The sequence below is a fragment of the Centroberyx gerrardi genome, chromosome 1 (genome assembly GCF_048128805.1).
Source record: "Centroberyx gerrardi isolate f3 chromosome 1, fCenGer3.hap1.cur.20231027, whole genome shotgun sequence".
Classification (NCBI taxonomy): domain Eukaryota; kingdom Metazoa; phylum Chordata; class Actinopteri; order Beryciformes; family Berycidae; genus Centroberyx; species Centroberyx gerrardi.
The window spans coordinates 16,960,206-17,092,472 of NC_135997.1; the positions used below are offsets into that span (position 1 = coordinate 16,960,206).

Sequence of the window (132,267 nt, forward strand, 5' to 3'; positions counted from 1 at the left end):
TAATCTGCGCTCTGTGGCACTGTGTCGTGTTACAGCAGCACACAATAAGGGCTCTGTTCTCCGCTGAGGTGCCACAGCTGGGACCTCTGGGCATGCTCAGTACAGAGCACAGAGTCTTATCCTGGTTAAGGAAACCTGCAGGCCTTTTAGTGGCAACTGAACAGAGCTGACATGTAGCAGAGAAATCCCAGTGAAAACACATTTAGCTCATGTGATTTCATTACACATCTTTTTCCACTGTAGTGACTTTTGACAGAAAACTATTATATATGGAAAGTTTCTCTGAATTTGTATTGGCTCTGCGCCGACGTGACAGGCAGAAGCCAACAACGAAACCAAGAAAAAACGAGACAAATAACAGTGATCTGAGATTATAAAATCAGAGAAATGAAGGAATGAAACACACTCAACAGAGCAGGCATCCTAAAGGCAGATGCTCTGACTGTAAGTATGATCGCACTGTAAGAGCCAGGATTCCCAGCGTAGCAACAAGCCCTTTGGTCAGGCTTCAAGAATGCGAGCCAAGAGTTTGTCTGTCAGTCGGTCCAGCAGCCAAACCCACAGGAAGTCGGCCTTCAAACACGGTGGTCCCACTCTTACAGAAAACACACACACACTTCCCTCTCTTCCTCCTTATGCAGAATATTGAAAGATGACAGTCATGATTTAGACTGCATTACTGAGTTTGCCACACACAGAACAGCAGTCAGCACTTTTCTCAGACTGTCACCTCTGTCAGAAAGCTGAAATGGGATCAGACCTCTCAGGATGTGATGACTTCTCTCATGCTCACATATGCAAAAGTGTAATTTTGTGCAGATGTCCCAGGCCGGTGATTTACAGCAACAGCCCTCTGGGTTTAGAGGAGTATTCGAACAACTGCGTTAGGATTGACTAACTTATGTCACAGCACAAGCAGCAGATTGAGCACTACAGTCTATGGAAAGCCGGTTCCACCAAAAACATTTATTAGAAAATACATTTCAGATTTATACTTTTCACAATAGCCGCATCGACTTCATCCCGACGCTCTATTTTCAGTTCATCTCTTTTTTCTCAACATTTACATGATGCATGTCCATCAAAACAATGACAAAACAAAGAGACAAAAATGAACGAACCATCTTGAAATTAACACAATTAAGACAAAATTATTCTAAAATTATACTCAAGAAATAAATTCATATTTATTTACTAATATTCAAAGATAAATGTATTTTCAAGATCAGTTTATTTACTGTTTAAAATAGATATTCATGCATTTTCTTTTTTGCTGGAATGGCTTTCATACAGAACCTAATGCTTCTGGGCTCTTTTTCTCAGTCGGCCATACATGGAAAATCTAAATTTCAGAAAAAAGTAGGACCACAGCACATGTACAGTACGCTGCTATCACACTTTATTAAAAATAGAAACATATATTCCATAGTACTTTTCATACAGACTACAATGGTCCACTGGTATTATTTTCAAAAATGAGTTACATACTATAAAACACTCATTTGGCCTAAATCCACTGTAGAAATGTCTCCGCAAAAACAAACAAAAACAGGAAAGCCTCATCCAACCCCTCGCGTTTCTGAGCTCATCCCACTTCACCCAGCCAGCCTAACCCATGTCATAAAATAAAACTGCATGGAGAGAGGAGGAAAAAATGTAAATATGGAGAAACAGAAAAAGGTGTTTGCTCAGTGAGGGAAATAAATGCACATACAATTGAGTTTAAAAAAAGATGGCACATTTATTGCAACATAAATGTTATATACATTTTGTGTTTTTCTGTTGAAAGAGACAGAAAATTCAAATTCTTGTTGCTGTATTTTTTGATGTGCATCAACAACACCTTGAATTTCTTTTGACACAAGAACAAATCTTTTATCAATCAACAATGGAGACTGAAGAATAAGATGGAGATCGCACTTTTAGGAGTCTTGAGCTCGTTCAACGCCTTTTAAGCTCTAGACTACGAGCAACAATCCTACTACTATGTTCTTGAGATGCCATTTGTAAATTTCTGGTAATAATGGACAGGTTATGGTAAATAACCGTACATTTTTACTATCTAATATAGTAAAATAAAGTAAGAAACTTTTTACTCAAAACTTTTGCTTTCAAAAATCTAGAAAGAGTAATATTTAGAATTCAAGAAATATTCTTACAGTATTATTGTATAAAAGACTAACTACAGTGAAAAATAAGCCAAATGTTTTTTTTTCTTTTGATTTTTTTTTTCATATATTATACAAGGGAAAGCATCTGGGAATACAGCAAAGTCTAACTTGGCAAACAGAGGAGCAAAGAAGTATAGGAAGAACAGAAAATTTAAAAAATGAAGGAAAGAGAGAGCAGGACATACGTTATATCCCTCAATCAAAGACTGCCAACATGAATACAAGCTCATGAATACTGAAATGAAGAACAAGGCCACATGCAGTCAGAGAATACACAATAATTGTTTAGGTTTTTCCACAAAAACAAAGTTGTTAAATCATAAATCCTCAATGTAAACTCTTGGTGTGGCATCCTTAATTCTAATTGATTTCCCTTTTTACAGAATACTCATTCTGAATGTGGCAGCCTTGTTTAAGGTGTAGATTATGATGGAAGACGATATACGAAGAAATAAATGGAATATAAAGCAAGTCTTAAGACCAAAGACTTAATAAAGGAGAAACATAAAGCATGCACGCTGATAGGGAAAAAATAAAGCCATGACCAATGTCTTGAAACATAAAAGAAAATCCTGTTAACTGCTTTTGTTCATTATTGTACTACAGTTCTATGAAACCAACTATTTTTGATATTAAACAGTATGTGAATCCTTGAAATATCTAGTCTGGCTTACTGTACTGAGTATATCACGGCTTGGAAACACCATTTAAAATAACTTAGAAATTCTCTCTGCTAATTGAAACTGGACATTATATGCTGAAAGCCTAGAGAAATTACTTGTTACAACACAAATAAACATAACTAGTTTTTACTTAGAGTAACTGTTTTTGAGACTTACTGTCTTGAGTTATTAACAGAAAGAAAATTAAGTGATTTGTTCATCAGGCCAGGAGAAAGAGTGGTCGTCGTTTTGAAACTACTTCTTCATTAAGCGATCTCTGATTAGCCAGTGGCGGGAAATGACAAAAAGAAGCCACTTCTGCGCTGAAGTCTAGAGCGTGTAACTGTCAGGCTAAACAGACAACAATCTGCAAAATATGTCATTGCTTACATTTAACACTATATGGCAAAGGAACCTAAGGGCAGTGAAGTCCCCTTTCCTTTTGTTAAGACACTAAAAATATGCAGGGAATGCTAAGGTTTGCAAATAGTTTGCTCTCTGTATTTTAACTGCTCACTACCGAGGAAAAAAAAACACAACTAAAGTCGACCTTTCAGTAAAACTAGAGTTTGCCATTCTTCTGTCACCTTCGCATTGTTCACTAGTGTAAAAAGGGCCTATTATTCAACTGCTGAGCTCATTAAATCAGCTCAGGTTCTTCTAATCTCAGTCTGCAGCATGGAGACTGATCTAAACTACACAGAAACAAGCATAGGTAGTTTTGGTTAAAGACGCAGCTCGTGGCGGAAAAATATAAATATAAATAATATATCATCTTTTTTAAAAATGGGGCGCTTAAGTCTTGAGCTCTCACAGCTGACAATCATTGTCAGCTGGGTATAAATATCACTCTAAACTGGCCAATAAATTAATTTGACTCTTACCGTCTCAGTGCCCAAATATTTTAAATATTTTCCCCCTCATCTCGGACGAGCCCGGGACTTACTGGGGCGGAGTGCTCAGCCTTACTGGTGACACTGGCAAACTGTAGATCAACTGAAAAGCCACATGCTTCTCTTTGAAATTACTTAACTTTCCCTTTAGACATACACTTTATAGCTCAATAACATAATAAATAGAAAAAAAGAAACAGACAAACAAAAAAACAATTGCTGTTACAATGCATTCGTCAATTCAGTTTAGGCACAAGGCAACTTCCACATACGGTCGGAGGAGATTGCGACAGTCTCTGATTGTTCAGAAGCAACGCGCTTCTTGCAGACAGTGATATGTGCTGAAGTTTTTCTCGTGGGCAGAAATTTGCTGATGGACATTGGCTGTTGTCACAGGGAGCTGGACGCTGGGTTTTTCTTCAATCTTAGGATTGGATTGTGTCAGTCTTGTACTTTTGCTTCAAGTGGTCTGTCTCCTCCAATTGGTGTCACAAACTGTGAGTCCTGTCTGTCATTGGGAAGCAAGGTCACCGACTCAATCTTACAGAAATGATCTGGATCACTTTGATCTGGAGAGAGGAGGAAAGAAATATATTGATTAGAGGTGAACATGGTACAAAACAACTAGGTACAAAATAAGCTCTATCTTATACTCCATATTAAGCGTCAAGGTTACAGCAAATCATATTAATTTGCAAGTATGATTATGGTTGTGATGATTATGACTATTTCTGCATATTTAAAGATGAGGATGCGGACTCCGATGAGGTGAGGCGTACCTGTCTGCTACTCAGAGGTGGCCCATGGGGTTGGATGTGTCAGTGAGGCCAGGATGGACCCCTGTGTGGGCGGACTGGGCGTCGCCAGACACCCCAGACACTTTCTCCTCCTCCCTTCTCTTAAGGCAGGCTGCTTTGGGATTCAAGTTCCGCTCTGTAGGTTCAGAGAAATAGGAATCGAACCTTTCTGTTAGTTTCTGATCAGTTAGTAATCAATGGGAGCTTAGGTGTCTTCATTCTTTGATCATAAAACATTACAAAACATCAAGTGATACAGTAATACAGCATTTGAGTGAGCGAATGCAGCTTGTAATAATGTAAGTAATGTTGTCACGATACCAGAACTTTGACTTCAAGACCAATACTATGTTTAATATCTCATAATTCAATACTACTACGATATCACAGCAAGCAAGAATTATCATCAAGCTATGTGTTACCCAGTGCTGAGGGTATGGTATGCTTTAGAAAATGGTCAGTAGTAATGTAAAGTATGCATGCAGTGTAGCAAATGGGCTAAAACATGCAAAAAAAAACAACAATATTGTTCTTTTTAAAGAAAGATTTTGTGTCTGTCATGCTGGTAATGTGGGCTTAGGTCTACAATATTTATTGGCCAAATGAACGCAAGTAGCACAATCCTTTTAGGTTGTAATACAAAAGTAATGTAACGAGTAGTGTAACTAATTACTTTTCTCCTGGAGTAATAACTAAGTAATTTGTCACTTTTTATGAAAAGTAAAGTAATGTGCAACATATTACTTTTTTTCCAGTAACAACCCCAACACTGGTGTCACCACACTTGACTTGGACAGTTTTGTAGCAACCTTTGCACAGGAAATTTTTATTTGTCGGTTGGGTGTTTGTTGACTGTAAGCAAAATAGTTCCATATTTCGCTCTTGGAACCAGTTTATCCACTTCAAGATGAAGTGGACTGTTTGATGCTGTTGCCAGTTTGATTGCGTTTAATTTTTTGCTAACTGCTGCAGTTCACTGTCAAAAGCCAGACTCTCTGTGTATTTTAATCTTTCTTCTTATAACCAATTCCAGTTCCAATTCACATATCATCCACGCATTCAGTAGGCTACTCGCCCTCTGGAGGTGACACCAGAATACATTTTCAGCTTGCAGAAGCCATTTAGTAAAATATTGAACATTTAAAAATTCAGCATTGAATTCAATGTCTTGCAACAGTGCTGAAGTAGTATTGAAATTTCAGTTATCGTGACAACTCTAGCGTGAAGCCATTCATAGGTCAAACTGGTAGGTTATGGGCGGCCACTGACCTCTAACTTGCTGCTCCAAGCTCAGTATGACAGCCACAGCCTGGTGGAGGATGAGCAGCTTAGTCTGGGGCTTCTCGCTTTTCAGGTGCAGCTGGCACATGCGACCCAGCTCCTTGAAGGCCTCATTGATGTCTCGCACCCTTAGGCGCTCACGGGCGTTGTTGGCCATCCTCCTCTCGCGCTCCCGCTCAGCCTTCTGCTCTGGGTTCAGGTCCTCGTCTTCGTTGATACTGCTGAAGACGGGAGGAGACATCCACCCAGTCGGGGAGGTTACAAGACTGTTTTAAGAGTAAATCCACACTAAAGCAGCTTTTTAGTAGAAGATCAATGGATTTGACCATGCTATAATGTCATCCTGCTCAAAATAATATGACTAATTTTGTGCTGAAAAATCACAGCTTGTTGCTCCCCCTAGTGGTTCAAATCCCACTTTGGAATTTTGATGTAATTGTGTAATTTCTGTACTGATGATGTCATCGATTGGGAGGCATGACCTCTACTAAGAAGCCTACTGCTCCGCCCATGTCCTTGCTTTGTGCCAACTGTATATATTATGTTGTATCTCAATACATTAAAGTGGGTGAAAGCCAAAACCATGGGAAAACTCTGTAAAAACAAGGCTATATTTTAAGTTACTTTTAGTTTAAACAGTGATTTTTTCTTAAACCAAGCCCAATGTCAGTTAGACCCTAATTTATTTCAGGCACACTTTTGGAAAATATTTAGTCTGTTTGCATGTCCTTACCTCGTCCGGGTGCCTCCGCGGGGCGTCTTGATGTCTCTCTTGTCGCTCTCATCATCTGACCGGACGTCGTCGGAGGAGTTGTTGTGCATGTCGTCTTTGTCCTGGTTCTCCACCTTCAAGTCCAGGGAGGCAGGCAGATGCCCAGCCAGGCTTGAAGCAAGACCTGCGGCAGACAAGAGGTAAGACACCATATTTAAATAAGGTCTTGTCATTATACTACAATATGCCTTTATCATGCCATGTCAGCCATTAATTTAGCTCATTAGTTGTGGAGACAGAGAGACATCAGACCTCTGAAGGTTTCCAATTGGTGGTTGAGCTCTGCGGTGGATGTGGAGCTGGCGCTCGGCAGTCCTCCATGGCTGTTGTTCAGGCTGGCAGCATCGTCACAGTGGGCTCCACCCTGCAGCAACACAGTGGAGGACGGTGTCAACACGGGAACAAGACATTCGCTCTAGACAATGCATACAACAATACTTTTTAGTAAGAGAGAAGCGCTTGGTGAGTCAGATGTGTTAAGAGTTTGAAATGGCACATAGTTAAAAACAGAGAGAATAGCCTTGAAGAGCCGTGGCAAAGTCCCCAGAGGTCAAGGATGAAATTCATTTTCACGTATTCAACAGTAAATGCCCAGTGATTTATGGCCAGAGTTTTTGAAATTTGTTATTAAATTCTAGAGTGAATGTTCAAACTGTCAGAGATTTACTTATTCATATTACATAAGTTGTTTCTAGTAAACAGATCGCAGTACAATTTCAGGGTCTCATGAGTCACTCAAGTCCCTCATTCTTAACACTGGGGGGTGCTTTGGTGATTTACTTCACAGTAATCTGTTGCTGTAGAATGCATAAGCAGGGGAGGAAAACAAAAAATAAGAGACACCTGTGTAATAGGTTTAAAAAACAACGTATTTACAACACATTATGAAAACTTCTCCCTTTGTCCCCGTTTATGCTGCATTGTAATTCACTTACTTGAAATTCAGTTACTCTAACCACAATAAACAACATGTCTATGTCTAATATAAAACAAATCTTTCTGTGTCCTGGTTCAGAAGATGTCAAGCTAAACCCACTCCAAAGCCTGACCATTTCCTTGTTATTTTGTCCACATTCATAACAGTCAGCTCCCACCGCCTTGTACCGCAATGCCCCTTCCTGAGGTTTACCACATGTTCTCCAGCTATTTGGTCTCCCTTCTGAGAACCGAGGAAAGGCGGGGAAATCAGAACTGAGGGGTGTGTGTGTGTGTGTGTGTGTGTGTGTGGGGGGGGTGTCTTCCCCTTTTCTTATGGAATGTGATCCCCAGTCACTGTTGGCCTCTGTTAACCCCGCTACCCCGAGACCCTCCCCTTCCTCAGCGCTACGCTAATCTTTGCTGCGCTCTCAACAGGTGTCCAAACAAGTCTTTGTCTGGAGGAGGAGGAGGGAGACCGGGGCTCTGGTGAGGGAAGAACGCTGCCATTTTCATGGCTGGGCCTGATTACCATACAGCTGAGGACCCTCTATTTGGGTGGAGGCCGTGGGTTCAGACACACGTTTCCAACGATTCAGATTTCCTGGGTTGTTAAAAAGAGGCAATGAAAAGGAGGGGGGGGGGGGGGGGGGGGGGTGTTCAGCCAGAGTAAAAGCCTGTGGTTGTGCTGTGCTGAGGCTGGTGAGCCCCGTCTGAGGAGCCCCGTCTGAGGACCCCGTCTGAGGAGCCTCTTCCCACACAGGAAGTGCTGTGTTAACGCAGACACAGTATGTTCTCTCTCACAGTTGCAGTCTGTCAACATCGCTGCCATAACCCAAAGCTCTGTAACAAATACATCAAGTCTGACTCTTTGGACCAACCACAAAAAGTGCTTTTGTTAAGAGGAAAAACGCGCTTCCCTGAACGATCCAAGGACCACAGCACCAGTATCAAAACACGCCATGACAGATAACACACAGTGCCTGCAGATATTATCTTCCCTGTGCTGCGAGATGTGCGACAATAACAAACTAGAAACATTAACAACTCTGTATTTAATATAAATTATTGTTGTCAGAGGGGATAAGAGGCAGTCGGCCAAAAAGAGAGATACCAAATCCCGATAAGTGGTGCAAGGAAAATACAGCACAACTTTGATAATCTTGCCAGCAAAGGATTTTACTTTTATGTGTGAAAGTTAAATATTTTGGTGTGATTAACACTGACACTGACATTTGTCAGTCCAAATCAAAATATGAAACAAATATATACAGATAATCTAAATTAATTTCTACAGTCTAATTTGTGGTTCAAATGCTTTTTTACAATTTCAATAATTGGGTACAGTTAATGGAAAATATTTTCACTGGAATCCAATTTCCTTAAATTAACCACTTGCTAAATTGGTCAGTGTGAATGTCTGAGGTTGTGATAACTGATACTGAAAATCAGTTATACAGTTTGGAAAACGTCTGGATCTAAAATCTGGATCTGGATCTAACCCAATCAGACGTTGGAGGACCAAGAAATTCATGAAAAGGAATAAAAAATCTTAATCACAAAAATAATTGGTTGAAATGCTCAATGTGTTTATGTTCCCTTGCCTCTGACTTTTCCCTCCGCCATTTCTGCCTGAGTGTACCCATTATCTGTAAAATGATAAGTAATCTAAACCCCCACCAATTCAGAATTCTTTTTTAAAAAAGTGACCCAAATTTTTTCCCAACACCTAAGGATTACTGTAGGAATAGCCGCCCCATTTTAATTTCCACTACAGATGTGTTCAAATCTCCAGGCTCTTTAAAATGAAATAACTCCGATGGAGGATGGGTGAACACATCATGATTTATATTGAGACCTGCGTTCCCCTGTTCCTCAAGAGGCTTAGTCTTTAACTCTAAAAGGAGCGCAACACACAAACACTTTCCACACCAAAGCAAAACTTCACTCCATTATGCCTGTTTTTCTCATTTCTCTTTCACCCTTGTGTATACTGCCTTTCTCAAGACGAGGGGGAGCCTTAGGCCAGCCATTACACTTATGGAAAATATGTCAGCATAAATTCAACTGCTCTATGAGGAAAATGTCTTAGCTTCTACACATGGCAGCGGACCCATTCTGAACAGGTGGCCGAGGCATGTTATATGGGGAATTTGGAAAAGTTAGATGCAACAATAAGTGTGTGTGCTTAGACCGAAGAAATGCATTTTTTTTTTACCCTTTAGAAATCTTAACACTTATTAGATGCAGTATCCTAAATACATAAAACATTCATAATCCAAAATACTTCTGTGAAGTTCTCATACCATCGCTGCTGTCCGACTTGGAACCAATGCAGAGGCAGGGAAGTTTGCTCCAATGGCTGCTATTGGCCCATTTTGTGCTTGTCCCAGCAGAGTGTGTATGTCGCTGGGCAGACTGGCGGTGGAGCCCACTGCATGGTTCCGCAGAACAAGGATTGCATCATCCAGTCTGTCCAGACGATCCTCCATTCGAGACTGGGAGGACCAGGGGGATTGAAGAGTGAAGGGTTAGGGAGAGGGAGAAGAGAGGAAAGAAGGACAGAGCAGCTTAGTATAAGCACATTAGGACAAAAATTGAGAACACTGATTGTATGGTGTGGACTTGAAAAAGAAAAAAAAAAACATCTGAAACATAAGATAAAGACAATCCAAATGCAAGAACGGAGCCATTTCAACTTGAGGTGCGTGGTTACAGTGTGCTCAAAGACAACAATTGCCCTTGTTTGTGTCCAACTGAAAAATGGACGGATGCACTGCAGCCACTTGGAGTACTTTAACAATTAATTTAGAATTAGACATTTTCTACGCCTAAGCTGATTACTGCAAGCTGGAATGGCAAAATAGAAATAAGCAACATGAAAAAATATGGCGACAAAAATAATAGAAAAAAATGAGTTAAACGGCATTTCACTGTGAGGAATGTGGATTGGAAGTCAAGCTTGTGGGAGGAAACAAAATGAAGGATGCGAAGACGCATGGAACACAAGATGAGAAAGGCTCTATCTGAAGGGTAGGAGTACCTCGCAGACATCCTTCAAGAAAGACATGGCATCCTGGAGATGCTCATGTAGCTGCTGATGAACTCTGTTTTTCTGGCAAAGTCAAATAGGAATAAGACAGGATTATGAAAAAAGATCAATCTATGAAACACCAGAAATAAGAGTGTGGACAGAGATTGTCTTTGAAAAGGCATAGACAGAAAAAGAAAGGCAGAATTTGGAAAGAAACAGACAGCTGTTGACCAATCACTTTGTAAGGATGAAAATGTTTTCTTGTTTGAGACGACTAACAACAACTCTTACTTCAGTCTCTCCTCCCACTTTGGCTTTACTAGGAAGTGGTATACAAAGGTCACATCCGTTACATCACATCCACGGCACAAAAGTTTGTTTACACCATTGGTTCCCAAACTTGCTGAGCTTGTTTTAATTAGAAGTTTTCTGTGAGCTTACGGTGCATCAATTCATTTGTTTAATCGACTGTCCTCAAGTTTTGTGGATTACTGCTCTGCTGCTTAATGTGTTTTGCTGTTGCTCAGGCTAACTTCTTCAGACTCATGCTAGCTATATTTAAGATCCGACCATGTTGGTCAAACCAGCAAATAAACCAATGAATAAACCAACATGATTTGTCAATCTTGAGTGTTTTAACCTTGGGACAACTTGGGACTGCTTATGTTAGAGGGCACACTCTTGATCTGGTTTTATCTCATGGTCTGACCTTAAATAATGTAAGTAAAGATGTTTATTTTGCTGATTATAAGAGTGCTCCACAAGTTTGACAGTAGCAAATGTAACCTTGTGGGCTCCCCTCTTCTGCAGCCACCTATTCTGAGGCGTTCAATTCCTCTGCTGCCTTCATGTTAACACACTTGTCAATAATTTCAAGCTTACCTTCTTCTACCATTTAGAATTGTATTGCACATTTTAAGCTGAGGAAAGCGAACAAATCCTCTCTCGTCAAACTTCAAGGGTAGTTTTTAATGTTATTAGCTGTAGCACAGATGCTCTCTCTAGTGGCAATACAGTACAATGCAATCTTCTTCTGAGAAATGTAATGAATTTTTAAGTACCTTTGCAAACAAAATTGCAAATGTTAAAACACAGATCACCCCAGCTGCTCAAGTCATAGCCGTCCTCCTGTATGCAGGATGTAACTTTATCTGTTGTTATTTCTCTGTTGGAGTGCATGTCATCATTGGCAAAGTTGCCTGTGGCGTCCCCCAGGGGTCTATTCTGGGTCCAATACTTTTCTCCATATATATATGCTACCCTTGCAAACATAATATTAGTTTCCATTGTAATGTGTTTTCGGTAAACCCAATTGATATCATGCAATTGGATATTCAAAGATGGATATCTCTTAATTTCTTACAAATTAATACAGATAAGTCTTAAGTTATAATTGGGCCCCATCTTGTTAGTGCTCCAATTCATAACCATCTTGGCCTGATCTCTGCTAATATATATTCAAACTGTAGGAATCTTGGAGTCATTTTGATTCCAATTTGAGCCTGAACAAACATGTTACGACAGTGGTGCAGTCATGTTTTCTACATCCAAAATTAGTTTTTGTTTTTTCTGCTTTTAATTACCTGGAAATTGTGATCCATGCTTTTAATTATTCTGTACATACACCCTTTTGTATTTTTTTTTTTATTTCTACAGTTTTAGTAATCTTTTAAAGCCCCTTGTAACACTGTTTTGAAGTGCTCTATAAGTAAAGGTTACTAACATTAAAATTTAAAACATTGTGGGTAAATATTTAATCCCCACACCAGATAATGTGAACACATGACATGCGCATCAGGTCGTATGTTGGATGAAAGGTGATCCCAGACTGGGGCTCTGGTGGCAAGGCAGCACAGGAATCCCGGAGCAGCGGTTCAGCGCAACAGCTGCCAATCCCCCCTACCAGCCCCCTTCACTCCAGCCCCAGCCCCCAACTGTCATCCCCACCCTGGCCCGCAGAGTGGAGGACAGATGGCTGGGCACACCCCAAGGGACAGGTATTGTTCAGTTTTGGTATCCCTCTGCCCCCACCTTTCTCAACAACATTTGTCAGACAGGAATCTCCCTGTAATGCAAGCTCTGCCGTCCATGGGTAACCTATCTACAGTAAGCATCCATGAAAGAGTGTGTGTGTATTGGAAGAGTGAGGCTTACCAGTGAGTGAAGGGAGTTCTCGTAATTTGGGGAGGAGGGGGTCTGTCCACCAGCACGAGGCCACTGGTTAGTACCTGATGAGAGAGAGAGAGAGAGGGGGGCAATCACCGTTAGCAATGTAACACAGCTGATTCACTTTCATAACAACATGGCTGAGAGCTTTACCCTGCTCCACTGGGTACACTGACACAAAGGCTACCTGACACACAGCATAACACGCAGTCATAACGCACTGACATCCTGATTTTCTGGTTTCTTGTTGCTCTATTTGAGGTATTTTTATCTTTAAGGCTCAACTGCATCACTTCCTGATGACTGGACCGCATCCTGACACATGAGCCAGTGGAGGAATAGTCGAACGCCCACTTCCACCCTGGGACGTACTCTACATCCGCTCATTAATGAGCTCATAGCTAAGAAAGGCCGGGGAACAATATGAGCACTGATAAGAGCTGGTTTTTGACGCTGGCTATCCTTGACACTTCCTTCTTCCTGCACACTTTGAGGCTCTGTAATACATCAGAGTGATCAAAAATGCAGTGCGGTTAAACAGGTGGCCGTCCTGATCAACAGATCTGAACCTCATCTGATTAGATTAATGTGATACCGGCATCCCAGGCAGTCAATCACATACCAAGCAGAGTTTTAGCATAACATGAGTCCAACAGCCTTCCACACTTGCCAAATCATCTAGGCCAAAAGAGACACAAAGAATCAATCTATGTTGACTTCCTCTCCAAAATTCAACAGAGCATTATAAAAGTCCAAACAGATGTTGAACAGATCAAATTTATACCTTGATTAATTAAGGTCAAACCCATTTCATATCCAAGAGTGGATATCATTGATAATCAACAGTATGATGAATCTGATCTAAAGCTTAAGGCATCAAAGTGTGTTTAAATAATTTCAATCATCATATAAAAATACACTCTGGCACTGCAGGATTTGAAATTAACAGCTACCATCTGTTAAATTACAGTAAAAATTGGAAGTGAGGGATTATCCTTTCAATTTTAACAGCCACTTTGATTACTCATCTTTTCAAATCATTTCCAGAGAAAAATAATTTGTAGGAAAACTCAACACATCTTTGAACAAAAATAGACAGTTGTATTTCATTTAACTTTGTATTTTTCCTATGAATAATTAAGATGATGAGTCTGCTTCCCATCAACATCAATGGCCAATCCCTGCTGGCTCTGTCATGACTGAATGTAGTTAGAGAACCTTCTACACTGAGAAAACTGCAAACCGCTGTGGGCCTCAGCTGAATACTGAATACTCTCTTGGCTATTCTCTAATTTCTGAACACTTGTCAATGATTTTTGGTGTTGAAGTTTGGAAATGTATCACACATCCACAAGGAATGGTAGGCCTATACAATCAGGGGTCAGTTTGAGCAGCATTAGAGGGTATAGTTTTGTTATCATAAAGTGATAACTTCAAGGGAACAGCTGTAAAAAGTCCCACAACTGTAAAGGTCTACTGTATAAAATGGAATTTGCCAATGGGGATTGTGAGGCCTAATTGTTTTTATGAGTGTTAGAACAGTGTGCCTGTGCAGGCCTAAATATGGAGAAATTCAAGCAGCTTTACACTAAATACTAGTGGTTATAATTTACCTTTGGTTGGCAGAGGTTCTGAGTGGATTTTTAAGCTTTTGTGTGAGCCAAAAACTTAATTTACAGCTCTGTGTAGTATATAGAAAAGTAAATCATCTTGATTTGATCTGGTGTAAATTAGTGTGAGAGAAAAGGAATCCACATCTGCTCATCACATTTCCAATTCCAATCCATTTCGTCTTTCCTTTTTCTGAAGCACACTCCTGCCAAACAAACAATGTGCAACAGGAGGTAATGCGTTATACAATCAAATATCCTTAATGGACTTTGACAATAATGAACCCTTCCAGGTTATTTACATGAGGTGGTGTTTGTGGACCTTTCCAGCTCAGCGCTGTCTGCTGTCTATTATGGTGGAAGGAGGCCAAACCCAGCCTACATCCTGGTAAATGGAGTCCACCGGAGCACAAGCTGCAGATGGGGACTTTGTTTTGGCTATCTCTTTATCATTTAGGCCAATTCTTAAAACTCATTGTCGGTACGGTTCTCCATTGCACACAGGAGTAGCAAGCCAAACAAAAAATGTAGACCAGGCATAGGGAATCATTTATACTGGAGTTGCCTGGGAGAAAAGATTTTCCTCATTGTTATTTCCATGAGTAACTTAAAAAGCTACAAAGGGCAAGATGAAATTCTGAGTCCCATCTGTGAAGAGACTGATGTGGCATTCTTACTCGTAATGCCATTTACTGAGAATTATTCATAAATATCAAGGCCTACTTGGTCAGATCAAACACATACCAAACCACTGAATGTAACACCTCGGTTTTCAAAAGAGGTTTTACTTACTGATTTCATTTTATAACAAACAACATGATAGCTTAAATATATTATCTTACAAACATGCGTCTAGCTAGTGTTAAACAAGAAAACACCAGGAATTCCTTTGAAGACTATCACAGTTTTAGAGTGTCTGTACATCTCAACCTTTCAACAGACCACTAAGCTAAGCAAGTATGTAAACCTAGTAAACAGCATCTTAGCAATTAGGATATTTATTTTTAGTAGCGTTCGGGGATGCATTTTGAGAACACTGACTGTGGGACTCTTTTCTCTAACATCTCCCCTAAAAGGATATTTCAGTATTTCAAAGACAGCAAGACAAGAGTGAGAGAGAGAGCAGGAACCTAATGTTAGCAAATTGTATGTTTCTAACAAACACAAGGATTACATCTCCCTTGAGCTCTGGGAACTGTTTAGAAAAGGACTTTCCACATATTCATCCCGAAGAATGTCTCTCTACACTGCCACACTCTTCTATACTTGAGTTTTCATGTTTCTTTACACACACAGCCTTAGAAAAAGCAGACTTTAATTAACAAGCTATTAAAAGTTACTTTGGAAGAGGAAATGAGAAAGCCTCTGTTCTGCCTCAGCTTTCTCCCAGGCGTGAATCAGACAGGAACTCCTCATAAGCCTCCACTGGCTGGCTGCTATGAAAAATTAGCCTGGGGCTCTGGTCCCCACGTGCACCAGAGAGGGCTAATTGAACAAACCAGCCTTGAGTAATGTGCTGTGCATTGGTGTAATCCTAATGATGAATGGATTTTGTGGTTAGCATCAACAGGATGCCAAATTTTTGTGCCAATTTCAAAGAATAGTCCTTTTTCAAACTCCAGATGCGTAATTGTGAAATAGATCACAAAACACAAACAACTGGTGAAAGAATATCCTTTCAAGTGAACTTGTATATGAACAAATGGAGATTTTTCTATTGTAAAAACTTAACAGAGATCGATGAGAAGTACTAATATATTTAACAGCACACATAGTAATATCTATTTCAATTTCTGGATATATGAAATGACAACCCAGCCTATAAATGGTCTGAGCAATTCTGCTGTTCTCCTGTCCGGTGTGGCCTGCTGCTATCAAGCCTGGCTGAGAGTTACTGTAAATAGGTGGAGAGAGGGGATCTCCCCGTGTGAGGCCGTCATCGTCTTCCTCATCAGCTGAGTCACAGCCACCCCCACCCCTCCACCCCACTGGCAGATAAATGAGGCCTTTTGCAGCCCGGTCTGTGGGGGGGGTAACAGCTGTCCATGGGCCAGGGCAACAGCTGAGGATGAGGGGGGCATACGCACAGACAGCTGTCGCCACTACATTACCACACATGACACAACTGCCCGCTAAAACAACACGCTGGGCTTTCCCTCACTCTCTCCCCCCGCACTCGCGCTCCATTTCTCCCCAGCTTCTGTCAACATGTTTGGCAACTTCCATATTCTTCTCTCACGTAGCTCTTTTACTGTCCTTGAAACCTCGATATGTCAGAAACGGAAACTTCCTCAGGTGTTCTGGTGGCAACTAACATGTTCTCTCAACTGTATGGATATGCATTGTTCACTGCTTTCCTGTCTTTCTTCACTGCATCTGTCACGCCAAACATATAAAACTCATAAGGAGGGTTGTCTGTCCAAAAATGCAAACTATTGAGCACTTGTCTGTAAAAACAGGATTATGTAATATCAACGCTACTCCCTCAAATCTTTTCAACAACTTGATGTCTTATCACAAAGTAGGGCCTCTTCTGTCTGGACCGCACCAACAGTTGCCATGAGGCAATGTGTGTTATCAGCCATAAAGACACTTTCAAAGTTAACTGTCAAAAAACTCAAGCACCCCACAGGCCACAGCTCCAGTCAATTTCATTTACATTGTCCCTCCAGTGGTTGTCATTAAACTTTTGTTTCTGTCACTTTTAAAGCAAAAATCCAATCTAAGGCAAAACTTAAATGTTATTCCAAGAGCATTTGTCAGTTCAGTCTAGATTTATGATCATGAACAAGTCTGAGCGAGAAACCCAAGAGCCAAGACTAATCTGTGATGTCACCAGGAGACTATCTGGAGCAGCTCTACCGACCATGAAAACAGGCCCATGTTGTGGACACTGTACCAGCACCTCAGGTATATTCTACGGTGTATTTTCTGGGTCAGAATAAAGCTGATACGCTGAATTTATGCCTCTAGCACTACTACTCTCCGCTCAATCACAATTCTGGCATTTTTAAGAATTTCAAGTACTTGTTAAAACTCTTAGATAAGCTTTACCTAGTAATGGCACTGATAGGGCTGTTTGAATGGATATGCATAAAGTCTAATCCTAGACTAAACTAAAGTGGCCTTTAGAATGGATTCACTTAAAAATGGTGCTAACTGACATGTCTGAGATTAAGCATAGTCTGGATTTAACCAATTTAATTCTGTGGAGATGAGCTACTCCATGACTAAAACTGGTAATAAATTAAGTTTTAAGGAAACTTTCCATACTTCACTCACTCATTCACTGCTTAGTCTTTGATTAATCCAACTAATGCACTACATAGTCTTGAAGTAATTAAATTAAATTAAAGTCATGTTCATGAAAGCTTCTTAATTATCTTAGCTATTCCAGGTCAAAGCCTACTCCTGACACAATCTGATACGTGTCTGTGCCACTGGCCCTCTGCCTATAAAAATAAGCATGTTCCAAGTGCATGTTCCACTCTACAACCAGGTATCCGGCGTGGGTGTATGAGGTGTGTGTAAGTTTTAAAATCCAGAGATTGATGCTGTACCTGCCCTTCCAGACGGGGTGCCGGCAGCAGTCACCACTGTACCTGCTGAGGCAGCACCTGCTGTGGCGGTCAGGGGCGAAGGAGAGCCCACAGGTGTCGACGGGTTGGATGGAAAACTACTGCTAGTGTGGTCAGGTGAGTAAATCTATGGGAACAGAGAGGAACAGAAAGGTGGATGGAGAGATAGGGGGGAGAGAGAGAGAGAGAGAGAGAGAGATTCATCATTAAGGCACCACAAGCAACCCTATATATAAAAAAAAAAGAAAATACAGGTGGCTGTTTCTCCATACTTTTTATAGCTGCGTTACCATCTTCCAGCCAAAACTGGCTCATCAATTATGAGGATTTTACTACCAGGGATGCTATAAAAATGTTCAGGGTGTACATATGACCCTCTAACAGTTGAACCATACACAATATTCACTTTGATATACTGTACTTTTATCTTGCACTGTATCTACTCCCATCATCTAGTCAGTCTGTTTTTTCACACACTTCTCTGGCTAGCTGCAACAAAGAGAATGTACAAAAATGTAATACAGCTGACAAAACAGTGACTGCTATACAACCATCTGATAAACTGTCTGACTGGATTCCAGTTTGCCTGAGATATCGTAGAATTATGGGGTGAGATTTGTGCCACCAGACAACCGAATCCGAATTGTGTTCTGAATTTGTGTGTGATCAATGAAATTGAATCTTGACATTTGAATCTGTTTTTACAGTTTTACAGTTTCGGTAAGTCAGGTTTTCTCCTGCCTCTCAGGGCTTCCATTGAAACTCAGTATTGAAAATCAGTATTGAAACTGAACATTAAAAAACTGTATTTCAAAAGAGGAACGTTTTACTGTGTCTCTGAATTCTTGCCAAAAAAGGCTAGTGCAGAAAATGTCTTGGTTTGCTGCATGATGCCACAAAATAGTTTCATTTAGTTCATCTTTCCTAACCAAATAATGGACAATTCAGAGAAAGTGTAACCTTTCAGTGCATCCCCTGAAAGGTTACACTGAGGTCGTTGAGTTTTAGGATGACATGTCAATCACAAGAGCAGGGAATGGGGAGATTATGTCTTCAAAACTTCCACAGGGATTTCATTTGTTTAAACAAATGCTGGATTAAAGCACAAACACGTCCCTGATTTTTCCCCTTTAATAAGAGGATATTGTGCCATAATGGAACATGTCTCAGAGAACCCAGGGTATTAGGGGTGGATCCTGACTAATTAGCAGAGAAAAAAACAGCCGATCCACAGAGATTTCTCTTCCAAGTTAAGATCAAATTGAGCTTGCAGGAAACCATTTGACTTCTGTGGGGATGATAGAATGCACTCATTATCAATAATCTCCTTATTCAATCTTGATCTCTGGGCTTTAGTGTTTCAATCAACTTGGAGATTCAGGCTAGAGGTTTGGTTGTAGTGTTTCACTGAGTGTGTAGGAGGGATGGCTGTTCTCTAAAGGGACGGATGGAATGGCTATTCATGCTTTTCTACACTCTCAGACCATAGTGTTTCTCTCTGCTCAGCATTTTTACTCTCAGACACTCAATTCAGCTGAAAACTAAGGAGGATTAATAGTGTGATCACAAGTGTGTCGGAAACCAATAAGACTCAAAACAAATCTCCAAATATTTCTTTCGTTTCTCAAAAGCAAGCCGTTTATAACCGTGACTTCTGACCCAACAATATATGACTTTCTATTCTTTTCCCTCATTGGCTACTGGCGCCGTATTCAAAGTGGAACACGTCTCATTTTACTGGAATAAATGAAGCTCCGCCTCATCATCAGTTACGCTCCCGCAGGTGGCATGGGGCCAATAAGCACGGCCAATTTAAAAGGGCGGAGAACAAAAGCCCTACAAAGGGCGGCCCGTGGAGTTGAGCCACAGCAGTTATAAACTCCCCTGTGCCCCCCCCCCCGCCCCGCACCCCCCACCCCCCCTCCAGCCGCCCAGCCCAACCGTGTCCATTTCACTCCAGCTTTGTCATGCTAATAGAATTGAGTCTGCAAATATAAAAAGACTTAATTTGTGATTATCATCCCCCCATTTTTATATTTTGGGTTTACACCAGTAAGCAGTCTACCTCTCAAATGTAAACCCATTACACTTTTATGCATCAGTTTGCGCTACAATTAATTTTTTTTTAAGAAAAAGTGTCTTATTGGACTTCAGTTTGCTAGACAATTTTTTTGAGATTCTTGCCATATCAAGTACCAGAGTGTGTAGCATGTTAAACACTATTTAATAACATTATGTTGAAATAATAAAAGAGAATGTAAAAGAATGTAAGATGAAGGCCTAATCTGGCATATGGAAAGACAGACATACAAATGCAGTCCTGAGAAAAGACTTTATTCCAATCAGACAGTAGGGAGCTGTGAAGGGAACTGCAGAGGTAAGATAAGGAATGCCCATCAAGCTACTCTAACTTCTAGATAAGTGAGCTTTCTACAGTTCTATATGATTCGAGATACTGACATTTTTGTTCTCAATTCAAAGACCCCCAAGTTCCCAGTGTCTGAGCCCCGAGCCTCCATACTGTGTTCCTTGTCTACTTCCATGTCACAGTCTTAAAACAGCATAAACTTCAAGTATTCAACTAGTATGAAGTTCAAGGTTAAATGTTAAACCAGTGGATGGTTTCTCTATCAAATATACATTTTCATTCAGCTGGCAAATCTACCCAAAGAGTGAAAATCAAAGAGTGAATGCTTCTTCTCATCCATACTGTGCTAGTTAAAGCTTACAGGAGGGAGAGACAATTCTCGTACCCAGATTAGACAATGTGCTGTGATCCTTGTGGCCATCTGACAGCGGATTATTAAATACTGCTTTTTTTTTTACTCTAATTATCATACAATAGAGAGCTTCAGGGCATACTTGTACAGAATCGAGACTGAAATTCTAGCTATCCATCCATGTGTGTGTAACTTCTTGCTCCTATGAAACTTTGTGAGCCAGAGCAAGTTAAACACTCAGAGAGATGCATTACAAGATGTCACAGATATCAAGGGTTGATTTTCCAAACTAGAGTGTAATCCATTGGCTTTAAGAGTATTTTTAATGTACAATTCCCTTTCTTGAATACTCTTAGTTTAAGCCCACAATTATCCAGGCTTAGGCCCAAAAACAACTACAAACATATCCTCTGGGCTTTTTTTAATCAGCATTCAGTATAGCACTTAATTCCCAGCATGACCACTGAGGTCACCTTCTTTAGAGGCAGAAGTGGGCCATTATTCTAATGCACTATCTCGATTTGCAGAGAAATCAAAATGCATTTGAGCTTACGAGTGCATAGAAGCTAGACATGGGGTTCACACCCTGAGAGGAGACTAGAGTGGATAGAGAAAGATTTCTGTGTAGCAAACACTTAAGTCACACTGATGCTACCAGGGAAAGAGTGCAATTTTAGATAGTGAATGAATTTTACATCAACAGCCACAGTAGATGCCAACTGTTTTTTTTTTTAATCCAAATCTCCTTTAATTCACTTCCATCAGGAATGTATGGTGAGACGGATTGAATTCCCAGTTGAATGTCGGGATGTAACTCACCGAGGCTAAAGCCTTGCCCAGTGCATCTCCAGTCTGCGAGCTTCCAGTGGCGTTCCCCCGATTTGGAGCAGCTAAAAAAACAGAGAGAGGGGTTCTTTGTAGCAGCAAACTCAGACAAATGAAGAGCAGTCTCGGTGCACAAAGCAGCTGTCCAACCGCCCGGCCCGCTGCCTTTAAAGACTGGACGTTCAGCACTGATTACGATTAATCGATACTCTCTGAGCAGGTAGCTGACTGTCAACATGAGAACGTACCCATGACCCCATCGGCGGCGTTGACGGACGGGGTGTGCGCTCCGGTGACGAATGGTGAAGTGCTGGCGTTGCTTCGATGGAAGCTGGACATGGGAGGAAGACTGGCATTGATGTCCGGAGAGACTGAGTGTGCGGGGTAATTCTGAAAGAAACAGATTTTGAAGTCACAAATGTGTATGTATGTGTGTGAGAAAGAAGGGGCTTCGTTAGCGATGTTCTCATTTATCCTCTGAATTAAATGTACAAGGGTTTCGCCTTTGACATTGTGAGAGACTCTTCCATTTCCCAGCCCATGATGAAGGAAAGGTTATTACAAAGTGGAACAGCGACAGAGAGAGGGTTTTGGGCAGGCAGCATCTGCAGGCTCCCTGTGATGCCCAGTCGGTTGCGGCAGGCAGGTAGACGAGAGCAGATCAAACACTGATACACAGAGGGTCAGCGGTGCCTTCACTGATAATAACCAGGCAGCAACATAAGAAGCGCACACCCGCTCTGTGCTGTGTGTGTGTTGGAGGGCAGGGCTAAAGAAGATCTACGTGCTGACTACACATTAGACATCTCTAGTGTGCTGGCAGAATAGAATTAGGATTAAACTTTGATTTTAATTCTTTTTTTCTATTGCTTTGGTATCACCGGCTGAGCTGCTTACCAGGCGGTCGTGTGAGTGCAGGTTGCTGTAGTTTCCTGACTGTGGCATGTGAGATGAAGATCCTCCCAGCATTCCACCATAGCTGGGCTGACTGATCCCATTGGACGAGTTCCACGGGTCGGAGGAATTGTGGGTCCCATCTAATTGTAAACAGAGATCAGTTCGTCAGAGATCAGTTCTGGAGAAGTTACATAAAATAAATAAAGTCATAATTCAATGCCACACAAAGCAATCCAGAACATGTAGTTTAGTCTCGACTGCCAACCTCAGCTAACCTCCCTCTCTGCCCTTATCTCGGAGTCATCCGAGGAGTACTTTTTTTTGTTTTTGGGACTGAAATATGATCGTTGTCCTGAACACAGCTGAGATAACACTACGCTAAGGGTAACGGAGAGGTCTGCTATTCTGTCTTGATCCGGGACTCAGACTCCACACAGAAATACAGACTGCACACAGCCGTAACATTGCTAAACGCTGCTGGAACAATTGAATCTGTCTGGTAACATCAATGTAAAATGGTATAGCATTTCATTGTGGTTTCAGGACTGATAAAATTGAGCATTATTTGCCACAAATATTAAGTCAGTAAACTGATGCCAAGAATATATTTTGTTCATATTTGTGGGCAATTTTTGAAAGACCAAATCATGATGCAGAATACAGAACAAGTGGTCATTGAAAAACAGCTTGAAAGTCTAGATGGACTTACATTTCATCTAGTCAATGATTCATGACTTTTTACTGACCCAAAACAAAACAAACAGAAAATAGAAATTTCTCAGTTTTGAAAAAAAAACTGATTATATGGTAGTCCAAGCTCTCTGGTGATTCCCAATCCTATTTAACTGCAGCGCCAGATAATACTTTCTCAAGCGAATCCAAAACAGTCAGAGCGGTCGGGCAAACTTGCATCTGAACTTACTCACCAAAGAAAGTGCTTGCAAACATACTGCTGGAGGGCTTAGGAGAGGAGTAAGAAGGTGAATCTCTGTTGAAGTCTTCCGAGTTCGGAGATGGTGCGTACACCTGCCGTAAGAAAATAAACATTATTAGCGAGACAGCATATGGTCCGCCAGACACTGAAGCATTCTGGGATCTATCCAAGTGAGTATTCTTTCAGACGGTTGTGCACGGCGAAGAGGCATTTCTCTACCACATCATATTCTCAAGTAAATTGATGCTGAAGCCTATAAAATCTAGTTTAATCTGTCAGCTCTCGCATCTTAACTGCTGTGAAGTAGACACTTTAAACACAAATGCAATGTACAATCAGGATTACGCAAACAAATATGGGCACATAAAAGCATGTCATCTCACACACACATACACAAGACACAAAAACACACACATTTACATACAGCCCCAAAAACACACACAACACACGCACATACACACACTTTAATGACACAAACCAACCAAGCTCATGGAGGGAGGAGTGGATTATCGGGGGTATTTGCATTTCAGATCATTTCAACTTCTAATGGAAGTATAATGACACCCGCTCACATGCGTACAATAAATGCCTGGCAAATTACAGCATGCCCAGAGAGAAATCAAATAGGAGGCCGCTTTGCTTTCTTTATATTTGTACCTGCAAGCTGGCGGCAGAGTGAAAGGAGAAGCACAATGGGCATGCTGTTGTACAGCTGTGTGTGTGCCAAACTAGGCGGGAGGATCAAAGGGACTGGAGGCCAAACACCAGTGATGTGGTCTCTGACTTCATCCACTCCAGATGGAGGGAGAGAGGGTGAGAGGGAAAGACAGAGCGCAGAGGAGAGAAGAAGGGAGTGAAGGATTGAACAAATTCTCTATCCCACAGACAGGACTATTCCCCATCAGCATGTAGCACTAATCGGAGCCAGACCTGCCAACTAGATCCCACCTGCCCGTTTCCAGCCCATTCTCTGTTCACTTGCAAGATAAATTCCTCAGTTAATGACCCGACATCACACTCAGATGTTGGCATTGAGACAGCTCGCACTTCAAAGATTGGTCTCTAACGCCCGTGGATGTGATGATGGCCAGAAAGGTTGTTTACTTGCTGAGGTTGTTTTGTCAGTTTATGACAGAGCGCTGATGGGAAATATGCAGTGCAACCAAACTATATCAATTCAATGCAATCACTCGCACACACACGCACGCACACGTGAACATAATATCAATGCAGAACTCAGTCAGCTTAACTGACACTGAGGGCCGTTGGGTTTTGCTGAGTGAGCAGCACTCCAGCGTGTTGTCGTCTGGGTGTGTAATTAAAGCACTCTGGGAGGGGTGGTGCTCTCGTGGGTATTCTGGCTCACACATGTGACCAGGGTTGATGGTACTTCTGCGGTGATCCCAGGTTAGCCTCACACAGGAGCCCGGGCTTTTGTCTTTTGCCTCTGTCTGAGTCTCAATGGGCAGCATATGGCAGCGGATAATGCTAATTGTCCTTTTTACCCTGGGCTAACCAGTCAAAGCATTAATAAACCATCCCAAACACTGGGTGCCTCATTCCGCCGGCCTATGGAAGAGAGGGCCCGCCTGGGTTTCCTTTTACAAGGCCATTAATTAAAAGCTGTCACTCAGATGGAGCACCAGGCCAACACAGGCCTACACCAGTTGTTTGAGCATCAGTGGTTGTTTGTTAATAAAAATAAATTCCCTCCTGTACCATATCTTTCACACCTCATTGCAAATCACAGGCCTGTTTAGCTCCACTGTTTACTTACATTAGACATTAACAAACCTCTCATATAACTTGGACCAATGTTCATTTGTATGCATAGTGTCCTTGTATGAAGAGCTCTGTTTAGGATTGGTCCTTTTAAGATGCTTTGTGTAACATTTTCACCAAATATATCAGGGTGACTCATTACTTTCCCTATCAACAGTCCACCAGAAAAAAAAATCCTAGATATTGCAGAAAAAAAAAATACTTGACAGCTATGTATTACTGAAAAAAAAATATCTCACATATTATCTATAACATGAGTTTAAGAAAAACAGTGAGGCCCAAACTTTTTAGGATGCTAATCTATAAATAATTATGGCTTACGGTTGATATGGTAGAAAATGACAATGGACATTTTGAGTTGTTGCTAAATAACAGCCTACTTCAGATAAAAGATACTGTATCAAGTAAAGTCATTGGGTTCAGTCATTGGCTTTCCATCCTAACTGCACTCTGCCTCAGCTTGGAGAAGTGAAGATTCCCTCCCTCCTTCCCCCACATCCTGAAGCCTGTAGCACCTGCCTTTGATGTTCATGCCACACCAATCAAAATATCATATTATGTTAAAACACAGGCTGTCAACCTACAGTAAGAGTAAAACATATAATAACAGGAAGGGAAAGGAGATTAAAAAAATAATAATAACCGAGGAAAAATCAGGCTAATGGCCAAGAAGCTGAAAGAGAGGGTTGAACCACACTGGTAATGGCTTGTCCTGTTCTCATATGTCATTATTTGGAATCGAACCATATCTCTGGGGCATTTCTTTTCAAGTACAAGTCTTACACACTTACAAAGGCTAAACACTTATGCAGCACAAACACAATGGCTCTTCAAACTACAGCTCAGCCTCCTTGGATGGGCATGTTAAACATTTCTGCATGATACCAGCCAATGCTTTAAGGAAAATATTTCAAGGCTGATTATTTTCATGCAGTCTCACAAAGAACAACTTTCATCGGCAAGACTTTTTTGGTGAATTAGGTTAGGTATTATCGGGCCTGTTTTAAGGAAAATGCTGACATGCTAAATTATTTTTATGAGCTGCAGACAAACATTTCATACTTCTCTGGCTGAAATGGAAAAAAAAAATCTGGACGCTTCCCTGGTTAAAATCTTATTGCACTTGAGGGATTTTAGTAAGGAAAGGTAACACCTTAGATAAACATATTCCGCCCTTAAAATCCCAAATATTTGAATTCTTGTGCAATTCACTCGCATGGAACTGGAAGACACAAACAAGCGAATGCTCTCACATCATAAAATAATGAAACCTTTAGAGATGTAGCTTTGAAACAAGTAAACATTCAACCAGGGGGTGGATTGGGAAACCTTTTCGGTCCTCAACTTCATATCTGACCAACCTACTAAATCTAATCATTTGTTACCCACTCTGCTTACCCTAAGCTCACCAAAATAGACTAGAATAGAATGTAAAAGCAGAGCAGAGAGGAGAATGGAAGAGAAGAGATATTGTTCTGACTTTTTTCAGAACACTCCCTGTAATCCATTCTATTATATCCTCTGTAATCTACCATCAATCCCATCAGCCACTGTCAAGCATCGCACTAAACAACATCAAACCACATCAATATGCATTAGGGTACCCAACTTCACATAATCAGTTGGCTGAGATGACAGAGGCATGTAATTAAAGAACTAGCAGGTTTACAGTTTTATTTTGTGTTTGCAAAGGAGTTAAAGCTTTTTACCCAAGTGCACCTTCTGTCAGCAGAGCGGCCTGCTGGGAGTCAAGTTCTCCAAAAACAGAACAGCAGCCACCTTGCAGAATAATATCCATCCTTGATGCCATAAAAGCTGTCTTTTGGCATGGATGCAACCACATCCTCTCTCAGCACATGTGTAGTACACATGTATACAGCAGGTCAGCAAACACACACTATGCATGTGCACTCGAGCACGCATGCTTGCTCGCACGGATGGACATACATATTGGGGAGACAGAGAACAAGGGTTAGCTTCTGGCAATGATGCGTGCCAACCTTTAGTGAGCATGGTATAACCTGTTGCTCTAAAAGACAACAAGAGGCATGCCCTACCTTGAAGCACTCATGTTGCCTCTTTTTTCTATTTTGAATACCTGTGGATATCATTTGATGACATTCCATTTCAGGAGGGGATGCTTTGCGTGAGGCAAAATAAGGAAAATGGCAACTTCTAACAATCACCACAGGGCTTTTGCTTAATTTTTTTTTTCACTAATGGGCGACGGAAGAAAGATCAGTGAGCTGCTCCATCTGTATTGGTTCCGTGCCACCGGCTCACAAGCCAACGGCCCACTGTGAATTCTCCCAGTGCTCCAGATGGTGAGCCTGCCATGGAACTCTGCATTATAACAAATTAATGTGGATGAAGTTGATGCTAAGAATGAACACCATCCTTCTTTCCCCTTGCAAGGAAAACAAAGAAGTTGGTGCTGGTTATTTAACAACTGCTTTTGATCATAAAGTTTGCCCATGCTGTCCACATGCTCTCAATTTTCTCCCCATCACCAACTGTAACACAAGCCTGTTAATACTTAATATGAAAAAGATCAAAGTGATCTTTTGTGCAGTGGGAACAGAAAGGAACTGTTGTAACGAGCCATAAGGAAAGTTGAAACACAAGCTTGAGTAAGCTGACCTTTTCAATACAACATTATAAAAAAGGCCAACCTCTTTATTTTCCTAAATCTGCCTTTTAAACACGTTCACTTTATATAATAGCAAAAATAGCACAGGCAATGACAGGTGGAAATCTCTGTGTATAATTTGCTTATGACAAGATCATTACGTAAGGATTACTGAGATGCACAGGAGAGCTCATTCAGCCATTGTTAGAGGAACGTGTCCTTGAGCAGAGTAGTAAACCCATTAGATTAGTTTTACCGTAAACAGAAGAGGTATTACATGTCATTCAAAGTAAAACCTGCTATTATCTCAACTGATCTTGACACACTCTTACACCTGTGACATAATCACTCAAAACATCAGTGAAAACTAAATTCCTTCACATCCAGGAACAAAAAAACGCCCCCCATACACACACGATGATGCATGTATTTACCAAAAAAGGTACTCACACAGAAAACTACATTTTCAGAGGAAAACAAAAATCAAAGAGGTCATTACTGAGAAGTTCAGAAATCACATTAGGCTCCCTGTGGCGTCAAGAATGCCGATGTGATTAAAAACAGATGGAATAACAGCAACACTGGTGCTTGGAGCTCAATCTGCAAACAGGAAAGTCTAACCTCAACAGGCAGCCTCTTTGCCTTAATCATTCCCAGACTCCCACTTGTTATTATTTCAACCCAGTCTCAGAGTTGAAGCGACCAGCCAGTAAAAATAAATTCAGTGCTGCAAGAACTTTTTCTACCACTCTGTTTAATCTGTCTACGAAAAAGAACTTCAAAAAGCGACGGCATAACTTTTCCTGAACTTGAACTGGACACCATGGAGGTGTTTGTGAACTCAACTGGGGCGCGTTACCAAAAGCATGCTCAAGTAAGTTTATGACACATTTCATCTGCACACTGGACGGAGCTGTCACACAGCTGTAACTGATGTAATGGAAAACCATCAGAGAGAAGACCCTCGGACACATGCATGCACGCACATGCGCAGGCACACACACACACACATTTTTGTAAAAAAATAAATAAATAGAAAAAGCCAGTGGCTGGGTACAAGTATAGACAGACAAACAGACAGAGACACAGAGACAAACAGAGACAGACACACACACACTCTCTCTCTCTTGCCCCTCTCCTCTCTCTCTAACACACACATTCCCAGAAGAGAGATAACTCACCGATTTCCCGTTGTAGTAATACATTAAGGAGTTACTGCCCATTCCAGGGACAGGGTAGGCGCAATACATTATAGCTTCAACAATTAAAGTGATAAAGGTATACGGTTTCAAGACACGGCAGCAGCACACTAGTGTTCTCCCTAGACATACATCCAGACCGCTCAAAAGGGACTAATAATTCTTTCAGTCCTGGCCCTCCACGCACGGACCCACTCAGAGGAAACTTATGCAAAGCAGGACTGTACCACTGCACACTGTGCGAGGGGGTGGCTGTCAGAAGGGAGTGGCTCGCGTGGTACATCCCTCTTAAGCCTCGTAAGTGCTGAGGCAAAGAGGAAAAGAGCGAGGGGGAAGGGAGGCAGCGAGGAGGTGGGTGCATAAAAGATAAAGGGAAGTGGGTGGGACAGAAAACAAATGTGTGAGCGGATTTAGAGAGAGAGAAAAAAAGTATAATTCCAGGCATAAAAAATGCAGATTTTCTGCAGGGGATCCCCAACAAACTGGAACTAAAACCATTTCATTGTAAGCGGGATTTCATTAATATGTGTAATTCAGCGGCAAACAAATTAGTGCATAAATAAGTGCAATGAACCTGTTCCCTTACACAGGTTTTAATCCTGAGCGGCTAATCTTTTGTTTTTGTAATGATTAAATGAGTCTGCAGGCAGTGAGGTAAAATGGGGGTTTTGTAGCAACACAACCATCTGGCAGCAAATTTAACCTGTTCCCACACACAGCTCACACACCAATTAGCATCCAGTAAGGGAAAGTGGACACACTCAACATGCAAACACGTCAAACATGTCAAACATGTCAAACATGACAAATCCAGGTATAAAGAAAGACACAGGGGAGGGGAAATGACATATTTAGGAAATAGAAGATAAATGAGACTTTCAGTGTTGGCAGAGTGAAAGCTTCAGTGGAGAAGTGACTGTAAACAGAGAGAGTTGTAAAGCATGCAACAGCTGCAAAGGGGCTGGCCCGTGACGTCAGGCAACAGGAAAATAATGCTCCATTTCCTAAACCCTGGGGGCCTCAGACAGGGGGAGCACCGGGGGGAAAGCAAGACATGGACAGCCATTTTACCATGGTTTACTGTCACTGCCAGCCACACTGCTCCCCGTTACCTTTATCATGTGGGAGGAGGGAGCAAAGGGGAGAGGAGAGGAGAGGATAGATACCATATTCCACCGAGAGCCCGGTCCGTACCGTCTGACTGCAGCCTTTCATGTCTACCAGTGGAAGCTTCCTGGACTAAACACAGGCCTGTGTACTCATTGAGACCATTATTGTTATAGAAAGATGAAAGCCCCCCACTTCCCTAAGAAAACTGGGCTTTTATTATGTTTTTCCTTTAGTACTGTTATTATTTATCCCCCCCTTTCTTCTCCGGGACTCTTTTAAACTCTTCCAAAGCACTGGCTCTACATGCTGTTACCGCTTTATATCTGGCCCTGTTTCAAGTTGATGCTTTAAGGAAAATTGTCATGATAGAAGTGTGTTTGAAGGGTCCAAAACAAGTCCAGACATAGAGCGCCGTGTTGAGAGGAAAATACATGAAAGCAGGGAGAGATAGGCATTAATTTGGGAAAGTATGCACGCTAACCATACCAGTGCTGGTTTATTCAGGACAGTGTCGGCATGAAGCCCATTTCTGTGTACTGACTATGTACTAGACACACTCTCTCTGTGTGAATGCCGATGTAGTTCAAGTAGTGGGACGTTTTAATTCTATTAAACTTTATGTATCAAGGTTAGTCCCATTGAGATCAATCTTTTACATGTCAGACCTGGCCAAGACAGCAGCAGCACCTCTAGCTACAGTAAAATAGAAAGAAGAATAGAAAAATAGCAAACACACTTCATAACAATAGATAAGACATAGTGGCATAGTCATAAAACAATTAAATGAAAGCTTTGACAATTTCCAATAGATTCAAGAAACTTAAAAAAGGCCTGCTCTCCTGAATTAAACATTTGATGAGTAGTAGATCCACCCTAAATTGTAGTCTATTAAAATACAAAGACAGAAGCCCTTCCCCTTCTGGTCTAAAACAGCATCAGAAGTCGTCTCCTCATCAGCCATCAACACACAGGCGACAGCCCAAATATTATGAAAGAGTCCGCATCAGTCTGGCTGATGAAGCTCCATCCACCTGTCCGCACCACCCATCCCTAATCACATTGCGGCCCTCAGAAGGCGTTTTTCTTGGGATTTGTTTGGGTGTTGAAAAAGACGGAGCAAATCCACAGGCTGAGGTCACCTCCATCTCATGCATGGATTTAGCCATGATGTCATCAGACAGGAAGATTGTTTCCTGTAAGAAGCTCTGGTTCTAATTAGGGAGGGCAGACTTGCAGGGTGGGGGTTGCCTGGGGGGGATTTCTTAATCTCAGAGAAGAAGCCCCTCCTCCCCACTCCCCACCCCCCCAAAAAAAATCATGCATTTGAAAAAGAAACCTTTAAAAGCATTGCAACCTGACATTTTAAATTAACAAGACTAGCAGTGGCTGAAGCATTCTGGACAATATTTAAAATTCAATAAAATATTAATGTTATTTTAAAGCTTTGTTTTTTTTGGCTCATTCATCTAAATTACACTCATTAGCACCTAATATGTCTGGTACATCACTGCTATTAATTCCTGATTAAACCATTTTTCCTCCTTTGTATAATGCTGTTGGCACATTTTCCCTCTCCTTTACTCCTTTACTGTCAAAACAAGTGATTTGGGTAACCTCTTCATCAGCTGCCTACTCAGCACTGCTACAGAGAGCCACGCCCCTTAATCACTTACCAATACAGCAAAAAGACAGATCTGCTTGTTGGTGGAGGTCACTGCTCCACATATGCATGATTTTTAAATTTGTAAATATTAATAATTAGTGCCTCATTAACTATTCCTCCAGGTGGCGAGCTGACTTCCAGCATGTTGATACGATCAATCAGTGCTGTTATGAATGTTTCAACTGGAATTATTCCTTACGGTCAAACTCTGCTGTCTAGTAGCATTAGACCACACAAAATAAACTCACTTTTGAATTTCTTAAAGGAAACTGTACAACATTATTGTTGGAAGGTGTTAATGTTGTACAGCTAACTATTTGAATTCTGACATATTTGTTTACAACCTCAACACTAGTACTGTAGCTGGTGTGAGCTACTATAATCAAAGCAAACTATCTACTCACCAAAATCTATGCTAAATGACCTAAATGTGTGGGCCGATATGAGCACTTGTTTGTTCTTTATAACATAACTAACAGGTTCATCTTCAGTTGGAGACTATCAGTGAAAGCGCGAAGCTAATCAAATTCCTCTTCTTTAAATGAACTTTTTATGTCTCAAGTGAACCCTCAAATATTAAATTACAGGGTTCTGAATCTTGGTAGCTTAAAAAAATTTAAAAAATTGCACTTAGGTATAACTGTTTTTTTTTACAAACCTGTTTTAAAACTAAACATTAGGCATTTAAAATTGTATGTTTCATAGTTAGCGTTTCTGCTCATGTTTCTGGTACATATCATTAATGTATTTATGTATTCATTCATGCACACACGCCTGCAAGCACATACACAGATTCATCGTTGAACACAGCAGTCTTCAAGCTCACTGGGCATTTAAAACTTAGTGATGGCATGTTGGAAAACTAACAGCTAGCTAGATAGCCATACCCCAAGCTAGCAGCACTAAAACAAAGGGCAATGCTTATCAACTATAACTTACTTACGTTTGCACGTCTGACTCAAACCATTTGTTAGAAACACTCAAAGCCCCAAAACTTAAAAATATACTAAGGAGCTTTCCTGTTCACCTAAATAGATATGTGTGCATACGAGTTTGCTTATCCAGAGCAACAATTAGTGAAACGGTGGAATAAGGTCAAATTCCTAGATCAACAGAATTGCAAGCAATCAACAGTAAGGAGTGCTACAGGGTGAGTGCTACAGGTCTGTGTGATCACAGAACAATCATGCAAGAGTGAAGTACTAGGAAAAGAAATAGAACATGTGCTAAGGAGAGAGATAGAAAGGTATCTTTTAGAGCAATTAGTGAGTAGAGGAGAGGAGATATCATTCAATGGGGAGAAAGTGAGGAGATGAACTCCTTGAAAAGATTAGTTTTCAGCCTATAATGAAAGATGGGGAGTGATGCTTCTGCTCTGACCGCAGTAGGAAGGTCATTCCATCATTGGGGAGCCAGGAGGGAGAAGAGTCGATACCGAGTGGAGCAACGGCCGGGCCGGTGCAGGGAAGGAGCCAAGTGGCCCGTAACAACAGGACACCAGGGTTTTGAATTCAATATGATTATGTCAAATAATGTACAGGCTTAATAAATTCCTTACCGCATAAAACCAGTGCAAAATGCATTTTCTTTGTTGGTTCATTTACATCCATTTACCAGCAGAAACGTCATTTTCATGGCTTGACAAAATTGTAACAACTCACTCTTTGGTATGACAGGTAGATGGTTTTAGGGTAGGGGGTTATGAGGGAGAATCCAGTTGGCCTGCCCATCAAGTACAGACCAATCAGTGAAAAGCACGAGGACGGGCTCATACATCCTCAGCGCACCATTCTTATGTATCCGGTGTATGCTGTAACAAAAACACTTAAAAATGAAAGTTAAGAAAATCTTTCATCATAATCAAATAGAGCATCCTAGAATTAGCATGTAATTGCTCCCTCAAACAAGTGCTAAAAAATAAATTACGCAGGAAATGTGATGTCTACATATATCATAATTTATAACAATTCTAAAAGCAAATCCATTATTTTTAAACATTTTAGTGTCACCAATACTTTTTTTAATAAAACAGATTTGGTTTTTGTTGCCATAAAACTCTATTTATAAAAGTTTAAAATGCTCTGATAATTCACTGGGTCTGCCCAGAGCGGATTAACTGACCGATTCAATATTTTAAAGGAGCCGCCAGATCCAGCCGAGGGAAACCAACTGAGGCATCCCACAACCCAAAACAGTTTCTGTCAGCACTACTGCCGTTGAATGGATTATCAGAGGCCAACTGACCTTACACATAACCTCTGACCTACAACTGCGGCCTGGAGTTAAGAACCTCGGCTACAACATGAGCTTCACGTGAGGCAGCGCTGTTCTTTCCAGGTCACAGCAGCCCGGCTTAGACGGTCTCTAAATAACAAACACTCTACCTTAGTGACTGTTGACAGGCCGTGTTCTTGAGCCTGCCAGCGCTCTGAAATCAAGGTCTGCATTAATGCCGCACACTCACGCAAGCCCTACATGAATAATTTACAACAGGCCAGAATGTGAGTAATGACTTTAATCTGTGCATTATTTCTGTGCTCTTTGTCCTTTTAACTCCTTGTTCTCCTCGCAGATGAAAGGAGGTCAGGCCTCTGGCTTGTTTGCCTGCTCCATTATCTCCAGACTCTAATGTCAGTGGTAAATTTCAGCAACCCAAACAAAGATAAACACACAGCCCACGGTCCCAGAGGTGGCTGCGCCTCTGTTCAGGATCATCCCAGTCAAACCAAGGGTGTCTATCTAATCAGCCATCTGATGAGGTCATCTCTGGGGAGCCGACTAACTGAGGTCAGGTCAGAGCCCAACACACCGTCCCCTGCTGGCTGGATGGGCTGATAAACACAGGCTGCACCGACAGAAAATATTAATTCCCTTACAAATTAGGGTCACGTTTCCTTCATGCCTGCCAAACAATCACCTGAGAATAATCATTTTAATGTGAATACGCTTTCTATTCTTTAATAGTGTTGGGGAAAAAGTGACAATAGAAGGCAGTAAAGTAATTTTATTAAAAAAAAAAAAAAAAAAAAACAGCACACAAAAGGCACACACAACTGTGGCTACATGAGAGGGAAACAAAGCAGCCAGTATGTGGCAACACCAGACTTAACCTTGAAGGAAGTTCTGGAGTACCAACTTGAGCGTGTGCGCGCAGTACACACTGAATTTGTTCCGCTCATTTATGTTTTTGCTGCAAAAATACCTAACACATACAGTACATTTTGGATAAATGACCTATGTATTGATCACTGATACCACAATTCTGTGTGCAATTACCTGAAATAAATACCGAACCATTTACAGTAGCATTACAACATAATTGGCAGTAAAAGTTGAATAAATAAAATAAATAAAATAAACAAATAATGAATAAATAGGCAAAATAACAGCTGTGCAATCAATGGAACATTGGCCTGCCTGTTTTACTTGGTTTGAACAACAGAAATCATGTAAGAGCTGACACAGCTGACATGTACAGTTTGATTCATTCTGTCGGTTTCACTGAGACTAACACAGTTCAGGTGACAGTTACACTTGCATTCTGCAGCCTGGCCTCCTAAGTGACTTGGCTTTTTTAAAGCAAGGTGTCGCTGTACCCCTCCATTCTTTTCTCTGAAGGTTCGGACGCGGCTCGGTCTGCGTTATCTCAGTCTGATAAGATCGCCGACTTTCATTTCTACTACTTCTACTGCAGCTAGTTGGCTGCAGGAATAAATAAGGCTTGTTGTGTATTCGTTCAGGGGTCTAGCCTATCATCCTCTCACTCCAAACAAACCACAGTATTTACAACATAGATAATGTTAGATATCTGGGACACCAACAAGGACGTTATTCTGGCTGGCTTGACACTGGTAGGCGAACCAACATAAAAATGCTGAAATGTTGTCTGTGAAGTGGAAAGAACATTCTGTTCATTTTCTATTTTATTATGATTATCATTTTCTTTTATTAGATTGAGGACTATTACACAATTTTCAGTGCATATTTTGATCAAATGAAGCATTTCTTCCTGTAATTGTTTTATAACAGGCCAATACTAGGCGCATCAGCCAGTGTACTTAATAAAGTACTTGGCACTCACACTGGTTCTGAAAAATTATCAGTGCACATCTTGAAGGGATATGGTAGAAAAATGTCTTATATTATAACAGTTTGTTAGAATGAAACACAAATGTCTTCAGATCAGGTATGATCCAGATGCTTTGATTTTCCTATCGTCATTATTTCCCATGGAAATACTGAACCCACCGATGTGTTTGCCACAGTCAGAAGCTACAACTGTCTGTTCTACTGTAGGTTTGCCGACCTCCTCGAAGTCAGTGGCTCCTATTGTTTTCCAAAATACATTAAGTACAGCTCGCAGAGACAGAGAGTCGGCCTGGCAATCATAACACAGTTGCAGTTTCAAGACAACTTGAGAAGATTTTTCTCCATAAAGAATCAATTTGGCATTCTTGGATTTGATATTCAACTAATGTTTTTCTCTCCTCACCTATCTGGGTTGGCTGCGCCCCTTTTTTGACTTAGTTGCACCCTGACATAATGCCATTGGACTAGGGGTGTCTAGTGCTTAATGTAGTGCAAGGCATGATGTAAAACTTACTACCTTAAACAATTTCATGGAGGCTGCTACTCTGTTTCTCCCAACACCGTTTCTAGCAAAACTGGAGCACAATCTAGGCTGTTATTGAATATATAGGCATGGTTAAGCGTGTTCATGTCCATTAACCCTCCCAGTGTCATCTTCCTTTAAAAGCAATTGTTAGTATAGCAACAACTCTAGTATGGGAAAACACGACACAGAGTAATGGGAAAATATGAATATATAAAACTGTAAACAGAGAGATTTTCTTTGAAAAACAACTTTTTGTCATACAACACCGGCCTGTGATTTGATCAACTACATTATCTAGATTGATTATATAATCATCAGCTTTGTGGCCCAAAAATCAACTTTTGCTTAGAGACCCTAAAAGGCCTGGGGTGATCCTGGTCTCTGGCTGTTTACATAGGGCTTTGCTGATGCATTTCATCCAAAGTCTTTTCACCAAGCCCCATTTGCCAAGTCTTGACCTGCTGTGGTTCAAAGAAAGGGGCAAAAATTAGCTGCTCTCTGAGCAACAGGAACATTGCTATTATAGTACGATACTATGATCACTACTGTCTTTGAACTGTTAAAGAGAGATGAAGAAAAAGAGAGAGACAGAGAGGGAGAGAGAGATAGAGATAGATAGAGAGAGAGAGAGAGAGAGAGAGAGAGAATATATCCTCTGAATGTCATGCACCAGACAGCGCTGCAAGGAAAAATTCTGGGTCTTAAGATTCAGAGCCTAAAGCAGACTTCCTCTCTTACAGCTCCCACAGTACAAATCTCTCAGAAACAAGGGTGTGTGAGTGATCTGTCAAAAGCAAATGTCAATCTTTTTTGTCATCCACACTCAGGGTTCTCGCTTGCAAAAGTCCCTGAAGGGAGCTGATTCTCCCCCTGCTCAACCCGCCACTTTCTTTCTCTCATCCTCCAGCCCTACCGTCACCACAGCCAGGGAGGAAGTGTCACATCAAGCCGTTGTGCCTCTGACAAGGGTTTGTAAGAAGAAGAAAAAATAAAGAAAAACCTATTTACACATACAAACAGACACGCACACACAAACACACACACACACGTACACACCATGCCCTTGCAGCTTCCCATAAATATCCTACAAGATACAACTTTTCCCCACAAGCCACAGCGCTGTCTCTCTCTCTCTCTCCCTCTCGCTCTCTCCCTCTCTCTCTCTCTCCTCCTGTCAGACAGGTGCCCACACAGCTGCCCGTCAGCGTCCCTCAGCGTAGCAGCCTGTCTGTCCAATGACAACATGCTCTGTCCTTCGCTCTCAGCACCGCTCAGTTTATACAGTGGAATAATGCATGGAGCCAATTATAGCCAAGGTGTCTACTGTAAAAAAAAAAAAAAAAAAAAAAAAAAAAAAAAAAATAGTAAACGCTTTCATGCTGCAGGTTTGAGGTCTTTGAAGATGTGTATCTGTCACACAAGGCTATAAGCTGTATTTTAATTTGGTAGCATAGATTTGATATTTTTTCTGGGCCAGCCACGTTTTACAACATTTTCAACACACGCCGCATTTGGCGAGGCTGAAAAAAACTAGGTTAAACAGCTGCTTAAAATAATGGTGAAGAATAAGGATTTGTTGGGCATGCACATCACACACTTACAACCACAACTACAGCATATCCATGACTGCAAGCACACACCTAGCAGACCACAGAGGGAAGTATGTGTGTGGTGGAGGGAGGGGGGCGTCTGTATATAAGATGAAAAAGGCCTATAAACATTTAAATGTTTGCAATCACCAGCTGGCCTCTCTAGATAGCCTTCACATCCTGCTGGACTGCAGTGTCAGAGCCTAAATGCACAGAGGATGTGCTCCCATAAATATTTTGATTCAATTCCATCATGTAGTGTACACACACATCATGCTTGGATTTGCAACTTACATTACCCATCTGATTTAAAACTCCTAAATCTATTTTTAGACCGAGCGGGGAGAATACAAGCTCGAGGAAAAAGGGGATTTGAGACCGAAATAAATAAATAAGAGAATTCCCAGCAGTAGAAATAATGATAGGAAGCATTGTGTTGATTTTTTTTATTTTTTTATTTTTTTTATCAAGCAGCTATTCAGGTCTCTGGTGGGGCTCTGGTGCTTACACAAGCAAAAGCTTTCAGTAGCATCTGCAGCTGCATTCCTGCATTACAGGTACGCCGCAGGCTCTTCACACAGCTGCCTCTGGCGGAGCAGCTCTGACTCCAGGTGCGCCTTCACCTCAACACTTCTTAACACCACCGCCGCTACCTGCCATGTCGATGCCAGCACCACCAACACAGGTCTCGGCTGATAACCGCCTTCACACACATTCACACTCAGCGACAGTCACTATACAACTTTTTAAGGGCCATAAGCAGCCCCTTTACACCATTCAATAGTTCATGGCACCCTTCCTCCCACCAGTCCAACACCAATATCCTTACACCTCCGAAAAGCTGCCAGACAACCACCCACTCCCCCTTCTCCCCATACAGCACCTATCTGTAAAACTGGCTTTATGTTTTCCTTTCTCTGACAGCAGGTTATAAGAGACCTATACCCCTTTATTCAACGCCGCCATCTTTATTCTTTCAAATGGGATCAAAGACTAACTGGGATAATTCCTCCAAGCTCCAGGCTTTATCTTCTGAGCAGCACTGAGTGACAAGAAGAAGCTGTATTTTATCCCATGCTCTGTCACTGTTTTTCCCCATCTAGTATTGTACTGCTTGATTGTACTCTTATGAGTCACAGAACCGCACCTGCGCCCATGTGTTAAGTACTGACAAATAAAAGCCCAGCGTCCATTTACACAACAAAGAGATGTAACCCGCGAGGCAACCGTTCTTCGCCTCCCTCCCTCTCTCTGACAAGACCCCCAATATATCACTTACTTAAGAGGAAGGCAGCGCACGTTCCTCATGCTGCCAGAGCCTGCCTCTCTCCCCCCATGCTCTGACAAACTTGCATTCAAATACAAATCCAGAAACAAAAACGCATCCCAGCCTTTTATGTCCCGTGGCCTGTTCCATATTTGATTTCAGCGTAACAGCAACAGAGGTGACGATTATCACAGCTCCGAAAAGGCAAATCCAGTCTCTGAGTCCCTCATCTAAAAAAAAAAAAAAAATCCCTTTTTTTGTTTAACAAAAGAACAGAGAAGGGAGGGATTTTGGTAAACCAGTTGCTTCTTATTAAAAAAAAAACTTCACTGGTACCAGTACTAGGAATTTAAGGCAAGGCTTAAACCTTTGCCAATCCACTAGGGTTTTAACAATGAACATCTGACTTAGTGATTTATGCATATTAATGAACTCCCACACCCCCCCGTCCAGGCGAGCGCAAGCTGAGCTCCACACTTCTCTGCATCCTAATGGTTTCTGCTCCACCGGGATCATTACCAATAGAAATTTCAGAGATTCTGTGCTATTAATCTCTGTCTGTCCTCCTGTTCGGCTACATAATGACTAATTAAACATCAAAAGAGCAGAGCTGGGGATCCGCTCTGACAGCTCTGCTCTCTGCGTCCCTTCTCCCAGGAGAGGCTATGAGGAGGCCAGACTGTGACAGGGCAGCGCTGAAAATCAATCACCTCGAGGTACACATGTGTACGCTCGCACGCAAACGCACACGCATGCACATTCGCGCACACGCACATGTACGCACCAACAAAAAAAAATAAAAAATGCACAAGCACACTTCTTAGACATAAGAAGAGACATTTCCACACTAACATTAACACTGAAACCACATACACAAATATTTAAAAACACTCAAGCATGCAACGTCAAAACTTTGGGGGAAAAAAGAAAAACAAAAACGCCTTCGTATATTAACAAGGCACCACTGGTGTCACTACACAGCAGATCTTTCAAGGGCCCACAAAAACAAGTGAATTCCCATCCAAGATGTGTGGTAGTGATGTCAAGAGCGCTCTTTGTGTGCGAGTGCTGTGTGTGTGTGTGTGTGTGTGTGTGTGTGCGCATAGATGTGTGTGTGCTTCAGTAAGCTCACTGTGAAATCTATTTATATGAGAGGTAGATGATCTTCCACTCACAGATGAAGGCAGGCCAGGAGGGACCTTGCGAACTTTCTTTGTTTGTACAGGATCTGTGGAAAGATAAAAGCACATCTATTCACTCACCAGCAAAAAGGAAACAACTAGAAACAACTAGAAATGGGCTGTAAACCAACCGTAACTCTTTGTTTTTCCAGACACTGGTTTCATCAACAAAAATCATTGAAAACCTTTATTTGTTAATGAATTACGACTGCCACGCAAGCAAGCTTTAAAAGGAAAAATCCATCCTCAGGTACTCTTACTCTGTTATACATCATCAATCTGTGATGTTTAATGTATTCCCGGAGTTATTTTGTGATGAAATGTTGTAATTTACCTTTCTGTTGTTCCCACTTTCCCTCAACCTCAACCATCTATTCTTATATATACTCGTCTATACCTCCAGAGGGTGTGAACTTGTTGCATTGTACTGTGGATTGTACGTAACCAGAGCAACGTTAGCTTGATGTTAGAAATTTGTTTTTCCACCTTCAGTAACTTGCAAAGCACATTAATGAATATATTTGTGATTACTGGAAGAGGAAAAACAGTTTACAACCACTTTCTTAAATATCTGAGAAAATATTTGTCTTATATGACCTCCAGTTCATAAGCTATTGAAATTTGAATATGTTCATACATAAGAGAAATATTTTCTCAAAGAAAAAACCTAGAAACCTGCGGTTGTAAATTGTTCTTCCTCTTTTAGTAATCACAAATATATTCATCATGGTTAGTGTAATCAAAATTGTATTAAATTATGCCCATAACTAGATTACTTGAAATAGGCCTTTTTGTTTTGATTCAAAGGTGCAGAAATATAAGACGTAGCGTGACATCACCATTTTTATAGAGCCATATTTTCCCTTATGTATAATGACATTTGTGGAGTGGCCTTCCTTGAAAATATAAAAACGATTAGATTGTTTTGATCACCCTTTCTAAATAAATTAGAACATGAATCTGACATTTAAAGGTACAATTTTTCATATATAATAGCATCTGGGGTCCAAATATAAGCATTTTGTAGAACTTTTAAGGAGAGAAGTGTCCAAGCTTTGATTTGGTCATATCTAGTTTATAGTATGTTATACTTTGGGTAGCTTTCCATGTAAATGGGTATTTGCTGTGGGAACAGGCCTATGTCTTCCATCCTTCCTTTAAGTAACTTCATTGTGAAGATCATAAAGTCAGGGAGTCCAGGATAAACCAGGCTATTCCAAGTGCTATTCAGCCCCACAGTTAGTTGAACTGTATTTTCCAAAACGTATCCTGGCAATTTAAAGCATTCTGAGGAAATTAGATTTCCATTTTATACAATTTGATTTGGATTTCAGATACTTTTAACACAAATCATATTGGAGCCACTTGGCTCTGCAACAGACCTGTGTAACACTGATTCTGGCTCTCACATACTGCAGTACTCCCTGTCCAACCTGCATTTAGTCCTGACCATTACTGCCCAAGTATGCCACAGTTTTTACTCACAACTGGGATGACTGGTTAGTTCTCATTTCTGACTGGTTAAGACATTTTCGTTGACCAATATAGAACGTCTTTTCATTAAGATTAGTTAGCTAACTAAAGACTATATTCATCCCTGAGGAGAAATTAGAGAAAATACATTTTTGAAGAAAACTAGATTCTAATTTTTAGGTCATTTTGTGTCAGTATAGTCCCTGAGATGGCACTGACCAATGGGAGTGGGGTCTGGTAGAGAGCGTCTTCTGGGATTGGCCCCAGTGTAGGAGTAGAACGGAGCAGCCGGCTTCCCCGACGGAGCCACAGAGCTGGGACTCGCCATCCCGATGTCCGGCCTTAGAGTAGACTGAAAGAGAAAACAAATACACAAACGCTTAAAAAAAGTGGACAACAGCGGCTGTGTGTGTTAATTTCAGTCTTGTTTGCAATAACAATGATCTTGTATAGTCTGCCAGTGATTTCATGCGCTGTCAACTACATTTTATCAATGAGGCTATTAAGGAAGATTCATTCTCAAGAAAGAAGTGCTCTGTCTGAAAAAAGAGGGTTTGCCTCATTTTGAATCAGAGGTGGGCGATGTGACGATATTACATTGTCACTGGTTAAGACTTAAACACACGACAAGTCATATACGACATAATGAGGCCAATGCTGGCCTCATTAGCTTAAAGTTAAAGTCAGGCCATCCGTGGAAATAAAAATTTGATTTTAAATGACTTGCCTGGTAAAATGAAGGTTAAATAAAGTTACTAGATTAGGATACTTTACTACCTGAGCCAAGATATGGAGCACACAAAATGAAATGTCAATAAAAATTAAACTAAAATATAACAATAATAGATATATACACACACACACAATAAAATATCAAGTCCTTCATTATTTGAATAGATTGAACAGAGAAATAAACAACAATCAACAAAAACCCATGTTTGATGATTATGCAGCCGTGTATAACCGTGTGTGACATATAACAACTAAATGAATACAAATGTGCTTTCCTAGATTATTATGCTTCCATAATACTCATGAGTTGTATTTGTTTCTGTATTGATAAAACAGGCCTATGCTGGCAAGCTAGCTTCTGTGATGCTAACAAGCTAGCTACTGTGATGCTAACATGCTTTCTGAGGTTATCTGTTTATTATTTAGATAACAACATACAATGCAGCTCTCATGAACTCCACAGACCCAACCAGTCTGACCAAGTGATTTCCCTTTCCTCCACTTCTGCTTAGACTTGTCATGCTTTGCATAGATTTGTGTTTGTGACGAAGCCCATATTTAAAAAATCTAGAGATCTATTTTTATAGATTTATACCACTGGCCTACCAGCAACAGCAACCACTGTCACAGAAATACACTCCTGTAGACTACAGAGCGTATACTGTGCACCGAGACAACACCAGAGAGGCCACTAACCTGCTCGTTTTTACCCATCTTCCTCTATTTCTCATCCTATCGAGTTCATTTTTTAAATACAGCAAAAGAATCTTTGTAATGTAGCAACAACCAACACCACACACACACACACACACACAGTATGTACTCTGCACCACAGTGCATCAGTGAGACAGAGAACCAGTCTGTTTCCCATCCTCTCTCTCTCTTTCATTCTAAAAGTGAAATCTCATATCAAAGAGTGTGTCTATCAGATTTGGCCGAAGGATGTGTAAAATTGGCCAAATGTGTCCAGAAATTGGCCACTGGTACGTTCGATCATTTATAATGTGGACTCCAGTTTAAAATGAACAATTATAGAGCTTTGATATTGAGTTTTTGTGGAGAGTGAAGAGGATTCTGAGCTGATGGACTGATCACCTCAATCTATGTATCCTGTTCTGTCAGCCGGTTTCTGTGTCTGGCTTTTAGTCTGCATAGTCTAGTCTGAGGTCTTTAGTCAAACTGGTTGTTTCAAAATTATGCAATCTACATTCAACTGCAGTTCTGGCCTATTAATACATTAGAAATCTAAATGATAACGATGACAGATGAAATTCTATGATTCAATTGTTTAGTTATCTTTACCTCTCAGTGTTATGGTTTTAACATTTTACAATTGATGTTTTCTGTAATGTTTTGCAGACCAATTAACTTGAAAAATGTTTGCAGTGGATATTTTTTTTTTTTACATAGAAATAATTTTTCCAAATTGCATAAGTAAATTCTTCTGCAGGACAAGTGAAAATCTGAAGAAACCCCCAAAAGACAATTCAATAACTTAATATAAACTGTCACTTTCCCGCAATATAGTCAATAGGTCGCCTGGCTGCTGGCTGCATGTCTCATCTCTGGGAAACAACTCAAATTAGTGTAGGAAAAGTACAGGATGTCAGAGAGCTACCACAACACTGTGTCAGATGGGCCTTGTTTAGCGCTGCTCCTGGCGTTCTGTGATGCTGCTCATGTTTAGTCTGTGTCACGGGAGACTGTGGCAGCCTCTGAAAGCTCATCATGTCATCCTATCACCAATATCCATTTGACCTCTACACCCCCAGCAAACTGGGTTAAGAGGCCAATTAAGAGCCCGGTCTTATGAGGCTAATCGGCTGCAGACCTTAAATGGAGAGTCAGGGATCGGGTGAGCGAGTGTAACTCAGAGGGATGGGTAGTACTTGGCTTGCAAGCTTGCCTTACATGTCCCTTGGACCCTTTGCAGGATGAGGATTGACATTGCAATCAGTGACCTTTCTAGCAGAGGTTAGAGACACAGCTTTGATCAACAATCCTAACACAGGTGCTAACAAATTCCAAAAAAATAAGATTATCCCCTGAAACGTATGTGAGGGGAACTACAAAACAGATGCAAATCATTATTTCTCTAACTTGGGCCATCAAAGCCTGTCAAAGTCAGCTGTAATACGAATTCACTAAAAAAAAAAAAAATTGGGGGAGAAACAGGTTCTGTAAAGTGACAACCTGTCACTGATGCCACAGCATTGACAAGGCACAAAAGACCTACTTCTACTGTTGCCTTTGTTCAATGATATTGAATCCTTGCAGCAACATTGGGTCAAGCTTCTTTTTTTGGAAGATATGCAGGAAGAAACCACTGAGGAGCCACACAGATTAAATGAAATACCAATCCTTTCTACAAGTATTAAAGCTTTGAGAGACCCGGAGATGGCAAGGTTTCTGTGTTTGGCAGCTTGTGATTGACTGTGACCTGGCCTGTGAACACCTCTGGATTAGTTTCTTTCACCCAAGTATCAATTGGAGAGGCACTTTGCACCTTATTCTGAGGAGGGAGCAACCTGTCATACAGGAATCGGATAATCATACTCTCACAGCTGAAAGACTTTGTAGTCATTAGTAATAGTACTACTAAACCTTTGGATCTCTGCAGTTTCTACAGATTTCCTCTCATCTCACTCAGCTGAAAATATAAAAAGCAGAATTTAGCAGGAGATTTGCTGACGCTGAGGTTCAGAAATTCAGGTTTGCAATTTTTTTTAAATTCACCTGCAGTTCATGTGGAGTGTGCCAGTATACTAAGGGTAGAGTTGAATGAATGACCAAGTTTGAATAGATACCACAGCTCGAGCTTAAGGCTGCTGGTTGCTGAGCATGTTTGCAAGCACCTTTTTGCATGAACAAATGTTCTAAAGATCAAAAACATCCCAAAGGTCCCAGCTTACAGACCTGCACTCCAATCTCGGACTTTCAATCAAAGAAAAGCTACCAGGTTGTCTGTTGGGAGCAAATAGCTTAGAGAACAATCTCTACAGGCCTATAGCTAAAATCCCTGCAGCCTTTGATGTGTTGTATTTAGGCCTGTGACACATCTTAGTTAAATGAAACTTGTAAAAACTTGCCTAAGAAATTAATTATTTTACTCCATTGCTTTGCTTGATCGAATTCCATACAGCCACTAAAGTGTCATGTTTAGGCCGGTGAAGCAGGCTTGTATAACAGTAGGCTATATGGTCCATGGTAAGATTAAAGATAACCAAAATTCTTTATTTTGTATAACTACATTCCATGCTGGCTACAAATCATTGATCTGCCATGTTGTTAAGCTCTTTATGTTAAGCAGTCTGTATATTGGAAGGGGGCATTTAAAAACATGGCCAAAGATCATTAGCATGATTAGATTAGTTTTTATCATTCTTATATGTTGGTCCAAAACATAATTTGCATCCAAATAGAATCTTATTGTAAAAACAAAGAGCATGAGGAAAATGCCAGAGCATTAACAGGCCACAGCTGGTCACAGCACTTAAGATATCTAACCCAATAAGAAAGGGGCAGTTAAACATCATGTTCAAATGATGTAGTGATACGGTGCTGAGAAAGGCAAACTGCCTCAGTATGATGACAAGTCCATAACTGATGGGCTCTTTGGCAGATATCTGGAGCAATTTTGTAAACTTGTGGGATGGATTGTGAAATTTCCAGCAGACGGGTTATGAAAATGGTGTGAACATTTGGTTGTTCATTAAAAGACAATGGCAAATCATCTTGGCACCTGATGGCCTTTGATTATGTGCAAATCCTGTGCTGTAAAAGGTTCAATGGTGGAGCCCACCAATAACCACCGGAGGGGTTATAATGTTAATATGGCTGTTCCCAGCCTACATTCTTTTTAGATTCTCTGAGGAATGAAATGGCTTTTTTGGTCTTCTTGTTTTTCTTCTTTGACCAGACAAACTGAGTCTCTGCTAACCTCAGATCTCTGCAGCTGCAGGCCTGCATGAATTCCCCAGATCCTACTCAAAATATCTCAATTGGTATTCCCTCCCAAAATGCTTTTATCAATAAGCAAGCAACTTAAAGCAGTAGTTGTTTTATTTTCAATGTATCTGACCAAAAGTATATGCATATTTGTGATCATGTAGTGTACTGTTAGTCATGTTCTGGTTCAGGTTCTGCTCACAAACAGGATATTCAACAGGGTGAGTGAAATAAAACAATTTCCCTTATTAGGGATTCAAAAAATGACAGAGACTCAGCTAGCCTGAGTCCCTCAGCCAGGCTGTTCCAAAGCATAGGCTCTCTGACTGCGAAATCCCGTTCAGGCTCATAAGGGGTCGAAAGGTCAGAGATGTAACTTGGGGCCAGACCTTGTTGAGCCTTAAAAACTGTGAGATCTTGAGATCAATTCTAAAATTAACAGAAAGCCAGTGCAAGGAAGCTAGTGGAGGAGGCTTAGAGGTAAGCTAGGGGGTAAAATGGTCTCGTCTCCTAGTCCTGGCTAGCAGTTGGGATGCAGTGCTCTGCACCAGTTGCAGTTGAGGGAGCTCTTACTTAGGAGTAGAGGGATTTACAGTAATCCAAGCGTGATGAAAAAAAATGCATGGATTACCTTTTCGAGATCAACTGAGGAGAGGCACGGTCTAATTTTAGCAAACATGACTGAACAACCCTCTTTACCTGAGAGTTAAAACTAAGCTCTGAATCAAATGTTACTTTCTAGCTGTGGGCTCAACAAAGGCTGAAAGGTTACCAAGACTGTCCAGAATGGAGTTGATGGAGTAGAGGGGGCAAAAAAAGATAACATCGGATTTACTGTCATTCAGTTGGAAGGTCATTTTTGAGTGGCACTCCTTAAGGCTATTTAGTTACTGGTACATAAAGTTGCGTGTCGTCAGCATAGCAATGAAAATGGATGTTATGTTATGTCATGTCTTCACTTCAGAAAGTCCCAAAAGACCATTTTTATTGGCAAAAAAAAAATTTCAAATATAGCCAATCCCAACCTCGATATTGTCTTGAGCGTCACTTCTCAATAATAAGCAATAATGCCCATAGAGCACTAGAGCACCCATTGTATATTTCACTATAGGGCCCAAGAGTGCTCGTCATTTTCCACTCCACTAAAATGCATCAAAAACAGAAAATCAAGTTATGAGCTTTGTTTTATGGATACTTCAGGTTGTCGATGAACCGGAAGCGGAAAATGTATACGGTGATATTGACTGGGTCAGTCAATCATAGTCCTAAAAATGGCCGCACCTCCTCGCTTTTACAACCTTATGGAAGCCATGAGAATGTGCTGTTAAAAAGATCCTGACCCACCATGTATCATGGAAAGTGATAAAGACATTGTGAGTTGAAGTTTTTGGATCAAAATTGTTTGTCCTTGTTTAATAAAACAAGACACAATCAGCTTTACTACATATCGGGACTACCTAGTCCTCACTGCCAGAGACAGACACCGTTTTCTGGGAGAGTGTATCCAAGACTCCATAGGGAGAATTGTTGTCTGAACTTATTACGCTTTTGTGTAGGGCTGAAGTACAGGATGTTTTCTCTTGTATTTTGAAAGCCTAGTGTTAGCTAAGATAAGAGGGATCTGTGTTGTTGTCATACTGTGGCAGTTGACACTAAGACAAATAAGAGTCATTCTTAAACTGCAACAACTACTGGAACTGATCCTGGAATGGAGCCAGGAGTGAACTTGGGTCGCACCCCCCACATCTACAAAGAATTTTACAAGAAAGACTGTTAAAGTTTATAGGCTGCTCGGCATGCACATCTCAATCACAATGTCACTGACCACAATGGGAATGTAAATAAACTTTTTTCAGGCAGGGGAGGGCAACCGTCAAGGGGAAGACATTTTCTGATGGCATTTCCACTTATGGGTTTCATAACCAGAGAAGTGCGTCATGCTATACAGCAGGAAGAGTCCAAAATAAGAGGAAACCAAAGACAGAAAAAGAATGGAAGAAAAGGAGGAAAAAGAGATCTCTCCCCTATTTACTTAATGACATCAGGCACAGAGAGGGAGCCGTGGCTTCTGCATACAATCAAGACTTTGTGTTGAACAAGTGCGGCAATAGAGAGGGGGAGCTGTGCTGTGCTCAGTGGCCCTGGCCTAATGGAGGTGCTGAGAGTTGTGTTGTGTCAGTGGGCTGCTTCTGCTCAACCAGACTTAGTAGAAAATATATGTATACCTCTCACTCTAATTAGTTGCTCATTATCAGTAAGCCTTTACAGCTCTCATTCTCACATACTGCCACCCCACTGTGATTTATTTTTGCTTAGATTGGGGCACTTATCACAGTCTAGAAAATCTTGTTTGACTTGTCTGCTTGTCAGTCAGTTTTATTGACGGTATCACCAGGGCATAAAAAAGCTAAAATAAGAAATCAAAGTTCTATATACTTAGATAAAAACCCAGGGAGCAATAACAGCTTATCAGCTGATAGGAAACTTACCTGGCAGCCCGATGCTCCGGTATCCCTCCCATAGCCATGAAATGAAGCTCTCTCCGATTTACCTGTTTAAACAAAGAAAGGCTAGTATTAACAATTGTTATCTTTTATAAAACTAGGGCATCCATCACTATTATAAATTCAATAAATGCATTGCATGGATCTTAGGAAGGCAAGGACATGACCATATGCACTAATAGTGAATAATACCTAATAATAGACTACATACAGTCTCCTGATCAGTTAGACATGTAAAGAGCTTCTGCAGTTAATCATTTGTTGTAGTGCGAATTCTCAAGCTTGTTTGGTAACAAGGTTTTGTCTACAGCTGCAAAAATTTGGTGCTTTATCATAGCCAAACCAACAGTTATTAAGCAGATGAGCAGCATTTGAACTTAAATGTGCACACTAGTAAACAGGTTGGTTGAGTGGTGTCTAGTCAGGTACGAGGGTAATTTGGGCGTGTTACCACAGTATTTTAATACCAAATGGCAAAGCTTACAGATGTTGTTCCTTTTATTGAGTTCATCTAGCTCTTTTTTGCATGTGAATCCAAAATGCACCCAAGCATCTGCCCTGACTTCCTGGCACTGGCTATTTTGGCACCTGCCATTACTTTTAAACAGAAGAATTTGGTCAAGTGTGTTCTCCATAGTTATCAAAGCTGCTGCAAAATGGTCACTAGAGTGACACCAAAAACAAGACTGGCACTTCTGTAAAACACGGGGGCTTACAAGTATTAATTTCAGAATTTGCAGGAATGATTCTCAATCCGAAAAAATAAAAATCATGATGTATTGGTGTATCGTGTAGCTAAATGCAAATATTAAACCATAAACATGCATATGAGCATATGAAGAGCATAACTGAACATTAATGTAAACAGCATATGAACAGCATAACAGTAAACTAACTTATGTGTGACCAAGTTTTTAATATAATAATGCAAATGTAAAGAATATATTTTCAGTGGATCATTCACTGACAGTGCAATAAGTCTCCAAGAGTCCTTCCATCAGTGTCACATGTCTGGCATGCTCTCCTCAAAGAGAGGCTTCCAAGCAGCCATCAGGGAAAAATAAAACTTACAGCACACAACGCACATGAATCATACACTTCACAATATCCAAACTCAGCAGTTTTATTCCCATGGAAAAACAAACAAACAAAAAAATGAGAGCTCCTACAGGAAAATGATGAATAACTTTAACAACATCATACATTATTTTTGTCAGACTTCCAAACATTACGAGCACAGACACAAGCAGTGGAACTAAATTCTGTTTACTCTGGGGAAAAGGTAAATATTTTTAGTGAGTTAAAAACTTGCATAGCCTGGATCTTTTGTTACACAATGACTGATCTGAACATTGCTTTCACAAGCACAGGTGAACAGAGCCGCATCTAAAAGAATTCACATGTGCTTATCTGAGCAGTCCTGCAGGAGACAGTTGTACTGCATCTGTGCATACTGTCTCTAGAGACTGGGGGAGCGCTGGAAATCAGGGAAGATGGTTTAACTGGCAAAGCTGCTTCTCTTGTTGTATCAAAAGAGTTCATTTGATGTGATATAGCAATTCTGAGCTATCTCTCTTTCAAAAGGAAAATAGGATTAAGTTGTTGGTTACCAACAACATTCCCTACCATGGGAGTATAATGAAGCATCTCTCCTTTGACTCAGAATTTTACAATTTTTTTAATTTTCTGTTACCTTTGGGTGGTTTAATGAAATTCATTATCACTCATAAAATGTCCTCTCTGAGGAAAAGATCTGGTCAAGTCCAAGAGTGAAATATTCATTGCCAGCATGTGTTTTGTCACACACACACTGTGTCTGCTGTGAATAATTGATGGCCAATGTTGTTGTTTCAGGCCCCACCAGGGCAGACAGACGCACTCATGAAAACACACTCTCACAGTCTGCACTACGACTGTGAGAGGTAGTCGCACAGCTCCCTCAAACCTCTGCAGCCAGCCAGGCCAAGCGCTCTGACATGCTCTGGGTCCTGTGCACAATCGACATCAGCAGCCCAAACTGAGAGGAAAATATCCCCAAGGAATCAGTCGGGAAACAGGTACACATTGCTAAGAGCGCAGCCGAAAGATATGACAATCTTCCATCATTACTGGTTACAATTTTGTCACAATAAGACTTCACAAGGAGACTGTGCACGTCATGATAAATGATAGTAGCCTACAACCCACATGTCATTTCCATTCATAAGTTTAACTATAGCCGTTTCACCCAACTTTTCACCCAAGTCAGTGCATAACTTTCCTTCTAACTCTATGATCGATGTTTCCTCTTTTCCTCTGTTGGAAATCTCATGTTACCAAAAAGTGTGTGAGATCAATTTAGCATTCTACTTTTGTAAACACACAACTGAGTGTAGCAGGACAACCGGGCGGCTCAGTTGGCTAAGGCGCATACCATGTAGCTGCAGTGTCTGAGGTTTGAATCCGGCCCAAAGGTCTGTACCTTTGTTGCATGTCACCCCTCTTTCTTTCTCTCTCCCCCCCTTCCTGTCTCACTGCACTGTGACTATCCAATAAAGCAGAAACGCCATTAAATAAAAAGTACTGAGCGTACCATGTTCCACCTGTTCAATACATGTAGAATATTTACCTAGTATACAGTATAATTTCTCCAATTATTTTGATAGCATAGTATAATGGCTGTAGAAACATGAGTTTATTCTATGTGTTGCTTTCTATATATTTATTCTATTTGTCCCTGGGTATGATTCCCCACGAATTGTGGAGGTTTGACTTACAGCACAAAGGAGGAGACGCACTACTTGTTCATAAGTGAACAAATACATTGAGAGGTACAGATGCTATCCAGTCCCACGGCACCTAGCTAGATGTGCAACATTAACTGTTGTTGTAGTTTACGGTAGTACAGTCCTGGAACAATCAGGATAACCACATCATTGACCACTGTACTGCCTGTTTCATTAGCATTGCCCAAACTTAATACATTTCACACCTGTTACACAGAACAGCTTTGCTAGATCAATGTAGTTGTAACCAAAATATTTGCCAGCAAAAAATATGTTTTTGACATGCATAGATTTGCCACTGCAGTTGTAAAGCTTAGAAAGACTCTGACATCGGGAGAGTGAGCATCACTCAATATGAAGTGAGGCAGCAACATTTGACTGACTGACTGACTGACCTGAATTTGGCTCCTGATAATAACGTCTCGTGCCATGGAAAAAAAACAAACTTGCCTCCTTACATAAGTTTATTCCAGCTCCATTATTCAGTTTGCATTATGACAGTTTCATGTCACCTCTTCTAGACTATACAGATTTGTCTTCTCTCTTCAGAGGAGGGGAGCAAGTGGCAAGTCGTCTTTGCAACAGTGATGTAAAACACCACCACTAAGGGACTGAAGGGATCAAAGTCTTCAAGTTTCAAATTCTACTGGAAGCAGCTTTAAAGATGTACAATGTTTTGTCATGCATGAGAGTCCTATTTGAGTCTGACTATTTAGCCTAACCTTCAAAAAAGGTACAAGAAAAATATTGTGATGTATATCATGAATTTTGATAATATTTGGAAATATTGTGATATGCTATTTTGTCCATTTCACCCAACCCTATCTACATGCAAAAAGCCATTCTATTGAAATACCTAAAGATAATCCCATTCATATTATAGAAGTCATAATATACATTTCCATAATATAAATCAATACAAACCTTAGAAAAGTGTTCACATTTAAAAAAAGGGGGAGAAATAGTTTACTAATAGATCAGTGGTACAAGAAGTAAACCAATATCCCAGGGGATGGTAGACGTAGGTAAAATAAGCCCATTCAAAATTCCACTGAAGTCAAAGTATGTTGTGAAATGGTCTTACGTATCAAAAGAAAACTTTAAATGTTTAATATAATGATCTCACATTTTAGTGCTACAAGGCACTCCATCTTCAGTGCATTAACAGAATGGATTAGACCAATGTTGTCATTGGTCTATTTATGCTCAATTTGATGCATAATTTTTATGTACTGTTTTTCTCAAAGGTAATTAATGGCAGGTTGTATATAAAGATTTGCTTTGAACTGTAGTAGAGTAAAAATCTGAAGTTTCCTAAATTTGAAATTTCCAATTAAAGTACAGCTACATCAATACTGTGCCTGAGGTACTTTATTAAAGTAAAATTATTTAGTTTCTTTGCACCTTTGATTTACTTAAGATGACAATATCTGCCAAGAATGTAGCCACAAATACACAGAAGATGAGGAAATAGAGCTGGTTTATAACATATGTGTTGTATACTTGATCAATTTATTCACTAAAGTGGGCAAGGTCTGTTGGATTATTATGAATAAAAAATGTGAGACAGCCACAGCAATTGCCATTATAATTGTCACTGGAAACTGTGCCAATCAAAGGCTAATTTTTGAGGAACTGACGCCAGCTAATGCACCTGCAGCACCCATTCCAACACTGCTCCTCACCCCCACCTCCCACGACCCAAATGAGCCAGCAGGAAGAGAGGGATGCAGCAGCACACAGGGGACGGGCCGAGTGGGAGCAGAGTTAGGGATTAACTTCAGTATCCTGTATAGAGGTCATGGATGAACAGGGCTCTTGGTTCGTTTGGACCGGCCTGCTGAAGATGCTGCGGCTCTAACCTCTTTTTATCTAATCACATCCCCCATCTCTGCTCCTGGCAGTGCTGGAGCGATATGCAGTGGGGTGCTGTGATCAATAACTTGTCTGCCTTACTGCTCTCCTCCGTCTTCCCCTGCATGTCCCCCCGGAAGCAACCGGTAGGTATTTCCCCTCCCTTAGCAGATACACCATCAATTATAGAAACACTCTGACTAGGGATGATTAATAGGCCAAATCATCACACTTTAGGAGCCAATGACATGCAGAGTGTCGTGTGGGACAGAGACGCAGCTCAACTCATTGTGCAGCCTCTTTCAGAGTCTCTCAGAGCCAGTCAGGGGGGCCGACCAAAGAGGCCAACATGCTTTGATAATAACAGAAGGCACTTCTGCTGCATGAAGCTGCCAGCTCAGCGATTTGAAACTTGGCACTCAGATGTCTCTAGTATAAATATTCTTTATACGAAGGATTTACAAGGAAAAATTGCTTTATAATAACAGGGCTGTTGGAAGCTTTAATACAAGCTTTGATAGAAGCCAGGATGCTTGAACTTGTGCATGGTCTCATCAATCAAGTTATTATTTACCCATCTAACTCTAGTAGTTAAACCTAACTTTCCCATGGCGTTGAATGTGGTCAGTGCACATTATAGATATTGTTATAGCTTAATAGTGCATAAACCTTGTTACACATGAAAAGTGGACCTAGCTAACAAGAGTCAGGGGACTTAATGACAAATAGGGGCCATTTTGTTTCAGGGTGCTTTGACATATTGTTGTTTACATTCAGATCCTTCAGAATATGTTAACAGCGTCTGTTTCAAATGTAAATCTGTTCCCTATTCCGGAGAGCCAAAGCATTGGGACCCGAGAACCAGGCACTATGGCTTGGATAGGGCTGTACAGTATAAAGGCACCAGGGTAGTGCCCAAGCCCTTATGATATGTTTTAGCACATTTATTACAAACCGTAATAAAAAAAACAACAACATAAAAACTCATACAAAAGGTAAAGACAATGCAGTACATAATTTATGCTCTGATCAAATGAGAAAGAAAAGTAGGAACAATTCTTCTGGGTCCTGAAGTGTGTGTGGATCACAGATTCATTCCAAGAGTGGAAACCGCCAACAGCCAATAACAGCAGAGATTACAATTGAGGCGGAAGACCTATATTAATATTAATAATAATAATAATAATAATAATAATTAACGATAATAATGTGGGATAATAATTTGGGAACTCCTGTCCTACAATGAATGTAAGTTACTATGGTTACTACCATTACTTTTTTTCTGAAGAAGCCCACTCACCTCCAGCTCTAATGAAAAGTGTACAGCCCATGTTGACTCTGCCTCTCCAACCAAGACTTCTCCTTTTGTGTTCTGTCTTTGTTTTTTCTTTTCAGTGCATATTAATGCACCTTGCATTAATGTCCAAATTAACACATATTGATTTACGCTGGATAGCTTGAGTTCCCGTGAGATTAGAGGTCCTGACGTCGGTGACACCTCAGGAGTCAGCAGGACTCATCTCGGTTATATCGCTAAGTGTGTGATACCCTGTCCTTCTCTCATTGTCTTGTGTGAGTATATTTACGACTGAGAGACTAAAAAAAAAAATCAGTGAAATCTGTCATGTCTGATGCAATGTGTTTTTAAAATGAGTGTCTTCTAGTCTTCTAGTTTGTCCCCAGCCCCAGTAAGTGGTTCTTTGAATTTTCATACCCCTGCTTATCAAAATTTAAAGGCTGTGCACTGTACTTTCCCAACAAAACTTCAGAAAGACACGATAATATTTACAGTATGCAGCTAGTTGGCCGAATTGCTGGTCAAATTTCAGGTGAATGCGTATTCGAGATGTTGAAGTAAAGTAGAACAAAGTGATATATCAAGTGGAACATACTGCTGGGTACGCCAGTTCCAAAGCCAGGAACCTAAATTAGCTGAATAAAATATTCCCTTATCACACGACAACACAATCCTCTGTCTCAGGCAGACATAACTCATTCTGAGGAAAGTAGGTCACTGTAATAATCTATACTTCCTGAGCAAGAACATGACTCAAGCTGTTAAGTCTTAAATTCCCTTAATGAAGTATTTAAGTTGGAAACAAGACCTTATCAATCAAAGCCCACTTACCTATTGTGAGGGAAAGAGAAACAAAAAGAACAATGGATCAATTTCATATGAGGAGTTGCAGGCCTCACATTAGCCATGCTTTGTTTACCCTCTCCCCGAGCAAGCCGTACGATCACAGCCTCAACCAGAACAACACTAATATTGTTATTACTATGGGCATATTTGTTCTGAGCAGGGCAAGTCAGGAAACAAAGTAATATTCTCCAACCGTTTCATTCTCTTGCCAGTTTCTTGTCTGTGTGAGTTTGTATTTTTATTTCTTTTTGTGTTGCAGGCCTACTTCCTGATTACCAATGGGTCTAGAGCACTTTGATGGATGGGAAGCAAAATCAATTCATCATCCGCCTTAACAACAGCACAGATGCAAGCTCCCAGAGACATGACACAAAATACAATATGAATAAAGCTGCTTAATTACCACCATCACCGTCAATGATCTGAATATAACTTAAGTAAACAGGCTACTGTCACACTAGAGATCACTAGCAGCGTAAACTGAAAATCAATTTTAACAGGAAAAACAACCCATCAATTGTGGTTAATTGCTTCTGTGAAGCGGCTCAATAGCTGACACTAGAAGATCACAGATCACTCCGAGGTGTGAAGGTGTAACTATGAATGTGAAGCAGGGAGCTGCTGAAAAAGACAATACGTACTCAGCAAACCTGCACTGGTAGAGGGATTAACCAAAACATTAAAAAAAAAATGTTTTAATAATGTCAAAAAGGCAAAAAATCTTAAATCTTAATTTGCAGCCAAATTTCTTAAAAATTTTATTATGCAGTTTTTATCTTAGTTAATTTGTATTTATCATAAAAAAGCATGCTGACAGCCCTGCATTGCTTTGACAATATATATTTTTTCAGTGATATTAATAAATTCAAGTGCTTCAGTTCTTTCCAGTTACAGCCATTCCCTTCACAAGCCACTTTAGTGTCCCACCCAACCCGCCCTGATCATTGCTTTGGAAACAAAATATAAAAATTTGCTTGGATAGATTGTTACATTCAAGCTCTGATGGTCACATTTACATATTTTAGAGGGCTCGCAAACACCAGCAGGTATATTAGTGCAAATTTGACAGGTGGCCAGTGAAGCCAAGCAGTTGTAGCCAGAGGCAGTAAGCACAGCAGGGGGCGGGGGGATCATGCACACACTACTTCACCAGACTATTTGATTTTCACATTACAAATGGACCTACAAATGATTGCTGGTTACCTGTGTTACGTGGCTGTTAGATTTAAAAATAAATAAATAAATAGCCACAGCTATTGTGGGAGACCAGTATTAAACTAGTGTCTCCGGTTGATTTAACACTTTAATGACATAAAAAAACAAGGAGACTGCTGTTTCACTTCTATTTGACACACGCCAAAATGAAGCCATTTTCAAATACATTATTAATGAATTATTATATTATTAAATCTACCTCAAATCGCCCACAGGGTCAGTAGCTACAGCATATTGGCTATTGCTAACATCTATATCCTAGTTCTGCCCACTCAGATTTTGAGATTAAAAAAAACTCTGAGACTATTGGCCACTTGGGAAAATGCCACTCACTGGTGTTTTTCAACGGTCAAAACATAAAATCTTGTGGCCATGGCTAGTTGAACATGGGATTGTCAACCCCTTCACCTAATCAAAGCTGTGTGTGTTTGTCAGGCTCATACAATGCCATGCCAATGCTAAGTGAAAAAGTTTTTTGCAAATGTATTGAAAATGAAGAAATATCCAGCTTGGCACACATGGATTTGGGGATTCTGTCTTCTCATTCCACAGATTTTCAACGGGATTCAAGTCTGGGCTTTGGCCGGGCCACTCAAGGACTTTCACATTCTTGTTCTGAAGCCATTTCAGTGTTGATTTAACTGTATGCTCAGGGTCATTGTCCTGTTGGAACATTAATCGTCACCCCGATGTGACGTCTTTGGCATTGTGAAGCAGGTTCTCCTCAGGAATTTGCCTGTATTTGGCTTCATTCACTGTTCCCTCTATCCATATAAGTCTCCCAGTCCCTGAAAAGCCCCACAAGCTAATGCTGGTGCCACCACGCTTCATGGTGTCACCTGAGTGATGAGCTGAGCCCGGTTTCTGCCACATATTCATTTTCTTTGAGGTGTCTCACAGCCAAGTGTTGGAAGATTGTTTACCTGTTGCTGCTGCCTGTGACTGTTCCTGACAAATTAACTGATATCCACTTATTGCATTTTTACATTTTACTTATCAAGGGAAGATTGACTTCTTTGAGTTTGCTGGAGTACACCTGCCCTTTTTCAGCCACATGGCTTCACGCTCACACTACTGTCCGATACAACAAATGTTTCTACTGCTGGCCACTGAGCAGCTTCACTACAGCAGATGAAGGGCTTTGCTCAGGGAAACCTCTACAGCAGTTGCTAAGAGGGGAGACTGTTTCTCATTCACATTCCTCACCCAAGCACCTGGAAAGCACTAGCACACTTGTTCACTTTTAATAAATGTATTGTCAAGTGTGAACAAAAAGAGCTCATCATCATCATCATGATGTTTCTTTCTCTTACTTTGCTAATGACTTCAATTAGTTTTCATGAGGCTGTCTATGCATGAGTGGTGTTGTGTATTAGCTCATGTGAATTTATACTCAACAATAGAAAAGCAAAGTTTGACTTTCAAGCTTTACACGCTGTGGTTCACAACTGGAAAAACAAGATTTGTTTGGCTAGTCATCAGTAAAAATAGTAAACAGAGTAAAAAGAGAAAGCAAGCTTCATTACGCAGGGGAAGCACACTGGCAAAGGCGTACATCCTTTTGTAGTCTATTAGTCTATACAACATAAAATAGAAGTTCTAAAATAGAATATTTCACTGGATTAACCAAATCATTCAATTAAAGTATGTAGAAAAATACCCATCCTAATCAAATTCTGACCACGAATGCTTAGAAAACATAGTTGAGGGTTACAAAGTTTGAGAGTAATATCCACACAAAATGGAAAAAGAATTGGCCAGGTTTAGGTGTCATGGCCTTAATAAGCATATTTTTCATCTAATTTTCAACCCAATTCAACTTTAGCTGCCTGCATTCTGAGCTAAGCGTGTGAAGGAGTGGTAAATAAATTACATTTCTGGTATTAAATATTGAAATCCTACTGAAGGGAAAAGCAAGCTGGCCAGTCATTCATAGTGTGCTTCCTTATTGATCACAGGGCTGCAGTACAGCACAGCATGGCACTGTGTCAGGCCCCTTATTTTGATACTGTGAGAGGTAGTGACCTAAGCGTCTCCAGGGATCAATTCAAAACCCTAGCCACAAAAACAGCCAATTAGCGAGCCTGCTTCACTGCCTCTCACATGCATTCCAAGGGCCTCTTTTTTCCACCCAGAGAACCCAGTCCCTTCTCCTTGTTCCAAGGAAAGCTAAGACCATGAAAACAAACACATAATACAGGATGAGGAAATAGAGGGTAATGTTAAAAACAAATGAACTTATCATGCGTCACTTTGTTTTGTTCCCCTCAGCATGCATGTGTTTCTGTTGGTGTCCGTGTGCATGGGCATGTTCCCATGCGATGAGGTCGATGACACCTAACCACAAACTATTATTTCTAAGTTAATCAACCATTTTTCCATGTTGGATCATGGAAGGGCTAATTCATGGCTAAAAAAGGAAATTCTTTATCCTTGTTACGATCAGTACTAAAAAGGTCCAAGATCTAAAAATATGTTACACGCAGCTTTGTGTTTATTCCTTTTCTGCTGATATCCATGACAAAAACAGGAAGCTAGGCAGGAAAAGATCAGATTATGAGGACCTTACACTATGAAGGTGAACATAGGACACAAAGTTAAATCACATACTGCCAACAGGATATTCTACCCTAATCCTGCAGTGTCAAGTTTTGGCCTCTCTGGACGCACTTGAAATTAAAGAGTGCATTAGCCAGGCTCCATGGTTACTAACACATTCCACTGGCAAGAAGAGACGTTACAAGGACAAATCAGACGCACACTCACACTCACTTTTTTTTCCATGCCTTTTAAAACGGCTCCTTTTGTTTCCTTCTCTCGAGAGTTTGTGTACATCCATCCTGTCGAAGCCTTTTGATGCTTCCGCCAGGTTCTGTTTGACAGTAAATAAAAGCTGGCTGTGAGCAGGGCCGGGGTGGAGGTTAGGTCAGTGTGGATGAGGAAACAGGGAGGGGAGGCGGTGTGTACCAAATCAGCTTCCTCCCTGGCTGGGGGAAACCGTGTCTACAGCCCAGCCTCAGTAACAACAGTAGGACAGAGAAACATGATGGAGCCACAAAATACTGGGGAAACATGTTTCTCTCTGCCTTGCCCTGAGCTCAACATCAATTTCTGTGTACAGCCTTGTCAGCAGTGACATTATTCAAAACAGCAAGCGCAAATGTTAATGAGTTCTTATTTGCATATTTATTTTTTTCTTTGTTGAAATGTCACTGATTATTACGTTCTACGATGATGAATGCATCTGCTCATGCACCCTGATATGTAATTAGCCATTAGGTGGAATGAATAGATCAATTAAAGGAGAGGGACCAAGATTAAGAGAAATCAAACAAGGAGGAATGTAAGAATGACAAATGAAGAGACTGATTTTTTTTTTTTTTTTTTTTTTTTTTTAGATGAGACGCAAAAAAAAAAACCTGCTTTCAGTGTGAAAAGAAGCTTACCACCATCGCTCTTAGTTTAGGCTAGAAATCCTGAAAATGTTTTAAATCAAAGAAAGGTGTCTAAATATTCAGTCGGATCAAAGATAACCTTCACTTTACTGTACATTCTTTAGCCCTGAAATATGACTTTCAAATTCAGGAGTTGCTGCCCTTCACCCTTGCATACTAAAAAAGTTTATTTTCCCTTAAAATCCATCTCTGTGTGAGAGAAGAGATGTGGATTTCCTGATTGTATTTATCCCCACCCGGGATAATCAGGTGCCACGGCTCGGTCTATTTGAATTTTTTCTGACTCGGTAAAAAGGAAAAAAAAAGGGGGAGGTGGAAAGGGGAAAATGTTTTCGTTTGGCCTTTGCCTTTTTCCGAGCCCAACTATTCTCCTGCCAGTGCTTGTTATTCACAAATGAGGAAAAAAATGCATTACTGCGGACCAGATGGGAACATTCCACATGACCAAACCAATCAATCACCTTGGTGGGACGCAGGTGTGACACAGCCGTGCAGCAACACACCATTTCACAGTCTATCAGGCACAAACACATGGTCACCAATCAATGGCACCCTGAGGACCCATGAGGAGGGGAGCTTCTCCAGAGCTGCACTGGTTCATGGCTGATGACTTCATAATCACACATCCATTCTCTCAGTGGAGAAAGGCAATGAGCTTCCTAATAACCTCTCCCACCATGTGAACACCAACACTGTAATGGATGCTGCTTTGGTCGGGACACCAACATGCTCCCCCGCATCACACATTCACATGTGAGCTCCCTGTCAGGCTGAGAGGGAACCATCCAGGGAGATGAGAATACACTGAACATGCAGGAGAAACGCACGGGAAAAAAAATCCTGCATGTCCCCAGTTGGATATTAGAATCAAGTCGGCGTGCAACATCAAAGTGTGTGTCGATGTCTGGTATTAGATGCCAAGCAACTGTTGAACAGTGAAACATCAGAGAGCTGAGATGAAGGACAAGGAAGGATACACACATGGGCTAGGAATGTTGATCCAGCTCCAAGCACTGTGGGCATATTTCCTTACACAGAAAGCCATGCAAACCCTAAGCTGTCTATAGTTTAAGAATACAAGCCTGCACTAAACAAAATAAAAATAAGGACAAATACAGTCCAAACAGGATCATTTTTTTCTGTTGGTGTGTGTTCTGTGTGGGGATGAATTTGTATGTATAGGCAAAAATTGGGGCAGTCATTTAAAAGGTTTTTGTTAAAAGTCATTGAGTTGACTAAAAATTTACCTTCCCACCTCCATATTCCTGGCAGTAAAGACAGTCTGATGCAGCCAGACTTTTCTCCACACTTCCCACACTTCACACTCTCAGGACTGTGCCAGCGCAGGAGAAAATGTCAGGCTGAAGCCATTGTCAAGTGGGAGTACAGGCGAAACAAATGTTTGCATTTTATCAACCAATCACAATCCACTAGAGTCGAACAAGAGCGTAGTGTACCATTAGCTAGTGTTTGTTTGGCAGTACACACAGCATGGATACAGAGGACGACTGGGCAGGAAGGCAAGAAGGTTGCGACTGTGGAAAAATTATGGTACAAAGAGACTTCACTCTCAAATTTGTGATTTTGCAAAGAAAACTTTCACACAATTCTCACAACTTGCACCTAAAACACGACTTGGCAGTGTTCTAGAGGCGAGTGTCCAGGCAAAAGGAGTCGTCTATATTCTGCATGACCTGATTTTCAATTCAATTCATTTCAATTCCGTGCCTTCCCCAGCGTGCTTGGTGAGACAGCAGTGGGAGACTCACTTGAACTATGTGTTTCAAGAAAAAGAATGGGAGGAGGTCTTGGACAGAATCCATTCATCCTCCATCTGCGCCCACCACAACCTTATCCAACTTAAGTTCACCCACCGAATCCATTAGACCAAGCTTAAGTTGTCTAAAATTAACCCTGAAATTGGTCCCCTTTGTGATGGATGCAAGCAGGCCCCTTAATGCATATGTTTTGGTTTTGCCCTGCTCTGCATTCTGTCTGGCAGTCCATTATTTTGAGGCACTAGGTAAAGATATAGACCCTTGTCCGCTGGCTGCCCTTTTTGGCCTACCACCAAAAAACACACTCCTCTCACATCTACATAAGCGTGTGCTCACATTCTCCACTCTAATTGTCAAGCGATTAATTCTTTTAAACTGGAAGCGTGTTAATCCACCCTCCCATATACAGTGGGTGAGAGATCTAATGAAGTGCCTCCATCTTGAAAAGATTAGGTACACAAGGGAGAACAGAGTGGATAAAGTTTAAAGTTAGACTGCTGACATGCCCATTTTTCTCCCTAAACAACTAATTCCATGACATTATACCAAAGATGCCCTCTTATGTTTTTTTATTTTTTCGTTTTCTATTTTTTTTCTCTTACATTGTAACTGGGGATTTTGTCATCATTATTATTATTAGTAGTAGTAGTAGTAGTATTATCATTACTATTACATCACAGTTATTTTCTACCTATAAGGCACTTAACTGTCTGCTGTTAGCATCGGGTGTGTAAGCGTGTCTAAGTGTGTAATCTTACTGTCAGTCAAGATTATGGAGACAGAGCCAATTATTCATGTTGGTCTCCTTGGAGAAACAATTGTAGCTCAGCCTGAACGCTCGCAAGACAACATCTGTAAATTCCAAAGGAATAGTGCTAATGCCAATGCCAGTACTGCATCATGTAACACAGTTAATCATATATTTGCTAAGTGTGGAGATCATTGCTGTGAAAAGTTTGTCTACCATTCCAATTTGGTACAGACTCAGCTGGAACTAAAAGTCCTTTATTAAATGTTCGTTTAAATGCTCATCTTTGCCAGTTGTTACACCAATAAATGCTAAATCTGTATCATCACTTGCACACATGTACTTAATATTAAGTCACAAAATGAACTGGGCACTTAAGGTTTACAACTCTATATCTGACTTGGGCAGAAAGAAAATCTGACAACGACAAAGTGGATAAGTAGAGTCATAAAAAAGCTGATAGCAAGCCAGTACTGAGTTATAATAACTGAGGCTATCTGTAATGAAGATCTAAACCATTGGAGTCAAAGAGTCACCAGTAGACATTTCAGTGTATACCTAAGCTATATAGTGATATGGTATCTAAGGCTGTCAGCAATGACAATCCCAAGCACTGAAGTCAACAGACTTCAATTGTTCCACTAACAGTAATTCTTCTGAATGAATCATTTCCCTTTAACTTTGTACTTGTACTTAATAATCTCCAACATTCTTCTTGGCATCAGCTGCAGGCTAGCGAGAGGAGAGAGAGAGAAATGACAGAGAAGGGGGAGGAGCAGAGAGAGAGAGAGAGAGAGAGAGAGAGAGAGAGAGAGAGGAGAACAGAGGGAGAAAGTGGTACAGAGAGAAGACGAGGGATATAAAGAGGACGACAAGTACAATGGGCCTTGGTGACAGAATTTGAATTAATCTAGACTTCAGTAGACTACATTTCAGAAAAAAAATATTTCAGCAGAAAAAGTTTTGTAATTTATTAATGAATACTGAATTGGACTCTTACTTGAATTATTGAGTTCTAACTGAAAAAATAAAAACTCACTTATGCAGAAATTAGAAGTGGAAAAGCTCTTGGCTACCCCTTATTTGAACAGTAGGGAAAAAGCTGTGCACACGCAAACACACATGGACACACGCACCAACAATTATGCACACATATTCTAGGCCCTTCATAGGAACTTGGTCCATTCCACCATCAAAGCTGCCTATCCTTGGCCTTGCCAACTCAACAGCATTCTGTAGAATTAAATGTGATAGAAGTGACTGACAACAGCCATGTGAAGACACCTCCTCCACCGATTATCTACAACTATCACTGTGGCACTTCGGCTCCTGCAGCTGCTTCTCAGAGGCTTGTTATGTCACCGTACCTTGGCCATACCCCAGCTCTTCTTCCCTCTTTGGAGAGACAGCCCTCCAGGCCCACTGAGACTACAGCTGATCCTCTGCAGCTGGGCAGCCTCGCCAGTAGCATGCTGGGGGCCGGGGCCTAAGGAAGGCGAGGCAGGGGCTGGGCAGGGCCAAGACGGGCTGGGAGAGGCACAAGGGTGGGAAGGACTGGGATGGAGGGAAGTGGGGGGGCACAGGGATGGAGAAAAGGGATTTGTGCCCTTTCAGCTCGTCTTCAGCTCCTCACGCTCCACTGACCACAGTAACAGATAAGCACACCCTGCAGCTCTGCATAATGACTGGCTACATCCACAAGACTACGCCGCACCACATCTCCTCGTCTTCCCTTGTCTTCCCTCCTCCGCTCTGACACTTTGTTCTCCTCATACATAGATTAAGACCTCGCCGCTTTTGATAAAGACGCACCTGCAAAAGAATTGTTGAACATAAGTTAATACTGTATCCTGCTCTAACTGCCAAAGCTTGCAGAGAGTGTATGTGTGCATGTGTGTGTGCGTGTGTATGTGTGTGTGTGTGTGTGCATGTGTGCGTGTGTAGATAGGGGTGTGAATGACAGAGTGGGAAGAGGGAGCAGCCTTGGCAGCACCTGCGACCCACGCTGCAGTGGAAACTGAGTGCACACCTGAGCAGCACCTGGCCACAATCACAGCCTGGGTCTGGGGAGGGTCTCTCGCGGGACAGAGCATTAGCACATGACACCTGCACCCGTAAAAACACGCTGGGGATGCCAGTGTGATGTGGGATTTGGCACTCCATGATAAGCCTTGAGGAACAATTAGAAACGAAAAAGGAGAAGACGCTGCAGAGGCACTGAAAGAGATTGATTCTTTTCTGGTGCAAAAGACTAGACAATACATCTTGGCGGTGCCATGGCCCTTTTTGTATCTTAAAACCTTCACTGTCACTTAACCAACTGCATAATTTCATTCAAGGAAACCCATTCAGTTATATAAGATGGAGATATAAAAAAAAAATAATAGCATTTTTGTGTATAGAGGATAGAAGAGGAGTGGAGCAGGGGAGACGAGGAGAGGAAAGGAGAAGTAACTGCACAATCAAACAACACTCACTGAAGGCTGAAATGAGGATGCAAATCTTAAACACGAGCACTCTTTATCATTATTTTCCTTCTGTCAGCATGCATTACAGCTATTAACTACCTAGAGAGCGGAGACACATACACAATTCATGGTTAATCTCTCATGACATGCATGATATCAATCTAAGTGACTAAGTATTGATCTGAGTGATTTGCATAACCTTGGGCTTAACAACACATGAGCTAGGAGCCTAGTGCCAGTAACGTGAACAGTCTATACGCTCCATCTTTGCCATCTGTCTTGCTAGCAGTGTACATCGATGATAAAGGTCCCCATGAAAGCAGTTGTGGTTTCAGTCCACTCCGCTCAAGAATATCATTTTTGGGGAAAAGAGGAATTATAAAACTCAAAAAGGTGTACTTTATTGTTCTATCCATGAGCCAGAAAGCACAGTGTTTGTACTAGTGTCATACAAACAATGAATTTGATAGCTCAAACAGTGAGGATGCACCTCTGCTTTGAACAGAGGAGTTTTTAATGAAATTTCAATAAGAATTGTAAGAATTGACAGTTATAAATGCAATAGATACAAATTCTATGAGTGACACTTCTCATTATGCATTTTAAAGACCTTAAGGAAAGTGTTAGCAACATAAGCACAAGCACACTTGGCCTGCTGAACACACTGAGCAATAAGCAACCTTGATTTTCCAGTGTGGGTGACTGAGTTGGAAATATAATTGCAGTTTATGAACCTACCTGAGAAGTCAACAAAATGAATAGAGCTGCCAGTGTAAATTGTGACTGTGTTGTAAATATAATGGTGGCCTAGCAAAAGAGCAATAAAAGCTCCACAACTCCACAAGTTCAATCAGTCCAATTTTATCTGTGTGTACTTGACAGGTTGAAATTTGGGTTTCAGTATGTAGCATAAAATTCAAAAAGCTCTCATACTCTTTGATTCATTTTTCATTCAAATTGTAAAAAGTACAACACAGTGCAAAGTTTAAAATAGTGAGAGACTAAAAAGAAAGAAAAGAGAGTAAAAAGACAGCCTAAAGCAGGCAAAAGTATAAATACAAGTTGAATGGAAGTTATAGTATATATTAATAGATAGTGCAAATGTAAAGCTGCAGGGCCTCATGGAGTCTTACCTGGAACCTTCAGACAGACCGGCCAGCTGGCACTAGTGTTAACAGCATCTTTAACAAGTCCATAAGGAGTCCCTACATGCTTCAAATAATCAATCATCGTTCCTGTTCCCAAAGTAGATAAGTTCCCCTGCCTCAATGACCTCGGGCCAGTCACACTGACTTCAGTCATAATGAAAACTTTTGAGCGCCAAGTGCTGTCCGACCTCAAATGCACCACAGACCCAATCCTCCATCCTCCATCCCCTGCAGTTTGCCTATGGGGCAAATCCGTCAGTGGATGACGCAGTCAAGTCAACATGGGTCTACACTTTTCTCATCAAACACTTCTGGCTCCTTTGATTTGCAGTTTCTTTGTCATATTTTGAATATTTCCTTACATGTTCATTAACAGGCCAAGCTGTATGGTACCAGTCATCATCCGATTAGGGATCTGTCACTTCCCTTGAGGAGTAGAGAGGACCTGGGCTCTGGACTGGTGGGACCTCAGAGCAGTGAGAGGACGTCTGCAACTGAGGGCCTGCAGCCTCTGGGGCCTTGGACAAAGTGAGCATTTACTACCTGCTCCCTTAACAACCAGCTAACAGATATCATCTACCTTGAGATACAACTGCATTGAGAAGTAATTGACTGTATTCCCAAAACATTACATGCAATTTGGCTATATGGGACAGATCTTTAATTGAACTAAGCAAACAAATAATCTTTGACAAATACGGTCAAAGATTATTTGTTTGCTTATTTTAATCAAACACTAATACATAAATAAATGTTCAGCCCTCAAACTGATTCTAATTTCTCAATGAGGCCCTCACTGAGATTGAGTTCTCAGGGGCGGAGCTTGCCTTGTATGCATATGGATGCAAGCTAGCTGTGACCTCTGTCTACTCAACCATCTCATATGTCTAAAATAGCAATACCTTATGAGCACACTGAGACAACAGTTAATTTTAATTGCTAAATCTTAGGCTACAGAAAATGCAGCGCTGATTCTCAGTGATATGTCAGAAAAAAACATGAGCGTTTAGCCAAAATTTGGCATATTTATTTACCAATTCACATTAGATGCAAGTGCATCAAAATCACCCCTACAGGGAATTTTTTCTGGATTTCATCTTTGCAAATTTGTCAATGACTTTGTTCAGATCAATATTCTTGATAATTTTCTTCTCGATGAAGAGGAGAGCAAGCTGAAAGAGACACTCCTTGCTCAAAGTCAAGCGCAGGAAATTTTTCAGTAGTTCCAGCTGAATGAAAGAGCGCTCAGCCTGCACACTGTTCACAGGAATAGTCAGGTGAATCCTATGTAGTATCACCAGGTTTGGGAAGGCTCTGTCCATATCATTGGCAATAAGGAATGGCAAAACGTGGCCAGTGGACATCATCATCTGCTCCTCAATAAGCCTTTGTAAGCGTTGACTGACAGTATTGTGTCACTGAGTCATATTCTGATTTTGAGAATGTATTATATGATTCCATGGCAACAGAACATTCCACCTGAGGGATGGAGATACGAAAAGAGCGCGACAGAAAGTAGTCCATGATTACATGTAATATGACTATTTAACATTTGAGGATTTTTTTATGTGGTTACTAAATTCCAAGGGATTCTCTACATTGTCAGCCATGGGTGCCAGGCACCCACAGCACCCATTCAAATTCTGCTAGTGCCTGCAACGGAAGGATCCTGTTAGGGATTTGCAGAGGTGAGTGAGTCAACAGGGAACATCAATTGCTCCACCATACTCAGGAGGTTAGATTAAGGTCACACATGGGCATGTAGACAGGCTGGGAGCAGGATGCATGCGCCTGCATGTGTGTTGATGGCAGCATTAAGCTGATTAGTTTTTATGAGTTGCCAAAGCTGTACGTGCACAGTGTATGAAGCATACCAGAGGAACGTGAGCGTAAACTTACAACTCAGCAGTTGTTTGATAATACACCCTCAGGCACATGGTTGGATAGAACTGATGCAAAAGCACTCATGCACACGTGTGTATTGTACATCCATCATCACAGATACATGGCGAGGCCAACCAGCAATCTGACTGTTTCCAAAAACTTCCAAAAAACAAAAACAAAGTGCTTATGTCTTTTAAATGAAATAAAGGTTTTCTTTTTTGAAGGGGGTAGAGAGGTAGGGATTAATTCATAATGAATTAGGATTAATACAAGTGTCGTAACACTATTGTAGTGCAAGGATCAGTGTGCGTGTGTGTGTGTGTGTGTGTGTATGTGTGTGTGTATGTGTGTGTGGGAGTGTGTGTGTGTGTGTGTGTGTGTGTGTGTGTGAGAGAGAGAGGGGGAGAGAGAGAGAGAGAGAGAGAGAGAGAGAGAGAGAGTGACGCAAAATGCATGACTACATTTTATAGGTATAATCAAACTAAGTGTTTATAGCCTGTATGTTTTTCAAAAGCCTTGCAATTACAGTTTTCTGGTCATAGTGAGTCAGGCCTTTCTAAAAACATACAAACATTTGTCCCAGCTTAGTCAAGATAGGGTAACAAGGCTGTGATGAAAGATGGACTTAAATGCAGAGATACATCAAAGAGGTTTGGTGCTGATTTGTCCTCAGTGTCAAAAGAGAAAAAAGTCACATTCAACTAAGAATTTACTGATTTACTGAAGAGCTGCAATTTGAGCTTTAAAAAAAGATTTTATTTTCTTTTGATGTCCTTCTAAGACATTTCCCCCACTTTTTTTCAATACACGGCCACAAACTGTGACTAACAGCAGCTGTGACCAGCTTAACCCCCTCTTGCAAATTCAAACAGTAATTTATTTACTATTGTCATCTGAGGCTAAGGTTTAAATCAAAAGACGTTATCTGACATTTATCATTATACTTCCCCTTTATCGAAACAGATCAATCACTGAAGAACAACGTCTTCAATCCATTAAGTACATAAAGACAAAAAGCAAACATCAGCGAACGTGTGCATGCACACACACACACACACAAGTCCAATCGCACAATGTAGTGTGAAAGCAGGGGCAGAATACAGCTCTTCCGGTTGTAGCTCATCATCTGTTGTAATTGCCCATATTGCTTGATATCAACCTCCCCCACTGACTTCCCTTCATCTAGCTTACACCACAAGAAAAATACTCAGCAGGTAATTACATCTAATCATTTCTTGTCGGGTCTATGAACTGTTGACCAATCCTACGGCCAAACAAGTAGCACAACTGAATGAGAGCTCACCCTTCACTATAAGACTTGTTTGTTATTACATGAATTGTAGCATTTGAGAATATAGAGAAGCAAGTGAGGTTCAGAGAATTTTGTCTATTGAAATTCATTTATTTGTCCAAACATTAAACCTCATCAACTGCGCGGGAGCACGCCTGTTGTGCTCAGTTGTGTTATCCCTACACCCTGAGATGATTAGTGAACATCTCCTGTCTTCCATTGCTAGGAACCAAAAATTACAATTTGTCTTTCCAACTACTTTATATTACCTACCAATACACAGAGATTGAATTAGAAAAGATTACTGAGGATGATTTTCCAAGAACAAGTGAACATTATCTGGTTAATAACTGATAGCACTGCAATAATAAAAAGCTTTTTGGATTTAAAAGCATTCTAGTATAAACCCACAAACGCGCATTAAAAAAAAAAAAAAAGGATCTCTGGTTTCTAGCTTTAGGAAAAAGAGGTTCAGAAATACAGATTGGGCTACCTTAGTTAATGTGTTGAATTTTAAAATTCAGTGGTATTCCCTTTCAAGTTAACTGAAAGTGAATGCTATGAAACCCATTATGTCCATTGCAGGTCTTCCAGTCCTGCCTGATGCTATTCAGTATTTTCCATTGCAGTCCCATTCCCATCTATATATGTTACTCCTGTATGCTACACTTTCCATCAATGTGTCATAGACGTTGTATTAAACCGTTGCAGAGTCGTGTTGTCACAAAGCCAGTACGCATACAGGCTTATCTGATGCAATGTTGATCAGAACAGTCTTGAATATCAATAAAAAGCTCAACTAATTCTTCTGTGATCATAATCTGTTTGAAAGGTAAATCCATTTACCTTTCACATGGTGAAGAGTCAGGATTTCCTATCTGTATGCAGATATCCATTTCATCAAAACTAGAGCAAGAGTGCTTTCTAGGTGCTCGGGTGGAAGCGTGGGGTGCAGGGTATGCATAAGAAACTACGACTACGACAACTATGACTTTAAAAACTCCACCTGGCACAGTGTGGTTGTAACTTAGAATCACTGATCAAAATATTTAATTCATGCTTTTACTACATGGATGAACAGCGCACAAGCCTTGAGGCTGAAGCTGTTTGACTTCTACCGTATTGCCTGGTGTACGAGCGCACACTGGATTTTCCTTATGCAGGGCTCATGGGGCTCTGCGAGGCCTAAACAGTGCATTACAATATTTCCCCTAAGCAGTGCACATTGCCAAAAGCGTTATACACAAACACACAAACGAACACACAGAGCCCGGCTCTCCTAGAGGTGCTTCTCCCGAGCACCTAATGAGCTTTTTAAATGTTGCTTCAGTAAGCCAAAACTGTACCTGATACCTAGAAAATCATCCAAGATACTGTCACATTTTTCCACCGATTGCAATTCATTATCTGAGTGGCTGTACATCTGTGTGATATCCAAGATTAGGAGCGTGACAAATTATTTGTTGTTTCTATGGGAAAGCACTGACCCAACTGTCAAAGGGCACAGGAATCACATACTTCAAAGCTGAAAATCTCTTCCAAATGATTTCTCAATAAGACCATCTGAGTGCAGCCTCTTGCAATGCATGCAAAGAGCGGTTGAGTCAGAGGGATTCACATGGCTGAGAGTGAAAAAGTTTGTTTGTAGTGCATGGACAATGTGGCAGCCACCTGTCCTGCAAGGGCAGCGTGCTGAGGATGACGTGTGGGTCAGTAAGAGGATTGGAGCACGAGGGGGTGGAGCTTAGATGCACGTGAGGCCCAGACCAGCTGATCCATAGCCTGACCTGACATGGGAGCTGGCCACTGGGGAGAAGAGTGTCATCATTAAGTAGTCAATGGCTACCCAGCATTCACCCAAATCCCCATTCTTCAGCTTCAAACCCACACTTTTCTCATGGGACCGGGATAAGGCCGCACCATGAGGGAGGAGCTGACTTCTAACAAACCTGCAACATTCAATTCTGATGTAACCTAACAAAACTAAGTTATAGTAAAATAAGCACCCCTTGGCAGCCATCTGCTACCCACTATGACTATAAAAAGTTCATGATCAAACACAACAGCTAACCTGAAATGACTCTCGCTCTCTCTCTTCTTGACCACATACCGTGCGGCAAGAAACAGCTGGTGGAGAAATGGTTTTGATGTGATGGCTTCCTCCTTGAGTATATACAAAACAGATAAATGTGCTGTGCTGCCTCCAGCACACACAGACCAAATTTCAAAACAGGACTGATACGCAGACCAAACATGCAAGGTCACAATGCTATATCATACAAAGCCAGTTATTGGGTCTCTTTGGTTTGTTTCATCCCCATATTATTCTTATTGTGAAATTTGGTCTGCAAGTGCTAGAGGCAGTGGAAGCTTACAGCACAGGGTCGTGGAGGATGGCGCTTGCCCAGTAGGGTGAATGGTGGATTCAACATGGAGTGGTCCGTTTTTAAAATGGATTTGAACGAATGATTGGAAGGATGTGGACCATTTTTTCACATTTCACTAGAATTATGCACCAAAGCAGTTTTCCTACCATAAAAATTGGGAGAGTGCGGTGCTTTTTTTTGTTTCAACAACCTCCATTCACAAGGGGTTTGGATTAGCAAGAATTCAGTGTACCGGGAAATGGCCAAATATCAAAAACACAAAATATTTTTGTTAGTATTTTTTCAGGGGAAATGACATTGCATTTTCCAAGGATCCAATGTCAGTATCCCTTGTGCTAATAAAATATTGCTTGGATATCTGAAGAAAGAACACAGCATTTGGATAAGTGCAAGTCTGTTATTAGGGTTATGAAGTGGGCGCCTCCCACCAGAGATAATAATAATAATTTCAAACCTCACCATCAATCTCAGAAACACCTAATGGAATGGCTGACCCTTCGGCCAACTCAGCAGTTCAGAAACCGCACTGTACCAACAACCGGAGAATAATGGGATGCCAGACCCACCTGACTTGAAACAGCCCATTCAGCAGTTCAGAAACTGCAGAGACTGGCTGGATTCTGCCACTGCTCACCACTAAAGAAACTGGTTCTAGCACTACTTTGAAAAAAAGTCACAAAACAGATTTACCTTGGAAATGCTCCATCTCAGAGCGTAACTCTAAATGCATTTCACCCTTGCATGCTTGTTCTGCCCTTTTTTATTGATGAGGAATAACCCTTCAGACATGATTTAATAAGGTTGCTGAAAACTACATAAATCCATGCAAGTCACAGATATTGCTGAAAAAATACAATTTGATAAGACCATGCTCATCTTACGATCCCAGCCTCAGATAAGCACAGGCAATTCAAGTATACGATCATATTTCCTAAATCTCTGACATATCACTGTAGCAGATCACATCCATATTCTGCTGCTTATAAGCATAATTACAGGCACAGCTGAAAGGGGGAGAGAAACCCAGTGTTCTGTAACAGTCATGTGATCAATTACAAGAAAGATAACATTTTGTTTCAGTTCACCAGCACCCATTTGTAAACTAATCACTTTGCATGGAAACCAGTCTCCAGGGCCACCACACAATGAACTGAGATGTAGTTTGCCATAAAACTGTCAAGTGGTTACACATTACAGTGACACCAGGCCAAAGGGTTGGATAATACATGCCTTTTAATTGTTATAATGGGAGTGCATACCATAAATCTAAAATATGCAGCTGCAATAGAGGACAATTTCTCAGTGATCATCATTCTTATCTCTCTTTCACCTCAAATGTTATTACAGCCTCTTGGATTGGCCAAGAAATTGGAAAAAATAAAAAAAATTTTAAAAAAAAACTTGATGCAGATGTTCCCATTCATACCAGCAAATTGAGTGGTTAAAAAAAAAAACGATCAGGGCAAACATGATTTAACAAATGCCAATCCAAAGACAGCGCAAAAATTCAAAGAGCACCATTCAATAATCTACAAGAAAACCCTACAATAAATTCCCAATACTTGTGTGAAATGTTCTGTGACACATCTGGCTGTTTAACCCCCGCGCCCAAAGACAACCCTACTGCCGCCACCCGTCGACCGCTGGAAGTTGCCGGGGGCTTTTGTTGATGGCTAGAAGACGGCATTCTGTGATGGAAAGCTATACTGATGGCGTGACTTCCACCCTGGGGGAGGGTCATCGCAGGAGGAGGAAGAGGGAGATACAGAAAGGGGAGGGGGATTAAGCGAGGAAATAAAGACAGCAGGAGACGGGGAAAAATAGCCCTATAGCCAACGAAGCCTTTCAGTGCTGCTACCTCCAGATGCATGATGTGCCTTGACCCCCGTAAGGCTAATGTGGGGGTTTTTTTTATACAGAATGTCCTTCCACTACCAAAGGGCATGTAAGGGGTGAGGTGACGAGAATCACTTACTTACCCATTATGTTGGAGTTCATGAAAGGTGTTGGGGACAATCCTTCTTGGGACACTAATCGACTGTCACTCAAGTGATCGCCGTAATGAGGGCTGTCTGTGAAACCCTGAGGGAAGAGATCAGAGTATTAAGCACATTATTAGGCAACTTCACTAATTGAGTGCTATGGCATACCTCTAATTAGTGAGGAGGAGAGCACAACTGGAGCTTCCCCCACGAAACTGTCAATTTTTCTTCCACAAAGTAAAAAAATAAAAATAATAAACTATCTCTGTAAAGCAGTAAATCGGTTCTCTGCCACACAACTCAACGCATATGCTAAATGCATTTGGAAAAACAAGTTTAATGAGCTGCAAATCAGGAAAAGCACTGCAAAAAACCTTTTGACATTTTAATTGTTGGTACACATTAATGGATCAAAAATACATGCATCTAAAAACGCATTCAAACATACAACCCCATTCTCTGACATGAAAAAACAAGTGGGCTGAGGTCTGGTGAAAGAGACAGCATTGTTTTCTTTTCTTTATCAAAGCCATTCCAGGATCGTTCATGCCCTGTGGACATGGACACTATCATCCTGAAATGCTTCACCACAGGTTTTATTCACATTTACCGTGCCCTCAACAGGGGTGAGTGGGCCTAAGCCATATTAAGTGTCAATCAAAGCATTAAAATGTTTCCAAAACTACTAATGAAAAGAGCCCATGTCATTCTAAGACCTTTTTAAGACTAAAAGGTAATTCTTGTGCTTGTTTTTTCGCAATGTGTTCACTGTATTCAAAGACCAAAAGCTATATAGTGTGCATTTTACCGTTTTCTTTTTGATCTTACTATTTTATCTATCTCACAACAAGGTTTATATAATATTTCATAACAAATATCTACTAAGAAGGTGTTGTTTAATGGAGGGGGAAGAAACAGATGGAGGCAATCCTACATCATTCCAAGGTACCTGCAGCTTAAAAAAATTGCCTTTTTCTCCTGCAGCTTAACAGTGCCTTTTCATGACAGTTATCAGCTTCGGGGGCTTAGGTCTAAATATCGGTCACAGTATGGTTTTTGAAAACTCGGGGTCCCATGTAATAAAAGATACTCTGTTGCAGTGCTAATCCCAGGCCCTGTGAAAATCCTCCTGTGCTCCAGTCAAATGCATCTCCCCAAACTACATTAACTCCCACCAGAGGGACCGAGCAGCAGTGGGCTTGCATTTCTATAGAGCTATTTTCACCAACTCATACCCTTTGCATTCAACATACAGTAAAAAAAAAAGTAAATCTTATTATCCATCTTTTTTTTTGTGAGTGGATGGTGATGGAGTAATTTCAAAGGCAGTGGAGTGTTGTGCTGTGTCGAGGGAATCCTCAGAGATTCCCTATTGTGCTCCTGCCAGGCCGCACACTCTGTTAATCACACCATGAACAGACTCAATAACAACAACAGCCCCGTGAGAGGCTCTAGCGAGCTAACACACACACACACACACACACACACACACACACAGAGCTAACGTAAGAAGGCAAAAAACAAACATTTCCTCTCTTCCACTGCAAATCAACAAGGAAAGCGTTTCAAACTTCCAACATGTAACAAAATAAAACAAAGCACTGCTGGTAATGAACAATTGAATCATTCACCAATAAGTCTTCTTTGATCTTTGCTTCCTTGGTTGTTATGAATGCTACCATGAAGCAGGAAAAGGCCAGCGGGGTTGGTAGGAAAGGAAGAAAAAAAAAAACACAGGGGGATAATGGTCAATGCAGGCTCACAGTGTGTGTCAGTGCAACCACACTGTGTGCCTGCTCCTCTGGGACCATTAGATCATCAATCACAGATCCCTCATCATTTCCAAACACCGGTGGCCTACATCTATCCGAGACGCTAACACACGCTGTCACCGCTGCCACAGGGCTACGTTAGCGCTGCTGGCTAAATAACTGTCAGATCACCGCTGCAGCACGGAGGCCGCGGCTCACGCCTCGTCCCCCAATCACTCGCCACAGTGTTTAAAAAGTCATCTCTTCCACACTCGGCGCTGCGTCCCAGGTGAACATGTGGCTGCGCATGGCAGCTTGGGAAGTGATGATATGGCCATGATGGATGCGTGTGGGGGCGGGTATCAAGTCGGGGCAGGGCGCTGGGGATGTGGGGGTTGTCCTGCGGTGGCGGTGGGCACAGCCCTGCCTGTCAGACCGCCGGCCTGCAGCCACAGCTGCCCAGGATGCAGCGGCTGGCTGGGAGCCAAGGTCAGCGCGGCGGGGCTCGCGACTGTTCACAGTCGACTGATCACACACTCGTAGCTCACCAGCTCAAACAAGCTCAGGGACAAGACAGAATTCCCTTCATCACAGACTGAAAGATAAAGCGCTGAGGATTTCTTCTGGGAGATCTGGATAGGACAGATATACTGCGCAGAGCATACTTTTCAAAATAAAATACAGAAAATAGAAATTCACAAATGAAGTGAATGGCTGTGTTCTCAATTTTGATTCAATTATTTGAGTCTTGTTTAACAGACGAACAGCATAAAACCAGCCACCGCTAGAGACACTGTCTTAATTTCTATTGGCAACTTTTTAACTTTTAATAATAATACATTAGTTTGCTCTTTAGCGCAGTCAAAACAACAGAAATTATGCTTCTCTGTTGCCTCTGCCTTTCACAAACAAGGGGAAGCAGAAAATGAGATGAAGTACTTGACAGTTAGCACAGCAGAATTCTTAGCATGTTCCCAGTGCTCAGAGTGTCTCCAAAAGGTGTTAAGAAATATGCAAGTGACTCATTCATTTTTGTTGGTTATTAGAAATTCATCATGGAGAGAATGTTACCGTATACTACTGTTTGCATTAGATTACATTGTTCTTACCAACTTAGGAAACATTGCAAAAGTAGAATGATTCTAACTTTTAATGACAACATGCTTTTATATCATCTTGCCTTGATTACTGTAATGCTTTGTTCTCCTGTCTCAATCATTAGGCAGACTGAGGTTCTCAAGCAGGGAGCTCTGAGCGATCCTAAGGTCCAGGCAAGACTGAAGGTGTTGGGGCCTTTGTTGTCCAAGCCTCTGGGCTTTGGGACGTCCTGCCTGAGGAGTTTAGGCTGGCAAAAATCAGTGTCACTTCTTAGAAAACTTTTTTTAAACATATTTTTTTTTTGTTACATTTTTGTTACATTTCATTATTATTTAACTCTGTTTTTAATTTATGCATAACTTTTGTATCTTTTGTACCTTTTATTTAGGTTTTTGCCATTTTTATTACCGTAGTAAAATTTGCTATTATATTAAATCCCAAATCGAAGGTAGTGGAGGCAGAAAAAGCCGATTATAACCCCAGACACTTTGAACCTGCCTCTCACTTTCTCTCCCTTGTGCTGATATTGGGGTTGGGCATTTATAATATTTTTTTTAACCGTGTTAATAGAATTTAATGACATCAATTAATGCAATGGTCTGTTTTTAGAACACTTACTTCAAACAAGATAGAAAGTTAAGCTAATAAAGGTTTATTCAATAGCCACATGATGACAAGGATAGCCTATCAATTCCAAAAATTCAAAACAGTCTTATGTAGCAGCAACAGGCAAATTAAACAGCACTTTTGTCATTGGGTGAAAAAAAATGAATATGTAATCGCTAAACACTAAGCACGTCCAAGTGACACTAATAATGTGGGATGGAGCAAACTGTATTTCAGTTCTGCAATACCAAGACATTTATGATGGCAACACAACACATGCTCTGGCATTTTATAATAAAGCACATTGTTGTATGAGCAGTGATTCCACATATATGTTATCTGCTATGAGCTGTTTTCTGACAGTTTAATTGCTAACGTTACCTAGCAGCCCAGGTAGTCTAACATTACTGTATTGTCCATAGAGGAAACAGCTGATCAACTAGAGAGCCAGAAAACTGAGATCACAGTCCAATAAAATGATAATTAATTAGGTCAATATGTCATCACCACAAATGCACCATGGGACTATACAGAACATAATCATTTTGTCAGATATCATTGTATTAGTCCATGTCCTTTTATTTCAGTGAAATATGTGGGTGCAGCTTTGGCTGAAACAAATCCATGGTTCTGTACTTTTATAGATCTGGCACATGTTTCTATTTCCAAATACATTTGGCTTAGTAAACATGGATTTTTTGGTTGTTAATGTGGGGGAATGTAAATTTTAAAAAAATAAATCTAAATGTACAACTCTAGACAGCATCATTATGTAGAAAGGACGGAAATGAATCTGAGGATTTTAAGAGATTGGCTCTGTTTTCTTTGGCCAAAGTCATCTCATTGAATGTGTGACAGAATAAAAACCAGGCAGTATATAGGAATGCTGCTTTTCTCCAAATCAATTTGGTCTCCACTCATACTGTCAACTATATCTAAAAAGCATTATCCCTGCTGTGGTGTGAATTGGAAGGGATACGCTGTGTAATAAACACTGGTTGTCTAGGAAAAGATGCATTTTGTATGGACAAAACTAAAATCATTCAAAGTGATTACTGTAGACACTAAGGTCAAGTTTTCATCTGCAGATAGAGAAATTATAATCTATTCCATAACCCAAACTATATATGAGGTATAATATCTGTGCGTGTGTGTGTGTGTGTGTGCGTGAGAGAGAGAGAGAGTGTGGAGAATGAGTGAGCGGGTGAGTGTTTGCGTGCGCGCCTTATGGAGGTGCAAACAGCTGTCTGCTGGCTGACGCCGTGCCTTGCAATGTCAGAAACACTCATTTATATGCACCTGGAGCAAAGATATCTCAAGCGTCTCCGTCTTATAATTCAAATCAGGCTGCCTATGTTACCATAGCCTGTAGATGTTCATTCGGGAAGGGCACAGAGAAATAAACAAGGTAATGCAGCCCGAGTAGCTGTGACATTTAACTGAATTCTAATAGAAAGTGACAGGAGATTGACATTAAATGAAATTCATACAGGGCATCTAGAACAACCAACGTGTGAGGGACAAACAAACAGTGGGGAGAGTTGTTCACACTTGCTCACACAAACAGAGAGACGTTCTCACTTAAAACAATAGAGAAATGCAGTTTAAACAATACATGCATAGCTTCTTCTATATTATTCTTTTACAAATACTACTCTTAGTACCTTGAAGATACGAGTTCCCTATGGTAATGGGAGTAAATGATGCCGAATTAAGTGCTCATTTGACAATCGAAATAATTAAATGACTATTATGAATCTGTTATTGAAAATATAAAATCAATTTTCAATTTCCATTGCCTCAAGGGGAATACAATGTACTGAATTAAATTCATTTTTTCTTACCTAGTGAAGACCTGTGATCACAAGCAAAATGTCATAATGTAGTCTGAAGCACTGAACCCAAAAACAGAGATTTTTTGGATCATGTGAGCAACTGCCTAGGAGGCTGACATGCCCCTGACGTAGTGCAATATAAAATTAACAGAGCAATTTGTAAACAAAAATCAAAGCTTATTTAAGCTTCAAATGACAGAATTCAAAAAAGTGATCTGTTGTGCTACAGAAAATGTCAGATGAACTTCTACCTAATTTAAGTGTCAATGTAATTTTTCCCCACTGCTCATCGCAACAATACACATGTGTCAATTGTCTGAGGGAATACCATAAAGCAATTCTCCCTTATTTGGATTTACTGGATTATTTTGACTAGTTCTGGAAATATGGCCAAGAATAAGTTGGCTCATTTGCCCCTGGCTGCTTCAATTTTGATAATACGAGGGCAGAAGGACCCATCTTTCCTTGCATTCAATAACAGACATCAAATGGTGGCTGGTAGCCATTTGGAATGACAAATACAATTTAAATACACCACTGCAATGTCTAAAGATGCTGAGCATGTGCAAACCATTTCTTAGCAGAGGATTACAATTGGAACACCAAGGCTTCTGCCATCACGTTCCAGCCTGTAGTTCAAGACTCGCGTTTGCAGAATATGTTTGGCCTGAAGAGAGACAGGCCAGTGGGCCTTTGGGCCGTCACTTCTCTGCCAAATCCAGTTCTAGTGAATTCAATTGAAACTCTGTTTAAAAAAATGCATCAACTGGAGAGTCATTGCATTGGCTTGTTTCACCACTGTTAACAGGGAACTTTCTGTTGCACAACCAATAGCTCCTATGCATTCTCTGGCTCAACTGCTTGTTAAAGCTTAAATAATCTTACAGTTTGTCCATAAATCATCCTGTCCTCATCTTGACACCAATTCCCCACTTTACATTGTACTGTTTATGAGGCATGTCAGTATCTCAATGGAACTGGTTACGTGACTCACAGAAACACTCTTCTTCAGAATACATTAAAACGTTTTCCTTATGACCACAGATCTCCCCAAAGATAAAAAAAAAAAGACATTCTTTCATATTGAAAATCCACGGTATTCCCCATTAAAATATCATTTGAGCCCCATAGCATAAATATTTAAACAGATCTATATTACTCCACAGCTGCAAAATCCCACAATGTTGTTATCATATTCCAGAGCAGCAGTAATCAGTTTCCCCTGACAAATGCTTAACATTTCCGGTTAGATAAAGCAATCCAATGAAATGACAAAATAATGAATTCCACCGCCCATCAGATTATTAGCCATTCATTTAGGTCATACAGGGGGAAATAAGTCAATTACAGGTCACACAACATGACTGGTACTTGGGATGAGGTGGGAATAAAGTATTGTGAATGTAACACTTTGATGTAATGAGTGTTAAATGATGTGCTGTGGAGCAGAAAGGCCATTCAGAGGCGTTAAGGTGTGGGCCGTCTTACCCGTGAGGACTCATAGGAAGGACTGGACTGGCCACCTGGGGCCCAAGACGCTTGGCTGGTCCGCTCATCCATACCTGTCAGAGATGGAGATGCACAACTCAGTCAAGAAGTTGCGGTTGCTCAGAGAGAGTACAATATAGATACTGGAAGGAAGCAGATTCTCTCTCTCTCTCTCTCTCTCTCTCTCTCTCTCTCTCTCTCTTTCTCACACACAGGCAGAAGGAGATATAGTCATGCACTTATATATAACAACAGAAAGGCAATTTAATAAGGCGTGCATAATATTACATTGATCATTGAAAACTGCAGTTTATGGTAGTGCCCCAGTGGTTGAGTAGACTGGTATGTTTTGTGTCAAAAACCATTCACATGTGATCTACTGTGACTAGATGAGCTAATGGTGTGCTGTCACTTCTCTTTCAGCCTGTCTTTCCTGTGTTATTTCACTGTACAATGTGAAAAAACGACTAAATGCAATTGTGCAGGAAGGTGGACTGGACAGCCCTCTCTTCCCTAAAACCAAACAAGTTCAGTGTTTCCCACAGTTTGCCTGAGTAGGTTACACTGGCAGGAGTGAGAGAGGAGGGCAAAATGTTCTTTATTCCTCTTTTGAATCTATTCAAATAATGAAGGACATCATGTTGTTTTTCAGATGTGTGTATATATCTAAGTAGGCTAGATTTTTGCTGCATTTTAATAGCATTTCATTTAGCGAGTTCAAAAGCTTCCTTTGAGCAGACACTGAGATCTCTTACTCTCTGAACTATAAGCTGAGGCTAGCATTGGCTATTAGGACTGTAACATTAGCTGACTATTATACTCCCATTTGATTATCAATAGTTTTGCAAAGCCAATAGAATGCACAGCTACTTATAGGCTATGTTTCGAGCACGACTGAAAGAAACACCGACTGACTAATACCGTGCACTGTGTCATAAGTGTAATGAAAAACACGCTTTCAGTGGTTGACAGTATCAAATCTGTTTTTTATAAACTACATTGACGAGAAACAAGTTTGAAAGCCAGCTTAGTGCATCACAGCACCCGAACAAATATAAAACAAAACTTGCCCAGTTGTTTATTTATCTGGGTGGGCCTCATAAATATAAACCAATATATGGAAAATTTTGAAATTTACTTGCACTCACCAGAAGGCACTTGTTTAAAAGCTCTGTAGTTAATAAAAAGGCAGGCCTATGTAATATCCAAGGTCTGATCTACATATCATCCAGATGTCTAATTGTAAAAGTAATACCAAATCATCTCTCCAGAAGTCTGGCATAAGAGTGATGCGACTGTGCATCTTAACCTGTTTTTTTTTCACTGGAAAACAATGAGAAGAGTGACTAATTAATTTGTTCAAAGGTTGAGCTTCATGAGCTAAAAGCCGTTTTTCATAGTGTCGTTTATTTTGCTTTACAAAAATCATGGACGAAAATGTGCAACCCTTTACACTTGCGCCTTAAATGTACTAAAGAGCAACTCCAGCTTCATGATTTGGCATTGATATATGACCAGGCTCCATCCAAACAGCTGAGCACTGAAACTTGATAAAACTCATTCATTTTTAAATTAAAGAAAACCTCTATGTTCCAAAAGTCAAACTGAGAAAATAGATAAACAAATAAAATCAATAACTTCGACCAAATTGCAAAACTTGAACATCTGGCATATGATGACAAATATACTGTATGTGATTTTCAGAATCAAATTTATGTGACCCAGTAAAAAGATATGATGCCTCAATCATTCTCGCTGTTTGAGACAATATTGTGTTGCAGTAACAGCCCAAGTCCCCACGAACAAAACATAATTGCAGAGAGGGTAAAGCATCAACATTTTCCAAGTTATTGATTGCCCCAGTTGTAATTTCATTCTGTCTCAGTAAAATGCAATACCATTTGTTCAATTTCACCGTCAAATAAAAAAAGATCGGATTCAAAGGAATTGTAGTGTAGGCTCCAAAAAATGAATATTGCAAGGAATAAACAAAACTTTCAAGGATAAAATGAAGTATATTTTTACCCTAAAATGTTAACAAATGATCCGTGCTCAGGTGCCTCCACATGGCACTTGACCGCATGGTTAGGCACACAATCCAAGCAGCACAATTTACATGTGTGGAACAAACAACTCTCGCAAAAGCAGAAGTGGATTTTACACAGCAAAGAGCAAGCAAAGCCTGTAATCAAACGATCAAAATGCGGTGGGCTTGTCTCTGATTCAAACACAAACACAGCGTACAACCCAGCCAGTCTGTGTGACAAGCAGCACAATAGGAAGAGTACAGCAGTCAGTTCAACTCAACTTAGTTCAACGCAGCCTACTTTGGCACTTATCATGCGTCATTTAGGTTATTCATTTCAATTTTAAGCACCTACATTTTAAAAAGAAAATCATCAAAATCAGATGGTGTGACATCTGTGTGTGTTGAGGTACTCAGAACTGAAAAAGTACTGCAATGCCCAATCTGAGAAATGATACATCACAGATTTTATAGACATGGTACTCAATTTTGTAGTATTTCAAAAATCATTATACTATTGTCGTACTGCAGATAAATTCTTAGTCACAAAAGTCACTAATCCTTGTAAAACTTATCATTATACACAGATTACATTTGACATACAGTATACTTAACCAGAAAGTCATGCTCTAGATGAGTAGTATAGTAGATTAAGTTCCATCCTGACGACCATGCTGCTTCGCTGCTACTGTGCAGCAGATTCAGTTCCCCTTCTTCTTCTACTAAAACTACTATCAGTGGCTTTTGGGAGAAAATATTTCATTGTCTCTGTTTCATGATTTTTCTGCTGTGCTATCGTTTAGATTCATAACAGTGATACTTGTGCTGGTAATAGTACCCAAGTCCATATTTTGGTATTGTGACGGCACTAGTGTGACATGTTGTAGCCCAACTGAGGCCCTTTACTCTCTGACTGTAACGGCGGTCAGTGTTAGCTCTTTGGGCCACTACCCATCATCAGCTCCTCTCTCTAGTATGATTACCATCTCCTACCAGGGCTCAAGGGTCTCCTCTCTCTCTCCTTGCACAGCCAGCCAGCACAATACCACACAAAAGGCAAAAGAACAGCTACAAATGCACAGGCTGTAACATAAGTCTAAGGCATCTAGGCAGTAGAGAATCAGGAGGAAATGTTTGCAGAAGTTTAGATGCTACCACTTTGTTTAGAGCAGTGTAACAGGCAGCCAATCAACAGTCTGTTTGATACAGAGCCATTGTTTTGCTTTCTTTTGATTGGCTCACGGTCAGAGCGAGTGTGTGGCAACCAGGGACAAAGTGTGACAACAGGCAAAGACCAAAGACTGTCTATAACTGAGCCATCCAAAAGTTATCGTCGCAAAAATTTTCCAGCCAGTATGGCAGGTGGCCCTTACTTGGCGGGTGTCAATTTTGGACCATGGCTATAAATTTGAAAGTTGGGTTTACAGGAATTTTTTGCCATCAATATGGGATCAAATACTTAAAGCGATCACTAAAAATTGCTTGAAATCCCTGCTACAAACAAAGTTTAACTTGCAAAACACTTGTAATAACAGCCATGGTACTAAACTTGCGTCAGTGTTTCCTATACATTGACTATATTTGGATGGCCTGCCCAGGCATATTAACAACTGCCAAAGTAAATTTTGGTTTAAGATTTATTTTGGGTGCAGTTATGCACTAAGCTGGTCATCAAACCTGGCATTTTTCGTTGATGTGGTATATAAAAAACTGAATCTCACATTACCATTTCAAGTCCATCATTATTTGAAAAGACTCAACAGAGAAATAAAGACCATTTAACAAACAGCATCCCTCACACATATGTGACAGGTTAGAGAAGAGCAGCACCCTCATCCTGCGGCTGTGACCAGAAGAGATTCAGAGGTTTGGCATGCGGACCCATCAGCCCCAACTGTGGCCACTTTGTTCTGAAAAAAGTTTCCACTCCACACTCCAGCACCTTGGTCAGCGTGAACATGGAGGAAGTGACAGATTCCTGGCATGACAGACGCATCTGTGCATGTGAGAGAAATTTCTCAGAGATACAAACAATAACACTGGTCACAAATTGGCTTGATCTTGCTCAGGAGGGGCTGGGGTTCCAAATGTGGAGTGGATGTATGTTTCCACTAGCTTAGACTCATCTTAACATGCTCAACAAGTCGCTATAGTCTGCTACAGTCCAGGAGCTGCACAAAAGGAAGGTCCCATAGGCCACGGTTTGGGTGCTCATCAGACTGTCCACACCTGAATAATCTGTTAAACCGGACTGCAGCAAAACTGAAATGGAGAAAAACTCAACTCACAATCTTAACTGCGGTTTCTGAAACAGTGGCTACAGATCTCAGTATGGACTTTGGAGGCCACTCTCAACCATAATGAATCACAGCACACACTACAGCACACAGCATCGGGGCAAGTGCTCCCAAGTGTAAAACAGGCAGAGACAAAACAACAGTGCTGGACTGAGGCTGCAGGGGAGACTCTCATCCCTGGAGTGTGCTCCCTCACTTCACTGTCAAATCGACATTACAGGTGTTGAAAACTAAATACAACCTGGCATCACGGTATTCTGAAAATCATCACATATGCTGCATTATACAGTTCAACATGTAGTATCTATTGCACGTGCTGTGAATAGTCATAATGGATACACAGGCACGTGTCCTGCTGACTATATTGTTGATTCGGTTGCTACAGCTGTCAGAGAGGTGTTGCAAAATCATTTGTATCTGTCTACACATTCAAGTGTGATGTCCGAATGGTTTACAATCACTCAAACAGATTCCTTCCACTATTCCCAACACCACTCTGGGTTCAACATAAGCATAAGCATTTGTTCGACTTGTCCTGTCAGGCAAATCAATTTGGGATGATGCTAACAAACTTACGATTAGAGGCTTGCATATTGCAGGCCGATTCAAAAAATGCCAAACAACTAGTCAAATTCTGTTCAACTTCTGCAGCGATATGTATCGCCATACAGGCCATATGGTGGAGATAATGTTTTGATATCTGTGCAAGTGTAAATATAATTCAATTTGGTGAATGCAAGTAAAAAACATGAGCTGTGTGCACACCTTTTTTTTAAGACAAAGAGAGCGTTACATGAGTGCTTCATCCGCACCACAGTGTTTGCTCTCCACGGCTCTTACTATCTAGACCTACGCCAAAGAATGTTCATTTACATGCAGTGTCTGTCAGAGGGGGGATTTGGCCTAATATGGATTTAACCTGGCACGGGTACCGCTCTGTGTGCTTTCTTGACTCTGATATCTTTGACTATCCTGTGTTTTCAAGCCTGGCAAGCCATTAGATATCCTCTTTCAACTTTCCTCTAGTGTTAGGCAAAAATCAAAGCTTTCATTGTTCATCGGTTAAAAGAAAATTTAAGGGGCACTTTGGTCTTAGACGATTATAACTTAAGTACCTCTTTCCCCAAGTACCTACATGTTCAGGTAGCATAATCCCAGAAAACTAAGATAAAATTTTATGCATTTTCAAATCACTATCTGAACAACCTGGTATCTATTTGACTGTAAACAGGGATATATCAGCAATGCAATTATATAGAAAGAAAACAATATATTAAATCCCACAACTAGTCCACTGGATGGGGGAATGCATGGCTGATCAAAACTATTACCATGAGATTAGCATTCACTTAACCATTTACCTATTAACAATGATTTAGAAAAATAAGGATAAATCATGTGCTAGTTCGTAGTGTTACTGTTACCATTCTTTATGGAACTCATCAATGTACTGCACAGAGTTGCAGTCTCACTCCTGCTGATGCACACTGGGTGCACTTGAAAATGATAGGGCTATTTTCATTTGTTGTGGGCATTGGCCTAAAAAACGCAACCCTAGCGCTCGATGCACAGGTTGGTTTCTTGTCAGATTTTGGTGCCCCCTGCTGAGGCTCCCCGTCAGCTGGAATGTGAAACACCTGTAGTGGCCAAGAGAGGTGACTTGCACCTCCTGGCTGGTGCTTCAGAGGAGTTGCTGCATCTCCAAAACTCTTCCACCAAGGACACAGCTTGACTAACTTTCTCTCTTAAGGGCAAGTCCTTTAGTTTAACTTTCTGGATTTCTGCTTAGTTTGGGTTTTCTGCTCGTCACTTTTGGACAGAATTAGTTGGCACCTAACCCTGAAAGACTCTATAGTAGGGTATCTAAGAGATTTGCTTTAGGTGAAATAGGAAATCACAACTACATTTGTAACATTCCTATTTTTGGGGGAGAAGACAAATGAAAGACATTCAACATTTGTATCTGTTAGATACATTTACAGTTCTCTACAGCTGTGTATCTTCAGTCTGTCAATGAAGAGAAATGAGTCTAGAAATTATGTGATCAAGTTAAATAGATCAAGATTAACAAATGTGGACTAATCATGCCATCCTTATTGAGGAGAGGAAATCGCTGTAGTGAGAGTGTGTGATGTGGTGATGAAGGTTTGACAGAGTTAGTGCACAGCATCTTTACTGTAAGGACAAGCCATCCACAAACAGCTGCACCTCCCCCGGCCCTGTGGGCCTCCAATTCAGCACACAGTCGTCACAGGAAGACTATGGTCAGAATTGTTTCAGAGGCTTTAATGAAATACTTCTGACATGAGATCCTGCAACAAAACCAAAGCATTGCACAGCTTGAGCTTAACTGACAGCATGCAAAAAAAGGAGGCCATTTCAGGTTGTTCCCTTACAATGACACCACCACTATCTCATGACAGTATAAGATGTGTAAGCTAGAGCTGCAGCCCCTCACTGGGAAGACTGTAGGTGAGGAGACTTAGCTAACTGTTCACCTGGACATAGACTCCAATCCATCCTGCTGCATACAAAGAAAATACAACAAAGCATACAAACTTAATTCAATTGATTTTAAAGATGCTGTGTATGATAAGCAGCAGGGAAGGTAAGAATATGTTAGAATATAATGTTGATGGCTCCATTAACAATGAATGAAACACTGACTTCTTCACTCTTTAAAGGTTTATTGCTCTTTTAAACCAACCTTCATTTCATACACAAAGTATCTGTCAAGTAAGATGATCAATAAAAAACAAAAATCTATTTCTGATATGAATCTGTTGCTTAAAAAGGCTAACCAATATCAGTAGATGGACGTCACCCATACAGCTGCATCTATCCATTATCCCCTACTACAGTTAAGACCCAGTGGCTTCATCAAATTCCCATCATGAAAAAGGCTAGAAGGAAGAAATGCTAAATCTGTCAGAGCCACTTGGTAATTTTTTCCAATCCATCTTTCTCTGGCACACTTTTAAGGGTCTTGAAGGGTCTTGCCAGTCCCGCTCTGCTACAATTATCTGGGTATGCCCAGTTCAGATGCATTAATCCAAACTCTCATTCCCTGCAATTTCCACACTTCTTTCCTGCGCAGTCGCTTGCCTTATGTTCACAATCACTTACGAAGGTGCTTCTCCCCCCTACCTCGAGGATCAGGGACACATGAGCACACAGGCTGAAGAGAGGAGGAATTTATCTACTATAGGCCTAATGAATTTCTAGGGTGCAGTAGTTTGTTTTGACATCATTCATTTTTAGATGATGAAGGGTTTTTTTTTGTTTTATATAATTCAGTTTTGCAGTGTTTGTCATATGAATTAAAGGGTCAAAGACCAGTGCTAAGCTATCTATGCAATCACTTCTCAAGAGCGGTATACCTACATGAAAGTTTGTACTTGGAATTGCAGACTAAATTTAGAACCTGTGAAACTCCTAAAATTATAATCCACTCGAGAGTCAAAGGCATGGAGTGCTTGTTTGGTGACAAGAACATGGTAAATTTCATATCTGCAGGCCCCTGCAGTTACTGGCTCCCTTGCTAAAGATGAGCCAAAAAGGCTCATCTTTGAAAAAATAAACCCAAATTAATCACTGCCCATTCTTTGGTGCCCCACAAGTGTTTATTTTCTGACCACCAAAAGATAAATAAGAACTATCCAATCCACAAAATGTCATGCTTAATAACTTTTGATGCAGCTTATATGTAAAGTTGTATTGTACTGTATTGTATTTGACTTCTGATTGAGTTTCAATAGTGTCTTCGCTTCATTTCCACAAAAAATACTGGTGTCATGCACCCCCATGTTACATCTAGCACCTGTCTTGATAACTGTGAGTGTGACATTACCATTCACAACAAAGCCTTGATTGACAAGTCGACGGCAGTAACTGCAGTATGACACCTAATATTACCAGTGAATAAAAAGTGGTGGCTTCATGGCTTATTTGAACTGGCTGAAGGAATTACATCAGGTGTCAACCCAACAAACTTGGTGAACCCCATGGAGTGTTGAGTCCAATTCAGTCCACTGCTGGGGATCTAAACTCTGATACTTGCCAATGAAATACCCAAGCTCACTGTCATTTTTTCTCTTAGGCTTAGGCTTCTCTTAGGTAAGTATCTACCATGTCTGATTAGCTAATTATTTTGGCAGTATGCAAATATTAATTAGCTTCTCAAAAGTAACTAACTAGCTTGTAGTCACAACAGATCGGTTACGAGAAGGTTTGCTGGAACCAGGAAAGGTGGGACAAAAAATGCAACTAGCCCCTGCTCTTTTATTTCAAGTCAATACTAAAGTCAATACTAAATCAACTGTAACAAACACCTTCCTATAAAGGGTCTCCGGGACAAAATGTACCTCAAATTCAACACCAACACCAAGTGATACTGAATGAAAGCATTTTAGCCCCATTGTTATATAACTTCTGCAAATGAATACATGTAACAATATTTCCACTGAAAATTTCTATTAGGCTATATAGCAATCATTTTCTCTGCAAAATGATAAAATGTCTCAATATCATCAAGTGAACTGAGCTACTGTGGAGAAGGTGCACTGTGGCAGAGTAAGGAATACTGAAGGGAAAAAATTGGAAGAGCCTCCCTCCTGTCTCCAGGCTGCTGCTCATGCTGCGACGGCTGAAGTCGTCGCAGCAGAAGCTGTCATGGTAAGGGAGATCACAAAGGGGCAGCGGAGGCTTGACCAACCTTAGGATTGGCTGAAGTCCCAGAGGGAACTTTGGCTTCAACTAGAATTGAGTTTTCACATTAGTTTGGTAGGTATGCTACTTTTTTTTCTTAGCACTAAGAGAATGTTTAGAAGAAGTGTGGAGAAAGGTCCGGAGCCTTTTCCGAGAAGGGTTGGTCACTTCTTTTATTTCCAAGAGCCATTCAAAATGTAAATAAAATTACATAGTATTTATTTTTCTTATTTTTCCATGACTGGAAAACTATTTTTTAATTTCCAGACTTTCCAGGATGCATGGGAATCCTGGTACAAAATTAGCAGCATTTTGGGTGCACCTGTGAATTTATTCAGAAATAAATGAACGTTGTTGTCTATGTTGCGACAGATAAAGTACCGCATGTTGCTTTCCAAACATGGAGATCCATAAGCACTTGGAATAGATTTAGTAAAGTGTCAAGTTTGATTGGGGTTCTACAACAAATTTGAAAATTCTAGAAAGAAACACAATGAAAACACAATCCTTGAGGAAATGAACCAAGAGCACAAAAAGGTTGCTGTGGAAACTGGTAGAAATACCATATTTACACCTAAAAACACACCCAAATTTAAACTTTGTTACGTTTCTAAAGGACGAAGTTGAATGGTCACCTGACAATACGCTGCTATGACAATGAGCTTTGGCTGTAACAGACAATTCTCCTGACAGTCTCCATTTCTTTTCTATTCCAAACAAAAAGCACCATGCTGATGCTGGTCTATTTTGGAAGCCAGTGAGTGCACGTCCCAGCCGAAAGGTGGCAGGTCACATGATGTCCGTACCATACTAAAGCATAAAGCATACAGCAAAGCTTACTCAGTGCAGTTCCTGGACGACACACATTCTTGAGATGTGGCACGGGGAAGCTTCTAGTATACTGCAGCACCATAAACAAAAACGTTTTACTAGTGCATGCAATCAGGTTTTGAAAGCATTTAGCATATTTAATATTTGTGTAATCTGCTCATCAAAGCTGACAAAGTATTACTGCAACTCAAGTCTGTGTGTATAAATGTAGAAATGTGTGTATCTGTGTGTGTGTGTGTGTGTGTTTATTATATTTATTGGGGGTTTTTTCTGTGCATTGTCTTTAAAAATCCTCTTTCAGGTCAAGAAACATGCTATTGCACATCTGTATCTTGTAGGATATTCTCTCACATCTTAAAGGATAAGGCTGGTGTTTTTTAATGCATCGCTTACTGTCAACAAATCCTATGATAATAACAAAATCAGCAATGATTTTGTTTTGCCAACAAGTCTCGTCCATGTAGCCGGTGCCCAATGAAGCCATGTCCCAGCAGCCATAGAACTCCATTGTATTAAAAAAACAATTAAAAACACGTCAAAGAGCCATGCCGCTGCTCTGGGCAACATATTTCATCATCACGATGCACCGGGCCAGCCGACTTTTTCCTCAAACAACTTAATAAGCCGGCTGTAAACACTTTGCGATCTCAGGAAAGTAGTTCCGTAGCACCGAAAATAGTCAGCGGCGTAATGAAGAATTTGTTCCCATTTGAATTTGATTTGGTGATAACTACAACAGCCTGACTTTTCGTGGTAACAGTTAGCGATTTTTAAAATGGAAACTATGTCTTTGTGAGCTGTATTTCAAGGTTTTCAGCTTACAGTTGGAGGCAATGACTTCCGGGTTGACGGCTAAAAACGGTACGTGGGAAGTCAGAAAGTAACGGGAGTAGAGCAAACGCATTGTTGATTTTGTTATTTTCATAGGATTTGTTGACGGTAAGCAATGCATTTAAAAACACCGGCCTTATCCTTTAACCAGCACATTGCTCAACACTCTGTTACTATAACTTATTTATGAAGCATGAAATAAAAAACAACCAGAACAACTAAGACCTTTTGTTATTAATGCATTACAGCCAACTTACATGTGTGAACCTCACCAGGAAGGCACAACTTAACTTAAAATCCACATCAGCTGGACCACAAGTCCTTGCCATTTGCTTTAATGAAGCGTTGCACACACACATAGCACCCTTCCTACTTGAATGGTTAGGTTTTCTAAAATTCATCCTCACAGTTCTATAGTTCATGTACAACAGCTCTCTAGTTTCTTTGTCTTTTTGTTCAGTTTCCACTAAATGTGTGTCTTTCGTTTCACAGATAACTGAATACAACAAGGCTTTGTGGATGTACACAAAACATGCTTTCACAAAACATAATGCTTGATTGTTGGCTTTCTCTAGTAGCACATCAGACAATAGATGTGCTTTGGATTAATGTCGTGAAGCATTTAAAGCTAGGAAGTGATCCACAAAAGCAGGGAATTTAAATGCTCGTTATCATAACAAAAACCATGCGCGAGCTTGTTTGTCAATAAAAGATGCTCACAGATAAAAGCCCACTGATTAAGATCACCTTCTTGTGGAAAAGACCGTTAAATCCGCGTGTATAAAAGGACTATGTGAAGGACTGAGCCATTACTGAGCTGTTATTTGTACAAAATCACTTTCCACTGTGTGTGAAATAACTCTTGGTGAGGATGTCTCGCAATCCCATTAGGCTGCACTGCAATTCACAAACAACTCCAATTTTGATTATGTTCACTAAAATCTTATTCAGACACATTATATAACCGAGTCAGAAATTTGTCTCTGAGACACCTCATAGCAAACCCTGGTAAGAACACACTGAACTGCCTCAGATTTACCGTTTTTCTGTGAACACTTGCTGCACTGACACTTGACGGCACACCGTGATCAAAGTAAAATATGCATGGTTAATTTATGACAGTGAGCTAAAATATGGGACATCAATTGCATTACACCATGATGGTAGTTAGATCAATAAACCATTTACAAATGTCTAAGGCCTAAACATTCTTTGTTCCACATCTTTACAACAGGACTCCACCACTATTCCAGGTGGAGGGCTCATGTTTCAAGCGCCAGATGTGTACAGTGCACACAAGCGTCACACAGAGATGGGAAATGAATCACATGCGAGGTGGAAAATGAAGCCCCCTTTCCTTCATCCTCCATTTATAAATAAGCCCAAACCCCATCCAAGCAGCAGAGGTACAAGTCAGTAACCATAACTGATTTTGAAGAGCAGATTTATGAGTCATGCAAACAGGGATAAAGAGTGACTGCATAACAGAGGGTTTATTGAAATAGGTTTCTTGGATGAAATCCTACCTGATGCACTGAACTGACTGCTTCCGAGGGTGGTAGGTCTGTTTTTCCCACCGTTTACAGGTGGAGAGAACATCTACAAGGAAAAATATGATTTAGACATATAGACCTACAATTGAAAGCAACTTCTCTGCAATATAAAAGTGAAGTATTCCGAACACCAACTGCAGCAGTAAATACTTTGAAAGCATGCCATGATATTTAAAACAAAGAATAGCTGGTAGAAAATAGAATCACAGAATTCTAATCATTATCAATTAACTAGTACCTGCCCTGACATAACAGAAGCATTACGCTTTGAATAAATCAATTAGACATGCTTTAGCCTAATTGGTTTGAATAACTCTAAGCCCTCAATACTATATGGTACCAAGAGGTAAAAACTGACAGTGAAAAGCCTTCTTACCGCACTAAAATCCAGCAAGTCACTTAATTCCTTGTCTGTTCCAATAGCGGCAATCCGCTGCTGAGGATTCATCCTTGCGATCTAAAAACCTGAAGAGAACACAGTCCATTAGGTTACATCTCTGGTGATCTGTTTCACAGCGGTGGTGATCGGCACTAGAAATGCGTCTTGTGGATGCAGAATAAAGACAGCCACAGTTAAGTTACAACTTCAAGTTGTTTGTGGAATCGCGTCATGTAGAAACACTGGCAGTGCTGCCACATCCTAATTGATCAAACGGTGCCATCATTTTCCTCACACACCTTTAGTTTTTTTCCGTACAGTGAGCTGAATGAACTGATGAAAGATAAAGACCCTTGATGGGAGCGCTCTGAATGGATGGCACAGCTTGTGACAGCCAAGACCTGCAGCATCGCATTATTGCAGTAACAGTGTTTCTCTGTAATGTTAACGTTGCCTACTGGCGTGTTGATAAAGATAAATGTAACTAAATCACTTATTAGGCTTGCGCTGACGATGTTGATTTAAGTGGTAAACCTTGCAAGCATAACATTAGCAAACGTTTGCAGTTAGCTAGTGCACCTAACGTCACTTAACATTGGCTGGCTAGCTGACGCTAGCTAACAAGCTGCAGTTACTGATTCGTATGGACTGGACATAACTACCAAGCTGCAAGAAGCTGCAACGCGTTTAGTCAATGTAGACACTAGCGCAGAGAAGACAGTGGCATTGTACTTACGAGTGAAATACAAAAATACATATTTGTTTAAGGCAAGTAAATAAATATTGCAAATGACAATCGTAATCCCCAGCTCCAGACTATAAGGCGTAATGTTGGTCTTTCTCAACTCCCAACTTCTTTCACCAGTCCGAAAAAGCTTTTGGCAAACTCCCATAAATATTTTACCTTTTATCCGAGTAAAATTCCGACTAGGGTGATCGGGTGTGGCAGTAGAAGCCTTGTTTTCTTGCAATACGCCTCAAAATAGCGAAATAGTGGTTTATGCAGCGATACCTGGAAAAATATCCTCTATATATATCAGTTACGAGTTTCCCTTAGGCAGACATTTTTGCTTTGCAAAAGCCTCAGCACCACGATGACATTCGTTATTGTATCCCTCCGCCGACAACAGCGACATGATTTCCCCATTGGAGGTCCCACACACACAGGAGATGCTGCGGGTGTCAGCACACACAGCCCGGGGTTACACTGTTTATTCCTGCTTTGTCACGTTTAAAGGGGCATTTCACCCAGCATACAGATGCTCTCTGTTTTGTCCCTATCACTCATGTAATGGATTGAAGCACCCAGGAAATGTTTTTATTTGAATGCCTGAAAAATGGCCTATTCACTCTAAATAAGTTACAAAACTCCACTTGAGAATTGTATTTTCCAAACGTTATGGCTGACTTTTTCAGACTGCTATTTTTTATCTAGGCAAAGCTTACATCACTGAGCTGCACACAACAGAGGGATTGTCCTCTCATACCAACACTGGAGGAAGGACTGAAACTTATTAACTATCACAAAGTCTTAAGGCAAATTACATTGTCCAGTGTTTACAGTTTTGTGATTGAGCCTGTTCAGTGTCCCTTGTAGTTTGTCAACTATGTTTTCAAAAGTAGCCACTTCACAGGAGGTATTTGAGTGATCAGTTAGTTTTAGTGTTAGCCTACTACAAGAAGTCCATTTACTGTAATTATTACCTGTGCACATGCATGAATTGCAATCATTTCACTGTCTTCACCCAGCAACTGCAGTAAAAACTCCACCCCTCCTCTGTGTTTTAGAGAACACCAAGGTCCTCTGATCATTTTTTGTATTCACTGGAGTGCTATATCAGCAATTTCTTCCACATCACAGTGGTTACCAGGCATTCAGAATAAAACAATTACTGTTTCCTCTGTCTTGTTCAAATGAGATTTGTATAAAAAATATGAGGTAATATAGACAGTGTCATGATGTGTCATGATTATTTTAACTTTGACCATCAATAACGTACTTGAATTAAGAGCTGCAAGAACAGAAGTAGTACAGGCAGGAAAAAGGTTCATCCTGCATATCAGGATTATATCTGCCTGAGAATTGAATGATTTTATCATGGAAGTTAATATTTTTTTAATGTGTTGTTAGTGTGTGATAGCCTACTCAGAAAATTTGAATGCTCAACACCCACTGATGGTTTTCCCAGGGCAATTTACCAGTAATTTGGGGGGAGGGGTCCTGCCTGAGGATTATCAGGCTTTGCTCCAGCTCAGAAAGGGTTAAAAGATCTCAGATGTAACTTGGGACCAGATTTAAACACGCCTTGAAAGTAATCAGCAAATATTAAAATCTGTTCAAAAACTCTCTCAATGTAGAGAGGTTAAAATAATAACATGATCATGTGTGTTTAGTCTTGATCAATAACCTGATAGCAGACAATCTGAAGGCTTGTCAAATAGTATATCACAGTAATGAACCTTTTCTCTTTCTCAGTATCATTAAAAGTCAAAAAATAAATACATATCCTAACCATAAATCTAAAACATAAATCACTGAAAGCGACTAAACGATTCGATACAGGCAGCTGAGTTTGTCAAGAGGTGTTGAGGGCCAGTAACATGGTCTTCAGTTTAGTCATCTCTGCTTTTGGCAATGCTACCACAGTGAGATCACGGCCATGTCAACTGCAGAATATAACAGCCAATAGAGGTGTTGAGGATGAATGATGTGTCGGTATAAAAAAAAACTTACAGCACTTGAACATTTCTCCTTTTATTCAGTCATCGTCTGAGTAACCACTTCAAATCCGCGCAGTAGGTCTACCGTGCAAAACTGTATGCCGGATCTACTTTTTCCTCCGCGTTGGCGAGAGACCAGACCAGCGGACTGCAGCAAAGTTAGACTGATATTGGCCATTGCTCTAGTGTGAGGATGCAAAAAGTGGGTTTGATCTTAACTGGGGGAGGATGCACAAAAGTCTCTTTTGTATTCTTATTTTTGAGGGGGAACATTTTTGATGTTTTTGTATATGTACTGTATATAAATGTTAACATGTCTCCTAGAAGTCTGACACAAAACTTACTTTGATTGGCATCACCCCCTCCAGCAACTACTTGTATCTGTTTTTTTTCTTACAGGGATTTTTTATTTATTTAGTGTTTGAAATTTAATTAATTGAATAATTAAAGCAACACTGCTTTGAGGTTCAAAAGCAATAGTTTAGCAAGATCAGATCTTAGGTTGGTGTTACTTTAGTCATGACTGTAAGTTGTTGGCCTGCAGCTGCTCATATTTCCCAATGTCTAGTCTGCTTTAGCTACACTAAGTTGTGTTTGCCCTGTAATAGTTCTCTCCTGATTTGTTGTCCTTTTAGGTGCAGCATCCTGACAAGATATGATGCTGCTGTGTGTGAACACAGGGGATATGTGGCCTTGTTGCTGGTCAAGGTTTTGGGATGGTGTCAGCAGGTTGCTCTAATAATTCATTTAATCCTGGACACTTCCATATTTGACATTCTTTCTGTCTCTGCACTTTTTCATTTCACACATTGTCCCTGCTTAGCACAAGTGAGTTACATCAGATCATCAGATCATATATTTGAGTAAATGTAAGTACAAACTGGGAAAACCTGCTATAGGTTGATTGGTTGATTACTCAATATAACTCAACATAAATAGAAATTAAAGGTTGCAGATTCCTCTTCATCCTCCCTTGATTATGAACACTGCTTACAATATGTGTGTGTTTACTATAAATTATATTGCAGCTAGAAATGGAAGAGATGAATCTCAGTATCCAATATAGAACTAACTTTACAATAGTAAAGCCTGTTGGGCAACAAATTGTTAAAAGCATAACAAAAGGCCCATTCACTGAATGTGGCAGTTGTGTAATTATTAGATAGGCTTACAGATGCTTATTACACATCAATTAGATAACAGAAATGTGTCCAAATGTCATTTCACAAAGGTACACCACGGGAGCATAGTGTCAAAATTGCACTAAGACCACTGATGGTCACAATGCTGTGTTGCCTGGGAACAGATTCATCCAAAGTAGAGGAGTTCTAGTTTTAATCATTACATGATTTTAGACTGTTTCAACAACAAGAAATATGTGTTAGGTTTTTGCAAATAAAAAAGAATAGTCCATGGCTGCCATTAGAAAATGCTCAGCCTATGCTGCTTATTCTGGACATAGTTTTCAGAACAGTCACCTACTTGTACAAAGTAGTTATAAACATTTTCAGCCAGATTTTGCATGCTCAAGGCTCAAGCAAAAAAGTTGGCACTTCAGTACCTAAAACCACTAGAAGAAAGGTATGATGATTTTTCGACAGGGTGCTTTTTCATGGACATCCTGCCCTATTTTAAGTGAAGATGTGCAAAACAGAAACAAAAAATGAAACAACATATTCTAGGAGGGCAGTTGTGTATGTAAAAGGTTCAAACTCCCACTGGACCAACTGTGCACATGTCTGATTTTCAGTGTATCTCTGTATGTAAGCCTATTGAGAAAATAAAAAAAATTGAACATAGAAAATGGCACGAAAGAGGGAATTGAAGGCAGATTTTACATTTTAAACAAATGTTCTAAAATATTTAATCATAGATCCATGGGAAGCACCTCGGCCTGGTATTATTAATTCCAGACTGCCACCTGTTGGACAAACTCAAATCACCCTGAACTTCACTGGATGTTCAACAATCTTATTCCAGTATTCAAACACTTCAGTAAATAACATAACAATTACAAATGCAAACACAGATTAACAAAATAAAATTGAAATAAATTTACAAAAAAACAAAAATATTTGAATGAATAAATAAAAGAAAACAAAAAGGAGAGATCATTGAGAATTTAAAAAGTTATTAAGATTGTTTACAGTAGACAGATCTTTTTATTGCTATGTAATTGTAATGAGTCCAGGGATTGTGTGAATTACAATTTAAATGAGAGAAATATGGTATAGCACTAAAAATTTACATTTATGTATCTAAAACACGCTTATAAATGTAATCAAAATAACAATGAGTTGACTTTACAATAAAGAAAAAAATACATCTTTATATTCAAACTAAAATTTTGACAAACGGTATTTAAAAAATATTTTTTAAAGCCATTCCAAAAGAGCAACTAAAAAAAACAAATGAGGGAGAGATTCTTCACTGGAGGCACAAAATGTACAATTCTTATCAATATCTTTAAATCTAGGATTGAGTACATTATTTGGGTATATGTTGTACAGAACGTTTAATTGAACTTATGCTTTATTTTGAATACAGAATTTATATGGGAGAAGCCATACTCTTTCCCAATTTATATTTGTGACTATTGAGTCCCAGAAAGATTTGTCTCTGGGACTGACTTTCTGTTTGTTGTGGCACATCTCTTTCATTTGGTTGTTTCTAGATTTAGGGTCTTTTTCGTCCAAACACCCAATCTTGACATTGCGTTCAAATGTATGCACTGTACCACAGCTCATGTGACATTCATAAACTGTGCAAGACCAGTAGGGATAGCACAGTTTTTAAAAAAAACAGCTCCGAACTCTTCAAATTTGACAGGGAAGTCTCTCCTTTCTCACATGACCCAGAAGTGATTTTTGTGCAGCCATTATGCCTGCTGCCCCAATGATGCCAGACACAAGAGATTCTCCTTTAATCATGTCACAAAGAACAGATACTCAGATGTATCTTCTCTTCACCCAATTAGATATAAAGCATTAAGACTGAATGACTTGACAGTCGATGACTGAAACCTCCTTCAGAGGACATCTATTGGCCGGGGATTCATCATCAATTTACGTTTCATCCACGATACTGAAGTGCAGTATCTCTTATTTTTCCTCCCATCTTTCACTCAATTCCTCAAATTACTTCCTGCTGAAGATGAATGGAAGTGAGGCAGGGGAGAAAAGGAGCAGTAGTGAAAACTTTTAGTTGTTTGATTGTATTCTTGATGGTCAACCCTTTTACTTTGTTCCCTTCTCCGCTGATGAAGCTCACAGAGCTCTTCTTTCGCTGGACACCAAAAAACCTGCTGGTCCAGATAATCTGGAACCATACTTTTTAAAACTTGCAGCTGACTCTATTGCTAAACCCTTATCAAGTATCTTTAATCTCACTCTCACTCAAAATGTCATCCCAAAAATGTGGAAATCTGCCCATGTTCTCCCTCTGTTAAAAGGGGGGGACCCTACATCACTAAACAATTATAGGCCTATTTCCAACTTAACCGTCTTGTCGAAGGTCCTTGAAGGATTGGTAAGTGATCAACTGAAGGACTTCCTGAGCGCTAATAATATCCTTTCATTGTACCAGTCTGGCTTCAGGAAACAGCACAGTACCATCACGGCATCCTTAAAGGTTGTTAACGATATAATTGAGTCACTGGATCACAAAAAAACTTGTGCCGCTCTTTTTATCGATCTTTCTAAGGCCTTCGATACAGTTGACCACCTTATCCTGAAGCAACGGCTGCTCAATATTGGGTTGTCTGAGCAGGCTGTTGGCTGGTTTGAAAATTACCTCTCTGAAAGGACACAATGTGTCAAATTTGATGGCACTTCCTCCAGTGTACTAGATGTTGCGTCAGGGGTCCCCCAAGGTTCTGTCTTGGGTCCACTTTTGTTTACAATCTATATTAACAACCTGGGTCAAAATATTCCTAATGCACAGTTTCATTTTTATGCCGACGATACTGTCATTTACTGCTGTGGTGCCACCCTTGCTCAATCACTTGAGTATTTGTCTGCTTTTGGTATTGTAGAGTCACGGTTGTTTGATCTGAAACTTGTGTTGAATGCTGCAAAAACTAAACTGATGTTGTTTTCTAATGCCAGGAAGACATTAGCTTCTCTTCCTAACATTGTAACCTTACAGGGCCGTCAGATCGAATTAGTATCTCAATACAAGTATCTAGGTATTTTAATTGATGATCGTTTAACTTTTAAACTTCACATTGAAAACTTAGTAAAGAAACTAAAGCTTAAGCTAGGTTTTTATTTTAGAAACAAATCCTGCTTTTCTTATGCTGCCAGGAAAAAATTGGTTGAGGCTACGTTCCTTCCCTTGCTTGACTATGGTGATCTGTTGTACATGCACGCCTCTGCCCAATGCTTGCATTGGCTGGATACTGTGTACCACAGCGCTCTGAGGTTTGTCACAGGCTGCAAAGCTCTCACTCACCATTGCACTCTATATGCCAGAGTTCAGTGGCCTTCATTGGCCTTGCGCAGACTTACTCATTGGTACATATTTATTTATAAGTCCATCCTTGGTCTGCTCCCCTCTTACCTCTGTGGGTATATCTCACTCAAAACTAGTAATTATTGTTTGCACTCAAATGACACCCTCTTACTGTCCGTCCCTAAGGTTCGCACTGAACTTGGCAAACGGGCCTTTATGTTCTCCGTCCCTGCAGCCTGGAACCACTTGCAGACAGATTTGCAGCTAGATGAGCTGATCCCAATTAGGGCATTCAAAAATGTAGTGAAGGGTTTGGAGGCAAATTCAATTGGAATTTGTAATTGCTTCCTTAGCTAGACCCGTTTCCTCCTGTCTGTCTTTTAGGTATATGACTCTGTGAGTTACTACTGTATGTTTTGTTTTATGTGCTTTTAATCCTTGCTTGTATGTTGTTTGAAAATCTGTATTGCTGCTATCTTGGCCAGGGCTCCCTCGAAAAAGAGATCTTGTAATCTCAATGGGACTCACCTGGTTAAATAAAGGTTAAATAAAAACAAATTTAAAAAAAAAAATTGTTTTCTTGCACAATATGAGGGTAGGCTGGTTGTAAAAATGTAAAATATCAAATAATATTGTATTATAAATAATCAGTGAGCTGAATTCTGGCTATGCTGCTCTAAACTGCTGCTCAGTTGCTACGACAAGGGGAGGAGGGATTGGAGACTTTTTTGCCCAAAAAGATAAATTTAGCCAGACTGACATACAGTAGAGCAGCCTTTGAGGCAGAAAGCCACATGCCACTCAACTAATCAGTTACCATCCAACTACTTCACAGCCAATCAATCAAATCCCATGCTTACACAACAGTGGAACACTGCAATTACTGGCCAAAATAAGTCCAAAATGTTTGAGCAGTTTTTTCTTGGAAGAAAGCAATCTTTTCCCTCTTTCTGCTGGCAGTTTATGCAGTATGTTGAGATAGATAAGACAGATAAACTAAGCTGGCTGGCTATGTTTTTAATGGATAGTTAATATCTGTAAGCAGCTTGTAATAAATCACTTTTTAGCTGACTGTCCTTAAATGAAGAGGTGTAGGCTGATAATGATGTTTATTTAAAAATGTGTATATGTAACTATGTTTCATGTAGTTACTGCCTGTAAAACATAACAGAAAAAAATCATTAGAGTGATAATATGTTTGAATTTGAGATGAAGAAAGACATGTGGTTTGGGATACTGAGGCAGATTTGGGAATTTTGGTGCCAAATCTAAAAATGATAAAAGTTAGTGGAAGAAAAAATAGTATACATATTATTTTTGAACCAACTGAATTATTACTTTATGCATATTATGGTTAAAATTATCTAATTGCCATGGCTTTGTCTTCATTATCTCTGACATGAAAGCATGACAAAAATTGTGAAACTCGACTGGCTCAGCTGCACTCCAGCCAGGTTGGTCCAGGATCTGAACGCTGGCTTTGAGCCAGACAGGCTGTGGCTCGGCTAAACCCTGGTGACACAAGGCACATGAAATCACAAATACTGAAAAGAGAAATCCATCACCTGTACAAAAATGAACATCTCTGAATAACGTGCTCAAAACTGCTGTCTCACTGACATCACTGAAACAGACTATAGAGTAAACTGTTAGTGTCCCTGTAGGGCAATTTGCTTTAAAGCCTGCGATCATTAAAAACATGCACAAGACACATTAACAGTTACAATACATCCAACATAAAAAAAAAAACATAGAAACCGGTCCAGTATAAAGCATACTGAATTCAAGCAAGTGGGCTCACCATCAACAGCTGGGATAAAGGAAGTTTTAAACCTATTGGTACCACATTTGGGAAGGTTACCCTGGTTTGTTTTACCCCTGGGCTCCAGAAATCTGCAAAAGAATTAATAGCATATATACAGCAATACTCAGGATAGCAAAAAAAATACTTTACTAACAAGTCCAGTGAGGCCTCTATCAGTATCAAAATATGGAAAGCCATTAATCAGCTTTTAAAAAAGAAAACACCCTTGCCTCTTCTCTCAGCGTTTGTTGATGACAGTAGCACCTATGCTGAACCTTTGCTGATATCGCTTGTGAATTCATCTTATTCCTCTCTGTGTAGATTAATCAGATGAATGGCTTTCCCCTCAGATAGGAAAGAAACATATCCTTCTTCAATGAGTTTTGATCTACCTACTGAGATCGAGGTCATGAATACAACTGCCAAGATGAGAAATTCAGCAGCGAGTCATGATGAAAACAGTCAAGACTGATAAAACCTTGAACCTTAAAATAAACACCTTGTTTTGCAATTAAGTGAAGAATTCTCTAGTTATCTGCGAAATCAGTGGTTTCGTTGATCATCAATGTCTTTCAACAATCTATTATACTTTGATTTACACTTACCTCACATACTGCAATATTGTTTGGGCTACCACAAATCACAAGATTCAGCAGGACTGAACACTCAGCACCTCTCTTTCATCAACTAAATATTCTGACTTAAATAAATACAAATCAAATGTATTTGTGTTTATACATAATACATAAACAAGAATCCCTTCCCTTTCCCTTCAAAATATAATATCAGTTGAATTAACAAGTTTAAAACACCACACAGTAACAGCCTGAACCTTAACAGACTCTTGACGACTCACTGTCAGTTCTGCATAAAACAGAGAGGATCTTGACTGTGGAGTATTTACATTCACACTGACAGTGAATCTGCCTATCTCCACAATGTTAAATATATGTACACGTAAGACCTGTCTGACGAACCATATTAAACATACAAATTCAAATTCTCTCTCCCTGTGTATCCTTCGACATGCACAAATGCTAACACGCTCAGTCACACACACACACACACACACACACACACACACACACTCCCTCTCATCACCACACTCATTTCTCCAATGACTTCATTTCCTGCACCAGGGCTATTTTAATTCATTTTTAGTTTTATTTCCATGGTTATTTTCTGTATTTTATTGTTGAATCTGTGTCATATAGCTTCTCTTATCAAACCCAGTGGTGTCTTTACTTGTCTTTTTGATTTTTTTGTTGATGATGTTATTGTTTTATTTGTTTGCATGTTTCTTTCATTTGTTTTGAGATGAAATGTTCTTGTAAGACCCTTATGGGGTTTTTTTTATCTCACCTGCACAAATAGGTAACTGCATCTCTTCTTTCTGTGTTTCTTAATATTTTTACCAATTTGCTTTTATGTTGTATCACTGTGCCAACAAAACGAAACTAAACTGCACATTTGAGGTAGGCCTATTCTCAACTGATCCCATTACAAGCAAGACGATTTCGTAAGTTGTAAATGTTGAAAAATATTGAAACATATGAAAACTGTTCTATAAACTGTACCCATGCACGCACCATTAATTGTGCTGCATATATTGAATATGGAGACATGTACCAATACAAAGGATCTGATAATATTTTGCTCTTTTCAGTGTCTCTGTATTGTGCCATCAAGAGCACATGGACTTCATTAGGGAAACAAAGGTTAAGTGTAAGGCAGTGCTGGCAAGATTCTTACATTATAGCAGAGATGGTGGATAGGAAAAAACATTAAAGGTCTGTGATTATAGTGTAGAAAACATAGGTAGAAAACGTCGGCTAGGCCAGGAAGTACTACAAAAAACACAGGAAGTAGGAAGGGCACTGGGCGCCTGCTCGCACTGATTGGTCCAGCTGAGGATAGTGCATTTCCTCCGCCTCGGTCCGCTAAACATACTTTTATCTCTCGAGTTCCCCATCCCAGCCCCAACTGAACCTCATCATCTCCGGGCGATTGCATGAACGCTGATCGCTAGGCTTTATCTTGTACCCTGGAGGTTGGGTGTGAGCGAGGTAAGCTTAACGCTTGAACGCAGGCTTTGTCCCGGCAGTCAAACCAGAGAGACGAAAAACGCAAATTACCCAGCATCCACTGCCGAAATGCGAGACTTTGCTGGACTTGTTGGCTAACCTAACATAGCTAACGTAATGATCGGTAATCCTTTGCAACGTAGCGACACTATGACATACAAGGTGAGGTGGGTTTAAATCTGACACAGTTGGTTATGTCGTTTGAGAGGCGTTTTAATCCCGTCTCAAACTGCCACAGTTGCAGAGAACGAACGTGTTGAAATAATAAACGTTAGCCTGTTGTGCACAACGAGCAAGCTAACACTCGGCTACTGCGTTGGTAAATATGAGCTAGCTAGGGTAACATTTGCTAGCTAATGTTAGTTGGCCTGGCGGCAGTCGTTCCTAAATCGATTGAAATTCGTTTTGTCAAGTCAATGTATTTGAGATTTGTGTGTGAACTTAAAATGTCTCTTGTGGCTGTAAATTAATAGAAGACAACATCCTGTTTGATCAGAGGCTTTACAGTTGCGCCAGAAATCTCCTAGCAACCACAGCTGTCGCCATCTTGGAGGGCCGGATGGCGTGTGCGTAGATAATGGTTAAATATGTAACAGGGCATCTGAAAAAGATACAAGTCGTGGATGTGGATCAATACAGCAATGTTATGGCATGTTATGTTAAAAGTGAATCGTGTGATAAAGTAGATTTGTTTCCAAGTTGAGGCTATTGTGACACAGACATGTCTTGTCTTTAGCTGTAGACCCTGCTCCCAAAGCACTCTGAGTTTTGGCTTTTGGCTTTGCAAGATTGCAAGATAACTGGCCAACAAGCTAATTTAGCAAAGCACTTAATGGTAATGTTAATATCTATCTATTAGACACTACAAGGTACTAGCTAGCTATGGTTGGCTAGATAACCAACAAGCTGACATTATATAAATATAAAATTGGTCAGATGCATCATGACAAAATGATCAATCCCTGGTGTCTGTTTGATACTGTTGAGACGTCCAAGTTGTAAACAGAAATGCAATCGAGCGGGGGGCACTCAGGCCCGACAGTCGGCACAGATGATCTTATAACAATGCCACTTTATATATCATTTATATATCATTTATAACGATAAAACGATCTTGATAATTATCACGATAAAAATTTGTTGCGATAGCGATGATAACCTTTTGGGATTTATTTTTGATAAAACAATTTTCGGCATCTATTTTTCCTCAATCTACACAGCAACTTGCAATACAAACAGCAAATTGCGCAACAGAAATAGGCTTGCGGCACAGATGGACAATACTAACAGCCAATCACACAGCAGAAATGGCTTGGCGCACAGACAAACTTAACACTAACAGCCAATCAGACAGCAGAAATAAGATTGTATGTTGCTGAAGTATACTCACAACAACAATACGACACAGAGTGACCACGCTTATTGAGTTACTAGAGAAGATAAGTGGATCTAGATTAGCAAGACGTAAAAATAATGAAAACATACTACAGACGGGGATGGAATTTTGTACTAAGTTAGACTTTCAATTAATTTGTAATTGCATACTTACACTATGTTAAAAAAGCTTGCTGATTTTTGTCTTTGTTTGCTAGCTAGCCAGGAATATAACTTAGCAAAGCAACTGATGCTAACATTTGTCTGTAACTGCTAGCCACTATAGTTACTAGCCATCCACGTTAGCTACTGTGAATATCAAATGTATTAACAGCAAGACATAGTGACCTGACCAGATTCTATGGTTGGCTAACAAGTGTAAACAGAAAAGGGTAAGATATATCAATGATGAACAGATCTGTCTGCAGCCAAAACCAGCATGGAAGTGTGTGTGTGTGTGTGTGTGTGTGTGTATGATGTTCCTAAACATAAAGGTTAAGAAAAGAAGGAGATCATGTAGCACAAAGTCACAAAAATCATCCCCATGAGAAATCTATCCTCAAAACAGCCCAAAAATCTGGTTTACTCAGTCGGTGCTCAAGAGCGTATAACATTGTCATTGACATCTCCCTGTTTTCAAGGTAAGAGAACGCTTGTAAAGCAATTGTTGACAGAAGTCTTTAGAAATTATGCAACAATAATCTGAACTCAGTTCATGTTCAAGTGTTCCACTAACAAAATGGAAATATGTCCAAAAGTTATGAGAGGGGGAGAGCACGATGAGTTAGTGAATCTAAAGCAGTCAAACAGTAAATTAGAGATCTGAGATTACTGTGTCTTTTTGTAATTCCGTAGCATCCTAATCAGTGGGTAAAGACCAACACAACATTGTCTACTTTTTACTTTAGAAATGAATTCCCAGCCCAGTAGCTCACAAAGAGGTAAAGCAGTACGCCTGCCTTATGTCAGTTGAAACTTGGGCTGAATGCTGTCATGAAATTAAGGATGATTACAAAAATAGTTCAATTCCAAAATCCACAAAATCAGACTTTTCTCTGGCTTTTCGAGGGATTCGGATGGCAAAGGCTGTGGAGCATGAGCTGGCGTAACACCAGCTCACACTCTGTGAGTGCATTTTTGTGCTACGGTGTGCCACAGCTTGAAATGATAGAAATCTGTAGTTAATTTGACGCAGTCCCTGTATTCCCATGTTATAGGCCTACTACAGGATGATATAAAATGCAGATATTGTTTGAAAATCTTAGTTTAATATAGACGAGAACAACATGGTCATCCCAACTACAAAAACAGTTGCTATAGGCCTTTTTATATACTTTTTAATATAATTCCTGTGTGTCTGTGTCAGTGCAGTGACAGGAAGGAAGTGGAGAATATCCCTTTGGCTACCAACAAGCTGGTGATACAGACAGATACACACACAAGGCCAAAAACCCGTAGACATGCTCACACACACACACACACACACATACACACACTACTTTCATGCAGTGTGAAAGTCAGTGCAGATTTCTCAGCTTTGTTTGCCGCATTTCACCCTAATTTCCATCCTGTTAATCAAAGGCATATCACCAACATGATAATCAAATCTGTGGCCCTTTTTATGGGACTCTTCCTCTCCCTCCTCTGTCTGTGTGTCTGCCTGGTCCTGCACCTCTGTTGAGCTGTCGAACTGTAGGATTGGTTGAATCTTGTCGGATATGGCTGTAGCTAACCATTTAGCTACAATATGATTAATGTCACATTTGTGGCTGTAAAGGTCACAGAGCATATGCCAAGAAATCACATCCTAAAATGTCTAGCCATCCCCTCTCTCTCCTTGTTCCTCCTCCCTAAGGCATCGTCTCTGCTCGGCTGTAGTAGAGTCACTGCTGTTAAATCCTGGTTACAACCTTGTATTCTCAGTGAGATCTTGCACATGTGAACGTTAGCTGTTGTGATGATGTTAATAGCTTGAGTGTGCCAGGATTGGATGTTTTCTGTAGGATTTTGGCCTTTTTCCTTTGGGTGGCGGCTAAAATCACTTGAGCGGGCCGCCTAGGTGATGGATAAGCATGATGGAAAACCCTGAAATTCTTCCACACAGTTAAGATAGTGCAGTGGTTGACATCAAATCCTATTTTAGTTTTTGGGTGGCCTAGTGTTTAGAAAGATCATCCTTCAATACTTATGTATATTTATTGAAGACTACCTTTCCTCCAGGCTATATATTCAGCAACTTTTAAAAATTAAAGTGAACAACACTGATGTTAAAGTCCTGCTTCTTGTATTTGGAGCTCATTGCGAAATGCTTCAGTTAGAAAGAGCCAGTCTCTCTTGAGACTCAATAAGGAGCTGTTCTCAAGATCTGTTAAGACTTGACCTCTGACCCTGCTGTTCTTTTATCAGGCTATTGCCTTTTGAGTGCTCATATAGTGAATTTGCCACCGGCATTTTGATTGTATTTTTACTTATGTACTTTGTTATATGTTAAGGGGCGGCTGTGGCTCAGGAGGTAGAGCGGGTCTTCCTCTAATCAGAAGGTCGGTGGTTCGATCCCCGGCTCCTCCAGTCTGCATGTCGAAGTGTCCTTGGGCAAGATACTGAATCCCAAATTGCTCCCGATGGTTGCGCCAGCACCCTGCGTGGTAGCTTGCCGCCGTTGGTGTATGAATGTGTGTGTGAATGGGTGTATGTAGGCATATTGTAAAGCGCTTTGGATAAAAGCGCTATATAAATGCAGTCCATTTACCATATGTTGTTTTGTTTATAATTGTAAATTGTGAAGCTGCTTTCTTGTCCAGGGGCCTGTCTCACGAAGCAAGATTAGTGGGTTAGCGAGCTAACTTTGGGCATAACCTGGCTTTCCGTCATTACAGTGGCTCACTTTTTAGCGGGGTACATCACCATGGTAACTTAGAGTGCATGGCTAAACCTGCTCCGGAGCAGCTTATGTTCAGGCTATCGGATCCAAACATATAACAAGCCTGCCTCCTCACCACTCCTTGAGGATCCCATGGATTTTTTAAATAATCTTTATTGCAAAAAATGGATTTTTTGTATTACAAAAACATTGCGTTCAAATGAATGAGACAATATAAAGAAAGGTACAGGATGATACGATTGAATTAAGAGATATTAAGAAGGGCTGTTAACAGGACTGTGATGTTCAGAGACTGGCAGAACCACTTTGCTTTTCATGATGATTTTTTTATAGAGATATATAATAAATGGTTGGAGATATAATAAATGTTTGTAGCATTTTCCAGGCCATTTGCCCACTCAATGAAAGAGGGAATCTAACAAATAGCAGGTAGCTTACATTAGTTGACTTTAGTTGCCAATAATGAATGAAATGAACTATTGCATATTAAGTGCGCTGAAATTCTTTCATAACATTTCCAAGAGTGATTAATGCAATAGATTGCACCCATATTCCATCATTGCAGCCCTGGGGAACATGAGGCGACTTTGTGAATAGAAAATCTTTTCACAGCCTCAGTATGACGACACAATATTGTATCAATTAAAAGTATGCCCACTGTGCATTAATGGGGCAGTGATAAGCCTACTTAGCTACTCACACATTTACACTACCTACCTACATTTTTCCTCCAGCAGTCCTGTCCAGCCTTGGCAGCAGTGACAGCGTTATAGTGTTTTGGTGTTGCTCATATTTATTCATTTTAACAGTTTGTTCTTCTTGAGAAAAGAACACAGATGTTAGTAAAATGTTAGTTTGTTTCCCATTTTTCCCACTTCAACAGTCTACTTAATGTGTTGAAATTGGCAGCAGCATTTGTTTACATAATCCCACAATTATTTATACTCTATGGCTTTTATTGTTTGATTATTTTATTTTCTACTATTTCTTATTTTTATATCCTAGCTGTGTGCTTGGGCTATATTGTATGTCCTTTTCCCCGTTGAATCATATTACTTTGCCGCTGTAACAATCGAATTTCTCTGGGTGATCAATAGTTTAATCTTATTTTAAACCCACTGCTCTTGATCTGACTATCTTGCATGTGATTGGGTGTTTGTTACAAACCCCGCCCCTTTCATGTGAAGGCGCTCATAGCTGGATTGGAAAGTCCTGGGTTGACAGAGCCAGTTGAAAACCACCTTTTGAGAGACTGGTTAGTCAGGATTGACATAGTTAGGTTTTGTGAAACCAGCTATCACAAAGATAATGTGAACTTGCTTTGTCACATGAGACAGGCCCAGGTCTCTCTTGAACAAGGTTTTCAATCTCAATGGAACTACCTGGTTACAGAAAGACACACACACAGACACACACACACACTGGGCTTGGGCCGATATTCGATAATATCGAATAACAGTTTGTTCCCTCACTCTACTAAGCCTACATTGTTACAGCTGAAACTGAATATACAGAGCAGTGAAGTGCAGTGAGACGGCCTGTCGTTTGTTTACGGAACAGAACTGTGTGCATTCGTTTATTAGTATGTCCTGATACCCCATTTTATCATAAAATCTGATGAATATTGACATTGACTCATAACCTCTTATTGAAGAGGTTATCAAACAGTTAGCCCAGCTCTTTCAACTAGTTTGAAGTTTCTATTTGGTTGCAGGTAGTAGGGTTATTTTGAATGGTTAGGTGTTATGAGGTAATTTTATTTGGAGTAATAATTGGTCCCATGAATGGATTATTTGACTGCATGTAGCCTAATCATTGTATTGCATTAGAGCTAATACTAAACGTATTTTAAAATTGGTAAAAAAGATGTTGTCTTAGGGTTTTGTATACTGTACACTGTGTGTCACAGATTGGCTGAAGATTTTGTTATTCTGTTCCAGGTCCAAAATGTCTGAACTTTTTATGGAATGTGAAGAAGAGGAGTTGGAGCCATGGCAGAAACAAGTCCCACAAGTAAACTTGGTGGATGATGATGACGATGAACCCATCTTCGTTGGAGAGCTCAGTATGTTGCAGCACGTCCTTAAAGGAACATGTTGGTGTTTTTTTCTCAAACGTCTCATTTCTTTGCTACCTCAGATCCACCAGGATAAATTGTTACTCAATCCACATCATGTCATCAAATTGGCAGTACAAAAACACATTACCATCTGCCACTTACCGATGATTCTCAAAAGTTATAATCAATCTAAGCAAACTGATGATCGCCATGAAGGGCCCAGACAGGTACCATTTGAACCAAAGGCTGCAAAAGGAGCAATATTGTGTTCAAATTGATCTCTGTAAATTTGAATTCAGTACCTCAGGTGAATATTGTGATCATGAATATTGCGGTGGCAACATGAATTGGGAGACACATGGACACAGATTTCTTTACGTAATTCTTGAAAAAAAAATACTGTATGAAAGATTTTCTCTGACATGCAACTTTTTTTGGCTGGAGATTCTGCACAACCTCAGAACATCTTAACTGGGAGGCTGTTTGAAACCTTGAAATTTCTGTGATTGTTGATATTTTTCAATTGTGCAGTCATATGATTACTGCGGACACAGCAGAAAATGTGAAAGAGGTGGAGTGAAGGAAATGAGCCAAAAGTGAACAACACTATTATTTTCCTTAAGTATCAGTATTTATGTAATTATCATATTAAACATAATTATTTTATTGTTTTTATCTGAGGTGCTTCCAACAAGCCATTTTCAAAGGAATGCCTTTTGATTTAAATGGAAAATTTCAGTTGAATAACTGTGAATTAATATCCCATACCACTACCTGCAGCTGACCTAATGATACAATGATATTTTAACAGGAATATTTCATACATAGCTTGAGCTAGTCTGCCAGCATGTATTTGATGCCAAATATAAGCATGATCTTGCAAATGATTGCACTTCATTGTTGACATCGAATCTTTGAGTCACCATGCGCTAACTGTCTATGTGCTATTGCATACATCCTCGGTTAAAATGTTTATTTGCAAACGTTGGCTTACATCCAAGAACAAAACCTCCTGTTGAATTGCCACTTTGGTTTTTGTGTGTATTCTTTCAGCTAACAACCAAAGGAACAGTAAGCCTAACCCTGCACCTCTTCAGAGAAACACTGAAGGAAGACCAGGGATACCGTCTCTTGCTCCTCAGCCTGCCAGAGGCTCAGCACAAATAGTGCTGCCATTGACTTTACCTGGGAAGGCAGTGAATACCGTGAATACCGCACCACCCAGTATAACAACAATAACTCCACAGCCTGTTATTGTCAATAACCAGGTATTATTATTGTTTTACCTCTTTAATGAGAACAAGTCTAATGAATAATGTGAATAAAGCACTAATTCCTGTTAATGTGGTTCAGTATTGCATGGACATGTGTTGTAAATAGCTTGTCATGTAATGTACGTAAATGGTAATATTGTTGATATATACAGGTACGTTGAAATATTCACTCTAAATTTTTCCTAGGGCTTCATTGTGACGTCTCCACAATTATCAAGCAGCAGCGAGTTCATCGCCTCTCTTGGTAAACAGTACCCCCCTGGAACTTCATTCACAATACTACCAGGTAAAACTGAGGATAGCTCTCATAAAATATTATTATGGAGTAAATCTTTTTTTTTTTTTTTTTTTATCATTTCTTTTGTGATGACATAGAAAACCTTTTCTGGTTTTTCTGGTAATGTCAAGTTATTATTTCCCATCTTTCAGCCGGTCAGCAGCACCTTTTGCAGCAGGTGACTCCAGCCACGTTGATACCTGGTGTCGTCCATCGGCCTCAGGTGCAGCAAATCAACAACAATATTGTGACTTTGTCCAATGTCCAGAGTCCTGCCGTATATTCAACACCATCTAACCAGCTGCAACCCAATCGGTCCAACTCGCAGTCTATCCAGATCTTTTCTTTGCCTGTGAAGGCCAACAACAGGGGTAAAAAAAATTTTTATGTATAGTCTGCACTTGCTTTACAATACTTTAACTTCAGTCAACTGGCAAGTGACTACAAATTAAATATCTTTTCTTGGTTTTCACACAGATCAAAGCTTAGTCAAACGAGCATTACCACCACAGCAAAATGACAGCGCAGCAAAAAGAACCAAGTTTGACTTGGGTATGTTTCCATTGAGAGGGGAAATTCTTTGATATTGTTTTACAATCTATTTATTATAAGCCAACCTCTTGATGCAGCATGGCCATATCATAGTTGCTGCTATGCTGTGGTTGCTTGTTTATTGAAACATGTCTATTGAATTTCTGTAGAGCCAGCTAAAGTGGTTGATCTAGTGGAAAATGGGATCTTTAGGAAGAAGTGTCCCAAGTGCAAAGAAGAATTCCTTCAACAGGAAGCCATGAAATGTCACATGATGGTGAGTGAAAACCTTGTGCATCTTGTCAATATTTGCACAATTTACAATAAATATACATACATATCAAGTTTCTGTTGTCCATAGAAGTTGTATTCTGGAAATTCTCAATTTTTTTAGAATTTTAGGATTGATTTAAAAATCTTTGATTATGCTTATGAAGAGAGTAATTCAGATGCACCCATCATACAGCTGCTTTTAGCAGCATAATGTGGCTCTCTAGGATTGTTTTGCTGAGCTTCAGTCACGTCATCAGTTACATTGTGTTTTTTTAAAAAGAAAAATAGGTCAAAACAATAATTTATACCACAACTGATTGCACTACTTAATGAGCATACCTCTTATGTCTTTTAAATGCACTGCAGGATTTTTTTTTTTTTCATTGTGTGGTCCCAGCTGGCCTGGTTAGAGTAGATTTGCTTAGATTGCTTTGTCTGTTTCCAGAAATCTGTCTTGTGTTAAAGTGCCATTGCGCATTAGACATTAGAATACATAAAAACATGCAAATATACATAAAATCATACAAATGCAACAGTCATGAAATTCATTGCAGTGCATTGCGTAGTCCAGTTGAGGTGCAGAATAGAAAGGATGCCACCGCCGTTTCTTGGGCCCTCCCCCTCTACCTATGATTAATCTTCGGGTTTTTGTCACCTTTTTGACCCCTGATATGTTTGCATCCCTGTACAGGTGAGTCAAACATGGACATTAAGTTTATTTTCCTTGTATTTTAGAGCTGCTGTGCTAAACTTGTGGAAAATGTATTTCCATCAACCCCGAACAATACTTCCGTTAATGCAAGCAAGCGCATCATGCTTGTCTCAGACTTCTACTACGGCCGATTTGAGGGAGACAGGCCCAAGCAAGAGGGGCAGAAGACCAACACGACCTTCAAGTGCCAGAGCTGTTTGAAAGTACTCAAGAATAATATCAGGTATGACAATGCTATTTTTCAGTAAATGAGCAGGGTATAGCTAAAACAATCACATTTACATTCAGTGATGAGAAAAAATGTGTAACATGGATTGGGTATCAGAGGTGCTGTGTTTCTGGATTGCTTGATATTTGATTACAGTTGTTTAATTTAAAGATCCCGATCCCTAGCAGTTTGTAATTCAGCTGCATGCTTAATTGTTTTGGTGAAACCCTTTGAACAAATGTCTAATATAGATTTGTTTTTGTCACTGTAATGCACTTTAATGAGGCTCCAGGCCAAAAAAACGCTGATATGCCATCAATGATGACAAAAATGACGTCTCCCACTCGCTGCAGAACTGTAATATTTTTTTGCAATAGCTTTAAAAAATATTTCAGAGGACTTTGAACTGTTATCGGTGTTAATTACAACTCACTGAAATGGACATAACAGCATGGTGCAGTTAGGTGAAATGAGGCATACTATTCAAATTCTCAGGTTTTTCTATATATTGCAAAAGATTAAGGGCTTATCGAAATCAAAACAAATATCTAATGAACTGAAATCTTTCTAGGGGAATCAATCACACTAGTCCAAGGACAAAATAGTATTCCGAATATTGGCATTCAAATGCCTGCTTTATTGGCCCAATCTGGAGTTATATGTGGCATCCCCCCCTTCAGCCACTGTCGCCCCACTTCTGGCTTTATTTACGTTTTGATGTATTGATTGAAGACTTTTTTTCACTCAAGTTGATTGACTGAGCTTTTGATAGAGGGAATAACACACTGTGACAGCTTAAACATGAATTTAAATCTATTTTGAAGTTTTAAATGCTTGTGTACGTGTGTCGTTTGTAAACATTGGAGCAAAATGGACCTGCATTTTAAGGGTCTGCTTTCAAAAAACTGTGTCTATATCCCATAATTAATATACTTGCAAAATGCAGATTGGGGCTTAAAGGGAAGGGGAGCTATGTTTACTCTCTTCATTGAAAAGAGATCTGTCCCGTGCCCATAAGGAAACCACAGACAAGTTCCTTGGCCCTCATCACAGTTTTCCTCTCAGATGGATGACAATATCAGACCGTTTTCCCTCATGGGCCTAAAGATGAAAAATGACTGCTAGTTTAGGTGGCGTAAGAACTGCTCCTTTGATTAAATAACTTTGCCTCAGAACATTGCAAAAAAAGCCTCTGTAAGCTGCTTTTAATGGGGAAACACATTTGTACTGCAACCGCACTCTCGCAGCAGAGGTCATAGTTCATCCGCATAAAAATTTCTATTAGGGGAGCTGAGGTAGCAGAATGTACAGGCTGAAAAATGGGCCGTGCCTCGTCAGGGCAGCAGTGGCAGGTAGCTGTGGAGGTGCTCACAGCAGCCACAGACACTACATCATTAGGCAAAACAAAAATCTTTGTGTAATTGCTGGTATTATAACGGCCATTATACATGCTTAGAAAGTGAGGTGCAAGGAGAATAGTTCATTTATCTTTTTTAAAACCTTTGGGACCTGAAGCATAACCATTGCATGCATACCGGCCATGCGTCATTACATTTTTTTTTTCTTTCCCCACTGCTTGACTATGGTTTGTTTTAATACGTTACTTTTCCCTTTCAAAAGTGGGGATTTTAGTCAAATCAGTGAAGCTCACTTGTGAATGTAGAATATGATCCCACAGTGGAAGTTTTATTTTGCCCAGTTCAATTGAACCGGAGCTGTGACAGAAAGCAAACTACACGGTTGGGGATCTTTCTCAACACTAAAGATTTTGGACGATCTTTTGATATGACTGACAGAAAATTAACTGCTAGACTGGGTGGACAAAATAATGGAAACACTTAAACAATATATCAATATCAAGTACCTAAAAAAGAGTAGGGCCACCCTCTGCCTTCAGAACAGCTTCAATCTTTCTTGGATTGGTGGAAATTTGCTTCAACTTCCCATAAAGGTTCAACGATGTTTAGATCTGGCGATTGAGGAGGCCATGGAAGGCATTTGACTTAATCTTGGTGTTCATGAAATCACACTCGCTTTGTTTCATACTAACACCTTCAGTTTGTCATGTCTTTAGTGTCCGCTGTTACTCTTGAAAACATGAAAACAATTGTAAATACCTATTTCATCTACTCTTAAATGTTTCTTATGCAAAACGCAGTTGTTAGTCATCCCCCAGGGTAATCAGCGGTGTCACTCACACAAACTAACGTTCACAGTCTGTTGAAAGCGCCTCACTGCAGGGACTAGCTTGCTGATGCTCATGAGATCATACATGTCAAATGGTTAAACAACCTTTTCTGTGATGCTCTGTGTGTGTGTGTGTGTGTGTGCGCCCTCCCTTACAGGTTCATGAACCATATGAAGCACCACCTGGAGCTGGAGAAGCAGAACAGCGAGAGCTGGGAAAGCCACACGACTTGCCAGCACTGCTACCGGCAGTACATGACTCCATTCCAGCTGCAGTGCCATATTGAGAGCGCTCACAGCCCGTTTGAATCCTCAAGTAAAACATAACGGTCTATACAGCTGATTCTGACATAGCAAATATTATAATGAGTGGCCGTTTGTAATTTTCTTTCTCCCCCCCCCCTCAGCCAATTGCAAGATATGTGAATTGGCATTTGAGTCAGAGCAAGTGCTGCTGGAACACATGAAGGACAACCACAAGCCTGGGGAAATGCCCTACGTCTGCCAGGTCTGTCACTTGTTCGTGAGTTGTGGTCTATATAGGTTTAGTTTAAAGTGTCCAGGAAAACAACATTCACTGTATCTTACACTTTGTTTTACCTGGTTCCACAGGTGTGCAATTACAGGTCCTCTTTCTTCTCTGAAGTGGAGACACATTTCCGAAGTGTCCATGAAAACACAAAGGATCTGCTCTGTCCCTTCTGCCTCAAAGTTCTTAGAAGTAGTCACATATACATGCAACACTACATGAAACATCAGGTATGATACCGAGTTTAATCTTGTCTATTGTAAAGCTAGTCTGTTTTAAGTGTAGCGTGCCTAGTTCAAATGTTGTGACTGACCCACCGCGGTGTGTTTATATGACAGCCTACTGATGCTCTAAATCCTTAAGCTAGTGAATGGTATAATTGCAAGAGTTGGAACTCGTGCGTTGCACTATTAGCTCCAACTCTAAGGTTGGATTGATTTGGTTGTCTGCCGAACACCTTACTGTAATACATAACAGGCTGACAGTAAAGCCTGCTTCTCTTCACCTGCCCTAAAGGAGCAATAAATATGGTAGAGTGGAACCATATAAAATTAATTGCTGTTCTATTAATAGCCGTGGAAGAAGTTAACTTGGTAACCAGTTGTGTTCTTTCAGTGAACCCAAATGAAACATCTCAAGAATTAGACTCTTGTCATGCCAATTATTACATATTTTTTTTATTGTAAGCCTGCAATCCTTTTTTCTATTTCAGAAAAAAGGAATCCATCGGTGTGGAAAATGCAGACTGAATTTTCTCACCTACAAGGAGAAATTGGAGCACAAGACTCATGTCCACAAGACTTTCAGAAAACCCAAAGCCCTGGAGGGCCTTCCTCCGGGAACAAAGGTCCGACCCTGTCATTATGAGATCTGTACTGCATTTATTACAGACTGTATGTTTGAACTATTCCAGCATTAGTACAATTATACACAATTATAGTACATATTTTTGGGTTTCTTTTTCTCTTTTCAGGTGACAATTCGAGCATCCGTCACAGGAAAAACGCCCATATTACCCAGCAGTCCTGAACGATCTGGTTTTAATGTCAGTCCAGAAGCACCAAGTTTCAAACCGCAAACCAAAGCTCCGGTCAGTATCTCCAAGTCTAAATCCAACATCTCTGGAGCGGGAAAAGCCAAGCCCCCTCAGATCAAGAAGCAAGAGCGTCGTACTTCCAAGCACAACCTGGCGCTGAGGAACCTCAGGTTGTTAACTGAGCTCTCAGCAGTATTAGTAAATACATTAATAACTAAGTTTCTTTTAATGGAAAACTTGTCAGAATTCTTGCCTTCTGCCATTCCAGAGTAAATCTTTGTGCAGCGATTTTGCAGGTCAAAAAAGTGTCAAGTTTATTTGGTAACTTTAATGGTAACTGCATAGCCTTAGTTTTGTGTAAACGTGTCACGTTTTGCATCTCATAGGCAATCAAAATTGGCTAATTGATTTTGCTGAGTAAACACTGAATGCCAAGTGAACTGAATCCCTTACTAGTAGCAGCCTTTCTATTTCTTTGGGTATGTTGGGCTGGCTAAAAATTATATATTGAATAGCAGATAGACTGGCATGATATTTGGCTAACTTGACTCAGTTATCAGAAAATCAGTGTGTTGGTTTAGTCACAGGACATGGGCTGTTAAGCAGATGATGGGCCATAAAGAGGTAGAGGGATAATGGAGCAGTAAAGACCAGTTTAATAAAATTTGGAACCTGCAGCCTTCCAGCAGACAGACTGGTTACATTTAACACAGACAACATAAATTCCCTGTAACAGTAACCTTGCCTAACATCTAGGCATCAGACACTAATGACTACAACTAGCGATCATGCAAAACATCAGTTTCTAAATATTAGAAATGTTTGTGCATTTGCTGTGATGCACACCCCCAATTTAATTAAAAATTCATATAAAGTAAAAAACATTATATCCTAATGACAAAAAAATGAAATAAATTGTCTGCTGCAATACTCTAATATGACCTGGCCCATGAATAGAAATCCATTTTGTTTAATATTTTAACACCGTACTTTCGTGTATGAATGAAATGTGATGTACTGATTACATTCTTTCCTGCCTTCAGAGTCGATGGAGGGAATTACACGTGCATCGAGTGTGACACTAAGGTTGCCGACTTCTTTTCTCATTATCCGATGATTTCAAATTGCGGTGCTTGCAAATATCGGACAAGCTGCAAAGTCTCCATTGGGAATCATATGATAAGGTGAGTAAAGATGTTGATTTGAATTAGTATTTCACAGTGTTGTACTGGAGTCAATTTCAGGTTCTCTGCATTCATTTGACAAGTCTTGTGACTTTTTCTGCCCTATGTTAGGTTTCATAGTGCCATCACCAAAAACAGGTTTTGGAAAATGGAAAATCGGAAAAATCCAACTGTGTTAAAGTAAGTGAGCTTCATGAAATGATGGGTTTTTTTGCTAAATTTTGACCACACTCATACAGAGATTGTGTAATGGTAGGGGCGGGGGTTGTATTTCACCAGATCTGAAACTAATCATGAACAAAATGTCATCTTGCTTTTTCCCCCAGATTAACCCTGGTCTGTCTCAACTGTGACCTCATTGTGGACGCATCAGGAGGTGACATGATGAGCAAACATTTAACTGACAGACCAAATCACGTATGCAAAGTCATTCAGGAGAAAGGTATTGTGCTTGTTTGCTGTAGTACCACCTGAATCATCGGCAGAATTTTGTTCAAATTTTCTTTATACAAGTTTCTTGAAAAACTTATCTTGTTTTCTAACCCAGCAGATATCCAAGTTGAACATCAAGGGTGAGTAGCAGCCACTCAGCGCATTATATCATGTTTCCCATTTATCTGTGATCTATACCTGATACTTGACAATGTACAGGACTGAAGAATATTTCCCAAATTCTAATGGTGATGTAATGATGCTGCCACAACAAAATGGCCTCTCAGGTTTCAATTTCATTCAGTATAAAATGGTTATAGCTCAAATGAAGGGTTACAATAAACATTTGCAGTTCATGACATGGACCTAGTATACAGATAGTATACAGATCATGTGGCCGATCATTCTAATGAATATCAGTTATTTTAAGTTGAATTCTTAAGTCTTATGGTCTACACTTCAAATGCGCAATACTCTATTGCTTGGAAATATTGTATGTTGCCCCTGATGAGAGCATTACCTAAAGGCCAAAATGTAAATCTAAATAGTACATTCATAACAATGTAAAAAAAATAAAAACCTGTCCTTTCATGCAGGCTTCCTGCTTTTGGGGAGCCATCAAAAGTCATATACATCTTCACATCAGTACCTGCTGAAGGACCAAAGAAAATTGACGTGCAGCAAGTTGAAAGTGTCGCATCTGGAGGTGTTACTCTTGTAGAAAATAAAGCCACTGTTGACCAACCAGAAGAGGAGTCGGAGCAGAGCGTCCCAGCAGCTGATGAGGACGAGGGGACTCAGACAGAACGTTCTCCTGAAAGGGAACTGAAGCATTCATTGCTGCCCAGTTTGTCGTCTTCCACGGTCTGTAAATTGGAAGAGGGTTTGGTTCCCCATGATGAGTCACTGGGTGACTCTGTGAGCCTAGGTGTGGGAGAGCAGGTCAGTGCCCCGCTGCAGCCCCCTGTCTCACTGACTGTCCTGAAGCGGGAGACAGGGACGGCTCAGACTGAGGTGAACAACTCATCCAGTCAGAGTGACGAACCAGAAAAGACTGCAGAGTAGTGGATTGAAAAATCACTTCTTCATCAGACATACCTCTTTAAAAAAAAAAGGTATTGTAGTTTGATTTACCCTACCATTCGTATGACAATATTGCTTGGGCTGCCATATTGCTACTAATCTCCTCAAGATTCATGTGTCCGGCTAGCCAGTATCCATCTGTCCATCTTTTGTTGCATAAATATTTGCAAAATTCTGTAAAATATCTATGTATTTATAAATTAAAATGCATCAACCAGTATCACCTTCCTTGCCCTATAAAGTATACTTTCAAATGAATATCAAACACCAGAAACCATTCCCAGATCCCAGACCACTCACTGTCAGCTCTCCATTAGATCTAGAGGGTCTTGGCCCACTCTGCATCTCTGCACAATTTAAAATATAGTTAAAACCTGGCCGGCGAACCAAACTGCTTAATGTTTTCCCTCAGGAACACAACACACACGCCCTAACTGCTCTGCTAAAGGTGCTACGAGAAGCATCTTTAAATATCAGTTTATCATTGTCAGACTAATTGTGATGCATTGTTATAATTACCGTAAACAAATGAGACCATGGTCAAGATGATTACTAATCTGTCCTATGCCGGTGTTTTTTTTTTGTGTTCTTTTTTCTCCATTTAACACAAACCCCATTGGCTCTGTGGCAAAGAGGATGTTGCTGCTTGCCCCACCCCCCCACCCCGGTGTCACTCTACATGCATTTCTTTTCCATTTCACTTTACTGAAGAGGATAAACATGTAGGAGGATAAACAGCAGGGGCTGTTGGCCGGTCGCTCTGTTCACCACTTTTGGCCGCATGGGTGAAAGTGTGCCACAGGGAGTTCGATTGCAGACGCTTTACACAAAATGCAATGTCATGGGGCTGTTAGACTCTTCGTCTTGTTGTTCCATCGGCCTTTCACTCCTTCCACCATCTGCCATTGCGAGAAACTCAGAAAGCTTTAGCTCTATTTGCACTGGAAGAACAGTTGACCTCTTCCTGTTTTGTGCCATAAAGTAATGTCCCTTTGAGCCGTAAAGTAATCCAGCAGATTTCCAGTGAAATCCGACCCGGTGGCACATAGAGGCTGCCAATCGTCTTGCCGATGATCTCATTTGTTTATGGTAATTATACTGTGATATATCGATGTTAAAATGGCACACATGGCATCCCTAACATACACACTACAATAATCTCACTTTAACTTTGATTTCATTTTCTTTGGGCAAATTTAAATTATTTTTTCCTTACTATTATTACCTGATGCTATTCCTCATTGCTATCCTGATTTGCAGGTGAGATGTTTTCATAAGCTGCTTTTTTTTTTTTTTTTTTTTTTTTTTGTCATCATCACCAGCAAATCCATTGTCTCTCTCTTTGATCCATGGTTTATTGTTTTTATATGTGTAAATAAATCTCCATGCTTTAATCTGGAAACTATTCCTTTCTGTTGAGTTTTAGGCTGCTGTGCCTAATAAAAAAACTCATATTGATGCATCATATCATTCAAATTAATCTTTTCACTGTTTTCCTGGTTTGTGACAAGCAGGTGTGGACAACAACTCTTAAGAGGTGTATTGTTACCAATTGGGGAACAAAAATGCCAGTGTTGGATTATTATATGCCTGAGCTAGTTCTGAGTATCATAACAATTCATAAAAGATTAAAGATTAGAGTATTTTAAAGACAGAAAATGTACTAATGGCTATAAGTTTCAGGTGCACTATTGAAGCTCGAAGTCCCAAGGAAATTGATATCAGATTTTGGTGAGATGTGAGGTTCTGATAAAATAGAAATGGTTTCAGCAGTGGCAAGGGGCATTATATTGGTGAATGCTAGAGAAAAGCCCAGTGGCAGCAGATGGAGCAATTAAAAAAATAAAATAAAAGAGTAACATGCAGTTAAGAAATATGATTGTATCGCCCTTCTTGTAAGTGTTTTGAAAGTGCTACCTTGTAAAAGATGAACCAACAGAACTGTGTGTGGCTTTGGACGGCAGCACAGCAGCTCGAGTTTACGAAGATGTCGGCCCATTTTTACGCCCCAAGTGTTGGTTGATTAAGTTGCTTTTCATTGTGCGTTTACAGACAGAATAAATGCAAATTTATTGTAGGCCTGGGCATATTTTTTTGTAATGTGACTTTTTTTTTTTTTACTTTTTTTTGTGGCCTGTGTTATGACCTTTGACTGACTTCTGGTAAATCACATTGCTTAACATCTCACAAAAAGCATTTTTCATTATACGGTTTTGTTTTTTAAGATGGATTTTAACCTGTCTTGTATATATCTGTAGAGCGAGCCTTGAAATGCATCTTTGGCTATGATGAAACTGTAGATGTAACCCCGAGTCCATTTTGAAGACATTCCTCTAAAATATTGTTCTGCTGAATCTTTTTAGGACAAACACTCTCTTCAGTTAAAGGTCTGTAAACTACTGAATTTGGATCAGTGTTTCCCTGTTGTTCTGTTATGTAAATAAACATTTACTACATGAGGTAAAAGTCCTTGGGTATTTTTGTATGAATGTAGCTTGCTAAGGTAGCCAGGTCTGCATGAGTCTTACAGGAACGTTGCATTCCAGAAATGACAGAAAGTTGTAAATTCTGACTTCCCACCTGGAAAACTGCAGTGGATCGGCCTTAGAAGTCGGAATTCCAAGTGAGAAAATTTCTCAACCATGATTTTTCAGAGATGCAGTTATCTGACATCACAGCAACATGAACTGTAAGTTGCACAGCATTACTTTTAATATGTTTATAATCCTCAAAGTACACTGAAGTTCAATTTTCAGTGTTGCCTGACCTCAAGCCATTAAAGCATCTGTGTGGTAAATGGTTAAACATAAATTTGAAATGTAAAATTGCACCCACAGTTGCTAACATTTTGTACAAACTTATGTTGGGCAAGCTATATCTTTCTTCCCTGGTTTTTCCCAAGCTTCATTTGAAAGTGCAGAGGTTGCAGTTACGACCAATTTTTTTGACTTTGACTAGAAAGCCTTTAATAAAAATTCACACTAGAGGATGGGCCTATAGGTTGACATAAGCTGTGATTGGTTCTTCTGTCAAGTCAGTCATCAGACCAAAACATAGGTAGGCCTATCAACTATTGAAGAAAGGAATGATGGCGCAAATTTCCCAAAGAATCTGCAGAGAAAGTTTGAATGGAGTGAATAGTGTTAAGTATAAAGATGTAACAGAAATAGGAAGAACTGCAAATGTTCTGTAGGCTCATAATTTCTGTTGACTCTTCTTTAAGAATTATTTTTGTTTCACCCTGGATGTGTACCAAGGTGTTTTGTTGCTGCTCCTTCCTCCTTCACTTTACCACTTGTCTTTTACAGGGAAGTAACATGGAGGAGAAGAAGAAAGGAAGGGACAGGAGAAGAGAAAGGAGAAGAGGGGGGAATGAGATAACTACTGCACTTCAGCATCATAAATGAGACGACAAAAGATGGTCACCTCATGCCAACAGATGTCCTCTATAATCAGTTTTTAGTCAACATATGTAACAGATGTAACTTGCCATCAGCTTTGGTTTAAATTTGAATTAGATATTCTAAAACTTGTGCTTTTATCCTAATTGATGGTCTAGTCATCTCATATATCAGTTGAAGAGCATTTGATTGGGCACAACAAACAATACTAATTTACTTCCTGAAGGCTTTTGGAGATGCTTAAGCAGCTTCTTCATCTCCACCAATATACAGCAAAGAGAAAACTTAATGAAAAGAGATGATGGCAGTTGGCAGCCTTGGGAACATCTGTAGTTCAGAAGTGTGTATGACTGTATGGGTTCTTCAGTTACCAAGCTGTTGACACACACACACTCAACATCTGAAATCATTACAAAGGATCTCAAAGCTGCACATGTGTTTTTAGAGAAGTTGGTGTATCACATAATTGAATGAATAGCATCTGAATACTCATTTCATACTGCATGTTCACCACTATGGATTTAAAAAGGACTATGCTACACATACAACTGTCTACATATGGTTGATAAATCCACTCTGCCCTAAACATGAATGAATATGCACTGGAATATCTCCAGACTTATAAAAAGCTTTTGAAACTGTTAATCCTGACATTACAAATTATCACAACATGCGCTCATGGGTACAGATGGCTGCACAGTTTTATTCTGGACAGACAATGATTTGTTGTTGCAAATGGACATTGGATAGAGAGCAGCATCCCATAGGACTCCATTTTGGGGTTCTTGGGTTCTTCTTCATCATTGCTTCATATTCTTTCTGCTGATGACAACTTGAACTTGTCATATTTTTTCATCATGTAGAGCTGAGACAAGCACATATTTAGAAAAATATCTTTAAATGATTCAAACGAAACCAGTTATCCCTACGGTTTGAAGAAGAAAAAACAATCAAAGAAGAATCTCAGAGGGAAAAGTTACACTGCCAAACAATTTCCTGGCGTTCCATTGGAAAGAATTGAATTAGCCAATTTCTGTCAACCAAATTACTAGGAAAGATAGATTACTGATGAGAGGTATACAAAGCATATGTTTTTTGTTTTTTTTTATATTAAAGTGACAATCTTGGCTTCATTAGCAAAATCAACTGTTGCTATGCTTTTCCTATTTTCTTTTTTCATTTTTGCATTCTTATCGATAGATTATTACATTTGGCATCTGTCAAATTCAGCTGAAACCACCTAGGTTTAGGCTTGTTGCTATGGGTTGCTGAGTCTCGAAACATTTTGAAGCAGTTTACCTGATTGCTAGTTTGTTTACCTGGCCTCTGTCAAAAGTCCAGCTAATTTCAACTTCTTTAACAGACTGATATTTTCACGCACTGATCTCTATCAATCTATGCCATCCAGCAACACACAGGTCTCACCGAAGTACATTCATAACTAGTAATTTTTATGTAGTACAAATGCACATGTGAACGCCACCATATTGCGGTGTAAAGAGCGCGTACCGTAATTAGGCACCGCAGTGCGCACTGGGCACAAACAGCCCGGCTGCCTCTGACCTGAGTCCACTTGGATCCATGGAGCTAGTGGATTTTCTAATAAACCATCTTCCATATTAAACTCTTAACTACCTGTGCTATATGTGCTGCCTTGGAATGAGAGGATGTTAAAGTTTACTGTTACTTTAGGGTGCCACCTTTGGCTTAGGATCTTTTTAGAACTGCCTGGGGGATGAAACCTTTCTTAGCTTTCATGTGCGGACTGGGAGAAGAGCTTCATTTTTGTAGCAAAACACTGGGATCAGGTTACTGGTAATTAACACATCAAAGGACTACTCAACTTTTTGGGAGCCAATATAGAGAGCCTAAGTGCCTCCCCTTCCGGTGGACCACCATGGGACCTTATTTCGGAAAAAATATGTACGGTAGTCAACGGCGAGAGACAAATAATTGTTTGATCCCGTTTGAGTTGTGCCATGAATTACACATATGATGTTTTGTCAATTTAAAAGATAATTTTGCAAGTCAAGAAAGTCGCAGTTTGTTGTAAAACTGTTGAAGTATAAGACTGTGAAAATACGTAATTAGAAAGACTACACACCCAAAAGTCGCGTAAGTGACATCATAACTTTCTCTCTCCACAAGCTACCCAGAGCCGCTGAAGCTAAGTCCCTCTCAGATAGCAGGAGTATTATACACCTCCTGGAAGGTAGACAGTAAGAACGGATTTAAACTGGTTTAGGATGGTTTTAGTACAGTGGGGGCTAACGTTAACGTGATGCCTGTGTGTTTCCTATGTTTCGTTCCATGTTGGTGTTGGTGACGTATATTGTGCGAGATGAGAGATGTAGTTCACTGAGCGGTTTCACACAAAACTAAACGTTACTGTACTGTTTCACGACAAACTGCGACTTTCTTGACTTGCAAAATTATCTTTTAAATTGACAAAGCATCATATGTGTAATTCATGGCACAATTCAAACGGGATCAAACAATTATTTGTCTCTCGCCGTTGACTACCGTACATATTTTTTCCGAAATAAGGTCCCATGGGGGACAGCGGAAGGGGAGGGACTTAGGCTCTCTATATGAAAATCATCTCTGTGTCTCTGGTGCATAAATCTACCTTGTGCGCTTGCGCTTTAGCATACAGTATGTTAAAGGACAACTCCAGTGTGCTTTGAGTTTTTGCTAATTTTTGACGTTTAACATCCCTTTAATGTTGACTGTTTTTACATGCATGTGCCACAATTAAAGATATTTTAAAATCAGTTTTGCCATACCACTCAGGCTCATTCACTCCCATTCAGTTCTAAACGGTATAGAAAACAACTCTGGAGACTTAATTCAGTCAGTACAGGTAATCCATCTCTGTGAACGAGAGGCTGCCAATTGCGTTTTGCAAAATTGCTTCAGAACGATAATATCAGGCTATTTTACATTCTTAAAGAAGTTCCGTTCACGGTTTCACATTAGTGTTCAGGAACACTGCAAGAGCTAAGACGAGACAGACTTACCACCGTTTTCTACTTGTAAACAAATATACCGCTTCCGGGTCATTACATGTCAGATTTCTGCATTTTCCACTCCAAAATAAAACTTTTAACCACTAGAACACAACAACTATAACAACTGGTCGGTCAGTTGGTCGGTCGCATGCAGCACATGTGCAATGAGTCATATTTTGGGCTCAAACATATGGGAGAGTCGTACACTTGTATTTTAACACAATACATTCGTCAAACACAAACTGTTTTATGGTTTAGTGCAATAGCCTCTTACTGTAATGTCTGACAAGGTTGGAGAACACTTTGGGAGGGGCTGCTCCTCCATGCAGAACATTTCAAGATCCTTGATATTCTTAGGTTTGCGCTTGTGGACTGCCCTCTTCAATTCAGCCCGCAGATTTTCAATAGGGTTCAAGTCCGGAGACGAGATGGCCATTGCAAAACATCGATTTTGTGTTCCCACAACCATTTCTGTGATGATTTTGGTGTATGTTTGGGGTCGTTGTCTGGTTGAAAGGTCCTTCCATGGCCAAGTCTCAACCTCCTGGCAGAGGCAACCAGGTTTTGGGCTAAAATATCTTGATAGTGGAATTCATTATGTCGTCGATCTTAACAAGATCTGGACCACTAGCAGTAAAACAGCCCCAAAGCATCAAAGATCCTCCACCATATTTCACCATGGGCATCCGGTGCTTTTCCTTGTATGCAGTCGTCTTTTGTCACCAAACATGCCGATGGTGTGCATGGTCAAAAAGTTCCATTTTGGTCCCATCTGACCACAACACACAATTTCACTTGTAGTTCCAGTGATGCTTGGCAAAGTTCAGGCGCTTCTGTTTATGGGTTGTACTCAGTAAGGGCTTCTTTCCTGCAACCCTTCCAAAGAGCTTGTTGACATGGAGGAGGCGTCTAACTGTTGATTTTGACACTTGATAACCTCAGTTTCACAACTGTGATCCTTGGGTTCCTCTTTGCCTCCCTCACCATCTTCCTCCCTGTTCATGGGGACAATATGCACATGCGTCCTCTTCCTGGTGAATTTGCAACTGTTCCAGATTTCTAAAACTTTTTGATTATTGCCCTGACTGTGCTTAGTGGTATTTTACTATCTGTCTCCTCTTGAGTTGAAAGCTCTTTGATTTTCCACAAAGTGATGGATGACAAATGGATTTTACATGTGTGCAACCTCATATTTTGATCCCAGTGAAACAGGAAATGATGAAAGCAATACAGTTTCTGGATTCTGAGATCAATAAAAAAAATAGAATTTTATTTATTTTATACAATAAATTTTGCTCATTTTCATGAAGGGTGAGAATAATTCTGGAGTTGACTATATATGTGTATGTATCATGCAATTCCTGTATGATAATTTCTGAATTTTATAATGCATCTATTAACAGTAAATGAAAAAAAAATTTACTGACATGGACTGATTGCAATTCAACACTGAATTTATTTTTTGCAGTGGGATTTCCGTCCCTCTCTGTTTCCTCGGCTGTTTTCCTCAGTGTTTGGAACAGCCAACGGAAGAAGCGTCAGACTCTGTTCTTCTTCTTCTTGGTCTGTTTGATCTCTGAAAAATAAAAGAGGACAATCAATGCATCAGTTAATCTTGATGGAAGTAGACATGAGCTACAGTATAAGCGGACCTGATGAAGAACTCCTACCTGATGTGGTGTCAGAGGATTGTTGCACCTCCTCCTTCTCCTCAGTGCCAACCAGGCTGCAGGTCAAGCCTTCCTGGACTGGAGTAATGGCAGGAGCTTCAGTAGCGAGGCTCAGAGGAACCAGAGGAGCTTCAGTATGGAGGCTCAGAGGAACCAGAGGAGCTTCAGTAGGGAGGGTCAGAGGAACCACAGGAGCTTCAGTAGCGAGGCTCAGAGGAACCACAGGAGCTTCAGTAGGGAGGCTCACAGGAACCAGAGGAGCTTCAGTAGGGAGGCTCAGAGGAACCAGAGGAGCTTCAGTAGGGAGGCTCAGAGGAACCAGAGGAGCTTCAGTAGGGAGGCTCAGAGGAACCAGAGGAGCATCAGTAGGGAGGCTCAGAGGAACCAGAGGAGCCTCAGTAGGGAGGCTCAGAGGAACCAGAGCAGCTGAACCAACAGCAGAGTCCCTTTCTGGGCTTGGTGTTGTGTCCTCTTCCAGGCCGGGCTCTTCACTCAAATCTCCATCAAGGGGGGTGGAGTTCACGGCTCCATCATCAATCATCTAGTTCCACCTAAAGAGGGAGAGAAGCCGTTTGAATTTTAGAAAAAAAAAATTTTTTTGTTGTTGTGTTGTTTTCATTTTTACTATACAGTATCTTATCCAGCTACTCGATCATACATCTGCGCAGGTCTTCTTACCTCTTTGGTGGTCAGCACTTCAGACATTTCCATGTGTTTCTGTGGCTCGAACATCACACAGATTTCCCTCACTGTGATGTTAACGATCCTGGTCAGCAGCTCTGGCCCAAAGCGTTTCAGCTTCTCCAGCAGGACGTCTGGAGTGTACTTCTCTCTGACCTTGTTCTGGATAGAAAGGACCTTCTCATCCCGGATGGAGCGGAAGAAGGCGGCCTGGCGGTCCGTGGAGGTCAGAGAGGCGGAGAGCTTATCCTCAACGGCCTTCGTGAGTCCAACGGCCAGGTCGCTGAGCTGCAGCGGGGGTACAGACGAGAGGATCGCCGGATTAATCCAGAAGCCCTGCAGCACTTTGGGTACAACCAGCATCACCACTTCCTGGGGCCCGAGGAGGCTGGAGCTGGGCTGCTGCTTCTCCATCAGGCTCCTGATGGCTTTGTCAGCCAGACGGATGATCTGAGGGTCTCTGTCAATGAGAGTCGCTCAAAATTAGCTGAAATACACATTTTCTGAAAAAACACAATTTCCCCACGGGAATCATTCAAGTTTCATCTTATCTCATAAATGTGACTTACTGAAAACAAGGACTCTTGGCTTCAGGTGAGTTGAGCACGATTCGGGCTAAAAACTCAATAACCATCATTTTCATGCTGATGTTCACCTCCCACATCTGAAACAAGAAATGGGATGCACCATTAAGATTTGACATATTTACAGGATCAATCTAGTGTTATGTGATCAATTACTCCAAACTGAGTCTTTTCATGATCTTGGTCTTACCAGCGTGAGGAGAGGCTGGACACTTTCATCAAAACCCTCGAGATCAAACCTCCACAATCTTCAAATGGAAAGAAAACAGAAGGTTCATCTTAACTGTTGCTCTATTTTCTTCTCATTAGTAACAGACTAGCTTAAAGGAATAGTTCATCCAAAAATGAAAATTCAGTCATTATCTACTCACCCCCATACCAGTAGAAAATCTGGTAAAGTTTGTTAGTCCATACAACAGATGGACAGACAGACAGAGTTAAAAAAATAACGGAAAATAACCATAAAATGGCTCCATGCAGCTCTTACAGCATAATCCAAGTCTCTTGTAGCCAAAAGATCCCAAAGTGACTTGAAAAGACCGACATTTACACCATTATGTGGCTGAAATCGCCACTCTAGCTGTTGATTTAAAAAACATCACGTTTGTGCGCACCCCGGCCTCGATAGGTAAGACTAGCTTGAATTACCAGAAACAAGACTTCTGGTTTGGCTGTTTAGCCTTCCAAATAAAAGCGCAAGATTTTAAAATAGAAATACTGTTTTAAAGCAATTACTTTGTATTTAATTGTCAAATTTAATAAGTGAGCACCCATATTAATGTTTGATGTCATAATAATAATGAAAAATGCCATAAAATGTGCCATTTTTAACTATAAACGCTGCATGTATTACACTGTGCAGAATACATACAGAACAGAGACTAAAGTGGACATCAAACATTAAACCGATTTTCTACTGGCATGGGGGTGAGTAGATAATGACTGAATTTTCATTTTTGGGTGAACTATTCCTTTAACATGAGCAGAGCTGATGATAGATTGAGTGGTGGACTGTCTGATTGTATCTCAGTAAGTCTCCGCTCCCTGAGAGATTTCTTCCCCTGCTCCACCAGCCAGTCAGTCATGTCCTCAGCTGTCAGCTCAGATGGGACCTGCTTTTGTTGCTGAAGCCTCAAAAACTGCACCATCATTTTTTTCTACAAGACAATAGAAAACATCAGATGTTCTCATGTATAATCAAAGGAGACACTTTACCAGAATTTGTCAGGTGTTTTATTTTGTGCGGGCCTGAAACAAAAGTGGTTCTTACTTGTACTTCATAGTACTTCCACTCCCAGCAGAGCTGTACAGACTCTCTGTACACCGGTACATTGAACAATACCTTTGAAGGAAATGCGATAATGTCACTCAAAAGCCTCTTATGCTACATACATACATCAGCTCAAAATCTAATAAACAATGCTCACATACCTTGATGGGTCTATAGATGACCCTTTCTCCTTCATTCCAGTCCATGGATGTTTTGTTACTGGATGACAAATCAACAGTGCAGAAACAACGACACAATAAAACCAACTACGAAACTCACAACTACAGAACAGATGTAAAAGCACTCAAACACGGTTGATACTGGTGGCTGAAATGAACTGAGGTGTTCAGGGAGAAAGTTTCTGTGGCGGAATGGACTTATTGTTGAGTCACTGGGAGTAGAATTCAGCTCTGTATGACAGACAGATTCTGTTTTGGTTCAGCTGTTCAGGCAGAGATGACCAGGGAAAATACATGTCTGGGCAAATATGATGATCAAGATCGATCAATAAGTTGCCTTTACATTTTTTATTTAATCACACAGGAAAGTCTTTTTGCAAGGCGACACTTGAATAGATGTTAATCCTGTGTTTTGACTTGGTTAGTTGCTTGGTATTGGGAGTGTAGCCTACATTGCCCTAAAAAACTTCCAGGTGTATCAGAACTTTTATAACCGTGATACAGACACTGTGTAACATTTTGGTCAACATTGCAGGATTACACAGCCCAAGTAGATGGATAAACACTCTCACATTGTTTACATGGCAACTTCTAATGCTATGGTATTATGCTGCAAGTCTGACTTCAATTCCTATTGACCGACATGTTTCCTTGTCATCTTCTCCAAAATGTTGCTTGTTGTATCACAAGCTTTAGGTCCAAGATGCACAAGCAACATTTTGAAGCTGTGGAGAAGGAAACTATTGCTTACAACAGGGATGGGATTGGCAAGCAGGACAAAATCAATGTAACCACACTGGCTATAGGAGAATAATGAAAAAATACTTACATACTTTACATTGCTTCACAACACTTCCCATGTATCATGGCCCTTATTCCTCCCTCTAACACATTACACTGAAT

General features: G+C 40.3%; 2 protein-coding genes across 5 annotated transcripts; one reads left to right on the forward strand and one right to left on the reverse strand.

The window, feature by feature from the left end:
• Nucleotides 1-2,011: 2,011 nt before the first annotated feature.
• tcf12 (transcription factor 12) lies at nucleotides 2,012-94,466 on the reverse strand. Of its 4 annotated transcripts, XM_078283020.1 has the most exons (21): nucleotides 94,372-94,466; nucleotides 93,465-93,553; nucleotides 93,062-93,134; nucleotides 80,844-80,917; nucleotides 74,063-74,165; nucleotides 48,933-48,994; nucleotides 41,983-42,115; nucleotides 40,285-40,337; nucleotides 23,248-23,347; nucleotides 22,322-22,461; nucleotides 21,673-21,814; nucleotides 21,419-21,489; nucleotides 17,862-18,006; nucleotides 12,680-12,753; nucleotides 10,535-10,606; nucleotides 9,798-9,989; nucleotides 6,829-6,940; nucleotides 6,538-6,700; nucleotides 5,793-6,025; nucleotides 4,506-4,659; nucleotides 2,012-4,295 (listed from the first exon to the last, which is right to left on the reverse strand). In XM_078283020.1, exons 2-20 carry the CDS (start codon nucleotides 93,534-93,536, stop codon nucleotides 4,517-4,519), a joined length of 2,157 nt encoding a protein of 718 aa, XP_078139146.1. In that variant the 5' UTR covers nucleotides 93,537-93,553; nucleotides 94,372-94,466; the 3' UTR covers nucleotides 2,012-4,295; nucleotides 4,506-4,516. The 4 variants fall into 4 exon arrangements, with proteins under 4 accessions (XP_078139146.1, XP_078139131.1, XP_078139136.1 ...); XM_078283005.1 differs by lacking the exon at nucleotides 10,535-10,606; XM_078283010.1 differs by lacking the exons at nucleotides 10,535-10,606; nucleotides 93,062-93,134; nucleotides 93,465-93,553; nucleotides 94,372-94,466 and adding an exon at nucleotides 83,473-83,493.
• Nucleotides 94,467-104,407: 9,941 nt separating this feature from the next.
• znf280d (zinc finger protein 280D) lies at nucleotides 104,408-123,023 on the forward strand. The gene is made up of 18 exons (XM_078284899.1): nucleotides 104,408-104,510; nucleotides 110,724-110,848; nucleotides 111,896-112,110; nucleotides 112,303-112,402; nucleotides 112,546-112,764; nucleotides 112,871-112,945; nucleotides 113,095-113,201; nucleotides 113,933-114,132; nucleotides 116,463-116,620; nucleotides 116,712-116,812; nucleotides 116,917-117,063; nucleotides 117,546-117,680; nucleotides 117,807-118,039; nucleotides 118,913-119,053; nucleotides 119,165-119,233; nucleotides 119,380-119,495; nucleotides 119,601-119,625; nucleotides 120,082-123,023. Exons 2-18 carry the CDS (start codon nucleotides 110,731-110,733, stop codon nucleotides 120,548-120,550), a joined length of 2,628 nt encoding a protein of 875 aa, XP_078141025.1. The 5' UTR covers nucleotides 104,408-104,510; nucleotides 110,724-110,730; the 3' UTR covers nucleotides 120,551-123,023.
• Nucleotides 123,024-132,267: the final 9,244 nt, after the last annotated feature.

Bases quoted from the DNA above. Each gene is read 5' to 3' on its own strand.
- tcf12 (XM_078283020.1), bottom strand. From the start codon at position 93,536: ATGAATCCTCAGCAGCGGATTGCCGCTATTGGAACAGACAAGGAATTA. The intron at 6,941-9,797 runs GTATGAGAACTT...GTGTTGCTGCAG, and splicing joins CAAGTCGGACAGCAGCGATG to GGTGGAGCCCACTGTGACGA. The intron at 6,701-6,828 runs GTCTGATGTCTC...TGTCTGCCGCAG, and splicing joins CCAATTGGAAACCTTCAGAG to GTCTTGCTTCAAGCCTGGCT.
- znf280d (XM_078284899.1), top strand. From the start codon at position 110,731: ATGTCTGAACTTTTTATGGAATGTGAAGAAGAGGAGTTGGAGCCATGG. The intron at 113,202-113,932 runs GTGAGTGAAAAC...CTTGTATTTTAG, and splicing joins CCATGAAATGTCACATGATG to AGCTGCTGTGCTAAACTTGT. The intron at 119,496-119,600 runs GTATTGTGCTTG...TTTCTAACCCAG, and splicing joins CAAAGTCATTCAGGAGAAAG to CAGATATCCAAGTTGAACAT.